The sequence below is a fragment of the Rousettus aegyptiacus genome, unplaced genomic scaffold, assembly GCF_014176215.1.
Source record: "Rousettus aegyptiacus isolate mRouAeg1 unplaced genomic scaffold, mRouAeg1.p scaffold_m13_p_15, whole genome shotgun sequence".
NCBI lineage: Eukaryota > Metazoa > Chordata > Mammalia > Chiroptera > Pteropodidae > Rousettus > Rousettus aegyptiacus.
In genome coordinates this window covers 41,207,824-41,352,002 of record NW_023416290.1, presented here as the reverse complement: position 1 = coordinate 41,352,002, position 144,179 = coordinate 41,207,824, and the positions used below count along the sequence as shown (strand labels likewise).

The window sequence follows — 144,179 nt, the reverse complement described above, 5'->3', positions numbered from 1 at the left end:
TCATTCAGGTGTAAAATGAATAATCCACAGCTTAAGAAACACTTCCTAGGGATGTCTTCATTACTAATAATAATAATGTGAGATTTAATCTCTGTTTGTCTGACACCTGCATTTATTTTTTAATTGGTTTTAAACTCAGGTAAAGAAGATAGTTGATATTTATTAGCCCCATAAATACCCCAATAACATTGTTTTCATCATACCTAACTCTTCAGATTTTAAATGTAAAGAATCGAGTGAAGCTATCATATAATTTTAAAAATTAATAATTAATGTTTTAATATTAAAACATATATTCATGTAAAATGTATTAGATAGTGATCCAGTCTAAATAGGGATATGCTTGTTAAAAAATAATTGGTGAAAACTTGATTATGAGATAAGCTAACTTGCAAGTATTTTGTAAACCATTAAATGTAATCAGTGAGCTGCCATTAATATATTTAGAATTATATTTATTAATATAAAATATAGAAAAGATATAATTTTCTTTTTGGGATTTGTGCCTTGCCAGAAATTAACTAACTTATGGATACTTTCCCAATGTACATAAGACAAGCATGTCAATGTCATTAGAATTGCCTGAGATGACTAGTCACAAATAGCTTTCAAATAATAAATGTATCTAGAAATTAATATAAGTTCTTGCTACTTGAAGTATGCACACTGGACTAATACATTACTATTACTGGGAGCTTGTTATAAATGCACAATTTCAGAGCCTCATTCCAAACCTACTGAATTATAACATGTAATTTCTCAAAATTCCCATTTGATTGTAACCTTAGGCATATTTAAGAAATCCCAACAAAGGTCATACACAGTGAGATAAAATTATATAAGTAAAACAGCACTACCCTTGTGTCATGAATTGAGGGTATTTATTTATTAAAATATTTATGCATCGCCTAACTAATCCCTTATTATTTCCCAACAATGAAGTGGGCTCAGTGTGATACGTGAGAAGTATCACAGTGCCGTGAGGCTGTCTTTGAGAGTTTCCAGAAACTCTAAACCATGAATTCAGGTTCAAGCTAGATTTTTTTATTCTAATTCTGCGCCTCCATGTTTAAGTCCAACTTTACTAATGTCTGAAAATGGGGAGAGGCAATTTTTCTTTATGAGTGCCTATGTCAATGCAGTTTCAGTATACCCAATGGGGAGCTCTGCAACAAGGACTGCCCTTCAGAATTATCCTGAGTTCTTGCAAGGAGGCCAGGTGCATGCATAGTTCTCATCAACCAGTTCATCAGCCAACAATTTAGGAGTTCAAATTGTTAGGAGCTGTTTATTCGTGTAGGTTTTTTGTTTGTTTGTTTTTGTTGTTTTTGTTTTTGTTTGAGGAGAGTAGAACATGGGTAAGAATAAATTAAGCAATAGTCTTAAAAGTTCTCCTCTTCTGTCTCTCAAATTTATATCTAAGAATCGAGTAAAAATAGTCCCTGCCTTGAGAAAAGCCCGAGGATATTTATTTTCTAGATAACCAAGTGTGAGAAGGAGTTTAAAAAGTATCCTTCTCAGTTGTTTAATCTGTCAAACATTTGAAAGTGAGATATGAGGCTCCCATTGGTAATAATAAATAACTTATTGCCCCACAAGAGGAAAGTTGTGGACTATAAACTCAGGATGTTGGAATTTATATATTTTTATATTTTTTGTATTTATAAAAATTTTTGTTATAAAAATTTATGTATTTTAAATTGTTATAACAAAGTTTATATATTTTCTTCCTTTACAACTTATACCTGGAAACAAGGATCACTTAGTTCCACATCAAAATGAGGTTATACTTGGAGGAGGTTACTTGCATAGCCGCTCCTCCCCAAAGTATGTCAGAAACCTTTCCTGCACTTTCTGAACAGAGTGAGGTTTGATTTTCACCAGCCTCCAACATGAGATGGTGGAAAATTGATTCTTAACAGGAAGAGGCAGAGAAGGAAGAAAGGAAGGAGGGAGGATGGCAGGCAGCAAGGGAAGGCGGGAGTAAAGAGAGAAGGAAGGCAGGTCAACTAGGGATAAAAATCCTCTTTGTGTGCCCTTCCAATGAGGCTCTTATATAGACTGAAATAAGATTGGCTAGGAATGGTTTTGTACAACTCAATATGTATTACTATTTCTAAATAATTATGAGTTTATTCAAGTAATGGAATATGCCTGCGAGCATTTCAGAAATTGCTGTTCATAATACAGCATTATATTTGAAAGAGGCCCCAACATAAATAAGTTATGCCCCTACAAATGTCATTGTTTTTAAATTTTTACAGATACAAAATGTTAAAACAGGGCAATGAATCCTGAAGTGTGTTTGACACTGTGAAAATATTGATTCCTTTTTTGTAGCTTAAGTAGTAAACTATCAACTTTTCATGATTTTTAGTTCTACCCTGATTATAATATTGGGATAAACAACAAATCAAATAAATTGCAAAGGTAGAACAGCAATATAATTTACGTGGCCTCAAATAAAGAAAAATAATGTACCTCCAAGAGGACATTCTAACTAGAAGATACATGTTGGAAGAGTTAATGTAACAAATCAATTGCATAAAGCATTTTCTTTTTCGGTAAATAAATAATTGGTACATGCTTTAGATTTGCCACACATTTGGGACTCAGATCGCCATAGGCAGAGCTTTAGGGCTGATTAGGCTTGTATTTTGTGTCAGGTGCCAGTGTCGACAGGGAAAATCTGAACTGAAGGGATGTAGAGACTTTACCTAGCCAACTGTTCCTTAACATAGAAAAGACACGTTATCCTGCTTTGATGTCACAGAGAAGCAACTACCAAAACGTCAGTTATGTTACTATAGCTAATGCTGTGTTTCTTGCCATAGATCACAGGGAAATGTGGGTAGAACTGAGACTGAAAATATCAATTTTATTTTCGCTATTATATGTCATCACTACCTTTTCTCCAGAAGTCTGATTCCCAGGGCATACGTAACTTTGCACACTTATGAGTACAGAAGCCTCCTTTGTCTGGTGTCATCCTCCCTAATAAGGGAGCCACCATCTTTTCTCTCTAAGCCTTGATGTATGTAGTCTGAAGTCCTTACGTGACTTGTAGTTTTTAAAAACTTCAGTATGTGGCAATCTATTTATTTAATAGCATCGAATTGTTGAAAGAACATATCACTCATAATCAAAAATTTGGGGTTCAACGGCCATTTACTACATCTACCTTAAAATTATAATTAATCCTATCCCATTAATATTTGTATTCTCCTCTTTAAAATGGGAAAATATATTTCTCAAAATCTACACCAGGAATAAAAGGGTAATAGAAAAATAGGCAGCAGGGCTGATATTCTAGCCCCCATCTGTATCATTTTTTAAGTCATTTATATTCATTTCCTTCAGATGGATGACTTGTAAGGTGGGAAAATAACTTGAATTTAGCAGACAAAACAAGTCCTAAAATGAACTGACATGACTCAAAATGTTTCTTGAGTTTCAGCTTTAACTTCTGTGTGAAATGATGAATTAAATGGCAATTAGACAGAAACAATGGAAAGCATTTCAGGCACAATTATCAGGCTGCTAATATCCCCAGTGAAGCACAGCGTGATTCATTTCTGTTGCTTCGTTCCGTTCCATTTGGCTACAATCCTAATTTATCCAGGCGTTCATGTATGGTTGAAATCACTGAAAGTCTCATGCTTCCATATTTTTTTCCACTTCTTTGTCTAATACAACACCTGCTTTCTTAGTGCTTTTCTATTCGGATATCCAGAGCCTGAAAAACAAAATATATAGGCTCCTTTCTATTCTGATCCTCGAAGGTCATTTTCCTTCCTGTTTTTCTCAACTTTCAAATTTGTTCACTATTCAGCTTACCTCTGCATATGCTTCTTTTGTGTGTATGTTGTTTGCAGTTCTAGAAGGGTTTAATTTTTTTTTTAATTGTTTTGGCTCTAACCATACCTAATTGAATTAACATTTCCTATTTTAGAAATAGTTGAATAAAAATATTACTTAGAAATAGGCATACTGCATAGAATTATATCCACTGAAAGGAAACACAGACATGTTATACTTTCAAATTCTCTGCTCTCTCTTTTAATAGTCAGGATTTATCTCACAACATTTACGGGAGAAAAGGCCAGCTGATGAGAAACAACCAAATTTTAGTTAAGACATTTTGCTGTCATCGTTATTTTTGAATATTTATGAAAACTAAAACATCTTGTTCAACTTTTTGGTTCTTCTACCAAGTATAAAGTTTAAATATAGCCATAATATAATACTGGTTTCAGAAATATTCAGATCAAATATACATATAAATGATATCTGAAAACAAATATATATAGAGAGAAAAAGCCTTAAAAATGATAAAAGGAGAAAAGAAAAAAACCAAAGGAAAGGGTAGGAAAAAAATTTTTATTTTACATTATAAATTTGCTACAGATCCTCTCTACATTAATGTTGTGCTGCAATAGGGAAATACAGAAAATTAGATTCAGTACTTGCCCCAAAGGCTCATAATTCAGGCCTGACAGGCATACAAAACTCAGAATCCAGGTGAGTAGAAATATCCACGTTAATACTTCCCTTGTGTTGCTGTTGGCAAAGCTTCCCTCGCTGAAGCATTTATTTAAATATTTATATAAAATATAAAAGAAACGCAAAAAGAAATTTAAATGTGAATTGATACAACATTAAATTTCTCAACATGACCTTAGCATTTTAACCACTGGGAAACTCAAACTTAAACTACTTACAAATTTTTTTTTTTTAATAAATAAAGGTGATTTTAGGTAGAAAACATTCTCATTCATGGGCCTGCGAGGGACAATACTGATGAAAATGGGAGCAGGGAGGATTACCATCAGAATGAAAAGCAAAGGAGGGAAGTGGAACACTTTCTAATGGATTTCCAGATTTAATCACCTTGAAGCATAATATTTGTAAGGTTTTTAAAATGCAAAAGGCACATGGTAGTATTTTGTTTTAAGCTAGGCAAACTTAGACTAATTTGAGACACCTGTGCCTACTGCTATTTAATGTAGAACACATATCTTGAGTATATGTGCAGAAACCTGAAAAGCTTAAGTACATTTAGCATAACATTTTGTAAGATTCTAGATGCAGGTGTTATGTTAAAATAAATAAATAAATAAGTGTACCTGTAAAACACTGACAGATGAGTAAATAAAAACTGAAATGATCTTGTGCTGTTAGAGTAGAAGAGAATACTAATTATAATACCTAGCATTTTTCTTAAGCTATATATTTTCATTAATGAGAACGCAAAATAGCTTTTTAAATGGTAGGTGCATGAAATTATTGCTTCAAAATACCAGGTGGTACTCACTGCTGTGTATATATCATTATAAAAAACATTTTATCTCTAAAGTTTTCCCTATATTATTCTTCACAGAAAATGGAATCATGACAATATAATAGTACATGTTTTATTGTCTGTCACTGCCCTCATTTCCAGGCAGGCAGTCTAGCCTAATCATGCATTTAGCCAAAGAGCTGGTTGGAAGAGCAAACACCTGGATTCTGGTATGATTTCTTCTATTGCTTGTTATAAATTAACTAGAGCATTATTTGCTCTCCATTATTCCCACGTATCTGAGTCACTTATGATATGATCTCTCAATGACAATATACAGATATCACTAAAGCACTTTTCAATTTGTCAAAAATTCTGAAGCTTTGTGCTACTTACAAATACATTCTCATATCTATTGTGCAATTTTTAAAACACATACCTAAAACATGCAAGAAAAAATCAGCATCAGCTTTTACACCATTCACACTCACACATATACATACAGACACACTCCACACATCTGTAAATGATTTAGCACCTTTTAGAATTCAACAAGGGGTCTTCAGGTATTTTTAGAGATAATTTACTTAGTAGACATGGAGGAAGAAATGTATTTAAGTCTTTCCTAAGTGGTTCTTTATAACTCTTAAGATGTCTTTAAATAGAAACTGTAGAAGTTGGCATTTTAGAAGTCATTATGCCTTTCAGGTGATTTTTCTTTCACAGTCTTTGGAAAACACATTCCCCCAATGGGATTTAAGAGAATTGATAGCAACTGCTAAAATAATAGTAATCTTACGTCAATCAGAGGTTAGCAATACAATTAAATTCCATTCAAAAAGCATTTACAGTGGGTCTAATTAGTGTAATGTACTGAACTAAATTGGTATAATTTACAAAGCTTCATCAGATGGTAAATACCTCAAATAAATACTGCCTTGCCCACAAGTTTATACATTCACATTAAGGGTAGTTATCTGTGTGCTCATTAGTAAAGGGAAAAATAAATATAGAAAATCATATTTCTAAATGTTCAGTTGACTACAAATGTTAAAGTTCACTTTGAAAGAAAATTTGACTCATGAAGAATTTCTAAGTCCAATTTTTAATTGGAATTAAACACTCTATGAGTTAATCTAACATCCTGGATATAATTCAGCACTTAGGTAGGGAAAGTAAGACAATTATGGTAAAGGCCAGAAGCTCAATTTTTAACCAGGTATCTCTATATCAAATAATAGATTTCACCGTTTTCTAAATCCTTTATTTAAACTAATAGACATGAATTATGCTTTAATTTTTTTTCTTGCTGTGGCATATTAACACTTCTGTCAGAATATCCCAATTTCTTTGGTTTATTGCTAATAATTAATTATCTTCACTAAGCCTGATATCAGTCATCAGAAATTATAAGTAGGACAGTAACTACCACTAGCTATCAACATAGCTCTATAAAGTTTTTAAGAAATCTATGAAACAGACTTAATTTTCTATTGCTGTGTAAAATCAACCTAAAATTCAGCAGTTTGAAACAATAAACATTTATTATCTCATTTAGTTTTTGATATCAGGAATCCAGTAGTGAGATAGCTGATCCTGATTCTGGGCATCTAATAAGGTTTTAGTCGAGCTGTCAGCCAGGACTGCAGTCATATGTGAGTCTGACAGGGACTGGAGGATCTGCTTCCATGATAGTTCAGTCATACAGTCAGCAGCAGAAAGGCTCAGTTTTTTATTGCATGGGTTCTACCATAGAGCTATGCTCCTTGACAGCTGGCTTCTCCCCAAGAGAGTGATGCAAAAGAGAGAGATAGACCAAGATGAAATCTATAATATCTTTCATAAACTAACCTCAGAAGTAACAGGCAATCAATCTGTCATATTCTTTTGGTTACAGAGATCAACCTGAGCACAAGCTAGAAATGGAATACCCAGTGGTATGAATACCAGGAGGTGGAGTTACTGGAGGGCATCTCTAAGGTATGCAGCCACACGGATGGTCAGGACAAACACACATTACTTGACATTTGAGAAGTAAAAGAAGTTTTACGAATGTGCCCTCCAATTAGCTCACCTCGGCTATGAGCTAAAATGCTAGTCTAAAAACATTTTTTAGAAATAAGCATAACATGTGTTATTCTATTACCCCTCATTTTGGTCACCTCTCTGTTATTTCCAGAGCCTCTGTTCCATCTGTTGTTGAAAGCAACCAGGGAAACTATATAACATTACTCAATTTGAGTATTTCTAGATATTTAATATCTCTTTTTCTCCCACTCAAGACAAAAATTCTAAATACAATGAAAAATTCCCCATATTTTATTCCCTATATATCATTCTGGTATAGCTAGTGCACATACCTCAAAATTTGACCTTTCCAATAGGGTATATCCCCACGTCGGTCTTTGAATATTGAAATCTATATTTGCTTTTTTTACCCATCATCATTTGTTTAGCACTAATAACTATATACATATGAATGTATTATGCCTTTTTTATGTTATCCCAAATATGTATCTGAGCAAATAATTACCATTACAACAAAAGTACCAGCTGGTATCCATGACATTCAGTTATCTCATATCCTTTTAAAGAGAAGTAAATGACTTTATAGACACATATGGATTTTTAAAGATTTAGTAGGGAGCCACACAGGACGGGACATTTCAGAGTCATGATGCTGTCCTGAAGGCTATAAAATGTGTTTTAAATTAGGAATCACTATTTTGAAAATGTCCTCTCATAAGTAGAACACAGTAGGAAACAAAGGATAGAAGTGGAATATATCTAAATATATGCTTGGTGGGGGAAATGTATTCTTAGCCTTATGATTCTGGGCTCTGCTGATTTGAAAGTCTAGATTTCAAGGAATACTTCAAATATGGTCATTGAATTATATTGATTGATCTTTGTTACATTGATTCAGAGCTTGAGATTGCCTCTTGGCCAATGCAACTTCTCATACAATTAGATCGAAAGGCAAAGGGAGTTATTTATATTGACTGGGAGGAATCAGTATTTCATAATGGGAGGAAGACTATGGATGGAACCCAGGTGTTCTCTTAACACAACGACTAGTACAATTATATGGAGTACTAAGTATTATTGCAATCTGTACATGCAGGGCCACCAAAATTACAGATCTCTCATAAATAAAAGTTTGGATCATACCATTTGGTAGAGAATTCTGACAAATTTAGGTTCTGTCTGAAAGCCAGAGAATTTAAAATGGATGGCAGAGGAGGACATTTGTAAAGTATATGCTATGGCCTCATGATTACTTTTAAACACCATAACAATAGCCTTTATCCATTTTTGAATTCTTGTTAGTTTTTTGTATTTGTTTCTATTTGGTAACAAACAAACTTTTTTACATAGAAAGGAATACAGATCTCCTAGAGAGTCTGGACTTCAGACTGATGAAATTTTAGATCATCTTCCTTTGGAAATGGAACTTGTTTCAGTGGTATGACATATTTGAGTTTTGTCAAGTTGAATCAATTTTTTCCCAAATAGAAAAAGAAGAATATATGTAGATGTTGTGGGGGTGGCGGGGAGGGGGAGGGACTGGAGAGAATTGACTGGTTATAGTAGATATTTGCCACTTGTTGATTATCCATCATTTGAATGCCTCCTAAATTTAGAAGGAACACCCAGATAGATAACAAGTATATACTTGTCCTACCAAATTGAATCTCTGAATATAAAATGAAAAAGTCAACAATCTATAGAAGCAAAGAAAAAGTCAAAATGCTCAGTTTTTATTGCACCATTTATCAAGGAAATATGAGTTTTGAAACTCATTGCAAAATTCATTGCATGATATAAGATATTATGATTGTGTATTTCTTTTTGAGTCTACCCTCAACTGTCAATACTTTATGGAATAGTGGGTGGGAGTTGGAGCAGCCTATAAAACATTGAGTATTGCAGGTAGATAAAGCCTAGGGTAGTGAATATTTGAAAATACTTACTAAGTTTGTTATATCAAGAGCCAAATTTTCAGACTCGCAGTGGCTAAGGAAATTGTATTTATCTTACTAACATGACAGGAAGTAGAAAACAGCATTACCAAAGATCAGACCCCAAAACAATGTTTTGCTATTTTATTCAAGGAAATACAAAAATTTGACTCTTTTCAGCTTTTTTTTTTTTTTGAGATTTCTTGTTGTACTTCTCACCTATTCTTAATCTATAAATATTATTAGACACTTATCTCATCTATAGGATCATTTTTTATTTATACTTTGTTCTTATATGACCTCATTTGTTTCATGGATTTTAAAAACAATAATATTCCAATACATTCCAAATTTTTCTCTAAATTTGAATTTTTCTTGATTTTCAGATTCATATATATAATTACATACTATTAGGTGAAATTGATGTCATTTAATTGCTTTTAGCTTACAAAAAAAGAAACAATTTCATAAAGTCCAAATTAATTAGTATCTTTACTTGGATATTATATAGCAATCTCTTATTTAACAATTTGAAAATATAACTCATGACTTCCACCCTTGTAACTCCTTATCAAAACTACTCCTAACCCAATCTTCTCACATCAGGATTTGACAAAACATTTCACATAGTTGTGCATGATCAGAACCAAGAAGAGGTTCTTGATTTGTTTTCCTCTCACATACTTCTAAATTCAGTACATTAAAAAACCCTATTTCTTTCTTCTTCCAAAATGTCCTCTGTCCACTTCTTTCCTTCTCAAATGATAAAATCCTATTAAAGTCATCATCACTTCTTATCTTGGCTACTACTTTGTTCTATGGACTAGTCGATCACTTTTAGAGGGACATTCTAATCACAGAATAGATGTATCTCATTGTGGTTTTAATTTATATTCCCTTAATGTCTAATGATGTCGAATATTCTTTTATGTGTTTAATTACCATTAATATATTTTTTTATTGAAATATGTGTTCAAATCTTGTGGTCATTTTGTAAACTGGCTTGTCTTTTTATTTTTGAGGTGCAAGGTCATCTATTCTGAATCCAAGTCTTTTGTCAGATACTGCCTGAATTTAAGACTACGAACTTAGAGTAAAGTGTTTTTGTAAAAATAGACAAATTGGTCAGTGGAACACAATAAAGAATCTAAATAGACCCACATATGTATGGTCAATTGATTTTTACAAATGAGTCAAAACAATTCAACTCATAATGGATTATATTTTCAAATACAAAGAGTACAAACAATAAAACAAAAAGTAACAAAGTAGATTTCATTAAAATTAAAATATTGTTCTCATTGATAAAACAAAAAAAAAAAACAGCTATAGATTGAGAGAAAATTTTTGGAATAAAAATTATGTTTAAGTAAGACTTTAGGAGAAAAATACTACAAGCCTCAGAGCATAGGAAATTCTATGTTTGGGAGGAAAGAAGATTGCTATTTAATACAAGGATGTTAGAAAAGTCCTCACAAATAAACTAATGTTTAAACTGAGACTTGAAATGCTAGAGGAAAAGGCATGAAGAATCCTGGGAAATAGTTTTCCAGGAAGAGGAAACAAAGTGCAAAGACCTTAAAATAAGAACAGGGTTCATATATTTGAGAATGCCCCTTCTTATTATCTGCAAGGTCATGGGCAAAAGTATAAACAGAAGTTTACAAATTGTATATTTAAATATTTTAAAACTATAAATCAAGTTTAAAAACTATTAAAATCTATTTAAATAAACCTTCGAAATTACTTGAACCTTTGGGACTTTGAATTTCTACAGAGGAATATATTACACCGTGGAAGGGCAAACCCTGAAAGTGGGACACCAATCTGATGGTCACCTCCCTTCTTTTCCCACTCTGAAGTTTTGTAACACACAATAAAGGACCAAGCAAGCTTGTATATATCCAGCTTGCATATCCAAGCTCTTTCTACTCCTGTATGTGGTGTAGACTATCCTTGAGAGGATGGTCCAGGGAAGAAGCCCGTTCAGACCCTGGAGCTAGAATTAGGGCCATTTTGGTAGATAATTGTGGCATTCCAGGTGTCCATAGTATGATCTAGAATGCATATGTGTTGATATATTCTGACTCTACAGACACCTGCTTAGGAGGAAGAGTACAGCCAATGGAAGTCCAGACTGGAACCATTTAAAATAGTCATCTCAGGGCAGGAAATCTTTTTCCTAAGTTTTATGGCAGTGCTAATTTGAAAGCTAACCAGGATTCCATTATGGCTGGAATGGAATGAGCAGAAAAGAATGGGGTGGATAATTCAGAGAGAAGTAGAACCTAGATCATAACTGGCCATGATTATCAACCCCAGTTGCCCATCAGGATTACCTGGGGAACTTTTAAATGATATATTTTCTTTTTATCAACTTCAGAAATTCTCATTCCATAGATCTAGGCTAAAGTTCAGCCAAGGACAATTTTTTAAAGTAGCCTAAGTGACTCAAGTACTAGAGTCAAGTTTTAAAACAACATATATAAGCACTTTGGCTTTCTCTGTGAGATAGGAAGTGATTGGAGAATTTTGAGCAAAGGAGTGCAATAATATAGTTTGCATTTCAAAAGAAAACTGATATAGTAGCAAGATAGAGAAACATCTCTAGGGAGCATGAAGGAAATGTAGGGAGACCAGTAAGGAGGTTACTGAAATAATGCAAGAAACAGATAATGATGCTTTGTACTAAAATGATATCTCTAGTAGACATTTAAACGATGATACCAACACAGAAATCTGGATGTCAGGAGAGGTCAACTCATACACATTTTTGTAAAATAATTTTAATGTCTACAAGGTTTATCTATTGATCAGCTTTTGAACAGGTTTATACAGTCAAGTACAAGTATTCTAAATTTTGCTTGAGTTAGTTTTTACTTTATGGTCAATGATTCATTTTTACCAAATCATGTATTATAAAAACTGATATAATTATTTATTTTTTATGTTACGAATGCTTAAGTTATCTTTGAGAACATTTTTTGCATCCATTAAAATCAATTGACCTTAAACAAAATGTCATAAGGGGAAAAAAGTCCATAAGTAAATCCTAAGAAAGAAAGAATATTAAGTTTTTAAATTGATAGATGAGGACATGGTTCCATAGTGTAGCAGTTAGCACATCTGCTTTACATGCAAAAGGTCCTGGGTTCACACTGAAGTGGAGCCATGGTCCATGGTCTGTGGCCATGCCTGAACAAGCCCACTGTCTGATCTTGAAAGCTAAGCAGGGTTGAGCCTGGTTAGTACTTGGATGGGAGACTACCTAGGAAGGCCAGGTGCTGTAGACATAAAAATTAATAAAATTATAGATGATATTTAAATATAGCTTTTATTCAACCAGTTATCTCTACCTTAAAAGCCTACCTTGATAATGCTATAATCGACTTATGATTATAATAAAATCACATTATTTTCCTTGAGAACCGACATATTCATTAACTATTATAACTATATGAATGATTAAGTTTTGAAGTATCTAAAAATAATCAGCTATTTGGTCAAAATATGCATACAGATATAGTCATCATATCGACATATAAAAGAAAACTTTAGAAATTCTTAAATATTTATTTGTGGATAAAATCTATAACAAGTGCAGCATATTCATAGCATGTGTTTCTAAATAACATATTAGGGCTGTGCAATATCATAGCACACAGAATTTGAATCTATAATGTGACATTATAAAATAATACTTTATAATTTACTTTAATTTTAAATGTTAAAAGTAGTCTTACGTGTACCTTATTGTCATTATACGACAAAATAATAAAAGTATGGGGAAAGTTTTCTTAAAATTTTGAAAGAAATTAACCCAAATTTGGGGAGTAAATATTTCTGAATTATTGACTCATGGGTAATCTGTATTTTTATCTTCTTTTGACCTGTTTGTTTTCCAACTGTTTACATTGATCACAATAATTATTAATATTAAAATGATTGTTTTTATTATATACCCTATTAGTCTATTTACAAAGAAAAATCAAGTTAAAATGTCAAAATTAATTTTCATTGATATTGAGAGAAAGAAATCTACATGCAAATCCAACGTTTATATTCATTTTTAAAAACTTTTAAAGAAAACTGTTGAAAGTTTTTTTTTAACACAGAGGAGAAAGTGGGATAAACTTCAACTGAAATTTCAGTAAATCTTATATTATAATTTCCATTACAATTTTATGGAAGTAATAATGAACAGTATATTCATTCTAAAATGAAAATAATGTCACTGTTATTAGAAATGTAGCTGAAAGCCACATATAAATGATTTTAAGTGGTCAATTTATAAATGTTGCACACTCCCAAATGAATAAACATTTTCTTTTGGAATTTATAGTGATTATTTGCAAGAAACTTAGGGGAAATTTTTACATCAAGGAAGTAGTGTTAGAAATAGTATCATTTAGATGCATTTAAAATCATAGAATAATTTAATGATTACGAAGTGAACAAAAATAAATAAATTCTTTTTCCATTGGTGTTTTGATTCCATTTCCACATGACCAGGGTTTCTAGCAATGTTTAATATGTCACAAAACTTCCCATTAATTGCAATATGACATCTTCCATGTCCCGCTGAGACTTAAAGTTCAGTAGGGATGATGACAGAAAACATTAATCAGAGATTTCATGTATATTTACCATTTGTTATAAGTGGTTATTAAGTCAGGGCAATTTACACTTTCTGGTAAAATAACAAAGGGAGAGAGAGCAAGAAATAGTAAGATGGATGGAGAATATTATTTTGTAGTGTGTTTGGGAAGGGAGAAGAAACATGAGTAGTGTGAGGAGCCCTCAAAGCAGAGGGCAAAGGTGTTTGATAGGGAGGAGCTTGGTAGATTTAAGAAACTGAGAGATAGTGCTGCTAGACCCCAGAGAGTAAGGGACCCAGCCTTGCAGAGTCATGGAAGCTAGTAGAGATAAGGGTCTTTATAGGCTAAAAGTATTGAGACGAACATGATTACATCTACATTTCAAAGAGATAACTTTAGCTGTAGGGTAAGAATCAGTTTGGAAAGGGGTAAGAACAGATACAGATCAACTGAAAGGATGTATATTTTAGTCAACAGACAGAAACTTGGACTTGATTGCAGAGCTGGAGAAGAATGAATATGTTCAAAGGATATTCCTGAGGTCAAATCAAATAAATTTAAATATAGATTTATTTTGAAAGCTGGGAAGAAAAAAGGCTCCGGCTTGTGTAACAGGGTAGATATTGCTCCCACTTGGTGCAAATTAATTTGGAACTGATAGGTTGGAGGGGGAACAATTGTGATTTCTGAGATTTTGATCAAACTAATCTTTTTTTTAGTATAATAAGTGGATTAATAACAGTGGATTAATGATGATAAGTAAATATACTACAATAGATTTTTATAGAATATTTTAAAAGACAAATTTAGTTATTGGAAAAAAGAAAAGTTAAATAACTTACATATATACTCATCTTTATATTAATATCATCTAACATAATAGTTATAGAATAGAAATATACTAAATTAATAAAGGTATATAGAATAAAATGTGTTTAATGTATTTTCATGGGCTTATTCTCATATATATCATAAGTGCCTTTTATCATGAACATACAGAAATAGAATGCCTTGAAAAAATTTATGGTATCTAAATCAGTAATATATTTTATTTTATAAGGGAAGCTGTTGTGGTAACAAACTATACATTATATTACAGTTGTGCTACATACTCATTTTCTCCTACCCTAATTGGAGAGAAATCACAGCCACCTAGACTCATTTCTTATTTGTTATGAAAAGGAAAAGAGCTGTGTTTTGATTAATAATTACTTAAGTATGTACAACAAGTGAAATAAAAAACAGTGGGACAGAGAGACACAACATGTTTGATTGAGGAAACTGCATGATCAACAATATTGTGTTGACAAACTAAATTCAATTCACAGAAAATAGGCCTAGGTCTGATCACTCGAAAATAACCCTGCATGAGATTAACATCTTAGTCAACAAAGTTTTTCGGAAGAGTAGTAACACAAAACATTTATCTTTTTATTTCTGAACGCTTCAAAAAAATGTTGAAAATAAAAGTAGATGACGAGTTGTAAAATAAAGCATGGGAATGACATCAATTTTCTTATCGAGTGAGAAAACTCATTTGAAAAATACATAGACCTTAGGTAAAAAATATATTTCAAAACTTTTGATGAGACTAAGTTGGTCATGACCTTTAGCTTACCTTGTTTGGAGAATAGTGAAGAATTTAAGTTTTGAGTGCTTTAGAAGAATCTGAGTGTTAAGAGTATAGAGAAAAATGAAAATACTTTAACTTTTAACAATCTAACTGAAAATCTGTTTTGTAGTTGTCATTGTTTAGTTTCTGGTATATTTAAACAGATCCATTTTAAATGATGATCAGTAGATGAATCTACACATGCTGTGCCATGTTCATTACCCATTTATAGTCAAGACAATGTATTTGATGGCTTAAATTGGCTTTCTTTTGATATACACAATGCCCAAATTATGACATAATCTAGTATCATCTTATTTTATAAACAAAGAAGGTGCAATTTGAAGCAATTAACCTACATATAACAACAAGTAAATATGGACTAGACAGTTTGCCACCAATCATACCCACATTATGATGTTTTATGATCAATAACTAACATTTTTGTGTCAGAAAACATTGTGATAGGACTCATGACCTCTTGTATTTTAGTTTTTGTTTTTGTTTGGTTTTTAGTTTTAACCAATAGGATTTTATCATTTTGGATAACTCATATATATATATATATATATATATATATATATATATATATATATGCCCATGTATCCATACACACAGTAGTTTATAGCTAATCTTACTGATGTAATTTATATTTATTAGAGTGTATAAGCTGAATTACTAAATGTTTTTATTTTAGTGAAAATAGCATAAAAAATGATCTGCTTTAAGTTTCAAATATATTAATATCGAGTTATACATTTTAGCACGTTCTCCAATTAAACAAGCAAGATAATATAGATTATAGTTGTATTATTTCTTTCTCTCATTTTCATTGAATTAATCTACCAAATCTAAAAATGTTGTCTCTAAAGAGGAAAGATCTTAAATTAAATGAGGTAGCAATACATGTTTATCACAAAGAGGAAAATAAAAATTAAAATATATTTAAAGGGTAAACAATAAGCTCTATGAAGTCAAGAGAACTGGTTTTATTTAATTCCCAAACACTGCTGTCATCTGTTCACTATTGAAATATATAGCAAGTTTTTAAATCATATTTTGGTACAATTCTATCATTTCCTATAGCTGTTGGCTGTTAGAACAATCATATTTTGTATAAAGACATATTCTGGTTTATTTTCAAATTCTGGTTTTCAACTTGTTTTAGAGCTTGATCTTTTCCCTCCCTTAAGTGAAGGCTTAAGCTGCTTAAAGGAGCGCAAATGAGAAGGAGGAAGGGTGTATATGGGTATGGTGGAGTGGGAGCTTGGGAAATGAGACATGGCTTGTTTTCAGTCCATCTTCCACATTACCTTTCTCCAAACTATGTTATCCTGAGTTGGAAGCAGAAAAGAGCGGAAAGAAGGCAGAAGGCCCTCTCTGAGAACTGTGAACATGAGGTGGAGCCACCTTGGCTTGGCTCTGGTCCTGACTGGTTCCTTCTGATCCTAGTGGTCTCTGCCAGTGTCTTTGTCTTCATCATCATTTCACACTATTTAGTCCTTCTTCATATTTCGTTTAGCTTCTGTGATACCATGTTCTCTGAATTTTCCAACTTCCTCGCTCTAATTTGCATTTTCCTTGCTTCTTTTCTCTATTTTTAAAGCATCTTTATTGAGTTATAATTGACAAAATCATGTATAAGAATGAAATAAAATTATGTTTGCAAATGACATGATTATATATATAGAAAACCAAAAAACTCAACAACAAAAAATGACCTGTTAGAACTAATAAACAAATTTAGTAAAGTTACAGGATATAAAATCAACATAAAAATTATTGACATTTCTTTTCTCTATGTTTAAATGTTGAAGTGGTCCAGCCCTCGGAACTCTTCTTTCCTGTATCTACATTCATTCCTAGGAGCTTTCGTTGAGGCCTACTTTTACTTCCCTCAAGCCTCATCTCCTAACAAACCTTAAAAATTAACACCACCATATACTAGGTTGTGTAATGTCTTGAAATCTACCTTGAATCCTTTTATTTCTAACCTATACTTATTCAGCAAATCAAGGATTTTACCTTTGAAATATATCTTTCTTGACATATTCAATCATTTTATTTTATTATCCCATACTTTTTTCTCCAAAATCTCTAATTGTCCATTTTCAATATTCTCGCAGATATTTATTTCTCTTCTTCCCTTTCATAGTTAGTGCTTCTCAAAGTGCTATTCTTATTACTTTATGTATTCTTTTGCTCTTCGATGATATCATATAATAACTATGTTCTGACAATCCCTGATTCTATATTTCCAAGCTAAACACTGTCTAGTTAAAATACGTCCATTCTCCTTCTGATAATGTCCTCTTGCATATTTTGTCGAAATTTAAAAATGTTACAATATTTTAAATTCATTGAGTGCTTACTATTTGCTGACACTAATCTAAATGCTTTATTATCTCCTTTAACAATCACAGTACCTTGTGATTTGTAACTATCAATATCCCTACTTCAAAAACAAGGCATAGACAGATTAAGTAGAACACCCAAAATCCACAGCTAATAAATGACAATCCTGGATAATGGACCAGAAATTGGGCCCCAGAAAGAACATCTATGCAACAGACCCTCTTAAAATATAAATAAAAATCAATTAATGAATCTTGCCTGCCCCAATCCACTTGTTCTCTAGAGTTCATTATTAGTAGAACAATCTCTATAGTTGTCTTAACAAGGAAACCTGGGATACATTCTTTCTACCTCCTGCCTTATAGACTCTTAACCCTATATATGTCTACCATATCACTATATCTTATCTATTCTAATGCCTGTTTATTATACAAATTTACTCAGTTTTCTACACCTTTCTTGCTTTTCCCAAAGTCAGATAACTATTATCTTTCCAATTTTCATAGTTTCTCAATCAATCTCCTTGCCATCAGAGTAGACCACCTCCTATTACTTTTATAAACTGCAGGCAAATAATAAAATATTCCTGTCTCAGCTTTCTATACTTCAGTGGATTTGATCTCTAGTTAAAGTATGTTAAATGTAACTTATAATGTCCTCATAATTTGGTTCAATCTTTTTCTCCAGGCTTTTATTGCCTTATTGTCTCCCTCTACCCTTTAGAGAGAAAGTTATGGCTTAATTTTTTCCCACTAAGCCAAACTTTCTTTTACCCTGGCCTTTGGCCCTGCAATTTCTTCTCTTTGCCCAAAACACCTGATCCTCCTACTTCGTCTGGTTGATATTTACTTCTATTCAAGTCTCAGTTTAGAAATCATTTTGATTAAGGAATGCCCTTTACCCTCCTCCTACCCCTGGAGTCATGAGTAGTTGACCCAGCCCTGCTCTTCTAGCATCCCATAAAATTCTCTCTACTTACCCCACTTGGCCATAATTGACAATTTATTTTCTATAACTCCTATTGGATAGTAGGTTCAATGAGGCAAGGGCAGTGTCAGTTTTGTTCACCACTTACTCTAAGTCTCAAATATATCTCATGCCCTAAGCACTCCTTACTTATTGGTTCGAGTAGGCAAATAAATTATTAGATTGCATTCACTTGTTTATATATTTATCTTTAAAACTTTAAATGGTTACACACATATATACACACACACAAAAAACGAACAAAACAACTTTCCTAACTAAATTTACGTTTTCTTGGTACTGACATTTTATGAATTCTAATAATTGTCCTTTCCGGATGTAACTTTTTATTATGACCTAATGGTTTAGGAATGTCATACATTTGTATTGCGTGTCATCTTCAATAAAAAATTATTTTACATACACTAAAATTATTCTGAAATGAAGTCACTTAATATAGGCTTTTACATTATAAACTGCAAGTTAAATAATCAACATTGAATCAATTTTGCTTATCTTCCATTGTACACCTCTTCTGTGAGCTATATGAAATTCAGCAGAGGATCTAGTGACTGTACATCACAAACTTTCCACACAGCATTGTCAGTTCAATTTTTCATCTTTCTGTTTTCATCTTCCTTCATCTCATGAAATTGCCATAGGCTACTGATCTTGAATCAAATTTATCTGAAATTCAAACATAATGAAAATAGGAATTGATGAATGGAAACTAGTCACAGTCATCAATTTAGATTTTAAGCAAATAAATTATTCAAGTTATGGAACATCAGCACTTATGCCTGTGGTAATAGGAGCAACAAGATTAATGAATATGGTAGTGAGTTTCAACTAATTAATGTCCATATTGTACTAATTGACTATCATAATTGTTTAAATTTCCAGTGATTTAAGTTATTTTTATCATTCAGTGTCCTTTAATCTGAATAAGTGATCCTGCATCCACCTAAGAGAAAATGATGGTGACTGAGAGATGATGACAAGTGTTTAATATTGTTTTCCTTTATTTATTACACTAATAAATTGAAAATCCTGGAATAACAAATTATGTTACTCCAATCTCTAACTGTATAAGGCCTGCGTTCTAGCTGTAGGAGAAAATCTGCTGTTCCTGGAACAACGCTTCAAGTTTTTAGGCACTTAATGTTTGGATATGTTATGTCATTTTCCTGCATTCTTAATTCTTTCAAAGTCCTTCTGAATTTATACTCAAACTTTAAAACCCTGCTCAAAAATAACCTATTCTATGAAGGCTTCTTTATTCCATCAGGCTAAAGTGGTTCACTCACTACAGGGTTCCTATAGAATCATATGCATATTTTAATTATAGCACTTGTATATGATAATTACATGTGCTTATGCATTACAAATGAAAAGAATCATTGATGAGAGTTTAAGTTAACTTTATAAAGTCAACGATTTCCAAATCTACTCATTAAGCAGAAAATAAATCTAAGTGTGTCTGATCCCAAATCTAAATTCCTTTTATGTTAATTACAGCAAACACTTCTTTATTTTTACTGAGAATAGTCAACAAAATTCACAATCTGAGAGATGTAGTCCAGAAACTGGAATGATTTTTTTTTATACTAAGAGCTATGATATAGTGAATGTGCTACTGTATTAATTGGAAAGCTATCAATTTTGGAAAATTAGAACATGGTAGATAAAGGTCTCAGTCTCTGTAATTCCTTGTCTCCACAGATATTAAACGTTTTCTTAACTAACAAATAAGTGTATATATTAATTCAATCAAACTTGTATATTCAGTTGTTAAATACCCATTTGGTTCTTTTTCTTGTGCTACCCCTAAGGATTCAGTTGTGAAGAAGACAGCCAAAGCTGTAGCATTTCAGTGGGGGAATGATAGTGGGATGCCAAGAAGGAGAGACAGAAATTACAAGAAACAAACAAAGAAAAAAGTCATCTTTATATTATGTTAAATGATATTGAAAACAATAAAATAAAGTATTGAATAGAGTAGAAAGGCTGAGAAAGATATTCAGATTGGTGGTAAGTGAAAATCTTTCTGAAGAGATGACATATATATGAGTTTGGAGCACAGGAGAGAGATCTGGCCTGACGATGAACACCATTTGTAAATACGCCCCTAGAGACTTTGGGACATTTCAATAATTACTAGTCCAGCAGAAAATGCACACAGATACGCAAGCATTTTGCAAAAAGGCAGAAAAGAAGTAACCACTGAAAAGAGGGGAAATTTTGAGGACAAGGAAGCCAAAACAAGAGCTATTTCTAGAAGGAGGATGTGCTCAGCTGTGTTAAATGTTGTTAAGTAAGAGAATGCAGCAGGTCCAGAAACTCTCCCATTAGATTTGGACACATGTGAGCTACAAGTGTCATAGACCAAGTTTATTGGCGTGATGAGTAGGAATGATACTAGTGTAAGTTAGAAAACAAATGGAGGATGAAGACATAAGCATGGTGACTTACAGACATTTCCAGAAATTGGGCTAAAAAGGGACACAGGACAAGTCTAGATATAAAAAGGAATACGTTGCTTTCCTGAACCTTTTACCTCTTTCCCTCTCTCTCTCCTTCTCTCCTTCCCTCCCTCCTTCCTTCCTTCCATCTTCTGTTGGGCTTCTGGCTCTATTAACAGCTCTTTTCTATATGTACTAACGTGAAGAGATCGTCACTTGTTAAAACCAAAAGATAGATGTATGATTTCGTGGCAATCATACATCAATAAAGTGTGTGTGTTTTTTTTTTTTTAAAGAGACATTTCAGGAGCTCATTGATTTGGAAAAGATACCAGGAATTCAAACACTGCTAGCTATCTTAATTTTTCCTATCTAATTTGGTGGTTATATTCTCAATTAAATCATGTTCCCTCAAAAAGGAGGAACAAAGAGACAATGGTATTGTTTGCTTGGAGTCAGAATTGGTCACTTATTGAGAATCTGTCTATTTTGTCATGGTATTTTTAAAATATAATTGTTGAAATAATTTTAATACTTCACAGATACAAAATACCATCTAATTCTACAGTTAAAGATGATTGAAAAGTAGAATTCATTTTGGATTTCTGTGTAAGAGACTATTCTTTTGCATGTAGTGCAGTATAGTACAAGAAAGGTGAAATACAGAGTCTGACAAGATTTAAAATTCAGTACTACTATTCAATAGCTATAGAAATTAATGGATTTAACTTTCCTAAATTTCGAAGTCTTTTTCTATAAAATTTTGGTAATACACGGTTGATATATTTATTCTGATTAACAGAACAACTTATCACAGGAACAACTTAAGTATGGAAGGATCTCTTATTTATTGTAAAAAGTTGCTTTTGCTACCATATAGGAATTCAGTCTCGTTGTCTTTCTTGCTTTTAGCTATTCTGGTACCAGATAGTACCATTTTTTTTGTGGAGAAGCCATTAGCAGATAATGATTGTGATTCAGACTAGCAATCCACATTGGGTTTTGTGCTAACTCACCCTCATCATTATCAATTCCTCCCTAAGATGTCTGAGATAAATAACTGTCCCTTTGCTGTCTCTCTCCAACTAATCAATCTTTCCCAGAACCGCAACACCAGCCTGCTTGGGAGTTCACACTGTTTTTAAATTATAGATGAAGTAAATCTGAGAATATAAGTAAAGTCTAAGACGAAAAGAAATTGCCATGTTACCTTTGTCAAGTTCCTCGGTCTGTGCCCCTACCCTCCAATTCTTCCTTTAAGAAATGTCTACTCTCCATCAGCAGAGACAATTTTACATTTAGGGTCCATCCAAATGTTATGTAAAAAGAATGGAAAACAGTGGATTCAAAACCAAGTAGTATTTTAGAAACAAATGCTCTTAGTTGATATGCGTATAAAACAAATAAATCAGTGTGGGCATAAAATATTTGAATGCTGTCAGTTAACTAGTGAATTTTATGAAATATATCCAAACCCTGAAAAGTGCATTTAATTTTCAAGCATACCTGGACATCAATTACAACAGTCCATACACTTGGTCATAAAATAATTCTCAATAAATCAAATATTTCAAAACATTAGAAATATATTTTCTGATGACAAAAAATTAAATTAGAAATTACAAAATGATATACTATATATACAGTAAATATAAAAAACTTGAGTAGCTATATTAATTTTAGATAAAAAGATTTCAAGGTAAAAAGTATTATCAGCGATAAGTAGGAAAATTTCATAGTATTACATAAGTTAATTCAGCAGGAAGACATAGCAATAATAAATGTGTATATCTCTGAAAGCATTACTACAAATTCTACAAACATTAAAACAATATTAAAGTAATATTATCAACACCTTCATGTCACCCTGATCCTTAGAACTTATATACCAATCCTAAGAAAAAAGCTATAAAATAATATCTCTACACTTACACAAAATAATCCTTAAAATTTATTATCAAGTAAAATTGAACAAATGATAATATGAATTGAAGAAATGATAATACATAATGACCAACTAGAGTTTATCCCAGGAAAAAATATCGGCTTTATATTCATATACAAATCATTGAAATTTGCAATGTTATTAGAATTAAAGATCAGAAACTATGTAAGAATTTAGCTTATACAAGAAAATCTCACTTTTGATAAAAATTGGACCCTTCAATGATAAAAATTCTTGAAAACTAGAAATAAATGAAATTTTTGCTACCTAATAAATGGCTTCCATGAAAAAGTTACAGCTAATCTTATAATCCATGTAGAAAGATTGCTTTCTAAGATGAGGCTCTAAGAAAGTTGACTAATCTCATCATTTTATGCAACATTGTACTGGAGGTCTTTGCCGGTGAACAATGTAAGAAAATTAAATAAATATTATACACATTAGGAAAATAAACAATAAGTTTTTCTTTATGTATAAAAAACATGATTGTATGTGTAGAAGTTACCAAGAAAGCTATAAAATCATTGATGAGTCTTAAAAAAGTGAAATTAGCAAGATCTCAGTATACATAATAAATATATAAAGCTCAATTATATTTCTCTATATCAATAATAAATGGGTATAGATATATAAATTATGCCATTTATGTTATCAGCATCAAAAAATGGGATGAATTTATAGTTAAGTATCCAAGAAATGTACATTGAAAACATCAAAATGTTGGTGAAGAAAATTAAAGGAAAGAAAATGATTCCAGAAATATACCATGTTCATGATTTAGGAAATAGGATGTTGTTAAAATGTCTATTTTCCCTAAATTCATCCAAAAATTTAATGCAGTGTCTATCAAAATCTTAACAGGCATTATTTATTTTTTTTTTTTTAAAGAAATTGACCTTCTAACTCTAGTATTTATTCAATAAGGCAAAGGAATTAGAATGGTCAAAACAAGAATAAATTTGGAAGACTGGCATTATCTGATTTCAAACTTTATTATAAAGCAACAGTAATCAAGATAGTGTGATACTGATGTAAGGTAGAAATATAGAGAGACACCAAACAGGCCAGAAATAGACCCATATGTACATGATCATTTGATTTTCTCCAGAGAAAAGGCCTTGTGAGGACACAATGAGAAGGCATTGTCTGCAAGCCAAGGAGAGAGGCCTCACCAGAAACCAGTTCTCCTGACACCTTGATCTTGGACTTCCGGCCTCCAGAATTATGGGGAAACTGAGTGCTAGAATAGATTTACCTTGTCCAAGATACATAAAGCTGGCTGCAGCAACTTAAAATGATATTTTGAATCAATTTCATTTTTTTTTAAACCAAGTGACTACTAAGTGATTAGTGAGACACCAATGTAACTGATTTGAACATGTGAGTTTCTAAGACATTCCAAAGCTTGCACAAACTTTATCTTGACCTTTCGTTGTGTGAACCTTAACATTAAATCTTCCTATAACAACGCAAAATTCTTACTCCAGAACTTTCTAAAATATTATTATATCAAACACAGGTAGAAAGTGACAATACTTGGACAATTTACCAATGTAAATTGTAAGTTTATGTTACCCATTGTTTTACACATAAGTATAAAATCTAGTTACCATCCAGAAGTGAAACAAGTGAAACAAGTAACTCCAGAACTCCAGAACTCAGACATTCTCTAGAGGCCTCCGTGTGTGAAGGAATAAGTATCTTGGTACACTATGACCTGGGACAGAAATTAGTGAGTCCTGAAGATTTGGGATGAATTTACTTATAAGTGAATAGACTAAATGCTATTGGGCAGAATGTCAAAAACTAGGTTAAATCCACTTTATGGAAAAATAAAATTATATTTTTGCATAGAGCTGCCATATGATTCAGCTCTTCCACTTCTGGGTATTTTCCTAAAGAAAATAAAAATACAAATTAGAAAAGAAATATACTAAGTAAAATAAGTCATATGGGGAAAGACAAACCTTATCATTTCACTTATATATGGCACCTGAAAAACAAACAAATGAACAAATAAAACAAAACAAAAACAAACTCATAGGTGTAGGGAATATATTGGTGGTTACCAGAGGAGTTAGGGGGTTGAGAGTTGGGTAAAATGGGTGAAGGTGGTCAATTTTATGTTGCTGAATGGTAACTAGCTTTATGGTGGTGATCACTTCGTAGTATATACAAATATCAGAACATAATGTATACCTGAAAATTAACATTATGTTATATACCAATTTACATCAATAAGATATTCTTGCCCACTTGAATTTTTTTAAAATTCACTGATTGTGAAATCCCAACTAGCCCTTTGCTGCCAGTAGTGATGCAGCCAGTGCAATTGGCCAAGATATGGACAAAAATCCAACTCTACCTTTAGACAAAGGACAAGAGCTGAAGCCTCTCTGTTCAAAGACCAAAGTACTTTCATGTCTGTGCTATTAACTTTAAATTTGCATTGTAAGATCACTTCTTAGTTGGCTGCTTCTAGCTGTATGTGATTATTTATTGTAATTCATTTGAGAATAATTAAAAGAGAAAGAATCTAAAGAATTCAAGGACATTGAAATAAAGTCTCGTAATTCAGTGAAAAACAATGAAAACTGACAGAGGAGCTACATTACTATTTTGTACTCCGGGCAGAGGAATTTCAGCTAAGTGTGATATGACTCTCAGAATCCTGGAATTAACAGTGTGTTCAGCTTACTTTGATATACCACATTGCTCTTATTTGCCAGATCATAAACTGATTAGAAAAAAAAATAGTAATAGATAGCAATGTCAACCTTAGTTACTGCCCTCTTTACACATTGCCAATTTTTGAAACTAAAATTTAATACAGAAAGTTATTCAAATATTTAAATCATTTACTCTTTTCTTTTATTCTTTCGCATCTCAGAAGTTAAGTATTTTTCTCGTCCCCTATCCAAAATGTTTTTCCTGAAGCAGCCCCAACATCTTGTGAGTTGAAAACTTGATTCTCATGACTGGTTGTTCAGCATGAAACAGCCACAACAGAAAAACACATATATCCATGCTAATACCCTTTCCGTCAGTACAAATAACAGTTTTTTCCAGGAGTTAGGATTTTTATTATATTAGAATGATTGCAGCATCACACGGGATTAGTTCCGAGTTCTGGGTGGTAATTAAGAGATGAAATGTATATTTTGCTGGTATTTTGGTAGAAGACATCTTTTCTTTATTGCATATGTGTGGATAACATATAATTATATATTTTTAAAATTTCATTAATAGTGAAAAACACAGATATTTTTCAATCACCCAGCAGTCTTCTAAGCTGTTTTCCTCTACTCTTGATAATTATGCTCAGGTAATCAACCTAATTTAAATATTAGCCTGAGCAAAACATAATTAAAAACGTAAATCTGAAGAAAATCAAAAACTAATGGAATCCAAAATCAAATATAATTGATGCTTGGATTATCTCATTACTGCTTCTTTTTATCACCTCAAGAAGTGACTAAAAAGATTACAGGAACACCTTGCTTTGTTGTGCTGTGCTTTATTATGCTTTTCAGATACTACATTTTTTACAAATTGAGGGTAAGACCCTCTACCAGCAAAAGATTACAGCTCACTGAAGGCTCAGATAATAGGTAGCATTTTTTTTTTTAGCAATAAAGTATTTTTAGTTAAGGTGCGTACACTGTTTTTTGACATAATGCTTAATAGACTAGAGCATATTGTAAACATAACTTTTGTATGCACTAGGAAACAGAAAAAAAATATGTAGCTTGCTTTATTGTAATATTTGCTTTATTGCAGTGGTCTAGAACCAAACCCACAATATCTCCAAGATATGCCTGTATATGTATCAATGATATATCTTTAGGTGAATAAACACTAGTCATTATAAAGTGGGATCTGACAGGCTGAGGACAATACAGAAAAATAATAAGTTCTACTTATGTAGGTTCAGTATATTCTAGACATAAAAAAAGAAGTGCTTACTTATATCATTTAGTAAACGGAAACAAGTGATAAAGAGTGATTGTGAGCTTCTCCTGGAAGTCCCTTAAACTATAATGGGTATGGCACATTTTGCGCTATACTGCTTTCAATGTGAGACAGATTAAAAAGTCCTTCATCACCTCTATATAATTTTTAAGTCAAGGAAGAAGGGGATGGAGATTTTACTGCTATTTACTAAATACAAGGGGATTTATACACTTAAATTTTATATGGCCATCCATGTGGTGAAAATATTTTTAGCTCTTATTACAGACAGATAATGATGTTCAGAAAAATTAAATAAGTTGTCAAATATCATACAGCTGGTAAGTGAAGAACTTGGCTTTGGATTTATTTTTTAAATTCAAATATTATGATTTTTTTTTTCAAAAATGTTAGTGAAAAAGACCATGAGAATTTTAAAATTTTATACAGAGCAATACAATTTTAATTCTTAATTTACTTTTCCATAGCATATTTCAAATTGCTTCAATATGCCTTTAAAATTTTATCTCCAATACCATTTTTTAAAATGTTCTCACTATTCCCATGGAGCAACTAGAGGCTGATAACTGTTTTCATTATCGTTCAGAAGTAAAATCAGCAAAAAAAAAAAACACCTTTTATTTAAAGTTATCCACATGGTCTGTGGTACAGCCATGAATTTTCCCAAGATACTAGAATAGCAGCTTAGACCAATATCATGAATTTGATCACATAGGGAGTTGTAAATAAGCATTTGCTCAACTGAATTATCTATCTAGATAATTCATCCTGGCATAGTTATTTTTCCATTTCTCCTTAAACATCAAGAATACATACAGGACTCATTTTGATTATTTGATTACATTTTTGACCTCTGGAGAAAAGGATCATTAAATTTATGGCTCTAAGGAATGTAGGGACATTATGACCAACTCTTATTTTTTGGATAAAATTTTAAGAGATATAGTAAAGCAATCCCATATCTGGAATTCATATCTCATGATCTCAGATCATTGTCCTTGCTCTTATATCGCGATGTCTTTCACTTGCCCATGCAGTTTCTTATTAGCTAAAAAATATTGCTAATGTTTAAAAATCTCTTTGAGAAACTCTGTTATTGTCAAAGAATAAGTTTATAAGGTGTTAAAAATGCCACCATGCTGTGTATACTGCTATAATAAAAAGACTAAGCAGAGCTTTACTGCCTATTTTAAAAATCAGCAGCATACCAAAATACAACTAGCTCTAACATCATGCCATAGAGTGTATGTACTGTTGAAATGATTCTCATTATTTCTCCTTGACAGCTTTGAGGGAGAATTATAATGTTTCATCTTGTCTGGATTTTACTCTTGCAAGATAAGTTCATAGACATTTTACAATTAATGTATATAAGAAAGTTGGTCACATTCTAAGTAATGGAGAAGCTTATCACAGAAATGCCAGTTTTAATAAAAATTCCACCTAATCCTGTACCATAGATTTATTTAAAAAGTTATCAAACTTAAAAAAAAAAAGAAATTGCAAAACTAATCAAAGTACATGTACAGTTTGTACAATTTACTATGACAGCAAATACTTTGGGGTTATTTAAAAAATAATAATAATAAAGATCCAGAGAACAGAATCTAAATAGTACAATCTATGGTAAATGTCAAGGAATATTATTCTGATAAATGTCATTATAATAATTAGATGAAAATTGCTCTGAGTATTACATGGTATATATTCAGTTTGATAGAAGGTTCAAAGATGCAAATTTTGTAACCATTTAGTGAAAGCATATATCAGAAGCTTTACTGAGGAGGAGAAAGATAGGGAAGATAACACTTTATGGTAAAATCATTCCACTCAGCTATATTAGCTCATATTAAAAAATATATATATATACATATATATACATATATACACATATATACACTATGTAGTTAATCTTTTGAGAATGCAGTTATAATAATTTAAACACATGAAATTCAAAAATAAAGCTCATTAAAATTATATTTTCCAGTTATGATAAAACAAACACCAAAATATGATTCCTAAAGTTTCAGTACAGGTGCTGACTATGGGAAGCAGTGAACTTTTTATAATTGCTCATCGAGCAGAACAAGTTTTAAAGGAGTTTGCTTATACTTCTCTCTCTCTCTTTTTCCCCTACAAAACCAGTGGTGTATTGGTGAATGTGAGAAATGATCAAAAAATGAAGGATGCTCTTTAAAAAACACATTTTTGGAAGACAAAATTACTATATATGTAATAATTAAAACATGTAACATCATTTAATCATTTTTCTAAGTCAGAGTTTTTCAAACTGGGCAAAATATTAGGAATGCCAAGGACCCTCCATTTATCCTATTGTTCCATATACATATTATGTTTCATGATATTGCAAATGTTGAGCATTATTGGTCTGGCAACAGATTGTATAGAAAGTCTAAAAAGGGAAACATCGTTATGGATTTTAGGGAAGAGAGAAGATGGAAGAGCTTGTTGGCAGAACACTATTCAGGAGATATATCTTTTCTCTTTCATATTTAGAATGTTTAGCTCAAAAGAGTCATGGCTAGCTGACATCCTGTCTGGCTTCTCAAGAAATTCTATCTAGCTCCCTGTTTATATTTGGGCATAAACAAGAGGGAAAGAAAGATAGCGTGAGAAGAAGCCAAGGTGATTTTGAAGCACTATAATTGATTCATCAGTTCAGGAGTCCTACAGAACTCAAGGTCAGTCTAAGTCTGAAGCCGAAAACCTAGATCTATTTGACAGTGACTGAATGCTTGCCGCAGCCCAAGCTTCTCCATATCCATGTGGGAGAATCTGTGAAATTAGTGAGTTTAGTTTATAAATCAAGTACAACATATATCTGTCCTTTAAGTGGAACACAAAATAATATTTTAGTATCCCCAAAGTGACAAAATGTGGTTTAATTTAAGAAATTAAAATGAAGACATTCTTCCACAAATGTTTTTGCAACTTTGTGTTTTATCCTTCATGAAATTCTAATTTCACTATATATTAAAAATTATATAGTCAGCCAAAGTATTTCTAGAACACCTTTTAAGTAATTCACATTCTATGATTTTTAGGTGATTGAACCAAATCTACTTTAACTGAGAGAAACATATATAAGTAAAAGTCACACTTTTTGCTAGCTGGAACTCATAGCTCATCTTGCCATTACCTTTACAATATAATGAGTTTTTTCTTCCAAATCCATGTTGATCTAGTTATTCAAGAGTAAATTAAATTTAAGGAAATGTTCTCATATAAAAAAAGAGCTTTAGTGTTTTTTAAATTTTATTTTAATAAAATTGGTAGAGCAATGAAATGTTATTTATAATAAACTTAAGAAATAAGAAATTTATTTTTATGCTATCTCATGTATAAAGCTGTTGTCTATCCACATTTTACAGGTCCCTTCTATACTTAAAATGCTTTTACTTCTCTGAGACCACTATTCAGAAGGCTGACAGGGGATAATTTGTTTTGTTCAATGAATTCTTGATTGTTGTACAAGGAAAAGTTCTCTCACCTTTCAGTCAACAATTCATCTTCCTGCGGTGATTTATTTTACCATTTCCAAGCGAGCTTTATTACCTACAGACGAGGTATACAATTTTTTTTTCCTTTCTTTCTGGGAATCAACTGAGCCCTAAATAGGTATGCACATTATAACAAGTTATAAACTCTTGAATTTTAAAACATGACAAACAATTCTGTTGTCTTTTTTCCCACAACTTTACAAACACGCTTACATGCTATAATGTAAAATCGAGACATTTAGATGTATCTATAGATCAATTATTTAGGATTATCTTTAAAAAATAAGATGCAATTATATTGCACACTAGGTGGCAAAATCCACAGTGAAATAATACTTGGAGGTTAGTAATATTTCTTCCTATTCATAGGGCTGTAACTGCATTCTGATTAGTAGGGAAAGGCTCCAAGATAGAAGTGGCATTTATGAAAAAGGGAGAAAAGAAGAGGGAAGGAGGTTACATTAAATAATTTTTATATGGCCATGATATTTTAATTTCGTTCAAATTACCAGCGAATATTTGTATGAAATCTTAGAATTCGATGTTCAAAACAGCCATACAGGTCTTGTTTTGTATCACACTTTATTGTCAACAGAGTCTGCGTAGGTCACCCGGCAGTATTCAGCAGATTATAAGAATTATACATTTTTATTTTGATAAAAATTATTACATTTTTATATTAGTTTATTAATGTATTTTAGCTTCATTAAAGCCTAATTTGAAGAAAACTCTTAAATAGAATAAATATTCTAGTTTGTACAGTAAAAGATGTTCATTGTTTTGATGACTATGGAAATTGACCCATTCCCACTCTTAATTCTCTGCTACAGTGACTTGGTTCTGGATTTCTGGATTTAATTCATGGCGTGCTATCTCTCTCTCTCTCTCTCTCTCATACACACACACACACACACACACACACACACAATAGAAAAATATGACTGTCAGGGTGAAGGGCAGATATTAGGATGATACACAAAATTTTTAGAAAATACTAATGTTGCCCAATTTGCCTCAATACCGGAAATCTGATATGAGACTGAGATAGCAGAACAGAGACACGTTGATTCATTCTGACCCTTTGTATATCCCTAAAGTCCTCTTAATTTGAAATGTATTAAAAAATCGCATGCTAAAGTTTAATTAATCTGAAACAAGCACAATAAAAATGAATATTTACAAAGCAGTAAAGGTGTAAAAAGTGAGTAGGTGAGAAGGTGTAAGTGATAACAGCTTTCAAGAAGAGGGGGGAAGCTTTGAGAGGGCTTAAAGAAGGTAAATGGCTGAAAGTTGCTTTTCAAGCAAGAACAATGTATTCCAAGGTAGGAAAGACATGAGTGAGGGTTAATTTTGAGCCTTTCATGGCTATTATTAATCAATGTTTCCTAACGATTTGACTAACTCCTAAGAAAAATCCAATATGTAACAGTAAACAGAGAAATTTTCTTTCTAGCATAAATATTTAAGGCATTCTGAAGAAGGAGAGAATTTGAGAGGCATTACAACATTCTTGCAAGTTTTGGTATTGGAACAGTTTAATCAAAATTTTATTTATTAATTTACCTGAGTGCTTGTTCCTCTATATTCTAGTTATTGTGACTGCATAAACAATTACATCAAAATCGAGTGGCTTAAAACAATAACAAATTTAATTTTGTCTCTTACCTGACATTTGCACAGGCTTGAGGTGGTACAAAAGTTAGGACTTGAAAGCATCTGAAATCTCATTCCTCTGCATGTCTAATGCTTGAAGATAGCTGTCTACTGAAACTTCTGGAACTGTTAGCTAGAAGTATACCTAGCCTCCTGAAATGTCCTGGGCTTCCTCAGAACACAGTGTATGGGTTTTGCCCAGAGAGTGAATGAGGCAGGGAGAGAGTAGGAGGGAGGGGAGAGGAGGGAAGGAGAAGCGGGGAGAGAGAGAGACAGACAGACAAACAGACAGAGAGACAGAGAGACAGAAAGAGTGCGATATTTTGGTTCAGAATGTCTCTATGGCCCTTTTTGGCCTAACTTTGGAAGTCACTCAGCATTATCCCTTTCAGCATATTCCATTCATTGGAATAGTCACGGTGTCCCACTCGGATTCAAGAGGAGGGAAAATTGACTCCACCACTAGATGAGAAGTTACGAGTTTCTAAAAAAGAATTTGTGAACTGAAATTGCCATGGTCATTTTAGAAAAGTAAAATCTGCCACATTCTGTCAATTTTGTTTCTAGTTTAATAAACAAAAACTTGACTAAGGTATTTATGGAAAAAAATTTTATTTATTTAAAATCCTTCATATTAAACTGTCTCTTTGGAGTTATTGCTATGACTACTACTACTGTTATTGTTATCCTTCCTATTACTATTATCAATATTGGCTTGTGTTCTTCCAAATCCCACTGGCCTTTAACTTTTTCTCTGCTATAGTCTAATAAACAGAGTATATCATTCAGAAGTTAATATCGTAAAAAGTTCTAGTAGAAGGAACTGTATTAAACTTTTTGGTTCAGAATATTTAAATTTTAATGTTCATGTGAAAGAAAGTATACTTTACCAAGTGGCTTCTAGGGTGAGTGAATGATTAACATCAACTTGCGTAGGAAAAAAAGTCAAATCAACTGCCTCCACTATCCCCAGCTAATCCCCATAAGAATTATCATTTTACTTCATAATTATTTAACCTTAACACTTGTTGACTCTGTGTAATACAAATAATGCCTTATCATAAACAAACACTATGCCGCACAATATTATTTAAAGTTGTTAATGTGGTATATTCATTTGTAAAACTTGTTTTTTCCTTTGAAAAAATTTTAGAGACTCCCCATGTGAAGGACACAATAAAAAAAATTGTGGAAAAATTACTTTAAAAATTGTTTTAGAAAAATACAAAGAACATGCCTCTTTTGTTCAGATTAAAGGTAAGAGTACATTAAAGTGGAAAAGGTCATTGCTAAAATGATTACACTAGTCACAATGACATCATCAAGCCTATACTTCATCATTTTTTAAAGGTTAGTAGTCAAAAAACTATTTCTGCTCTTTGAAATGTCAAATGAAATGTTACTTTTCCATAGCATGAAGTAATGTTAATCTAAACATTACAAGCACAAATGATATTAAGGAAACTAATTTAATACATGCTATTTATTAATCAAAAATTATCACATATTCCTAGAATATTTGGATATACTCAAAGAAAGTTTGAAGATTAAAAATCCATATTTGTTATTCTTAGATACATTATACATAACTTAAAGATACTGGAGGAGAAGAGTAAAGAAAGACTTAGAAATTTAAGGAGAAAAGAAAATTATCTTTCTTAAACTGAAATGATAGACAGAACTAAATGAACACGTGATCTAAAAGAAAACAACCTGATATACTGGGTTAAGAATAGGTGACCAGAGTACTAATAATTACTATTAGTTAACCTATCTCCCTGAACTTCAATTTTTTTGATTTAAGAGTAGTATTTACCATGGACTCCCTGGCAGGGATTCTGTAAATTAATACTAGATCATTTTTAATACTTTTCCATTAATATTGAGGCTGTTTCCAATCTTTGTAGATATCCTTATGCATAAATCTTTTACATATGTGTTAATGTATTAATAGGATAAATCGTTAAAAGTAAAATTGCTAAATCAAGGCTATATGTATTTTTAATTTAAAAGAAAATGTTCAACATATAGTTTATATTATGCGATATTGTCAGCTTGTTGTTCCTGATGTCCTAATAAAGTCAGTCAAGGGAAGTCCATATTTTCATCTTCCTGATATAAAAACAAAGAAATAGGAATTGTTTGTTCTTGTTGTTGTTTTACTTCTGAATCCCTGGTAACTAGAAGAGACCTAGTACATGTACACCTCAGCTCACTAAGAGGATGCACCAAGCAGAGAATTATGGAACCAAGAGATTAAAAGTGTTAATCAAATTCATATGCATGCCATACATTGAATGTATTTTCATACTCTTCTTGAAAAATGATTGAGGTCTTTGAAAATTACATATATAATTATTTTACAGTACACGTTAATACATAGTACCTTATTCTCATTTCTTAGCAATTGAAGTAAATGCATAAACTACTATCAAGCAGAGATCCATAGTAATTTTTAACATTAAAAATACATCATAGACTTTGGTTTACTGACATGTAAAGAGCTTGGATGTCATCAATTCTCATAAGAATAAAACTGAAAAATTGAAAATCATCAAATCTTCTTAGATATACCAGAGAACTATTTTCATAGGACAAACTACTGCCTAGAAAACTATAGGAACAAATACAGAAAGTACCATTTTGAAATACATCCAGAGCTCTATTTTCCTGCACAAGGCCTTCTCTCCAAGGAAACTATTTTTGATAAAATCGCCTGTAAAACTGGGGTTTTACCAAAGCATAACTAACCTGGAGGAAAGAAATATTCAATTCCAATCTTTTCTAGCCTCTAACATGGGTCAAGGAAAATACCCCATTCAAGCTCAATAAGCCTGAGACCAAATTATAAGACCATATGATGATTCCTGCCCTTTCCCCTGCACACATTGTACCACCAGATCAATAGAGCTCTTCTAAACTAACAAGGGGTTACCGATAAAAGAACTACAGGTTCATACATTCTTTAAAGATTCCCAGGTAAAACCCAAAACAAGGGAGATTAAAACAAAGATAATAGAGGAAATTTTAGTCTCTGACACTAGAGCTACAGTAAGCATAGCCTAACCCATAAGTAGGTAAACATCAAATCTCACACATAAGAAGATAAAGCCCTATCTTCCTCAGTTTCTTTTACTCAAAACACTATGTTCTGCTTTCAACAAAAAAGTACAAGGCATACTAAACGAAAAATAAAAGTACATGCTGAGCTGAAAACACAAAGCAAGCATCAGAGCCAGACTCAGATATGGCAGAGCTTCCGGAATTATCAGACTGCAAGTCTGAAATAATTATGATTAATATGCTAGGGGATCTAATTCAATAAAGTGGACAACATGCCAGAAAAAATTGATACTATAACAGAGAGATGAAAACTCTAAAAAAGAATCAAAATAACATGACAAATTAAAAAGACAGTAATAGAAATGAAGGATGCCTCAATGGGCTCATTAGTGGACTGGACATAGTGGAGAAAAGAATCAGTGAGCTAGAAACTTCCAAAACTGAAATGCAAAGAGGAAAAAGAGTACAAACACAAAACAGGATATCTAAGAACTATGGAACAATTACAAAAAGTGTAACATCTATGTAATGAGAGTACAAGAAAAAGAAACAAGAAATATTTAAGTAATATTGAGAAATCTCCAAAACCAACAACGGCAAAAACTCGAAAATGCAGGAAGCTTAGAGAACACTAAGCCAGATAAAAACTAAAAAATCTATACCTAGACATTTCATATTCAAAGTGCAGAAAATCAAAGCTAAGAGAAATCTTTAAAGTTGGGGGAAAAGTTACCTTACCTACAGAGAGACAAGGGTAATAATAGTCACATTGAACATCTTTTCAGAAACCAGAAAGAAAGAAGAAAGTAGAGTTAAGTGAAGTTTTCAAAACAAACACCAACTTTCTTGAGAAATAGATGCCCTTTGCTCTCTTTTGTTGCTTTCCGTTTGATTGTTATTTTTGAATGGCACAATGTTTGGAGAGCTGGCAACCGTTTTGCAGTCAGAAGACAAGCTTGAGATTAAAAGCATTAAGTGAAGATAGAGGCATGGATAGGTAGAAAGAGTCGGGAGATCCCACTGACATTTTTGAAATAATACACCAATCTTGACTTCTCATAAAGAGTCAATATTCTCATGATTTCGGCCATTGCAAATCAGATGATTTTGTCAAAATACCAAACTTGGCACAGCTGTTTATTGGAATTAACTTGTTTAGAAGCAAAACTAACATTTGGAATTTGCTAAAAAATAAAAAAATAAAAAAATAAAAAAAAACACTAGAATACGAAAACATATCAGTGAGTAAATTGTTTTTTTTTTTTTAATCTTTTAAAAAAGAAAAACATACAAACAAAAAAAGCTCATGACTTTAACTGTCTAGTGATGAGGGCTCGGAAGAAGAGAGTTTGAGAAGGAAAGCACCAGAGAACCTGAAAACAAATCCTCTTCACCATTTTCCATTTTACTAGCTCTAGGAGGGTCTAGAAAACAAGATAGAAGAAATTATTGTTGCTATAAAGGATGTCATCAAGAAAAAGTCCACCTGAAGTTATCAGACTGTCCAGTTTTTGCCATATCAAAGTTTGACATAGTGCTAGTTTGCCCCAAACTTACATTTGCCTGAAACATAATTTGATGATTTTAAAAGTAAATGTTATACTGTTCTTTCTTTTGAGCTTCCATTCACAATATCAGTTTTGCTATTAAACAACAATTTTGGCTATCAGGTGGTTATCATAGATGGATATATGGATGAGATTGACTCAGGTTTAAAAATACAAAAGACATACACAAAACTGAAAAGCATTCTACATGAAATCAACATTGATAAAGTATCAGGGACATTCCCTAATTGGTTTCTTATATCTATTGCTGCAACAATGTCTAGTCAGTAAAAAGTGAACCATGAAAGAGAGAAAAATAATGCAAAGTAGTTTGCATTGGTGGCAGCTTCTATACTATGCCCGGGATGTATCATCTTTACTGATACTTAAAAAGCGTATATAAAAACACTTAATGTGTTTGGGTTACTGTTAATGATTGATTGTTATTCAGCTCTATCTTCTGTACAGTTTCTCTCCCAAATTCATCTTCTTAAAAGACAGATGCTTCAGGTATTTTGGGACTTACAAATTTAATGGGTTACTATTTTTCTGTTACAACCGGTGTTTCCAGGACAGTGTAAGTGTTCAGAATAGCTAATGTGAAGGAAATCTCTGAAATTATAATTATGTGCTTTGATTTTGTTTATAAAGAAATGAATTTTGTAGCATCACTTTCTTAAAATAGACAAAATGTCACAGGACTCTAATGCATACTTGCTTGGAAATACAGATAGTAGGAGTTAGAAAGAGTTACAGTCAGAAAAACTGGATAACTCCATGATCTGTTACTAATGGGAAATTAACCATTTCACCCCATGTTTACCTTACCCATATGTGATTAATCTTAAAAGCACAAGGACTAGTGATATGGAAGATAGAAGGACACAGTAAGTAGTTCTTAAAATGAGCCCTTATATTGTCCCCTTTTTGCCACTTAGTATCCAATTATTTTGAACTTATCTTATTTCTGAAGTGTCGTGCTTTATTTAAACTCTCAGTGTTTTACACATAGTTTTTTTTTGTTTTAATATTCCATATTCACTCATGCAACAAACTAAGATTTAATCATGCTTTGAGTCCCTGCTTAGCTATCACTACTACTACTGATTCCAGAACTCTTCTCTCCACAAAATCTGGGTTAGGTTCTCTTCCTTTGGATTCCATAATGCCATTTCTTTCTTCTAACATATCACATTATATATTTAATTTAAGTGTCTACCTCTGTAAGGTCAATGTTCAAAACCATCTTCATTGCCATTGTATTATTAACACATTGTATAAAATATTTATTTAATTATTTTAAAAGTATATGAAATGATTTTTTTATCTTTGAGTATTAAAGAAAAGATTTACTTCATATGATGGTTACTACATGATTTTCTCTATATTGATTTTAAACTGTTTTGTTGTATTAGTTTTTTTTTATAACTGCCATAATAAATTACCACAAAATTAATGGCTCAAAACTACACAAATTTATTATTTTACAGTTCTGTAGGTCAAAAGTCAATAAAAAGCTCATTGGACTAAAATAAATATGTTGGGAAGCTGCATTCCTTTCTGGAGATCTGAGGGGAGATCTGTTTCCTTCTTTTTTTCTGGCTTCTAGAAGCCCACTTTCTCCATCTTTAAAGCTTGCAAGTTTGCAGCTCTATGACTTTCTTTCATAATCAAATCTCTCTATGATTGTTTTTCTGACTCCTTTTACTTTAAAGACACTTGTATTTACTCTGGTCCCTCCTGGATAATCTAGGATAATTGGGCAACAGGACATATTTGCCCACTGCCACCTTCGCACTATGCTGAATTTGGTCGGTGAGAAACGTCAAATGTTTGAGAAAGTTTACTCTGGTTCAATGCCTAACATCTCGTCTCCATAGATACAGCAAACCTCTTTCCTGTACATTCTATTTTAGATGCCTTAAGTTCTTGATAACTTCTTGAAGCAGTCTGAACCCAGTGTAAATTTGTATTTCTAATTTGTGTACCTGGCATAATATACTTACCTTGCATATTTAAATAGCTTCTCTCTTTATCACATGTTATAGAATGAAGGAAATATTTTCAACATATATTGACTTATTTAGCAAACATTTCATGGATGCTTTTCACACAAAGAATTCAAAAAATGATTAGGCTACACATTTATAATCTCTAGAAATTTGCAGTTTAGTGAATGAAATAGTCAAATTAATAGATTATTACAGTATAGTGTATGAGACTAGCCTAAACTTGGGGTGAAATAAGTCTTCCTCCAAGAGATGCTGCCTTCACATGTAAAATAAATTTTTAGTGAGTTGCTTAATGCAACAGCCCCGTGAAGTTTTTCCCCTCAGGCTTACAGCTAAAAAATCTGATTTTTATTTATACTTTTGCAAAATTTAATAAATATTATATTTAATAATAGATACTAATATGTTTGGAATAACTTTGAGGACAGTTGCAGATGATAATAAACATTATCTCTACCATAAAGAGGATCGTGGATTTATGGAAGTTGAGAGATGAGAGGGCAATGCATACAGACAATTCAAAAACTTAAGTGTTATTTAGATTCAGTGGTTGCTATTTGACAATAGACAAGTTGGCTTGGTGACAGGAGAGTATAAATACTTGGTTTATAAAAAAGCTTTAAAACTTTTTTGTCTTTCTTTATTTGGAATAGATTGAAGTATTTCAAGTCAGAAGTGGCTTGAATATTAATTCGTGTGGTTGAGAAAATATCTATTGCAATAAAATGACACAATAGGAATTTGAATAATCTGATTGAATACTTCCTTAACTATGAGAAAAATTTAATCATACTTCAAGTCTTCTGATTTGATTTATGCTGAACAATAACCTTAGTTTAAAATAGAAACGAATTTTCATTCAAGGGGGAAAACTGAAAGAAGTTTCCTAAATTCATACTTCCTACATGCAAGAGAAAGACTACCACCAACTTTTTGTAATTTATTGACAAAAGTAAAGGCTCATCAAATTTAGATGAGACACTCTATGGCAAAAAATAAACTGCCATTTTGCAAAGGTGGAATCTTTCTAGAGAAAAGATCAAGAGAAACATTTAACAATTTGGTCGATTTTCACTTCTGATTTTAAAAGGCATAAGTTTTGAGCAGTATCGTGTGCATCAACACTTGAGAGTTTTGTTTTTTTCTATGTAGATGGTACAAATCTGTTCCAGCCAATTTCACCTAAATCAATCAGCCGAGGTCTAGATACATGGTGGCACAATCAGCAGGGATTTTCAGCGCTAGAATATTCAATTCCTCCAACACAGACAAACTGCTGTTGAAAGCTACGGCCAAAACAGCTCTAAAGGCATTGTTTTGAAAGTCAATGTGAGTTCCAGAAACTAATTATCATCACTCACTGATTAAGAAATCTTAATGTGGACCAAGCTCAGCTTCACCTCCCACCAATCACTGTCTCCATTTTTAGATTTATAAAACTAAAACACAGTGTAGTGATTATGAGAGAAATTTGCATATTGCATGTGGCTACTTGGTAAATTAATGTTTGTTTTGTTCTGAACAACATTCAAATCTGAATAGGAATGAATGTTGAATATTAATAGGCTTTGGTGCAATTTTGTGAGAAATGCTGCCTTTGATGTGGTAGGTGGTCAATAAACATTTCTAATAAACAAATAATGTTAAAAAATGGACAAAACATGTTCACAAAGGCAAAACTCCAGGGACAAAATAGGTTAGTGGTTGCCTCAGACTGGTTGAGGACACAGGTTAACAACAAAGGACTACAAGTTATTTCTTGGGAAGAGGGAACTGTAATCCTCTTGATGATGTTGACAATTACATGATCAGATATATTTGTATTGTGTTTAATTTATATGTATGTGTCAAAACTCAGAACTGAGAGCAAACTTTTCTATATCTGAATTATATCTCAGTGTATCTGACTTTCAAACTAAAGTCTCTGAATATCATGTGGGCTACATTATTTAAACATGTTTGATATTTTGAAGAGCTTGTAGGAAAGATGTCATGTGTGTACTTAAAAAGTACATTTTCACCAAAAAAAAAAAAAAAAACCCTTTTAACTGCTACTTACTCTTATTTCATCTTATATTGTCTGTAAAAATTCCATGAGGCAATAGGAGTTTTGCTTTTTCTTGTGGCTGTGATTATGTTGGATTGGAAGAACAGCAGACAGAAAGGAAGTGGAACTCCAAGGGTCCTTTATTAGAACAACAGCAAAGAAAACACCTCAGGCCATCCACAGGCTAAAATATCATATTGTACACCTTCAGAAATCCAAAAAAAAAAAAAAAAACAAAACAAAGAAAAACAAAAAACAAAATATAAGGCTTGAACTACAATGCACCTCTATATAAAATGCCAGATACAAAAAGCTTTCTTTAGTAGAATTTTATTTTATTTGGTCCTATCTATGTTACAGAAAACCCTCACACTCAGAAAGACTTTGATATGTATTAGTCTAAGGAGAAATATGAAAGTCTCATTGATCCATCCAATGTCTCATTGGAACTCTGAAGCTCATGTCATTCATATTTGGTTCACATTAAGAAGATCCTCCTTCCCTTCCTTATTCTTCCCCACTGTCTGTCATTATGTACAAATCTTGCTTTTCCCTTGGTGGATTGTATGTTTCCCCAAGTACAGAGATTCCCTTTCAAAACTAGCTGTGGTGCTCATTCCTCTTCACGCATACGCAAATGGCAACCTCAATTCTTCGGAACATAATGTTGTTTTTTTAAAAAAAAAAAACAGGGGGTGTTAATGTTGTGTTAACTAGGATAAAATAAATAAGTTGAGCACTTATTTTACTTATTTTACATTATCATACTCTTTTAGATTCTATATCTGATTCTCAGATCCATTTGAATAGAGAAGAAACATCCCTTCTCAGACAAGGCAAGTAAACTGCTTTGTAGATATTTCCAGTTGCCAATTTTATATTTTATTTTGAGCTATTCAAATGCTCCTCTCTCTCTCTCTCTCTCTCTCTCTCTCTCTCTCTCTCTCTATATATATATATATATATATATATATATATATATATATGGAAAATACCAGCAAATTTTTAAATTTTTAAATTGTAGACAGGAATAAATAATTCTAGAACTTCCTATAGGTTACATTGTATGTGTTGAGATTATTTACCACTGAAACATTCTGATATAATTATTGCAAATATAAGTCAAGCATGCATGTAAGTAGCTAAATTTTTTTTTGCTTTAAATTGATTTATTCATGGGTTACAATATTATATCCTTTAATATTAAATTTAAATTAATAAAATTTCTACATTTATCAGTATGGAAAACTAGATACTCTTATAAAGCCTTTTTACTAGAATACTTATGAGATAAATTAGACATGCCTTTTATGGCATTGCCGAACTCATATGAAAATTAGAGAAATACCCTGGCCATTGGCAACCAAAAAGGACCCTAGACTAAAATAGACAGTGAGTGAGTAAAGCTGCATGGCTGGCACTTAGGGACACAAAAAATAATCTGTAGTAGGTGTCAAGGCTCATGTTACTATGAACAAATGACAACAGAGGACATTTTTTTTTAAATGCGGAATTGTATTTTTACAAAATAGAGGGAAAATAGCGATCAACCTAGGACTTTCGAAACTAGAAAAAAAAATATTTTTCAAAACTGAGAGTGAAAGAAATACATTTTCAAGTAAACAAAATGAACAGAATATATAACCAAGAGCCTCGATAAAGGAGTTTCTAAAGAATGTAGTTCTGGAGGAAATAAAATAACCCTAGAATGAAATTGTGAGATGAAATAAAAGGTGAAATGTGAGCCAAATAAAAACAACACAAACATGCAGTTAAATCTAAGCAAAAGTTGCATAGATAAAATAACAAAAATAATTTCTAAAGTGTGAGGTTTAAAGAAACAAAAGACAGACTAAACTGCTGGACAAAAATAGTGGGAGAGGGTTGATAAGAGCTCCTATGTTCTAAGGTTTTTGCATTGTTTGCGAGAAGGGATAAGATATAGATTGATAAGCATGTTAAACATGAACCATTTATTATTAAATACTAAACAAATAAATAAAATCATGACCAAGTGAGATTTATTTCAGAAATACATCATTTGTTTTATATTAGATATTCAATTAATTAATAAAATACATTTAGTGATTAAAATTCTTAAATTATATAATCATATCAATCGAAGCAGAAAGTACATTTGGCAATATTTAATAATCATTCTTAACTTTTAAAATTGAACATGCTAGGATATATACTAAAAAAATCCTACGTAATTCTTTATGGAAATAGAATTTCCTCCCTTTTATAAATTCAAAACAAGATAAGTATGGCCATTATTGACACTTTTATTCAGCATTCTATTGGAGATCTTAGCCAGAAATATCAAAAGAAAGTGAAACTATATTATTCTCAGAGGTTATGTACACATTTTTGAAATAAACAATGTAAATTGCAATAATAAATTAACCAAGAAAAATAAAAATATGTGCCAAGTTTCTTCTAGATAACTGTAAAATGGAATGTAATATATTAAGGAAAACCTAAATGAATAAAGAGACATGCATGCCACTGAACAGAAACTTCACTAACAATGAAGTGTCAGATCAACACAAATTGATTGATAGACATAATTGAAAAACCATAAAAAATTTAACAAAATAATTTTAGATAATATTCTATAATTTATAAGGCAGAGCAGATGATTAAAATAGCCAAGACATTCTGGAAGAAGAAAAGAGTAGGGAGTTGTCAGAACATTAATCCTTATTTAAAGCTATATTAATTACACTATATACTGTTGACACAAAGGTAGGCAACTTGATCAGTGGAAAAGAATAGAAAAGTCATGTGCAAATAGAGAAGCATGCTATGACGCATCTGAAATTTTGTATCAGGGCGAATAATAAACATCCAATAAACATTCAAAAATAGCATTGGAACAATTGTTTGCTTTTATGATGTATTGGAGAGCAAATTTACATTAACTACTAAAGAAAAATATGTGAATAACTCATGACACATAAATTTTTCTTATAGATATATACCTTAGATAATTTCTTGTGAGTATGCATCATCATATATATACCAAGATATTAACATCCATGTAGTTTGTAATAGCTAAAGTTGAAATATTCAAAGTACTCATCAACATAAAAATAAATGATAGATATTTATGTAGATATTTCTGTTCTTAGGGACACATACCTAGATTTTTAATTCATATCCCCAAAATATGAAGTTATAAGATAGGTAGATGATGAATAGGTGATATATTGATAGAAAGAGAGATAATTAGATAAATGATAAATAGATAGATAGATAAATGATAGAAAAAATATAGATGGTATATATGTAATATATGTAGGCACACATACATGGACAAAGCAACGGATGGTAGTGCTTAATTTCAGTTGAAAAGGTAAGAGAGGTAATATTGGTAATATTGGTAATATTGGTAATATTCTTTGTCAGTTGTTGAGTGGTAAATTCACAGCATCCATTTTATAAAGATCTCCCATAGTTTGCTTATAGGTTACGTATATTTTTTTGTGTGATATGAAAATATATTAGTAAATAAAAAATTGCCAATAAATATAAAAACTAGGTTTTGTTTTGTTTTGTTTTTTACCATATCCTTTAGCTGTCCTTTATGAGATCTTAACAACTGTAAATCTGATCAAAAAAGGACTCAGGGGGACAATGTGTAGTAGTGGAGGAATCTAAAAATATGATTTCGTTTATGATGCATATTTGATATATTTTCATCCTTGTGACAGAACCACACACCTTAGAAGTTATGAAAGAGTTATGGAATCTGTCATAGAGCCAATGATCCCTACTTATTTTCTCTTTAAAACTAGGAGGAGACTTGTAATCATCCATTTGATTTCAAATTTAGTGTACAAAAACTGTCTAAAAGGCTGAAACTTGTTTCTCCCTTAGGAAAGTCTTTTCTCAATGTAAATAGCAGGAATCTGCATTTTTAACTAGCATCTCCAGAAACATGAATGAGGTAGACTTCTGATGGAAATGTGAGAATCAATTCCACAATAATGAGATTGGTATACTAACAGTGAAGAATAACTTGATTGTTTCATTTTGCCACAATCTCCATATCTCCTAACTTTGTCATCTGTGAGAAAACATCAGGCTGCAGTAAGCATGATTTTCAACATAAAGAGAGAGTAGTTTATTCACCACTATGAAAAAATTTCAAGAGTTCAAATGGATTTTTCATAGTTAAACTATTCTCAAGAAGGCCTCACCCAGTCTACAATAACACATATAGATTTTATGTATCTTCCTACATTTTAGTACTGAAAGAATTATGAAGCAGATATCATATATTTGTTAGAGCCAGAAATCGTACTGTTTGTTCTAATTGACATCTTCCAGCAATTGTACAATCTTAATTTAAGTAGAAAAAAGAAACATTGATTTTGGTTTGTGAGTAATGCTTTCAATGACAGCAATTGATCTTATTTTGTGTTTAAAATTGCACATTTGGTGTGACAGTTATTCAAGAGTTATGAATATGGAACACCACAATGTTTTTTAAGCACAATTATAGCATGATATTTGGTAAATATCAGTTTCAGAAGAAATTCTCAAAGTCCTTTAGCAAATGCTGTCATGACAGTCATGATGTCTGATGGTCTAACACAATTTAAAAATATTTCTAGAAATTCTTGGTACAATTTAGCTTTTGCTGTTGTTGTTCTGGTGGATATACGTATAACTCTCCACTCTTATTTTGCATGGCTCTTTATGCTGATGACTTTTGCCACAATCTCCATATGCCCTATGAGAATTAAATAAGAATTAAAGTAATAATCTAGACATTTTAAACTTGCTCTTTATATTACAACCTGAATAACTTGGAAAACATCCACTCCTAAGACTGTTTCTGATATAACTAATATCTGTCCATAAATATCAGAGATTCATTCTGAAATACTTCCCCTTCCAATTATAATGGAATCCACATTTATTTTTTTGTCCTAAAATATAGGAGAAACCACAGAAAATGCCATTACTCCTATTTCAATACTAATCAAAAAGTGCCAGCAAACCAATTGGAAAGAAATGATCACACACGTTATTTATCTTGGTAAGGCAAGCTTTTTTTTTTTTTTTTTTAAACAGAAAATGGCTTTTAAATCTTACCTACATTGAACAGCCTAGACATGACCCAGAATTGCAATCACTTCCAATGCAGAAAAGTAATTGGACAGGGTCAAGTTTAGAGCCATGTTTTTAAAATTTATGAGAATCTTTACTCCAGCCTTAAATATTGTTAGTGAATCAGATTCTGTCACAACTTAAATCTCAAGTGTCTCTGTAGAGAACCATTGGGCAAGATTTTATGGTTTTAATCTCTAGGGAATTTGGGGACTAGGACCAGATTCTTTATTAAAGTTTAAAGGAAACCGTCCTACAATTTATTTTATATATTGCAATGGAAATAAAAATCTAGTTGAAAATCCAATCTTGGTCTGTTTGGGAAAATCTGAAGAAAAAAAAAAGAAAAAACTTCAACTTATTAATATCCACCCATACGATGTTTAGTGTACACACAAACATACATGCACACACACAAACACAAATGTACACACAAACTCTAATAAATGCTTTGTTCCCATTTTGCCCATCAGAAGATTAATTCTATAGTAAAACACAGTCCCATTTTATTTAACTGCTGCCTAATTTTCCTTATATGTAATTAAATAATCTATTTTCTGGACTATACTGTTTTTATTGGTGACCTTGATTCTTTTCCTTTTAAACTAAAAAAAAAAAAACAAAAACAATCAAAGTATTATGCTTTCAGCTGTATAAAGCACACAATGGAATCAGTAAAAAGAAACCTTCAGCTTTCTTACTTAAGAATATATCTTTATGGCATAATGAAGAGAGATTTTAATTTATAAAATTTTAACAGCTAATTATGGCACATTTTCTCAGTGAGACGCTGTGTTATTTAAATATAAATATTGACAGAAGTAAAAGACAAAACTATTAAGATAAAACTATATAATACTTATATATGAATGTGAACAAAGTCCAGAAGACAATATGGAAAAGTAAGCAATTTTTAAGTGTTAATTATATCATATTTATTCACTTTTAATCTGGCTTTTTAAATTATAGAACTCAAATTCTAGAAACTTTCTGAATAATTAATCCAAGAAACTATCACTTTATGAATTCGAGCTCTAAAATTATGTATTTTCTTTAAATATTTTAAGTTACTCTGGAGCTTAATAAAACAATGGTTAATTGATCCAAGTACAGTTTAAATGAGGATGAGTAATATTTTTATTATAAAAATATAATTGGCTTTTTAGACATGGTCTACCACTATTTATGACAAGAAATAAGTTACAACAAAATGTTCGTGTTTTATTTATATGTTTTTCCCCCCTTTCTGAGAAATATCTTTTAATTCTCATTAGATAGATTATATGGTAACCATGAATTACTGATTCACTGGTAGAATTTGAGATTGAAGGGTACAGTCATTAAAAATAAAAAATAGCTAAAATAAATATCATGATAGTGTGAATTCAAGATTTTGGACATGATAAACAACAGGTTTATCAATAACTAAGCACATTATTTAAAGTTATCTTTAATTGACTACAAATCTGAATATATAATGATTTCAATAAAAATCAACAGAATTTAATTCTCCCCCAACTTAAAAAAAAATTTAGAAATCTATGTTTTAAAAAATTCTTAAGAAACTCAAGATTAAACTTCTTAGGTCCTCATTTACTGCTATTTATAATAAAAATTTGGAGCTGAAAGATATAAGTGCTAATTAAGAAAAAGGCTGTTAAATGACTGGATTACCCTTCCAAAATTCTTTGATCTATAAATTAGTTGTAGAAGTTTTCAAAAATATCTTGTACTAGTCTATTTTTCATATTGAGGGGGAAAAAATTCCCTTTGTATAATTTGGATAAGTAATGGTTAAGTTTTTACAAGGAAAATAAGAAAATTAAGGAATGCAATATTATTTTTTAAATGAAAAAAAGATAAGGAACTGCAATGAATACAAACACTATAGTTCTCCCATATTGTAGAGGCCCTAAAATATGAGCTGATGTTGCTAATAATAACTATTCAGCTTATTTGCAGGACAATTACACATATATTATAACTGAACTAAAGAATCATTTACATGGTGGACAAAACCTCCCAGTAAATGTAAAGGAACATGTATGTATTGGAAAAAAGAAGTTGCATTGCCTTAGAATTAAAGGTCAAATATATGCTGATGGAAGGAGATTTAACTTTGGGTGGTAGACACAAAATACAATATGCATATGACAAAGTATTGAATTGTACACGTAAAGCCTATATAATTTTATTAACTAATTTCACACTATTACATTTAATTAAAACTAACTAAATAAAATGAAACCAACAGATGATGTAGTCACTTATAAGTGTGAAAGTCTATGATTATTTCTATTTTTAAATAAATTTTTTAAATGAACAGAACCTTTTGGCCATGCATATTCCACATCCTTGCAGAATTGACACTAGAACTAAGCTATCTTATGGCACAATACATCATTGTTCTAGTGGAGAGATTCTCCCAGAGCTAGAGTCTTCGTATTACTTAGAATAACAGTAGTCCCTGTAACAAAGAAACTCCACCCAAATTCTGCTTTTTTAAACAAAATATAAAATTATTTTTCAAGTGTAGAAGTTCTAAGACGGTGTAAAACTTTACTCCAGGGAGCCAGATTCTTTCTATCCTATTCCTCAGCCATCTGCTGCGGTGTTGGCCACATGTGCACCTTAAAACTGCAGTGCAGGAGTTTCTATGCTCAGATCTGAAGGAAGGGAAAAGAAATCACAGAGAATTTTTTCTGTTCTCTTAGAGCCCTGGCACGTATAACCTGTATTCTTAATATATTTGAGAAAAACTTGTCATATATCCATTTTTAGCCACAAGAGATTTTAGGAAATATTCATGGCTGTAATTAAATTATAATAGAATAAAGAATACTGGATTATGATGGACAGCTAGCCTGTTTATCCGTCTATGACGAATACAGTCATAGTCCATTTAGGCTATTATATAACAAGAATATCATAGAGTGAGTGGCTTATAAACAACAGAAATCTATTTCTCACAATTCTGGAAGCTGGGAGGTCCCCAGCGCAAGGCACCAGCAGATTCAATGTCTGGTGAGGACCTGCTTTCTGATCCACAGACAGCCAGCTGTGTCTTCCCACTGTGTCCTTCCATGGCAGAAAAGGGGACCTAGCATTTGGGGTGTAAAAGAAAACACTATTATCATTCACAAGGTTTTCTGCTCTCATGACTTAATCAACTCCCAAAGGCTGCACCATGAAATACTACCACGCTGGGGATTTGTTAACATGAATTTTGGGGAAACACAAAGATTGAGCTTATAACAAATACTTAACCATTTCTGACTGAAAATCATGGTAATAGGTAAGTCTCAATACTTGTTCTGTATAGACTAAGAAAGAAAAATTAGTCCACTTTGATAGGAGAAAGCATTCCTGAGTTGAAGTTACAAAGTTTTCTACCTGGTAATTATCATTACTTGTTGAGTTTTGGAAAACTTAATTACAAAACTCTCCATGCAACTACTTGTTCAGCCTCCAATTGTAAAGACTAGCAAGCAGACAAGTACCAGAAGTCACCTGTGGCAATCAGCTAAAATTCCAAAAGCAAATGACTTATGTTAACAGAGAACAAGTGATTCGTTTTAGTATGCTAATTTAAAATTATTTAATACACCTTCTAAGAAGTTGGTTCACACAATTGCAAAAGTAAATGGAGAGAGCAAGGAAGGCAGAAGAGTGTAAATGGTTTTGCTAATTTGCATTAAGAAAAATTTTGAATCAGACTTTGTAACAATAATCATATTAACTATTCTATACTCAGTGACTATACTCACAGAATTAGTGTCATGCAGTTATAGGTATAGATTAAATGCAACATAATAGTCAATTCCAGAAAGGTTAAATTAGTATATTCAATGTACATACTACATTGAAGCACAAGAAATTGCTAATATTCAACTCTTTTTATTGAACCAAAATAACAATTTCAAATGGCTCAATGTAATAGCCCTTAATTAACAAATTGAAAAAGAAAATGGACTTTTTTATTAAATAAATCTAGAATAAGTGTTTAAATAATATCTCTTTAATATTATCTGATAAATTTATATTTATACGATTTTCCCTGATTCTAGCCTTACTGCTATAGGGCCATTTAATATCTAGACATAAGCATACGACATTTTATTCATTTTATTTTGCTTCGCAGATATGACATTTTTTACAAATTTAAGTTTGTGGCATGCTCCAAGGAGGCACATGGTTTTAGTGAAGAGAGCTGTAACAACAATCCAGAAGTGGGAATCTCTGTATTAATTTGGGCTGTGATGGATGGTTCCAAAGGCATTCTTAGGAGATTGGCAAGAGAGGTCATTTTGGTTGACACCTGGCTGCTGTATAGCACTCTGTCTATTGCGCATGTGCTTACCCAGAATTCAGTCTGTTATAATGAGATTCATGAATTTCCAGGCATAAATATAGTACTATAATGACAGTATACAGAGTATTAAATTGTGGGCAAATTAGGGTAGTACCATTTGTACAGGAGCTTGTGGCCAGATTAAACCAGCTAAGATTACGGCCCTCCTGTCCTTTGTCTCTGGGATGCAGGAGGAATTCTCTAACTACCAATAGAGTGTTCCTTGGGCAGCCTCTGGGCTGTACCCCTACTCCCTTGTCCCCCTGCCATTCATGTCTGACTAGCTACCCAACGGTTGTATAGTGCTGTCGTAATCACACTGGACCCACAGAACACTCTTGCGATTTGGGCAGTTACTACAGTCCCTATTTTGTAGCTAAAAAAAAAATAAAATAAAAATCTATCTTTTAAAAGTAAGGTTCTAGAATCATGTTTTCTAAGCCACCTTTCTTTACTCTGTGTAAAGTGCATGCTCCTCCTTCAGGCCTCCATAGTACCCAAGTATATCTCAATAATAGCACTTATTATGTGAACCTTAAATGCTTGCCCAGTTGGCTAAAAGCTCCTACACACCTCTTCCTAAAATGTGTCTCCAGCACCCAACACAATGCCTGGCACATAGGAGACAATAAATGTTTGCAAATGAAGAAATTAGTTACTAGTAACAAGGCAATACTACCCCCCACCCCAAAACACACACACACACACACACACACACACACACACACACACACACATTTGGGAGTATATACAAGTACAGTAGATTTTACTAAAATTGAGAAGTTGAGCTGGGATGACTTAGATAGGGATTTAATCACAAAAATGCAGAGAACGTCATTGAACAGGAGACACTACTCTTTTTAAGTATGTCGAGACTAAGCAAGTTCTTTCATTATCTACTGTCTCCTCTTATTATAATCACTTTCCCCATTTCTAATGGAAAATCAAATTTCCCTCTTTTTCTCATTCTTTCTCTTTCTCTCTCTATCTCTCCCCATCTCTTCTCTCCACCTCTTCTTTAGATATCCATACTCTTGGTTCTGACTTTCAACTCAAGGAATTGATGATTAAACTTTTCCAGACAATGATAGTTTACTCATTAATAGTTCCCTCACAGATAGTTTTGGTATCAGTGTTTGAGACAATATTCTTTTAAGTTTCTTCTTTATATAATTCTCACCAACCGCATAAGAGGAAAAGTGGAGAATCCCAATACACTAAATACACTCTGCTGTCAAAAGTAGAACTAGATTCTAAGACAAAAAGATGCAGATTGTCAATGACCGAAGCTAAGGAAATGCATAATATTAGCAAGTTGAAAAGGCACCATCCTGAGGGGGGGAAAAAAGAATGTAAACAAAGCTGTTTAAAATATCTTCTGAATTTAGAACTTTGACCCTTCAGCTGTTCATCTCTATTCTGATTGATTATCCCTCTTTTGAGATTCTTGAATGGAATTAATAACTCAACCATGCTACTTGCCTTAAGTCAAGCAGCTGTTAAGGGAGAGTCAATCCTAAAACAAGTTAGGGTATTCACTGCTCACTACATTACATACTATAACTTTAGTTATTTGTTGGAATTGAACGAGACTAAAAAATTCAGTTTATGCATATTAAGCATGGCACATGTAAAACCATGTTTCTATAACTTATTCAATTTCTTCCCTTTCACTCTTCACCTTACATGTCTTGCGGTATTTAGCCTTTCTCGAAATGTTTGAATTCAAGGGTTATGATTTTTTTGGTCTCCATAGAAACACTGACAATATATTTGAGCATTGACGATTTTCTTTGTTATCCATGTTAGCTCAGCAAAATGTACAGTCGTCTCAGAAAAATTGAAAGTACAGTGCTGAAGCAAGTATTTTAAAATGGAGTATTTTTTCCTTTTATCCACCTTAAATAGTTTTGCACTAATGCTGATTTTCAAGTTAAGAGCTGTGTTCTAGGAAATCACATCACTTGAGCCTCATATACTAAAAAGAAAATTTTTTTCTATTTCCTTATTTAGAACTGCAACCACTATGAAGTAAAGCATTTTACATAGTAAACACATTCAGTGTATAAACTCATTCCATCTATTTAATTGGCAAAAGAATACATTTTTAACAATTTTACAGAGCAACGATTCCAACCTCTTTGGGAGGTTTGGGTTTGAGGCCCAGTAGCGTGTGTTTTCCACACCTCAGCACACAACTTTCAAGGGCAGCTTCAGGTTGATTTGCATTTTTGTGAAAGCCGCTGTGGCGCTGAGGACAGCCATGCCCGAATCGGCGGTTGTTACCCTGCCACCTTTCTGGAACTTCTGGCTTTGATGAGCATCATCTGCCAACACATCTATAAACAGAAAAGCTGTAATCCTGAGATTTACTATTTATTTTGCACACCAGGCTGATAAAATCAAACCATGAAAGCAATGCAGGATTTTTCAGTGTTGGTTCCTCTACAAAAAAGTTCCAAAGCTTTTGAATTTTCTAATTTAACATTTATATATTATTCTTTCAAATAACTTAACTTATGCAATCTTATGATTAAAGGCAAAAGTTACTGAAACTAAATTTTTACCCTTTTTAGTAGAGAATGAGATGTAATATCCATTTAAGTCCATGGAATCTCTAGACAAAATGATTAAAAAGCAATTTTCATGTTTCTGGGACCTGAATAATTTTAAAAGAGTTTAAAAATTCAATCATGTCTTATTCCAGATCAAAGCTGTTTGGTACATCAAAACAAACAAATCAGAATTTATCATATTCTTGTTTTAAACTCTATGGCCAAAGTTCACAAGATACTTCAGATTTCCTTTGAAAAGTCAATTTTCTCAGCATTTATTTGAGGATGTCAAAAAAATTAGAAAAAAATATAGCTATAGAAAGCTAAAATGGACATAAATTCCAAAAGTTCATCTCTTTCTCTGCATAAGAAACACAACAAGAAAGCAGTGCTGTAGCTCAGCTTGTATGCCATTTTCGACATTTTTCAGCTTAAGGTCTTTTAACAAAACAAGCTAGAAAAATAAAATAGACCAGAGGAAGAAAATTTAAAGAAAATTTTTTCTTTAAAAAAAATGTGAAATTATACTCTAATTCAGTGTTAAAGGTAGAAAACTAACCTATTATACAGTGTAAATTTATAGATTTCTAAGTTTCAATTTCCCGTAGCTTTGACATTATATCAGTCCTGTATCTGGTTCTATATAATGTGCTATTTGAAAAAAGAAAACAAGATATGTTTCTCCAATCCCCAAACACAGTCGTAGTTGGGATAAAATTGAGGAGGTCAGTGATTCCAGTGCTCAAACTCCTAGACTTCACTGCAGAGGTTTTTATTTAAAATAATAACATAAAATGAAATGCACTATTTCACGTGGGCTGTGAGTAGAAAACAAACTTACACATTTGGGTTGATACTTGATGGTTATAGGGAAGCAAAATTTGCCACACCAAAATGTGCCTCTCAGGCATAGGGATTATTTTATTTCTAAGAAACTAAAGACTCAGGAAGGAACTTTGACCTTCCCACTAATTGCTTTAGAGAATTTAGAAAAGAGAACTATCGCCAGAGCTAACTATAAAAAATATACAAACTAGGTGTGGTAGACAGAAAGGAACTTAGTAAGGCTCATTTGATCTAAGTCTTCTCTGTGTCCCATTGTCTCTACATGGTGTCTCTCTGTGGTAAACATTGGTTTACCAAACACTTGCTTTTCCATATCCATGTGAATTGCCTTTCTCCCTTCTGAAATCCCAAACTACTACTCCCTTCTCCTTAGCTTGAATTGTCTGTCATTGGGCCTCATAGTCTTATGAGACTCCCATATGTATGTACGTAACTGAATTTGGTTATTTTATTCAATAATCTGTCTCATGTTACTTTAATTCTTAGAGTAGCCAAAAGAATCTAGAGGAGTAAAGGAAACTTTTTTCTCTTTGACAATGCAATCCATCCAGCTTCCATTGCACTAAGCAAAGACTGATAATTTTAAGGATGTACCTCTCTGTATATAAAAGAGAATCAATGATAAGAAATTTGTTTAAATATCATTTATTTCATATATAAAATTAAATAGAAAAATGTCTCATAATTTTACTACATTAAGACCAAGAATATGCAAAATATTAATAGTCAGTGCAGGAAAATAGCCTCAGTTACTAACTTATTCTCTAATTTATTCATTTCATTTATAGCTATGCTAGACAAAGTCAAAGAAGTAGATCTGAAATTCTCAAAATAGATATCAAAATTGTGTCATTAGCATTTAAAGGAAATCATGGCAATTAATAAAAATCCCAAAGAAAAAAGTGGAAATTGAGATGATTTTCAAGGACTTAACCCCAGGGAACATCAACCTTTACAGAATCTTCAGAGAAAGAGAAAACCATGTTAGGGTCTGAGAAAAACCAACAAAAAAATAGAACTTGAAAATTATTGTAAGAATTTAAAATATTCCATTTTAATAAAGTATAAGATGATTATGACCGGTGGGTACCTTGCCAAATCACTTTCAGTAGAGTAGTGGGCAAGGAAGCCAAATTTTAAAGGTTTTTAAAAGATAATAGGGACAGAAAATTTGAACACAATAAATGAAGAAATCTATTTTTAAAATCTTGGCCATAAATAGAAGCAGACAAATGAAATACTAATTAGAAAGAGGTTAACTTGATTGTTTTGAAATTTTTTTTTGTACTGGCAAAGCTTGAACATGCTGAGAGAAGTGCTTTTGGATTATAGGAAAATGGCTTACACATGAAATATTTGAAATGGTAAGATGGAATAGACGTATTATGGGAGTGGAATTTCTTTTGGAGAAGAAAAGGAAAAGATCTTTCACTGAGATAAAAAGATAGAGGCAAAACAGCACAGCTATGAGAGCAGTTGTGCAGATAATTTGAGTTGGGACAAACCATTGAGTTAGGATAAAGCCTCTAATGCCAAGTTCCCCAGTCATTAGAAGTTCTTCATGCCTTCTTCCTGTTGCTTCACACCCTCTCCATTTTCAGCATCTCATTGGCACTTTGTTGCACTTTACCTGCTATTTAGGTTCATATTCCTATGGTGACATTTACTCTTTATCACTCTAAAAATTTTTTCACAAGATCAGCAAGACAGTTATAAAACATTAACAAACTACATAGTAAACATTGTGAAATACTGTATTTCCCTAGCTGGGAGCCCATTATTTTGTGATAGTGAGCCATGCATGGTTCAGAAATTAGATCCTGTTTACTAAAATAGCTACCAAATCATTTCTGTTTTTCTTATCATTATGCCAAATTTATGAATTTCAAATTTAAGAATGCAAGACTGTCTGGGCCTCATTTTGTTTTCCTATCAAGGTTTGACTTGAGGAATTTTTCTTTTCTGTTTAAATCAGCTTAATCTAGAAATCAATGAGTGAGTTGAATAAGGACATGAAGCATATAATTATATATTGAATACATGTTCGTTATACTCTTCGCACAGTTGAATTAACCTTGTCAAGTATACAGAATCTTCAGCAATTTTCAGAACATCAGAATCCACCCTTTTGGGAAATAAAAACAAATTTTTAAAATGATTTCAAAGTCCCCCCCACTCCACCCCTGTAATATTCTTTCTTTTGCTTTTGATTACCTTCTTCCTTGCATTATCATTTTTCTACCTTATTTACTCAGTTATATATTCCATGCCATTTTCTTAGGAAGAAGCTCTTTTCATACCCTTTTCACTTTTATTCAGAAAAGAAAACAGTTTGAATTTATTACAAACAAAATTAATGATGAGCTCAGACATAAAAACAGAAGTAACACATGGCCAGAAATTCACTGGAACATTTCACATAGTACATATTTCTTAGGCCTTAAACTAAAGTATTTTTAGTTTTGTTTTATAAGAAAATTACTCACATTTCCCAGGCATGTTTTCATGTTACAGCACTATGTGGTACCACAGAGCTTGCCCATTTGCCTTCATAATATAGCCTTAAGATCTGTTAGACCTCTAGGTGTGATAAGCAGTACTAATTTCTATATATGGTTTAACTTTTTTTTTTTTTTTTGGTACATTAAGAGTATCACTCCATTGTATTCTGACTTGGATAGTTTTTAAAAAGAATGTGCTAAAAACTTCATCTTGTTTTCATCTGAACTTGTGTGTGTGTGTGTGTGTGTGTGTGTGTGTTGCCCTTGAGTGTCTTAAAAGTATGCTTATTATCATTTGCTTACAACAATTTAAATATGTGTGTCAGACATTAATTTGAGGGGGGGAATCATCCATTACACTAAAAATATTTGTTTTGCATTTTTGTCTCTCTCTTAACCATTATGATTCAATATGAATAATGTCAACTCATGTTGTCTCACAACACCTGGATAATTATTACTGTTTGGTTTTTGTTTTTCTACTTTTTTTCTCTTTATATTTTAATTTTGCTAATTTCTATTGACCTATCTTTAGATTTACTGATTCTTTCTTCAGCTATATTATGTCTACTGATAAGCTGTCAAAGATATTCCTCATCTCATTTGACATGTATTTCATTTTTAATATTTCACTTTGATTCCTTATTATATATTACGTACCTTTATCAAAATTCCCCATGTGTTCACATATGCTGTCTATCTTGACCACTAGAGACATTAATATATTAAGCATAATTATTTTAATTTCCCTGTCTATTAATTCCAGCATTTGAGTTATTTCAGTGCCTAGTCTGTTAATTTCTCTCTTAACAATATGTTGAGTTTTTCTCCCCTTGATTCCTGTGTATTTCATAAGTTTTGGCTGGAAGTTGGACATCTCATGTTTGATAGTTGTATTAACCAGAGTTCAGTTGAAGAAGCAGAACCAGTAAGGAGATATATAGAGAGATCAAGAGATTTATCATAGGAACTGGCTTATGTGACTATGAGATTTCATTAAGAATCCATAGGGTTAGCCATCAGATCAGGAACGGTAGGCTGAAACTCATGGGCATGGGCTAAAGCTGCTATCCACAGGCTGAGTTTATTCTTCTCTTAGCAAAGCCTCAACCCTATTTTTTAAGGACTTTCAACTGATTGAAGCAGACCTACCCACGTTATCTAAGATAACCTCCCTTATTTAATCTCAATTTATTAAGTACTTTAATCTCATTTTTAAAACATCTTCACAGCAACACTAAGATCAGTGCTTTATTGATTAACTGGGGACTACGGCCTAGTCAAATGGAAATATGAGAAAGACCATTATAACTTTAATAGGGAGACCTCTATTATAAGGGCACTGAGCCCATTCATGAAGGCTCCATCCTCATGACTTAATTACCCTCCAAATGTCCCACTTCCTAATAGCGTCACATTGGGAGATAGCTTTCAGAATACGATTTTTTTTTTTTTGGCAGGGAACACCAAAATTCAGTCTATGGCAACCTTCCTAGTTGAGTTATTCCCAAAGATTTTATTTCTTTTGGTGCTATTGTAAATGGAATTGTTTTCCTAATTTTATTTTCAATATACGTTCTCTACAAGATCATGCTGTCCTTGCATTTGACTCCCAACACAACAAAAAAAGCTGTCTAAAAAAAATTCCTTTTTCTAAATTTAATAGTCTTCTCATCAAGAGGTTTTTATGATACAAAGTACATTGTTACAGTCAGAAGGAAAACTTGAAGCTATTCCGTTGAGAATAAACCAAAGGGACCAAATACAGATGTCAAGAGAACATTTAAGAGGCTTTAGCAATAAATTAGGAGACAGAATCTGAGGCAGGAAAAGTGGATAGATTACAGATAGTTTTAAAAGTACATCTGATAATATTTGCTCATGGATCTGCTGTGGGTTATGAGAAGGAAGGAAGCATGAAGAGAACTCTGAGATTTTGTTGAGTCACATGAAATATGGAGTGCCCATTTATATAATAGTAAGATTGTGAAAGATATAAGTTAAATGAGGTCTCTCAAGAACTGAGTTTCAGCCTTTTTATTTTTTCAAATTCACAGTTTGATTTCAAAGTAGAGATGCTAAATGATCACTCCCATAAATCTGTGCTTCAAGAGAAATATTGTTTTAATTGTTATAAGAACTTACATTCAATTTTATACCAAATATATTTTCATTATAAAATCAATTTCTATAATGCAAATAAGATAATTAATCAATACTTTTTAGAAGCCATTTGATACAAATAGCACTAGATCTAACATTTTCCCAAGATAGCTTGATAATTAATAATCAGCTGACAATTTTTACTCTGCACCTAAATATTATACTCTGACTAAATGTGGGGGGAACAATATTTAAAATACACCTAGGTACATTCTGATTCTATTAGTGGACAAATTGTTATTGATAAAAAGCTACACCATCTTTTCAAACATTGTAGTGAAATGTACATGATATCAACAAAATTATTTAGTAATATTTCAGCTAATCAGAGAAGTCTATTGTTAACTTATGTGTGTTCTCTAACTATATTATTTGACTAGAATATCTTTTAAAAATATTTTTTTTAAAATTTCTTGTTTTATTTGTTATTCTCTAAGGATGAAATGTACCCAAGTATTTTCTATAGAAATGGCTAGAATATTTTAATTTGTGAAGGATCACGCCTTCACCTACCAAAACTGTGCCAAAGTAATTTTTACATTTAAAATGCTAAAATATGTATTCTTAATGTGTTACCTTGTTAAGACAATAAGTATAAATTTTGATAGAGGATCGTATAACTAAATGGAATAGTTAACTTTAGGGCTTATTCCAAAAGATTTTATGAGCAAAAGATACCAAATATGAGAAGAGTACAGTCAGAAATACAAATTATATGTTGCTAATAGATGTTTTAGTTTTCATCAATTATTTAATACACTTGAACACATTTTTGCCAACTTATATGTAAAACAGTGACTTGAGGGTTTCATATTTTATCCATTCATCTTATATCTATCAACTTTCAAGGGAAAAATATGCAACTATGAGCTAGATGTTCAATATCACTTTTTGCTGCCAAATTAAAATGTTTTCCCTGCTGGGAGCTAAATCTTAAAAAAGCATTATTAAACTAGCATAGAAATATATAAGCTCCTTACTTGTGCTAGTTCAGCAATATATATTAAAATTTTAGACCACCAATACTAATTTTAATGACATCTAGACAATTTTCATAGTAATAATAAAAATCTTGAAACTGAAATAAATTATAGTTATCACTGAGCAATCTCTAATAACAAGAAGACTAAGATAGACATATTGTAAATATTTAAAGATGTTTTATCATACTCTATAATATATGACCTGATGTTATTATCCATTCTGTGTCTTCTTTTTTTCCTTCCAACCATTGCTGGATTAAGTGTTCATAACACTAATTTTGTTGTAGTTTCCTTGTCTCTTCTGACTGTGTCTTTATATGGTAATGCATAAATTCTTCATTTTTACTCAACCAAATGTACCCAAATGTACCAAAAGTCAAAGTTTCAAATATAATCAAGATAAAATTATAATTTATATTAATATCACTTAGAGACACTTTACTCATATCCATGTTTCATTTTAGCACTATTGTTATTTTAGCACTCTTGTTCATTTTAGCATGTCCCTTAGGCTCATCTTTTAGTCGACCACTGAGCCAACTTTGACTTTGCTTCCCTGGCTTTGGCCCTTGGAACTGAAGTTCTTGATATTTGTATCTTATGGTTTCTTCCACTTAGCATTCAGGGAAATTTTGATTTTTGTCTTGTTTTATGGCATTATCTGTCAAACATGTTGGTATAAACTTGTTCTTGACCTGGTGAAAGATTATAGGTGTTGAAGAATGGACAACAATAACAGCAATGCCTTTAGAAATATGCATCATGGTAGCACACTGATAATTGCTGCATTAAATCTTTTCGTGTGGTAGCAGAAAGGATTCTCTGATCTTCTTAGAAATTTTGTAATCTAATCAATTTCTTTATTTTAATCTTTTTTTCTGCATAAATTGCTTGGGGTTGGAGTGAGGGATTATGTTGCCTGAAACTATAAAAAAAAAAAAAAAAAACTTATAGAGTGATTATCAATGGAGATACCAGGTTAGCACATACTTAAGAAACTAAGAATCTAGGAACTATCTTACCTGCCTGAGTTTTTTTTTAATTTAGTGATAATCTATTTAGCTTCTGATGATGGTTCACCAATAATCTATGGCATACTGTGAAAAAACAGTTAAGTTTTTAACTGAAATGAAGCAATTATTAAAAGTGGAGTTTTGATAAATAATGTACTTATTTTGATAGACCTCTGGGAAGGGCAGGAAAAATGTAAAGACTCAGGGTTAGATTGTTTCTAATTGCGCTAGAAATCTTAAAGCTATAAAATGTCAAACTGAGAGTTTGAAAATCTCAGCTAAATACTAGATAATAGAAAGCAGAGGTTTCTTTCTCTCTTTCTCTGATAACTACAGAATATAGGCTGCAAAAAGTCAGATGTAGATTTGGCCCTTTTCACTCAAGTATAACATACGTTGAATTTAGAGAATCACCAGGAAACTTATAAGAAATAGTGGGAACCTCAAAATTTGAGTAGATGTATTTCGTAGGATTCAGATAGCTCTGAATATAGCTAACCTCACAGAATCTCCTTTCTGGTGCGGCAGCCCCTTTTCTGTATTATGGAGCTTATCTTGCCTTAAACATCTTAGAATGATAGAATCTGAGGCAATTTGCTTCAAGAGGTGTCAGTTCCTACAGTTTCTTTTTTATGTCAAATTGCCCCCAGACCTAGGACTAGGAACATATCTCTCCATATCACGACATATAAGTTTTAAAATCAAATTTAGAAGAAAAAAATTATATACCAAAGGAATTATAGTATTTTGCTTATTATATTGGCAAATCTTTGGGATTTATATAATGAATTCTCAAGGTGCTATCTACCAGGTGGAATACAATTTAGATTGAAGTGAACGTATTGATATAATCACACTTATAGGTTATTCTGCATTCATTGTTTTAACTCATACAGCTGGGAATGTTTGTTTAGCTAGTTCAATGAAACCTTGAATCAATGGCATCTAAGTAAATAAAGTTGACAGACATTTATTAAAAAGAAGTTAAAGACTTAAGCAGGTTAACATGGAATATACTTACCATATATTAACTGAGAATAGGTCCTTGACAAAATTTTTGAGACCTACATTGGTGAAAGGTTTTCTAGTCTCTTTGAGAAGTGACATAGTGACTCTTTTTTCTGGGCGAGGATAATGGTGGGTGATGCTACCATGGGTGATTGTATCCCAAGTGACTGACATCAAAATAGTAGCATTTAATTTAGGCATGCTGGTAACCAAAATAGACACATTGCACTTAGCTACAAAAATAAGATTGATATAATACCATAATGGGCAAGAATACTAAACTAAAAATAAGAATTATTTGACCCAAGTGGGTATTCGACAATAGCAATTGATGATTATATTCCTATGACCAAAATTAAGGAGCAGTCAACTATGTTTCATTTTTATAAGACAAAAATAAACACTTTTGAGGCCTAATTTTGAACTGCTATAAAATAGAGTCATGTATAATCATCTAATTATCAGGACTAGGTAAGTTCATAGATTCAGAGGCCCTCAAGAAAAGACAGACTTGGTACTCCTGAGAAAAGTCTTGAGAAGTCTATATTAGATAAACCTTCCTCCGAGCTTTCCCTAAAGGGGGTTGCAACCATTTACCAGGGTAACTGTGCACAGTAGAAAAGAAAATACCTTGGTATTTTGGGGTCGATTGAATCATCCTCTGAATTAACGTACCAATCACAGCGATTACTATGTAGTTTCCTGGTCAGAGAAATCTAATAGGACTAGGTAATAAATGTAGTTTAGAAACAAATCTATCTTGCAATGGGTCCAGTGGATCTTAGAATTTATTTTGTATTTACCTCCTCGTTCCCATATATCTGGTTGCAGCAGACATACTCAGACATTGGCTGGACCTCATGCTGGCTCCTGATCCATAAACCCATTGCTGCTGTTGCAGAAAGCACAAAGTGGGAACCCCACTGTTGCTCTCTTGTCTTACCAAATTGTACATTAAAAGCAGTACTATATCCCTTGAAAAATTACATATCGGTGACATAATTAAAGACTTGAAGAATACAAGGATTAATCCTATTATATCTAACTTAAATTTGTTTGATTAGCTTATTGATACAAAAGATGGGTACTGATTAATAATATTTAATTATGTAACATAACAAATTAAAAATGTAGTCCTGTAGATAGTTTTATTACTTCAGTGAAACAATTAAAACCATGATGCCTGGTGTATAGCAATTAATCTAGCAAAACTTTTTTTTTTTTTTCAGAAGAAAACTGAAAAGTAGTTTGCTTTCATCTGACATGGTTAACAATACACATTACCATATTGTTTCAAAACTATATCTCTTCCCTAATTTTAATATAATTTAATTTAATCTTCAGGAACATTGATCATCTCATCTTTCCAGAGAATACTACTCTGATCCACTGGATTGCTCACATCACACTAGTAGAACCCAGTGACCAGGAACTACTAGGTATTAATTTAATGCCATAAGAAGATTCATGCATGTCAGAAAATCAGAAATAAACTCTATTGAAATTCGGTGGCCTTCACTCCAGCAAATGACTGATGATCAAAATGCATAGAGCATGCTAAAATATATTTTTTAAATTAAAAACAAGTTGCTATGTCTTGTACTTTTTAGCACCGAAAAGAAAGCATACTCATTAAAAGCTTTGACCATTCAAAGATTATCTAACGCTTTCAATTTTGAATGCATTCAGGAAAAAGAAAAAAAAAAGTCTATCAGCTGGTTAAGGATAAAATGCTTGTATGAGTCAGGTGATTTAATGTTTCCTAAAGCACTTTTTTGGTAGATTGCAATGCTGGTTGGTAACCATGAAAAGCTTCAATTGTAAAATAACATCAAATGACCGTAAGATTTTAGAACAAAGCTATGTCCTCTTCATCACATAACTATTCTGCTTCTGTGAAACTTTGCTCACTCTTGAACCACGGTACAGGCTAAATGCTTCCACCCTGGAAACCTAAGCATCCCCATAACCTGAGCTTGCCATTAAATTGGGTGATATCTGAACTATCTAGCCATGTATTCAGACATCAACAGTACTTCATTCACAAGTAGTTAGTTCACACTTCCAACGTGTCTACTCTGCTTCGACACACAGTTACAACCTCCATGTGAGTTCTTTATATCCAATCAACTGAGAAGGAGAAAAATAACTTTGTCTGGTTTACAAAAGGCGTTTCACCAACCAGTAGGGAACTGTGACAGCTTTGGAGTCCCACTAATTTACTCTGAGTGTAGAGAAGGGAAATCTTCAAAGTTTGCAGAATTTTAAGCTTTCCCTTTAAATGACCAATTTTCATGGGAAGGGAAATGACCAGAGGGGTGTATGTGTGTGTGTGTTTGTGTGTGTGTTCATGTATGCATGTAACAGTTTATATGGATGTTTGGATATTTATAAGAAAGAAGATAAGACTGGCGATCAAAATGTCTAATGAATAACTACGTGGTTTGATCTGTTGGAATGAACCTAGAATGCTCACCTCTCAGTTCCCTCTACACGAAATGCTCTTAACAAGATTAAAATGATTTATCTGCTCTCCAGCTAGCTTCCATCCATAGTCATCCAATGCTTGCTTACTGGACTCTTAATCAAAGTGAATATGAAGGCAAGAACTGAGACTTTTTTATGGGTTCAACAATGCCAGTTTTCTCATTGTAATGGTGATTGTTCAGATGTACAACAAAGCAGTTTTTGGCTTTCTGGAAAAATAGCTAAATAAGATTTTCTAGGCCCATTTCATTTGACTTCAGTTAAGTGACAAATTCTCACGATGGTGAGATGAAACAACTTGAGGAGAATTAAGAGTGGGTGTATCCCTACAATACCCACTTGATTTTGAGGACTATATAGTTGAAGACGTTAGTTTAATAGGATGGAAGGGGTGAGGGTACATGTATGAACAGGGAGCAGAGACCCCTAACATAATGATATAAACAAGGAATAATTATTTTATTTTACTGACTGTGAGTAGACTGTAGATTGTACAGATACTGTAAGCTAGCTAACGGATGCTTATTCAAAACCCTTTTTCTAACTTCTCTTTCTGTACTATAAAACATGAAAATCTAAAAGAATATTTTCTATACTTCTCTTCAGTAAAGCTTTATATATGACAAAGAGTCTTCCAAAGACAGATGTCCGTGTGATATTTGGAGGCAGGTGTGAGAATCATGAAGTGGTAGCTGAGCACTTACTACGAAAAATATGCCTGTCGTTTTGCCGCCTGCAGTAAGATTTTCCCCAGTCCCTGCACTCAGTCTGGGTTCCGTGCTATAAGCTGTATTTTGGGTAGCTATAATTTAACTCCATCTAAACACCTATCCTCTACTGTACTCTTAATGTGAAAAATAATGATGGTAATAAACATATATTAAGCTCTTGATATCTGCAGACATTCAACCAAGTGCTCATATGCATTATTCCATTTAGTCCTCCGAACAACTTTACGAAGCTGGGTTTATATTGTGGTTATTAATTTCAGTTTCCATGCTAGATGTAGACCTGTAAGGGTAAAAATTGCAACTGCTATCACAATCAACAGCTTCCTGTTATATAAGAGAATATTTGGAAGCTCATAAGCTATCGATGAACATTTTTTGAAGGAATCAATAGCTGTGTTCATATTATCTTGCTTCTAGGACGAGGCAATCTTAAGGATAGGAACGAACACTCTTGATATTATTATTCACAATTTTAAGGGAGTTGGGAAGAACTGGATGCAAAATGTTATACATAAGCTTCAATATGGCTGAGATGGATACAAATGTTTGCTATGTATTTTAAGTAATAAATAAAATAGTATAAAAAATACTACCATGAAATATATTTAAGTAGAAAAAATAAGGAAGTAACAATAAAATCTGTTATTTGAGGAATAAGATATATTACTTACAATAAGGAAAAATGATCATTTTAAAGTAAAACACAAGTGTTAAAACATTTAATAACCCAATTGAATTATATCTGCTCTATTAACCAGTTTTGGGTAGAGTGGTAGTTTTATTTTCTACATCAAGTAGTATAAGTTTCTTAATGATTTAATGTAATAATTGTATTATCAATTTTATGAATTTTCACATTCCTTTAATATTTTAATAACATTTTGATTAATTTAATCAAAAAGTTTTAGATTTTTCTAGATTTAAATAATAGAAAAAAATGAAATATGTGACATTTAAAGTAACCAATGCTTATATGGGTGCTGACTTCTGAAAATAAAATGTTATATATCTAAATAATATAATTATTTATATTCAAATAAACAGGTTTATTTATTCATTTAGAAATAAAATTATTTTACTATAGGGTTCCACATCAAATATAAATATATATAATTTTGAGGGAGAATATAATTATATAATTACATATATTATTGATATGAAACCTCATATATTCATATGTATCTTAGTTATTATTTGAAAAGTTACTTACCATATATATAAAACACCAGTGATAAGTTTTTATATGTATTTATTTTATTCTGATATCCTGATAATAAATAGGAAGGTTCTACATAGGAGGAAGACTATCTTTTTACTTATACAGCAATCTTGTTCCCCATGACCTGTTTCTCCCTGCATAGGGGTGGTACTGTAAGAGCCAGATGAACCCTGTCAGCACAGGGGAGCTTGTACTTCAGGATAAGATTTCCCCAAAATGATGAATCTCAGACCTTTAGGTCTTATATAGAAGCTGCTAGAGAATCCACCTCTGTTAAGAGAGGAGAAGAAGCTTTAATCTCTAATGTAGACAAATCCCTTCTCGAAGAGGAGGGGGATATCCCTAATTTTTTTTACAGCTTTCTGGAATTGAGGTAATAAGTTACAAATGGTTCCAATGGTGATTAACCTATAAATCTCTCCAGAGCAATTCACTGTCTCTAACTTCCAACACATGGTTATCATTTAATCATTATTTAATTCAGGATGCCAGTAATTCTTTTCTCAAAAAGCACTGACCATGCAGAAACATGAAAATATTCATGGAGCATTATTTCCCAACAATTAGAATGTTGATGGGAGATATAATGGCAAGCAAAAAATTAAAAATTCTCAGTCCCTGAACTCATAGATCTTTCCATTAGGACAGGAGACAGATTTTAATCAAATAAACATCAAAGTAATAAAATTTCACCTGTGATCAGACCTATGAATGAAAGATATATGGTGCAATAAAATCTGTAAAATTGCAAGATGTATTCTGTTCAAAAGGAAAAGGAAAGTCATTCCCAAAGTAATGAGAATTGACACGAGAGGCTTAAAGCAGGAGAAGATACCCTATTTGATTTGCTTTTAGAGCAGGTCATTCACTCTGGCTAAAGTGCAAAGAAAAGATTTGAAGAAAGAAGAAAAGATGCCTATAAACTAGTTGGGAGGGTGACAAATGGGGGAGGGGAGCACTGTAACTTTCCACGCACAATATGGAGGGCAGCTTCAAAAAGTTAAGGCATTATTGGCAGAAAAATTGAGTAGTGACAAATGTCTATTTGGTTCTTTTTTATAACGCCTGTCTTTATTGCTACTCTCTATTTGTAAATACATAAAAAGGCTGACAATGAACTTTATATATGACTTACTAGTCTGAGGACTGGGTTTCTCAGCTGGGAATATGAGCTCCTATGAAATTGGAAAAGATTTTTAAATGTAGCTGTTCAAGACCCACAAATAATTCGGGAATTTTTTTTAAACATGTGCACAAGAGGTTAATAAGTTTTGGGTTACATTTATCGAGTGAGTCAGTAGAGTGAAATTGTCATGAGCCAAACTATTTAGATTCAGTCCTGGTTCTGACAACAAGGTGCTCTGTAAGCTTTAGTATCAGAAAGTTATCAACCTTCTTGTGCTTAAATTTCCTTATTGGTAAATTAGGGAGAATGATAGTTGCTATTATTTGTAATAGCTGTGAAGATTAAATGAGTTAATCTTTAAAATGTCTTACAATACTGACTGGCACGGAGTTAGGACTAAAAGGATACTAATTACTGTTATCCGCTAGTTTTGGTTGGTTACAAGTTAATTTGTTTTAACATAATTCAAATTTTGGTTCTTTGTTTTAGCAGTACAGCAAATTCTTAATGTATATGACCATTGTAATATGGGCTTCTTATATTTCATATTTTGTAATTATGTAGACTATTTTTCATTTTCAATAGCTATGTAATGTCATTTTCCTTCATGTCTGATTTTCAACAGGATATGGATAATTCTCACTAAATTTCTGTAAGAGAAAATAGCCGAGTTTACTCCGTGTAAATCCTTCATTCGAGGCTAGAAAGAGTAACAGGAAAAGCACCTACAATATGCTTTGCCCAGAGCAATGCCCTCCAGTAATTATCAGGTAAGAGTAACAGACTAAGAGCTGTTTATATCAGAGGATTTTATTTTTAACCTCTGTATAAAGGCAAAAGTATAAATCCTATTTCTTTGGGTTCTTTGGGTTTGCCCATTAGAGAGCCTTCGCTGTAGGACCAATTTCTCAGTGCTCAGTAGCAGACCATCTCATCTGGGTTTGGATCAGAATCATACAGGTTCTTGTGAAAACACTGATTACCAGGTCTCAAAATAGATCTCAGGAATCATAATATCTGGTAATCTTCAGTGTCAAAAACATTCCATGTGTCCCTAATACTTCATCTTAGGAAATACTGACAGAACTGATTTCTTTCCTCCATGAGAATTTAATAAACTGCTAAAGGCTATACATAGTTAAAGGGTGTAGAGTTGATGGAAATTTTAATTAAATGTGTCTATTCCCTCAAAATGTGAAAATTGAGAATGATTTTAATGACTCATTGAAAATGTCATTTTTTATTTTTGTATTCCTTTTTCTTTAAAAGAAAATCTCTCATAGAAATGTGACATTAACATTCGAAAAATACAAATTGGTCTGTAGTAATGTAATTCAGAGTAGATGTATTCATCAGATTAAGGAATTATCAAATTAGTTATTGCAATTTAAGCATAGAAAAATTTTTCTTGGTGATTTCAATTATTATTGTTGTATTTTACATACTGTTGGTAGTTATTACAAAATTATGGACCTAGCAATGGAATGCTTAATATATGCTAATGATATGCAAATGATCACCCACACAACAATAATATTTATATAATAATGATAAAGGAATGCTCTCTATATAATTTGCTATATAATTTGCTTTTAAACTAAAGTTTTGTTCTTGGAAAATGATGTTTTGTTTTATTTTATTTTACACAGTTTGGGGAAATTTCAACAGCATCTATAGGTTATTGTAAGAGAAATGCATGACTATACAGTAAATGTAAAATATACATTTTAGACATGCTGAAGTCGGTACACTTTCATGCCATCTATACCTACAAAACATTACTCTGGAGGGGATCAGTTTTCTGTATGTGATTTAAATGACCTTTGTTCTCCAGTCCTCTGAAATCCAGGCAATATTAGGATGGCCACATGGGCTTAAAGATTTTGTCCATCTTAATTTCCTTTGGGATGCAACACAGGTTAGAAGTCTAAAGTCAGGTTTAACCTATTTTACAGAGAAAAAATAAGGAATAGGAAAAGGTGACATGAGGATATAGCAAGAATGGTAAAATATTGCCTGTGAGGCATAACGAGCTTTATTCATAAGATCTACAGAACTTGGTGTAAAACCCAAACTCCTACCTCATCTTATAAGACCCTGCAAAGTCTGGTGTCTGCAAACCTCTTCAACCTCATATTATGTTTCTCTCTTTATCTTTCTTAATTTCTCTCCCATATTGATAAGCCACAGTGGTCTCCTTACTGCCTCCGAATATTTAAACAAGTCACTACCTCTTCCAAGAACATGAATCCTCCACTCGCTATTCATGAATGATTCCTTATCATTCTTTGGGTTTCACATAGGTATAACCTCTTCTCAAGGCCTTCCCAGTTAGACTGGTCCTTTCTTCATTCTCTATTGCATGATCCTCTGCTTTCCTTACACAACACTTGTTGCATATAGCACTTAGTCATTTTAATGATTTATTTTGTTTCTTCCTGAATAATCAGTAATTTCCTAGAGGCAAGAAATATAGCCATCAAATTAATTACTATATGCCAAATACTTAGCACGGAAACTCAATAAGTGTTTTTTAATTGAACGAACATTGTTTTAATATTTCCCAAGGGTATTCCACACATGCATGCACATGCACACAAACACACACACACACACACACACACACACACACACACACACACACCCCAAGTACTTAACTCTTATTAGCTTATTCACTTTTAGGACTTGATGTCTAAATATATCAGCTCATCTCTGATAGCTGAACTATCCTAAAGAATCAGAACTCTACTCATTCTAGAAATAAGAATTTGACTCTAGCTTTTTATGCTGACCAATATAAAAGAGAGGGGTATTGTATTCGTTTGTTTTTATTTTAAATGTAATGTATTCATATGGTCTAAATCGAAAAGTATAGAGAATAAGCAATAAAGAGTTTCATCATGATATTTTTCCTCAAGCAAAACTGATGCGTTGTTCCATCTCTCCTTTATTATTTTTCAAAATAACAGCACATCTCGAACATTTTTTAATATTAGTGTTTTAAATTTTAAATCAAAGTGTACTCACCTGAGCTGCAAATATAGTCAGTGTAACTTTTGCATCTCTTCTCTAGGGAAGAAAATCATAATAATATTCTCTAGGAAATGCCTATTGTTCAGGCTAATGCTTGCTTACCCTTTCTTCACCTAATGCTACGAAACTGAATAAAATTAAAGTAAATTTTATTTTCAATAAAATTAAAATACACTATGATAAATGCTGTGTAGAAACATTACCTTTATTTGGTATCACATACAAGTAAGAAAGCAGTTCTACCAGTAATATCAAGAGGGCTTCATAGGAAAGGAATTTTTGAGACAAGTCTTAATGTATGAAATGAGTATAATTAGGTTATGGAAAAATAGGATGCAGGTATTTACATAAATCCTTTACCTTTGTTGATAAAATTAAACTAAGGCCATTTAAGATTGACAGTGGAGGAAAAAACCTCTCCACTTGGACAGCAGTAAACTCAACTGTAAAATGCTGGCTTGAATTATATAAGATTCACTTTCCTTTAGGGGATATTTCACAAATTAGGGCTGTTCGCTACCTTTACTGAGTTCTCTGCTTTCACTGATCGTATTTTATAGTAGAATAAAAGATATAAACAAACTATCTAGAATGTAGAGTAATTTTAGGATTAAAAAGCTATGGGAAAAAGCTAAATCAGGAAGTGAGAAAGGAAGTGGGTTTTTATGCGGTGTAATTTTAAATAGAGTTGTCAAAGACCTGAATTGGAAGGTGACATTTGAGTAAAATCTGAAGGAGGTGAGAGACAGTCAGATCAGATGAGCCGTGCATTGAGGTTCACTGTTTTAACTTCAGGCCATAAAACAATGTCCAACACATAGAGAGCACTCAATATATGTGTGTTGGATGTATGCATGAATAATTTAATTTGTAGAGGAATGATAAGGTGAGTATATGCCCAAGAAGTATGTATCAAGAAAAGAGACTGGAAAATTAGGTTGTATAAGTGAAAGAAGATTTATTTTCTGTCACGAAAAAAAAATCTTGTAGGCAATGAGGAGCCCATGAACACACTGATGTTGTATTTTTAGACTTACTGATGATACTATACATCATATTTATTTATTGGGAAAATAACAATGACAATATGATGGAATAAAGAGAAACAATTTTCAGATTATACATTTAAAAATGAAACTGATGGCAAGCCTGTAGGCATTTGATACCAGTGGCAGAGTTGACACAGAGAAGCTGAGGTTTCAAACATGCTTTTTCATGAGGTACAGACAAAAATATTGGTTGTACAAACATAATTCATGATGAGGCATAGAGTATAGTTATTAACAATGTCCTAGTTTCTGACTCGGTGCCTGACAGATAAATGGTAATTCCAATCACTTACATAATAAATTCAAGAGTATGAATAATTTGCCTTGGGAAGGATAAAATACTGAGTTGTTTTCTACATGCAGAATATGATATGCTTTGAGTTACTAACTGAGATATTTGGTTTATTATACTCTATGTATTAAATAAAATCCTATAAACACAAATAGAAGAACAATTCTTTGTTTTGGAGTGAAGAAGTTTAGGGAAAGCAGTAGAGGGAAAGTATATTTGAGGCTAATCATGCGAGATGAGGTTGCATTGGACAGTGACAAGAATAGAGGAGAGGTCATTTGAAGCAGGGAAAAAATCATAAATTTATAAAACCCTAAATGTACATGATGTGGATAATGAAGGAGTAATATATTTATACCATCCGGGTCTTTATTTAAGTGGGGAATGAAAAGAGACAAACAAACTACGTTGTGTATGGAAGCAGGTTCCTTACATGGATTTCTCACATGAGCTTTTCTTTGCCATCATTCTTCAGAGTACCTTACTGGCTTATAGTCAAAGTCTTCAGGGAAGATTTGCTCCTATAAAACATAGGCATGTTTCTGAAAGCTGTAAAAGATTTTGCTGGGCTTGACTATTATGAAAACAAGCTATCACCATAGTCGCTTAAGTGTTTGAAGAGTTTCGTTTACAGTGGAATGTTTGTGATACTGCTTGTCACTTCCCATTACCTTTTGATCAACAGAAATGGCATTGCCAGAAGCAATTGACTTTGACATTGTGAATGCATTTAATGGAGTTCAGTTATGGCTGTATGCAACCCATCTGACTTCTACTATAATCAATTATTATAACTTCGGAAGACAGTTAAATTGAGTGACCTCTAGGGCTACATGTTTGAAATAACATTTTAGTAAATCTGTGTAATTATAGGTCAAGTGGTAAATCTTAACTTTAGTTCGTGATGGTAATACATTAAACAAACCTGGCAAATAGCCTGTTTAAGAATATGACAGATGCCTTGGCAAAAGATGTTATATCTTTATGCTCCAGTGGATCATACAATTCTAAAGAAAATTCTGAAAGGTTAAGACAGGTTTTTTCCTTTTTTATTGCCTTATCAGATATTTTTAGTACTATTGACACTAGCTCAACTATCTACAATTTGAATGCATGCATATATAGATTAAAATATGTTACTAATAAATTTAGAAAGCAAAAGTTGGATTATGACTACAGTTACTCTGAAGATTTTAATGTTTAACCTAGGAACTCCATGAAGTCCAATCTGCTATTAACTGAGCAATTGATCAAGTATTCATATAATGTGTATTGTAATTTGCCTTAGTTTTATATGTATATCCAGATTCAAGAAGTATAAAGTTTATTTTAGAGTTATATTTTAAGAAATTAAGACAAAGTCAACAATATGCCACAGTATAAAAAAGTGCCAGATGCCTATTCTAAATCATAGCTGACAGAATTTCATCATATTAAAAAAAAAAAGACACTTAAAAGTTTTTAATATATATGTAATCTAATCAGCTTTTTTCTCAATTTAACTTGCCTGTCTTAATTATCATATGACTAACAAGCATATGACTAATAATGTGACTAACACTGATATTCAATGAGTATAAAGTCCACTTCCTTCTGTAAATATTTGTAACCTATTACCTGCTTTGTTTCTCCATCATTAGTCTACTTTTGTATGTTAAAACTCTTCATATCGGAATCAATATCAGTTTACCAGGTGTAGCATAAGAATTTAATTACTAGTAATTAATTTACAATACATCATTCTAATCAACACAGGGTTTCACCCTTAGACACAAATTGAATGTCATATTTTACAAGGTGAGTTTTCTATCTCCCTTATGCAATGTGTTCTTCTTCCCAGATACTGATCTCCAAATAGTAGTATTGAATATGAGCTCTATAATAATAAAGTTTCTCCAAAAAAGATTCTTGGTAGTGGGAAGCAGTGGACAATCTGCCTCCATATTGCCCTAAATATATTTAGACCTGTCACATTTGATTAAATCTAGAAGTGTGCCTGTGTTTCTGTTAAACAGGATATAAACCTACCATGATTTAAATAATAAAAATAATAATAACAACAACAGATTCATTACTATAAGGATTAAGTGAGTTTAATGCACGTAGAATGTCTAGCACAGGACCTAGGACGTAGGAAGGTGTGGATCAGTGTCATCTAGTAGTGGTGCTGGTAGTTAATGGTAGTACTGCCACACTGATGTCATCTCCATGACCATCACTACTATTATTACTTGATTTGTGCCCCATAAAATAGAGATCTTCACTCATTTTATTATCTGTCCTTTAATTAAAATGAAAATAGAGATTAATTTGAAGGAGTAATTTATGGAAAGAGGAAAATAAATGCTAGCTTAGTACAACGTAGAAACACTATCTTCCCTTTACTTATCCAACAAAAGTTCTAAGAAGAGATCAAAATTAAAGGTTATCTGAGCTGCATTCATCCAGAAATGCTTAAATGTTCTCATTACATATTTCTATTGTCTTCTAAATGCATTACTTGCTTTCATTTTTTCATTTCTTCATTATCATATCAACATAAAACATGGCCACTTAAAGTCAAGTAATAATAAGGTAATTACTGCATCATTTTATGAGCAAAACATCATAACTAGAGCCATCTGTAAATTTTAATATATCATTTACTGAGTTTTCTAAATTGCTAATAAACTTGAATTATTATAATATGACTAACACTGACTTTCAATGAGCATAATAGCCACTTTCTTCTGTAGGTATTAACAACATATTAACTTCTATGTTTCCCTATCGTTAGTCTGTTTACATTAAAACTTTACATTAGTTACATTAAAGCTTTTCCATGAAAATTGATAGAAATAAATTATTTCTATGATAATTTTATTAAAAACCATGTCACTTCTTTGGCTAGGAAACAAATATGAGAATAGTATGACTCTTTCCCATTTGTAATTATGAAAAAAGATTTTCTAATTCCTTTCATTTATTCAATACTTACATGTTTCCATCATGTGCCAAGCACATAAGCGATGTTATAAATCAGAATATAAACTTCTTTAAAAATTCTCATAGTATGTATAGAAACTATTATCTTATGGTTTTCACTTGGCCATTGTCGATATGTGTAATATTGCATAGTGAGACCATATTATGACACATAATATGACAAGAAAACAATTCAATCTTAAGAAAAGCATCATTTCTATCAGAAAAAGTTGAGAACCATATGATTTCACTTATATGTGGAATATAAAACTGAAAGCAACAAATGAACAAGACAAACAATAACTCATAGACACAGATAACAATTTAGTGGTTACCAGAGGGAAAGTAGGGAAGAGTGGTGGATGAGGGGAACGGGGGTCAGACATAATGACAGAAGGAGATTCGACTTTGGGTAGTGAATACACAAAGTAATATACATATGACATGTCATTGAATTGTACACTTGAAACCTATATAATTTTGTTAACCAGTGTCACCTCGATAAATTTGATTAAAAAGTAAATAAATTGAGCTTGAGAAAGAAAGCATCATTTAAAGTTTTCTTTTACAAGACATTTTTAAAATTCCCTTTAATGATGATGCTTGCCTAACATGGTACTCGTTTTGCATGGGATTAACTGCTTCTGAATTGTGACCAGCTCAGTAAAAGACCGTAATAAAAGTCTGTTTTAAAATACTGGACTTTTGAAATAGAGGTCTATTTTGAATGTTGACTTACCATTTAGTTTTCATTAACTGTCATCAATGGTTCCTATAATAGACACCTTCTCATATATAAGAAGAGAAAGTTGTTCATATCCCATGACACTGAGATGAGTGGTGAGCATCACAGATCTAATCACATGGGTAATTGGACTCAAAAGTTGGACGCCTTAGAAAACAATTGTTTTCTTATTTAACAAATAGAATTTTCTTTACCAAAAAAAAGGCAGGATAAAATATAGAGTCTCTACATCATCTAAAAAGAAAATCGTAGAGTTTTACAAAATAGGATAAAATACTTTATTAAATCCACTTCTAGAGTATAACCAACGTTTTCAAAGCCACCCAAATATAGACTAGGTGTAAAATATTAAAACTTCTCACAAATCTGTAACTCAAGCAGTTTCAACTCTTAGTAAATAATTACCTTCAAGATTATTTATTTTCTATATGCTTCTTTTCTTCCCATGGAATCAATGAAAAGAAAGAGGCAACAAGCATTTTTTTCTCCCTCTGAACACAGTTAAAAGTAAAAAAAATAAATTGTTCTCAAACAATGAAGATTTTTGGTAATTGTGATTTGAATATTTTAAAGTTTATAATTATAGGATTAAACCAAATTAGCTAATGTTATCATTTTGTCTCCAATTTAAATTAAAAATTTTCCCCTAACTACACAATTTCTCTTATACCACTGAATGTGTATTTAAATAGTTAATTTGAATTAAAATTAAATTAATTATTGCATTAGCCATGTATTCAATCACCTTAATTTACTGACCAACTGAAATAAGACATTAAGCATCACTGGAACTATGAGATCACTCATTATAACCTAGGTGGTATAATAATTAGAAGATGGGTGGTATTTTTAACCTTCGGCCTTTAACGTATATAATAACTAAGTCAGTGGAAATACGGTTTTTTCACTTTGCAAGTTTAATCAGGCAAAGAAAAGATGCGTGGTAACCATGGCAACGCGCAAAATTAGTTGACCATTGTGATCCCTAAGGCAATCAAAAATCACTCTAATGTGTTATACATCCTAGGAATTTAGGGAAAGGAGGGCAGTCTGACTGATTTAAACATCTTTATGAGTGAAACAATTATGCTTGTAGATGTAGGCGAGAAATATTAATAGAATAATTATTTTTTTTTACTGTGGAAAATTTCTGTCTGGGACTTAAGTGAGCAACTTCCTCATACACTATTAGCTTCTAAAAAAAAACTTGTTAAATTAATCAAAACAAGAAAAATTATTTATTTATCTATCTATCTATCTATCTATCTATTTATTAATTTATTTATGCCAGGAGAGAAAATTATCATTAACTCTATAGTCTGGCTGAGAAACTGTGTTGCCACAGAAGGCTTGGTTTGCAGACCATTTGGGCGTGTGGTTTGTTTGAAGTTTTTAACAATTAACACCTTTCTCCCAACACTCCCTGCCCCCTTCAAAAATCACTACTGCTCAGAAATTAGAAAACATGTTGCAATTGTTATGCTTAATATCACTTTATTTTAATGCTAATAAATATATATTTCAAATAAACATAATTAAACAGACAGAAAATATACAGCTAATACTGTGATAATCATTAAGACAACAATCGCCACTGAAAGAATCATATACAGACTATTAGCATACTTCTAATTTGTCAGCATTCAATAAACTGCATCTCCATAACCCAGGTTGAGTTTAAATGTTTTATCCTTTGTGGGACTTATTCTAATATCTTATTGGTAACAGTCTGTGAAAACTTCATAACAAAATTGACAGATCATCATCATTCAGAAAAAGAGATCCATAATCATTTCAAGGTGAATTTGTATGAATTTATGTCCTACAATATATATTATCTTTTTTATTTGGCTAGAAACAAAACAAAACAAATTAAAGTTAGTTACTTTGAGAGTTACCAATCAGTATTGAATAGACTACTTTGGTTTCAAGTGACAGAACCCAATCCAAATAAATTTTTTAAAAGCCAAATTTATTGCCTCATACGGCTGGGAAATTGTGAAACAAAACAAATCTTAAGCACAGTTGAGTTCAAGGACTCGCTTCTCTCTGTGTCCCTCTCTGTCTCTGTCTCTTTCTCACACTCTTTATCCCTCCCTTCCTCTCTCCCTCCCTTTCTCTCTCTGACTCTCTGTCTCTCTGTCTCGGTCTTGATCTCTCTCTCTCTCTCTCTCTCTCTCTCTCTCTCTCTCTTCTCTCGCCTGCTGTATTTGTGTGTCTAGCATCATTCTATTCTGTAGATCAGGCTTCTTCACATGGAGAAGACCCTTAATACCACAAGCTGTTGCTTTATACTCATCCAGCTCCATAACTTAGTCAAAGAGAGGGAAGTTGGGGTTTAAAACAAACTTTTTTTGATATATAATAAAACATAATTTGTGTGTTTTTTTGTGTGAGGGCCCATGCAAATTTTTCTGGGAAGAGATTCCATAATCTTCAGATTCTCAAAGGTGTCTCATAGTTTATGCACCTAACAACCCATTTCAATCTTCCTTTTGGGTTACTGCTGCTCCCCTACTTCAATCATATGATTTTGGCCAGATTTGCAACTATGCTACCTCTCAGTCCCGAACGAGGTTCCATTGAATTTCAGTACATAATTCTCTGGGTATGGTGACTGGTTCAGGATAACACAAGTGAGCCACCAAGGTCAATGGAAGAACTTTTCCTCAATGTTTTTATTTTGAACTGTCAGCAAAGAGGCCAGAAGTTTAAACACAAGCATTTTGTTTATACTAGTATTGTAATATATTGATTCTGTCTGCAAACAGCTGCCCAGCCTTAATTTACATAATGTTTTCATTTGCTTGGCTAAATCAATAGGCATCGGCTAATTAATTCAATTAACCCAAATCAACAAACATATATGGAGATTATACTGTGTGCCAGGAATTGTTCTAGATGCTTCAGTCTTAAATGTAGGTAAGATGTAGTCACTTTCTTCAGAAGCACATACATGTTTACTCACATACTCGTAGCAGTTGACCTTGGTAAGGGATGCAGACATTGTCTGTAGTGCTGCTGTGATCCCCAACCCCACCAAATTCAAAGTACCCTCTTCTATAAGATAAACGTTGCATAAAACTGCCTTTATTGTCCTGAGTTAAAATGTTTGTATAATATCACCTCCTGTATATCACTTCAAAAATATTTAATATGGTGCCATAAGTAAGTAAGTAAGTAAATAAATAAATAAATAAATAAATAAATGAAGCATAATGATAATTTAAAATAAAATAATGTTTATTTAAATATGTGTGTACTTGTTAAAACCGGATGAGCGCCACAGATTCACAAAAGACTCCCTAGAGGCAATCTTGCCTCCCTGGTTTTAGATTCCAAAAGACTAAAGAGGTTTTAACTGTGTATGATAATTTTGTTTGTATAGTTTTGTTTTTAATTTCACACAACTCCATACACTGCAGCCTACAGGCCTTACCTAAGTCACACTAGCGTCTTGTTTGAGTATATACAGCGTTCAGACTTAAAAAAATGCTTCCCTAAACTTTCTTAATAATTACTCCAAAGTTTTTCATTTGTGTGACATGATTTTTTGAGTTCAGCACTCTTGCTATTTTAGTTTATTTTCTTAATGAAGATGAAAATATTACAATGATCAATATACTGCATTGTTCTAGTCTTCTCCTGGGACGACTGTAATGGGACACTTTACAGTGGAAATTTCCATCTTACCTTGATACTTAGACTGGCTCGATGGCCCTTTTTTAGGAACATCAATTTCTGAAGCACCCACTTTGTTAGAATTTTATTTTTTGGCTTGTTTTTTAATAGGTAAGCAGGTGTTGTAATAGGAATTTAAAAATCCTGCTTCTTGTGTTTGCTAATTCAAACATTAAGGAGAAATTGGAACTTGATTTATAAAAATAAAATCAAACATGAGTAAGGACGCTGCAAACCTGAGAATAAATAGAATTGACAACTGCATTGAAATTCATAGCATGATAAAATTTTATTGCCATGTATAAACAAGTCCAGAACCTACTACTTAGAGTTAAAACTTTAGCAAATAGTTGGCCATAAACTTGAAGACTCACAATAAAGAACTGGCAGCACTTTAAAGAAACATGTTGAGTAAGCAAGAAGATTTAGCCATGGCAATTTGGTGATCAAGTAAAGAACAATGATTCTGCTGCCTTATGTTCCTGAACTGCTTTAAAAAATCCAGAATTATTAAGTCAACAATGAAGTTCGGAGAAAGGTGAGCATGAGGACATTTTATCTAGGTAAGGCATTCTTTTTCGATGATATTAATAATAATGTTGTGCATGCAGTGGATGAAACTCTTGACAGAAGTTTTTTGTGTATTGAGCCCTTATAGATATTAAATGGTTAAAAATGAAAAACATTTCATTTAACAGCCACATTTAAGTTTTAATATCTGAAAAGATTAAGATTCACATTCTCATTTAGATTGTCTTTATTTGGCGCAAGTTCTATGAATAGACATATAGTGATATAAATTAAAAGCAAGAGCATGCTCATGCTTCTGGAGAAAACTGAAGTGACCCGAGAGCAGTATTTTATGCTGAAATGTTAATTGTTGTAGTAATTAAGGTAGATTTTTGTCCTTGAATTAGTTCAATTTGGCTTCATAATACTTAATCTATCTGCCTACTTACCTTTTCTCTATCCATCCATGTACTTATCTATTATCTCTAATTTCTGTGATAAAAGTGTGTGTGCGTGTGTGGTGTGTGCATGTGCGTGTGTGCATGCGCGTGTGTGTGTGTGTGTGTGTGTGTGTGTGTGTGTGTGGAGAGTGGGGTGTAGAAGGCAGGGAAGTTTTTTTGAAGAACCAGAAAGCGAATCTGTATGATTGTCACATCGATCCTGATGAAACTTTTATATAAATTTGTTCAAAATACTTATAAGAATGCAGAGGAGTTTCGAGGAGTTGGACTCCACCTTTGGATGTGTGACCACTAATGACTTTTAAGCCTCACGCTCTCTCTTCCCCTGGTGCCCCATTCCTTTGGTGCTGTCCTGAGCATCAGACGACACCGTCCCTTGCCTATGCATAGGACCTCTTGTCTCAGCCACAGACTCTAAGTACACAAAATCCAAGGCTAGTCTCTCTTCCTGATTTTTCAGGCTATTTTGGACCATTTTAAAAGGCTTCTTCTGCTCTCACCAGAGACATAAATTGTGTAATAAATCATTTCATACCTTCTCGGTGTGTGTACGTGTGTATACGTGTGTGTGTGTGTGTGTGTGTGACATCATATCTAAAAGTCTGAACAAGATCATGTAAGCCTAATTGTGAATTGTCAACAACAACATTGGAAGCTAGAGATAGTAAAATAATATCTTTAAAGTGCTTAGAGAAAATAAGCCTGAAGCTAGAATTACATAACCAACCAAACTTCAGAATGAAAGTAAACATTTTCAGATACATTAAAAACAAGAGTTCACTAACCTCTCTTTAAAGTAACGTATAAAGAATATATTCCAGGATGAAGGCACTCACCTCAGAAGACCTAAGATGTCTGCAGAAATAAAGATAAAAGAAATTGCTTTCCATTTAATTTAATAAGAGAGCCTACTGCACAGAGATATTTATTATCATATGACATAATAACTAAAATTGAAACAAACAAAAAGTAAAACCCTAGATACACTGATTTAAGTGGTCTTTCAACTAAAAGAATCTCTGGAGAGAGTGATAAGACCCTAAGTTATGGAACTGAGGGAGGGAGAGAAAGAGGGAGGGGTGGGAGGGAGAGAGAGAGAAACCTGAATGCCATCGCTAATGAATGCGCGAGGATTTCAGGGAAAGGATTTCAGGGACAGAAAACGGAAAAGGCAATATCGGAGAACAAGGAGAACTGAGAGCAAAGAGAACAAACAACGTGGTGGGAAGCGGGCGTCCTAGCGGCTTAAACTGCCACGTAACTGGCATGGGCAACGCTGCCGCTGCCGTAAAAACCCTCTCTCCCTAATAACTCAGTGAAATCTCCCGTACGTGCAAAATGCCTCGATGACAAGGAAAGAAAGCGGGGCTTCTTATCTAGGCAGAAAAACATAAGTTCAGTGGGAAAAACCCTTAACCACGTCAGTCTGCAGGGCCCTGTGCTCAGAGCCAAAGGTGCTCCAGAAAATGGGGAATACAGAAAATAACAGAAATCTTTGAATAAGTAATTAGAATTGCCAAAGATCATGTAAAGGAGTTTTGAATTAGTGTTATTATATGAATGGACATCAGGACAACACTTGTACTCTGTGTTTAAATATATGCACCAAATATAAACAAGTTTATCTGTAAGATAAAGTTATTTTGTTCCTTCCTTCCCTCTTTCTTTTTTTCTCCCCTTATTTATAAGTGTTCTCTAATCTTTCTTCACTGTCTCAAATAGGTTAACCCCTCATCCCGCCCATATACTAAGTGTGCTGCTCAGGCTCTCCAAAAGCTCTCAGCCTTTTTCAGTCCTCATCCCAGTTGGTAATTATAACACACGCACACACGCATGTACGTGCTCTCTCTCTCTCTCTCTCTCTCTCTCTCTCTCTCTCTCTCTCTCTCTCTCTCTCTCTCTCTCTCTCTTCCTCTCTCTCCAAACTATAACCATGTAATTAATGTCCTCCCTTTCAGAATCAGTTCTAAGGGATTGAGGAAGTGAAGCCCCTATCAGTTTTTTTCCTTACCATTTAATTCCCATTCCTACTGGCATGCCACCTTGCACATGAAGGTGCTCAGGAAACTAATGACTTCATTTTCCTTTGTTTTATTACATTTTCCTCATAGGTAAAATGGGAGATATTCAACAAATATTTATTGAACCCTTACCATGTGTAAGATACATGCCAGGCTCTGAGCCACTTTCATCTTGAACAAAAGGGACCAGAGACCCTGTCTATATGGAGCTGCTATTCTAGTGGGAGGAAGTGAAAATAAACCACATTAAAATATAATATACAGTTGGTTACGAAGTAATAAATACGATTGATTAAAAATAGAGCAGAACTGGGGACAGTACTTGTTCAGGGTTGCAATTTTAAATAAGATGTTCAGAGAAGAACTTAGTGACAAGGTAACATTTTTAAAATGCAGATCACATCAAAAATTTGCATACAGGCAAGGGATGAAAATAGTAGCTAGTTCAATAGAAGTAATTCTTGGTACAAAATAAGTTCAACAAGAGGCTATTTTTGTCATATATGGAAAAGACACAAGAACATCTGGGAAGTAGTAAAACTTATTCAATAATTAGGCAAGCTTGGGAAAATTAGAACAAATAGAATATCAACATTTTATGAAATCAATATTTTAGGAAAAAAAACAGCAAGGACATTTTTAATGAGGTGTCTATCAAGCTCTACTCTGCCATGCATAAATCGAATACCATTTATAAAATATGTACGTGTCCCTCTTTTATGTCAAACCCAACAGCAGACATCTTTGAAGTTTCTATATTCTCTGGCACCCCAAGCAGCAGCTCAGAATTCCTGCTGCTGCTGTTCATTTAGAAACAGAGGGAATGGTAAGCTAACATAATAGCACAGAAGGTCTCCATTTATTAAAAATAGGTTGGAAATATATAATCTAGTATTTTAGTGGTATTATGGTCTGCAAAAGCTTGAGCATCACACTTCTGTCACTCAGGGAGGCACCATGTAAAGAGATAAGGGTAAGAATTAGATTTTGTAGCAGCTTTTGGTTAAATTGAATATTCTAGATAATATGACAAATAAACCTCATAAAGAAGCTATCATTAGATGTTAAAGTACATATTCGCTAGATGTTTTTAGGTTCTGATATAATTTGAAAACAACAGATATCTAAAAGTCTAGCTTTGATTTTTTTTTTTTTTGTAGCTAACATATCAACTTTGAGGAGGTAGGGGGTTTTAGAAAGCCTAACAACTAAAAGTATAATATATAAAAATGAAATTAAATTGATTCAAAAGCATATATAGAATATAAACAACACTATCTGTTTTCACTATAAAGCATTCTGATTCTTTTAACATAGTTTGCAACCTTTGATTACGAGGCATTAGCATTAAGAGGGATCCTAAAACTACATTACTGAAATACCACCGATGACCACCTAAAATAATAATACTTTCATTTTCTTGTGAAGTTAGTAGTTCTAGTCTTAGATGACTCTGTTGGTTAGAAAGCTTTTTCCCTGTATTGCACTGCAGTGGGATTCCGGGATGGCAGTGGAGGATTACGGAAAGTGGGCCTTGGAAATGACCTGTCCTTACCAGCAGTAGGACTCGGGACAGGTGACCTAATGCCCTGGAATTTATTTCCTCAACTGTAAAATGGAGGTGATGGCAACCACCTCAGGTTCTCATAAGACCTAAATGAAGTAAAGAGTGCATGTGCCAAGCATTTCTTACGGGTTCTAGAAACTTTATATTCATAAAGTATCTATTTAGTTACTTTATCTGACTTTCTTTGGCTACTTGTAGAAAGTCTAATTTGGCTGCACAAGAGCAACATGGAAATAAAGATTGAGCTAATAGCTCAAGTATAATCTCCAGATTTTAAGTTGCATGATTACTTCAGGCAAAATATCAAAGTTAAGAGCTCTCATCTCTCTGCTCCTCTCCCTCCTGAAAGACTTTTTACCTGCTGACACAACATTCTTCATCCTTTCGTTGTTCTTTATATGAAGTGGCTTGAAGTTCCCTCACCATGTTGACCTCTTCCGCTGGGTCACTTCTAGTTATTTGTAGGCTTTTAAAACAATATGTACAATTTCATGCTGCATTTCACAAGCAGACTGACCACTTTGAGCGGTATAGAACTCTCACAGAGAGATCTTATTTCTCTTTTCAAGCAATCTCCACAATGAATATCAAAGTATTTTGGGGAAGGATACACACATAATTCTATTTTATTGATGAATTTATTATAAATTTAAATAACATTTCAGAAAATTAACTTTCAAATTTCTTTGAAAAAATAAACATGCATTATGGACACAGGCTGCTATATTCTTCCTGGAAGCGGAAGGCCTACTCTTGCCTACAGGTCTTTATGTTGGCTGGTTGCTCTAGCTCATCATCTACCTGACTCACTTACTGTCTTCCTTTAGGTATTTGCTCAAACTGCTACGTTTTTAGTAAAGCCTTTCCTCATCACTCCATCTACAATTAAAAACTCACACCTTGGAATTCTCTTTCTCCTTCTCAGGCTATCTAACCTCTTATCTGCTTTACTTATTTTGGGCATTGACTACTTGCCCTACTAGCATATTAGACTTATTAAGGGCTGATTTTTTGTCTGTTTTGTCACTGTTATATTCCCAATGACATAATTGTCAGAATAAGGTAAAAAATAATAAATAGTTATTAAATGAATTAATTATTTTGAAAACAGTTCGTTATTATAAACCATTATTTTTCCATTAGGAAGGAATTCAGGCTGGTCATTTGCAAAAGTCACTAAGAGGCAAATACAATAAATAAAATTTTGACCCAGCTAATCAAAAATTAAAATCTGGTTTGTAAATGTATGTGTACATTTTTAAAATAGAACATAGGTGTTCTTGAACTTCAGCATTCATGAAAGCATCATTGAAATAAACAAATGACTAATCTGAGAGTGTTCAAATATAAAACTATTTTAAATATGCATACTAACATTTCTATGAAAAATAAGTCTCACCACTCATTTGTGTTAAGGAAAAAATATAATATAGTATTTTGAATCTTTATTGGTGAAAATTATAATTTTATAACAAAGGCAAAGACTGATTTGTAGTTACTCGTGCAAATTTACTAAAAATGTATTTAACCTCATGTTACTTTTGAATGTCTTCAAAAGCTTGTTAACTTATATTTCAAAGTAAAATAAAATAAATATAGTTACAAATTCAAGGAATCCTGTCACTAAAATATGTTGTGACCTAATTCTAAATTTTAAATTTAATAAAAGTAAACATACCAAAATATAATTGGTCTTTCCCGTAGATATTAATACATTAATACTCTTTCCTGTTTTTTGTTTTGTTTTATGTGTTTGAGCAGGAGGAAAGAAATGTCGAAGATGAATAAACTGAAAAAGAAAAGAATGACAAATTCTTTTGCTATCTAATCCATGAAATAACACTAGATTAAAGCATCTTTTTTTTTTTTTTCCCTAGCCCAACTATAAAAATTCAGACCTTAAATGTCAAATCTAAGTGTTATGGTGCAGATCCATTTGTACTAGATAAACTAAGGCTTCTTCAAGTTTTTCTGTTTTTAAAATGATGAATTATTGTGCCTTACTTCTTCAAACCAATTCTTGGCATTAAATGGCCAAAGTATTAATAAATAAAAAATCAAATAATAACACTTATAGTGTCTCAAAAACAATCACCAAAATTAGTTCATTAGGCTCAAAACAAATCACTCAAAATTTTGGAAAATAAAAATATAAGATCTATAATTCTTATAGGAAACTTTTGCAACAAGATGTATTATGAAATTGAGGCTTCTTTGGGTTTTAGAAAGCTCATATAATGCAATACATTGGAGTCTAGGGCAGCACAATATAACAGAAGGTAGTAATATTTATTAAAGAAATATATGAATATTCAAATTACATAAGATAATTAAAGACCATATTCAAATCAGATCACATTTTTCTTCTAAATGTTTAAAAAAATACTTTTTCACAACTTCTGAATTTTAGAAATGCATTTACAGAATTGCATAGCTGCATTTTGAAAGCTAAACGAAATAAGATATAAAATATATAAAATTAATTCATGTGTAAAGTTACTAAGGCATGCTAAAACTATTTCAGGAGTAACATACTGCCTACCATTCCACTGTATGTAGAAGAAATTCATAAACACCTCATCTAAATACCTGCCAGGGAGGTGGAAAAAAAACAGAAAAACAAGTATACACCACTGAGAGAAAGTGGCCCCAACCTCAAGTGCATACCAAGCCCTGCATCTCAATTTTCTTAACAGAGTCTAGTATTCTTTTTTCAGATAAAACATGTTGCTGTTTTTAAGTTTATCCCATGTTTATTCAAACATCAAGTATGAAAGTTGCTGTATCTTTAGGTATCAAAGCCCTCTGATTTTAAATAATTAATTTTTTCTCACTTTAACTAAGGGTCCCCATGGTGCTTTGTGTAAGCATTCAAATAAAATAACTACATATTTTTTATAACATTCATGGGAATACGAGAGGTAAAGAAATGTGTTTTTCCCTCCGAATTTTAAGAGAAAAAGTAAACCCAAACAATTACTCTTTTCAAGATGATCTTATCCAGCTACTTGAGAAGTAGTCCACATATAGCTTCATCATTTTTTCTTTTTTTTTTAAGAAATGTGGCTGGCTGAAACGAGGGAGCTGATAAGATTTTGTCTTATTTACCAGAAATAAGTGTTGTCATATTATTTTTCCATTTAATCATTTGGTCAATATCAGAGAAGGTTTTGAAATAACCAGCACATGCCATGATTCCAAACACCAGGAGAGAATCCTCAGATGTTCCTGATTGCTCTTCCATGTACTGACTCTCTACCCTGTGTTGATCACAACCCATCCTGCTTGCTATCTTTTCCTCAGATTACACTGATGCTTGGGAACAAATAGATATTAAGTCTATTTATTTTAATCGCCATTCCTTTTCAGAGAGTGAATAAGCAGAAGCACTGGGAAACCCATTCCCTAGGACTGTTTCTAAAAAATAAAATAAAATACCCTTGAGACTAAACTGGGATCAGACAATTCTCAGGAAGTGCTTTGACTGTGAAGAAATTCTAGACCAGATTGAGCTTACTTCTTTCACTTTGACAAAACATTCACACTTTATTTTCTCTCGTAGTGATACTGTTCACTTGGGCCCATTGCACATAAAAATTAAATATTCAGAAGTTGCCAACAAGAATGTTTACCTGACTAGTCATATTGAGGTTATAAAAATAACTGTTAACAAGTCACAGCTGTACTTTCTAAAGCACTCTGAAAAAATAAGACCTTGATCTTCAGTACAGTGAATTTGTACAACCTAGTCTGGAATTTTGGCTCCAGATATAGAAATTTAGAAACTTTCTATCAGAGTATCATTCAGTCTTTTTTTTTAAAAGGAAGCAATTATATTATTTGCAAAATCAGTAAATTGTATGACCTAGAAGTAACAGCTGCAAGGACTATTAAAAGGACAGATTGTGCCATTATAGTCATTGTGCAAGAGTTCCAAGCTGGACATCAGTCTTGTGGGCTCCTTCTGCATATTCAAACCATCCTACCAGAAGCTTCATCTCCAAATTAGAAGGTATATATGCTTTGGATTTCTGTTCTTATGAGTCAGAATTCACACGGCTCAATTGGAGTTGGAAAAAAAAAAGAAGGAAAATGAGAAATACAGATTTATATCATGTTGTAATTATTCAGTGAAATAAATTATTTATTATGAATTCAATATATCTATATCATAGATAGATAAGCATATAAATAAAATACAGAGATCCTTATTGTTTTAACTGGCTTTATCAATCTATTTCAAACTTAAGATTGCTGTTTCAAAAAGGTCATACCTCTCATCAGTCTCCAATAATAGAGGCTAAAACCATAGGCCAAAATTCGAACAGAGGACCCTTATTTTAAAACTTAAAACCAGTGTAAAGAAACTACTATGGAGAAATGTGCACTTCAGTTTTGCACAAAAAAAGTAAGTTCCACTCTTACAAGGACCCTGGCTCTTTCTTGCTATTTATTATTCAGATCTTTATTTGGGTTTGAGAGCTCAGAGTGCATGTTTTAGAGCTGCCCCACATTCCCTATGAATAGTTCACCCAGGGACACACCAAATGAGGTTCCTTTTAAAAAATTCATTAGCTTAATTGTTAAGTTAGTCTCCAATGCATCCCATTCCTCTTTCTTTATTCATTCCACATTGCAACTTTTTTTTTAATTTACCACTTTTGCAAAAACCAAGGGAATTGCTGATTAAGCATCATCTTCTAAATAAAAGGTATTTATGCTTATTTCTCAACTAGTTATATGTGAAATTTGCTTTTTCTTACCAAAATAATTTAAGGTAAGAAGTGGAAAGAATAATTTTGTGGAAGTCTTCTACACAAAGATATTGTGTAGTCTAGTATAATAAAATGTTGGTACAGAAGTTTAATATATTTCTTTAAGTTTTATAATTTTAGCATACCTGGATAGTTAATCACAAATTGGTGGAAGTGTTAACCTAGAAATAAAGAGCCAAAGTGAGAGGCAACAAGTGTTTATTGGCGCTCAAACAAATTGTAATTTGAGGGCATAGATTCAGGCAAAAATCCAAATTATATTCCAATTATGGGTGGAAGGCAAGACATTTTTATGAAAAGAAGAGGGGAAATACTACATTAATAGAAGGAAGGAATTTCTATAAGCTGTTATTCTTTAGCTATAAGTGGCTATTTATTGATTTTAAAGAATATCCTTAATTTTCACTTGTGTGTGTTCACGTGTGCTTTACTGTTAACTTTATAGACAGTTGTTTGGAATACATTGTTGGTTTGATCTAGTCCAAAGGTTATTTTGTCCAATACAAATATTCTAAAGGTTCAAGAAATAAGACATTCAAGGCAGTTACTCCGGAATGGCTGTCCTAGCTGTTATTTTTTTAAAAGTGGCTCTACTTATGTCAACTTTTCTCAAGTGCAAAATATTTCCCTTTTTTTCCTTGGAAAGGATAAATGTCTAGCCAAAATAGCTGCAGTCTTTCATTGAGAAAATAGCACAGTAGCGTGTTATTCATTCATTCATTCATTCATTCATTTCCTCATTTGTTTATGCAAGCATTAATTTGATAAATTTTTATGGAGCACTTGATATGTACCAGGCATTGTATGATCTAAAGAATGTCCTAAAACAATAAAATGTAGGGTGATCTAATTAACCAGGATTCCAATAGATTCTTCTAGTGTGGTGTGTGCTCATGTGTGTGCATGTGTGCATGTGCAGTGTGTGTGCAGAGCTGCTCCAAGAGTTTAGATCTCAGCTTATTGAGTCATCATAAGTATATGATTAATACTTTAAATTTTGTTTTTCTTTTCTGTAAAATGGGGATCATAATCATTTCATGGAGTTGTTATGGGGTTGTTGTGAGGATATGGAATATGTTAATTGGTATATACAGGTTATCTGTTTTTTTTTTTAACTGTGTATTCAATGTCATTTAGTAAGTATGATATTTAGTTTTATGTATCAACTTTACTAGACTTTGGTATCCAGTTATATAATCAAATACCTATATAAGTGTTGCCATGAATGTATTTTATAGATATGATTAACATCTACAATCAGTTGACTTTAAGTAAAGGCAAATGCCCTCAATAATGTGAGTGGGTCTCATTTAATTAGTTGAAGGCCTTAAGAGCAAAAATTAAGGTTTGCGAGGCAAAGAGGAAATTATGCTCAAGACAATTATATTAACTCCTGCCTGAATTTCCAACTTGCTGACGTGTCCTACAAATTTTGGACTGACTCAGTCCCAACAAACATGAAAGCCAATGTTTTAAAATAAATCACACATGTGTATATGCACAAACACTCATACATTATTGGTTCTGTTTCATGTACTATTGGTTCTATTTATTTGGGAATCTTGGCTAATACAGTAGGAGAAACACAACATTGATTTTCTATTAATAAATTCTATTCTTAATTTATATATTTATGACTGATAATCAACCATCTTGCCTTGATTACAAGCTTTGCCTAAATAAAATTTTACATATGCAACAGCATCACTGAGTAAAGTATTACTGAGAAAAGAGAATATATTACAAAGGAACCATGGCCCTATGATGATTTTAAAAAACCTACAGCTCTATAATGGCTAAATTATGTCTCCTCTCTCAAATATTTCCTCTCAGCCATATGCTTCATCTTTTCGAAGGTCCTGCTTTCCTCTCTACATTGTCCCAATAGGCTTGATCTCATTTATATGCGAAAGAATATTTCCTGTCAATATTAAACAATGTATGTAATCTCACATATAATTTTATATTCTTCAATTGTGAGAAAATCATTACACTGAAGATAATTTGTCCTGCTCTTAGAAAGTTATCACCACTGAGAATTTATCTTCCATGATTAAACATGGTATAGCTCAATATTTTGTTCAGTCCTTTTATATTCTTTCATAGTGTTTTATTATATTTAAGTAAAACTTCTTAATATATTCTTAATTTATTATACTGGATGAATTATTAGTTCCAATTTATAGCCTTCCCTGAATTTTTAGTGGAAATTGTATATCTTGTTGATTTTCTATAGCTGCTTTGTAGTTCTTGTTATTTTTATTTCTTTATTTTATGTATAAATAATGTATGTATTTTATATAAGTATTTTTATTTATTTATATAATGTAATTTATGTAATGTACCTTGGAGGACTACTTAACTCTTTAAAATATATGAAAATATAACTTCTCAAACTTAATTTTATTTTTAAACAAATAGAATGCATTTTAGAGGTAGGCAGACAGAGCTATGAATCTAGGTTCTGCCACATATTTAGCTATGAAATCTTAGGGAAGATTCTCAATGTCTTTGAATCGAAGTTGTTTTAATATACTACCATCTACTTGATAGGGTTGCCACTGAGATTAAGTTTTAGAGCCTATAGTATTCTTAATACATTGTCTAGTGCATAATAGACGCTAAATACGTAAGGGCTAAAAATATACAGAATTTAAAATTGATTTTTAAATTATTTTGAAAGTTTTTCTAATGGCTTTTGTGCATCCTGTTAAGTTAATGTCTTCCCACTGTAATGTACAAGAGATTTATATACCCTCAGGGATAAAAATTTAAGGCATGGGATGGATAGGGTACATAATCAATGTAAAATAAAACTATTAAAGATCAAATGCAGCTTTGTGGAAGTTTAAGAATTAGAGTACATATTCAATGAGAATTTAGTATTATGACATATTGACATGTTCTCATTATATCATAAAGTATTGACTATACTTAATTTGCTTTCTAGTAAAAAACTTAAGATTAATTATAGTTGTTGCTTTCTTTTCTGCTCATAACTCGTTCTTTGACTGCAGCATTCTTTGGTTCTGAGTTGCAAAGTCTGGACTGAGTGGATTAAATTATTTTATTTCTGCTTCTCCTTCTGATTGGTTTAGGACCAAAGCTATTTAGCTCTCTCCCTGGTCTTACTGAACATTAACAGATGCTTAGTTTTACAGTGAGCTTTTATATTATGTTCCACAGTTCAGAAACATTCATATTTGAGAAAAACATATATTGTTAAGCTCCTATAGAGGCTATGTGAAATGTAAATTTTATTTTAATTTTCTAAGATTTTTTTAAAGGAGGATACTCTGGAAATAAAGTTAATCAGTGATGTTTATAGAATAGCATAAATATTTACTTCAAGAATTTCATAGAGGAGCTAACTACTGATATTATTGCAATTATTTTACATAAAAAAATATATCAGTTCACCCTCTCCTAGTGGGCAGGATATGACATGAGAGGAGAAAAAACAAGTATTTTCCATTTTAAAACCAATTAATTTTTCTGAAAAGTTTATATCCTTTCTAATCTCACTCTTAGATTATTATTGTTGCTTGTTTCCCCTACATTTGTGCAAATAATAACTAACATTTATTAAGAAAGTGCTGTGTACTGATTACTACAGTAAAATCTTTACCTAAGCCATCTCAATTGGTCCAGACTATAAACAACTGATTTCCAACTATTGTTTTCCCCATTTATATGTGAAAAAACCTTGAAAATGGTGAAAGGAAAATGCATTGCTTATTCTCAGAATCAGTAATTCCTGAAGCTACAGTTTGTACCCAGTGTTGATACCTCGTCATACTCTCTTTACAAAGAAAAATACATGGTTCATTGTAGAGTATGCTCAGAGATGTCTTTTCCACCAGATTGGTATTAGTTCCTAAACTTTTGACATTAAAACTGAACTATTTCAAATTAAATAAGCATTCTGTTGAAAAAAGAAGGATATTCTTCAACTGGTAATATATTAAACTGATATAGATCTTCAATATCTTAGGGAAGACTAGTTTATCAGATCTTCCCACAAAAAAATTAACTGGGGAAAGCTCTCATCTTGCTTCAATTAGTCTCACATCAAGAAGGCCATATCTTCATCTGAAGGGAGAAAACCGTCAGTACCCACATGATGCTAAACAATAAAGCAGCCTAAATCTTTCCACGGTCCATCTGCTGATTACAAGTCCATGCCCTTTCATGTAGGTAATTCTATTGTTAAGTTTAGTTCAATAACTTCAATCAAAAATCTACTGCCTACAATACCCAAATAGAAAAAGTCACTATCTTGTCATTACAACTAGCCTCTATCTTTGTTTCCAGGTTTCTAAGAAGTGAGGGATAATCAGGATCAGTGGATAGTGGCTGCTAGAAGAAACTTAAGAATTTAAAGTTATAATAGATCTAATTCTTTTGGCCTAAGTCTCTCAGAATATTTTAAAGAATTCTCTCTGCGATTGAAATGCAAGGTCTTTTACAGTCTAGATTGCATGAAATTAATTTTCTGCATGCAATTTGATTTTACTTAGAGCAAATGGGTTGTTCTCAGGTTGATAAGAACCAGTATCTCACTTTACACGCTACCCCCTGGCAGAAAGTTATGCACTTCAGAGACTGCAATCATTCTTTCAAGCCCTAGGATATTATTTAGCTTATTCCAATAGTAATTTACTAAATGTTAAGAAAGCATTTAGCAGAATCCAAGATTTCTACTTATTCTGGAATGAGCCTATTTATTTGTTCAAAGGAGTTCTTGTAACTTTAAAAGAAAAAAATTTTGATAAGGCAGTATATTGCTTAAGCATTAAGAGAACTTGACTCTTTTAGTCTCATCAATGTAATGTTGCTTTTAGGATTTTATAAAAACATAGCGTTTTCCTAAGTAAAAAAAGAAAAAGGCTTAAAACTGGTGTGACCAAAGCGCTTCATGTTATAAATAAGAAAGCAGATTCAGAAAATGGCTTGCAGAACACTACGCAGCTGTCGCCTACACGCATGTGTGCGCACGCGCACGTTCTCACGCATACACACACACACACACACACACAGACCACATTTTATTATTTCACTGATTACCTTCTTTTCATCCTTCATATCTCAGGTTGAAATCCATTTCTTATAATAAAACTTCCTTGGCCTTGATTATTTCTTCCTGCTATGCATTTATCCTACCACGACATTTGCCACAGTTCATAGATTACTTAACTACCAGTCTTCTCCCACCAGACTGTACATATTGCATTTTGTGACAAGGACCATGTCTTTATTTTTCCTGGTCATATCTCTAAGGTCAAGGATATATGCTCAGAGAGTATTTGATGAATGAATAAATGTAGCAAATAATGAAATTTTAAATCAGGACTCTATAAATAGAGACCCATCATTACTCACCCATAAATTTTGAAGTTATATTATGTAGAAACATCAATATATAACCTTACGAATGCGGTTTCCTGATTGCCAGTATATTCTATATGATAACATTACTTTTACTGATTTCTTCTTCCCAGTAGAATATTTAAACAAATATATTTACTGAAAATAATTTCTTCTAGTTTAATAATATTCTATTTTGTTCTGTTTCTAACATGGAACCTCAGAAGTGTGTGCGTGTGTGTATGTGTGTGTGTCGTGTGTGTGTGTGTGTGTGTGTGCGCTTTCCTTAAGCTAGCAGATAAGACAAACTTCAAAGATGAGAAAGAATCTTAGATTATGTTAATCACTATAAATCATTCAAAGGGCACACATCTTGCTAATTATAGCTAGTCAGATGCTAATCAGAGGCTCATTAGCTTTAAAAATATCAACCTAGTGTGCTTTTTGTGCTATATATGTTCTCAAAAGACTAATGAGTTGCATTAGAGCTATCTCTCCAGGACCCAATATATGAATGTATTTTCCCACTACCTGGATATTATACAGAAGATGGGAGGAAAAGCGAATGACAAAGTGCCATTGAAAAAGGTCAATGCTATGTTACCCTAATATTACTGGGGAAGGAAGAAGGAGGAGAAATGATGAAGTGGAAAGGAGGTATGATCCCTATTAGCCAACTCTACACAAAAATCTTGCTATTATAATCCAACAGAAAATCTCTTCAAAACCCATCTTATTTTATTATCTCTCTGATGTGATACAAACAGGAACTTTACATCTTTGAATATGTTAAGCCTATATGCTTTATCAAACAGCAAATCATCTATCAATATAGGAAGTTATTAACTATACCTATTCTTGGCTTATAGAAAAATGTGAACTTTTGTCTTAGAAATGGTAATCTTAAAATAGTGTTAAAATTACACATACCATTCAAAAGTATCTGTACCAGAAAAAAAATAACCCAACATAAAGATACTTGACCATTAATATAACAAATGAGTAGTAGCTTCTAGTCCTACCACCTAGAAAGGCCTTAATCTTTCTAAGCCTCAGTTTTCAGGTATGTAAAATGGGAATAATAGTAACCCCAATAGTAATCATTGGGAGGATTAATAATGAAAAAACACTTAGTATAATGTCTGCAGTAAAGTAGGCATCTAATAAATATTAGCTATTATTGTTTTCTCAATTTTCTAAATCTAGTGTATAAGAAAATTCAAATACACATATATCACAACTTTACTATGATAGCACTATTTCGACATGGTAACTTAAATTCTTGAAATTATTCTGATTTAAGAAAAAAAAGCATCATTTCCTTCAGTAACAGGAACTGAACAAGGATAGTTTTAATAACTATTTCACGTTGGTTTATTTTGTTTTGTTTTCTATTAGGCTCTGCCATTGAGTATTTTATTTCCCAGTGTTTAAAAAATTGGAAGTAAAATAAATAAATAAATAAATAAATAAATAAATAAGCATATAAATACAGACGGAAACCCAGAATCTCAATGTTAATTGAAGTCATTTCAAAGGATTTCAAAAAACTCCCTTCTCATCAATCCAGGTTAATTGAAAACCCTTTGGTATTTGGTATTTTTCACATATTCCAATGAACAACTTACTTTGGCAATATGAACTAACACAATTCAGCTATGTTATTTGGACATTACTCCTATTATAGCTAATGCCCTCTGGCTTAAAAAAGAAAAAAGAAAAAGAAAAGAAATACAAAGATTTGAAAAAGGAAAAGCCTACAGCTGAGTTCTAAACATCTTCACACTTTCTCCAATAGCAAAGAATCCATCTTGCCCTGTGCACAAGTTTCTTTTGGTTAAGTGGGAATTAAATTGCTGAATATGGAAGGAAGTATAGCAAAATGAATTGTCAGAACATTTTCCAAAACTAATCTTATGGGTTGATGCTAATTTGCATATTGCTGCCCAATTTGGGTCTATTAAGGTGCTCTTAAAGCAAAAATATGAGGAAAACAATAAATCTTTATGTATTTCTCAAGAAGCAATTCTAACCCTGAAGTTGGATGGATATCAGGCAAACAAAAAAAAAAGTCTAAGATGTGGTACCTTTTCAAAAATAACATTATTTAAGTATATGTAGATTTTTCAAGCACATAAAATGTTATGTAACAACATAAATAACAATTTAAGAGATTCCAAAGCGAAGGTCACGTGATGAGGAATGTAAGCGATATGAAGCATCTGAGAAAAACAAATCCAAAGGATGACTAGAACTTTTTCACTTTCCATGAGTTATTTCCTCAGGCAACACGCAAAGAAAGGAAGGTGGTGATGGTGGGGTGTATAACTAGAGATGACCAGTGTGTAGATGGACAGAGAATTTTTATACACATTAAAATACCAATTTTTCCAGGAGAGGGGACCTAAAGCATTTATGTCTTAGTAAGAGTAAGTTTACCATATCCACTTTCCTTTGTGCAGATAGATGCCAAGAACGGCAAAAGCAAACTGAGTGGCTTTTCTTGATCCTAATCTCTTTCAGTACATATTTTTAGAAACTGCAAAAGATTTGTGAAAAGAAAGCTATCTAATCAACTTTATAGGCAAAAATGATTATTCAGAGAATTTTTACATTTGTGTCAATGTAATATGAAATGTCTAAATTTGTAGAGAATTTTTATAAAAGTTTATTTGAGCCAAATTGATGACATGTGCCTGGGAGTAAAATCTCAAATGCTTCAGAGAATAACAGTTTTACCGCTTCTTTTATGCATTTGAAATTAAGGAGCAAACCTAAGATTCCATGGAGATGGGAAAAAGCAAGGTAGGATGAGATTACAGAGGAGTTAAGATTTTGTGCTCTCTTGAGGTTAGCTATGATTTATTTCAAAGCTGTGTTAACCTAGATGCACAGAATAATTGGACAGGGCTTGCTTGAGGCAAAGATAAACCTTTTACTATAATGTATGTTTGGGGGTGTGTCTACCCACCATGATGTGTCCAGTTAGGAATTTATGATCAATCACTTTGTGAGGTTACTTTCCATAGAACTTCTCCTTCTCTTTTCTTTCCAGCCACCTTTGTCAATAGTTTTATGCTATTGGGATCATCAGCTCCAGAATTTTCTAGGGCATTCAAACAGGTAAACCAAAACTGGACTTGTCTTCTTAAAACCAGTGGTTTTGGCTATTGTCCAAAAAATGATAATAATGAGAGGCTCCTTCATAAAGGATATTGGAAACTAAGAAAAATGAATTCTGTGCAATTGCTTAGATAATAATGACTATCGTATTTTACATATTATTGTATTATAGATCAGTCCAAATGAACCTACACCAAAAATTTCTGTACTTGTACCCATATGGATAAGAGCATAGAGAGGCTACTAGAAACAGAAAGACTCTTTTCATTTTTGTGAAAGTAAAGCAATATAGGTTGTCTTGTTTACACTGCAATTACTATGAGGTGACAATGACTTATGTATTAGTCAGTACATTAGTCATTTCTCTCCAGGATTTTGTGTTTAGAGATGATTTCTGTAAAATGAGACTGGTCTTTAACTCAAGATCAAATTTGGCCTACTAATGAAATTTTTCTCATCTCTTCTAAAAGGATATATTAAGTGGAATCCTTCAAGACCTTCTATCTCCATTACAGTAGCTCATTTACAACTGGCAACCTGACTTGATTAGCAATTCAAAATATACCTGTGTTTTTTTCTAAAGGAACATTGAAGTTTCTTTCAGTGGAGTGTCAACTGTCTTAACAATCTCAGATGTTCATTTACAATTAAAGATATAAAACCATTTCTGTGTTTAAGAGGTTGTCATTTTTCTAATACCTGAAGTAATTAACAGAATAAAGATTTAAAATAAAATTATCCATTGAAAAAAGACATTTTAAAGACCTTATGCAGATTAAAGTTTTATGACATGAAAACAAATATGACTTTTTTGCTTCAAGTGGGTGCTTCTAAATGAGCATTTGCTTAACCAGGTGAGAAATGTTTTGTGTAAACTTTCTTATGTAATCCTCAAATATGCTCCATGAACTCCCTCTTAAAGGAAAAGCATAAAAACATTACATATTTTAAGTTAGCATTTGAGTTTTTGGTGCATTAAATTAATATCCTGTAAAAAAATTAATTTGTTAGTGATTATCATTTTAATATCTGAAATTATTTACCTTATATGAGATTCATACTTTATATTGGAGGGACGAGAAAAATAATTTTCCTTCTACCTTCTAAGTTCTTCTAGCTGGGCTAATAATCAAATTAACATGGGGCACATTAACAGGAGAAAAAGTCCAAAGTTTATTATGAATATAGATGCCGTAGGATACAAGACCTAAGAAGGCATTGAGCAGTTGAGGCCTATGTGTCATTCTGGAGCTAAGGAGAAGTGGAGTGGCAGGGTAGGGGGCAGGGGGAGAGTGGGAAGGCAGGGCATGGAGGTTGTAGTTTGGGATTTCAAAGGGCAGGAAGGCAATTTACATAGAGATGGAAAAGCAAATATTTGATAAATAAATGTTTGCTAGGCCATTATAACAATGGGACACAGAGTGGACTTTGAACAAATGGGCTTTGCTAAGTTCCTCTTTATCAAACACTAGTTTATATTAAACTAGAGTTATCTGTGATGACATCTCCTTTTCAGGAAAAATTCTTCTATCTAAATTCCTATTAGTCAGTTAAGAAGAAAGTTAAAAGATTTTCCTGAGTCTTCTTCCTTAATAACTAGAAAATCAATATTCTAAAAGGCATATTTTGGGATAGTAAACTCTATTTCTCTCTAGTTGAAAGGCATACATCTTCTTGGAGGGAGTTGCTTGAATATGAAAAATGTATGATTAAAGATAATATATTGTCTGAGTAGATCACAATGCCTGCACAATTTTTAAAAAATTAAAGCTGCAACACATTAAAAATATCATGTTCGATTTTTTATATTATAATTTTATATGTTACAAGTTTTTAATACACCACATTTTAACTACTAATAGGTCAAATATTCTGTTGTGAGAAAGCCTAAGACATATTTTTAAAATGCTGAGTCTATATGAAAGCTTTTTTTTGATATTCCTAATAATGATCTTCCAAATGAATTTATAGACTATAACTTATTTTTAAGTTATATGCCTATGTTCAAAGAATTCAACAGTATTAAAAAAGATATGATATATGAAGCCCAGACACTGGATATACAAGCATCATTGACAAAATTATAATACAAATAAAATGCAAAATATAATATAAACTTTAAATACACTGGCTATTTAATTTACCTACATTCCAAAGTTAGATTGTCATGATTAAATTATTGTTCAAGACACACAGAATTTATGACATTTAAAAATCTAACAACCTCACACCTATTTTGATGGTTAATGTAACAAAAAAAGGAATACAGAATATACAAGTGTTAGTGAATATGTGGAGAAATTAGAAGCCCTGTGCACTGTTGTTGAGAAAGTAAAAGGAGTAAGCTTCTGTGGAAAACGATATGGCAAAAAATTAAACATAGAATTACTTACAATTCTGCAACTGAGTACATACCCAAAAGAATTGAAAGCAGAGTCTCAAAGAGATATTTGTATATCCATAGCAATATTGTTTATAATAGCCAAAAGGTAGGAGAAACTCAGGTGTCCATTGATAGATGAATGGAAAATTGAAATAGTATATACATACAATAGAATACTATTCCACTTTAAAAAGGAAGAAAATACTGACACATGCTACAACATGAATGCACCTTGAAGACATTATGTTAGTGAAATAAGCCAGTCACAAAAAGACATATATATATTGTATGATTCCACTTATATGAAGTATCTAGAATAGTCAAGTTCAAATTAATGGAGATAGAAATCACAATGATGGTTGCCAAGGGCTAAGAGTAGAGGGAAGTCAGGAATTTTTGTTAATGGTACGGAATTTCAGCTTTGCAACATGAAAAGAATTTTGGAGATGGATATATGTTACACAACAGTGTGAATACATTTAATATCATTGTACTGTACATTGCATAATGATTAAATGGTAAATTTTATATTATTTGCATTTTATCACAGTTTAAAAAATACATATAAGCTTTTACAAAAAAATCTATATAATAAATTATTCGCTTAGAATACACACTTGAATGCATGGCTGTGATATATTCAATATGGCCCTGTAGACAAGATTAACATTAGTATGCCAGCTCCTCTTAATGGAACCATGGAGGTGAACCACAATTAACTATCAAATTCACAGTCAAATACGGCTCTAGCCTACACAAATGAATTCAAATAAAAATGCCCCGTCCCACCAATATCCCCGTCCAACCAATCTGGATAAGAGAGATCTGATGATTGTAAAACTTGAAAAGGATATTAGCAAATTGAACTTGAAATATCCTTTTTCAAATAGCTTCTTAGTTGCTGAAAATATGAATTTTATTTTTTAATCAGAAGATTGGTGGAGATGTAAAAAAAAAAATGTTAAACCTATGTATGTGATATATCTATATTTAGAACCCAAGTGCATATTAATTAGATTGGCTAGCATAATTATACACTTGAGCAACAGGCTACATTAGATTGACAGAAGGTGAGAAGTTAAGGAATTATCATAAAAGTGAATTTTCGTTAACAGACTTGTTATTTTTACATTCAAGTGGACAAATTGTCTTTTAACCAAAGAGGCTGTAACTTACAGCTGATACGTGAAATCAAAATATATAACTATTCCTTCCAACATTTTGCCATATTAATTAGAATACTTTTCACACTATTGCAACTTCGCCATGAAACATCACATCAAAACATAAGATTAACTGGTGACTGGTGACTTAAATGATAAAGGCCACATTTGAAGTTAGAAAGAATAAAATGGCCAAGGAAAATTTTGAACTGCAAATGTAGTAAAATCAAACTTAGATAAGGTGTACAAAAGAGTAGGTAATGATTTTGAATTTTAATTGGTTTTATGCTCAAGAAATAATTTAACTTTTAGAGTAAATATTTTCCCATATATGCATTTTTTTGAGAACCTTAAAATATTTATCAACCTACAAACTTTTTAGCAGCCCTATACCTGCTGACATTTTGCTGTACAATATACTTTTGAATGAATTTTATCAACGACAAAATGACACCATGATGCAACTAATGACACACAGGATTTGTCAAGATGAGATTTAGCTGTATGCCGCAAAAAAGTTAAAACAATAGTGGCTTAACTAAGATAGATGTTTATTTTTCTTCCCCACAAAACAAGACTTTTTCAATGTGTCTGCTTTACTGCCTTTCTTCTCTTGACTAAATATGACCAGATTTTTCCCATTTGTCTTTCTTTTCTTATATTTCTTTAATTCTCTTTGTGATTTTCTGAAAATAAAAAGCATTAAGTGTTTAAAATGTAGAGAAAAATGAAAGTGAAAAAGATGAAAATTGAAACAAAGCCTGTCCTTCTAAAGAACATCCTTCACTTTATTATTTAGTTTCAGAATTTCACTTGACTGCAACTGTGAACTTCAGACAGCAATCAGCTAGCTGGTTCCAGGGCTGGTGGTGCCCCTAGAGTTACGCTGTTCAATTTACGCATATAATTGACCATCTGTACAAATCTGCAGATTTGACTATGGATTGAAGATATTAAATATATATGTATATTAAATATATACATATTATGTTGCTGCTCAGGTGTGCTATGTGGTTAGGCTTACAATGGTTGCATCTGTACAGACTTTTTTCTCTTCATTAGTCTCTAAGCATTATAGTATAATAACTATTTACATAGCATTTACATTGTGTTAGGTAGTAGAAATAATCTAGAGATCATTTAAAGTATACGGGAGGATGTGAGTAGGTCATAGGCAAAAACTACACCATTTTACGTAGGGGGTATATAAAGAGACATTGAAGTTGATACTGAAGCCAATCCTTGGTGCGAAGGGTAACTGTCCCTGTTTTTAAAATACACAATAAGTCAGTGATCAGAAATTCTTTTTTTGATAGTTTGCTTGATTTTGCTATGTTTTATTTTCCATTTGAACATGTTTTCTACTTTTTTTCTAAACAGAACAGGCATAATCTCTAGATATGTAGAAAATCAGGAATGGGATGCAGTTCTGAGTTATCTGGCACTATGTTTCAATGTATTTCAGTACTGTTCTAGTGACTTTTACAGACTGAGTAGTAATTTTGTCCTTCAGTCCTATTCAGTCCTATTGTGCTTTATGTACAAAAATAAGGGGTAGAGAAAATTGGTAGGAGCACTTGGTGTATGCAAATTAATTCACATTCCATCTGTCTATCCTGGGCACCTCTTCTCTTGTCATACATAAGGGAGCCTGATGATAAGTTCTTTACTCACTTTGTATATTCACCTAGTAGCAAGTCTCCATAGGCCCTTAAATGCTCTGGAAGGGGTAAGCCAGTTTTCATGCTTTACCAATCCAGCAGTTCACCATTCTCCCTTTTTCTCAAGGAAAACTACTTTATCAATCTCTAGGTAAATCTTATACACTTGGATAGCAGCAGAATTTTTGTACGTGAAATTAACAACTCAGTGCCTGAGTGTATTTCCCAAAAAGAGCTTCTATTTAAAATTGCTTCAGCTTTTCCTGGAGCAAATAAACACCTTATTCTAGAGCTTTTTGATGTGAACCCCATGTCACCCTCTTAAGTATTTATCTATATAATTTTACAAAGCCAACAGGCAAAGTTTGAAGCACTGAAACATATATACAAAGCATTAGTAATCCAGACACTATAAATATCTTTTAGAATAATTCATCTAAGAAATATATATATTTTAATCACAACTATGGCTCAACTTATTATTACAGGTACAATTTCATTCTGGTCAAAAACGAATAGCTCCTGACTCTGGATATATTTGAGGCGCTCACAGATGATCTAAAAACTTCCCTAAATCTTGGTTTAGTACATGAATATACCTTGCCTCAGTGACAGAAACGGAAATTTATAAATAGTAGTTACCTGGGCCTCTCATTGTCTAATTCAAGAATTTCAGGCTATTGCAGTTCAGTTTGGAAAAATCTAGTCAAGTTGGTTTTAATGTATTATATATTTTTATTCCACTCACATCAAAAATCAAAAATAAAACAAAAACAAGGCAGGAGTGAAGATAAGGTAAGCAGAGAAATTACTTCAATGAGTTGCACTTGCATATTTTTTTCTTTTTATTTCTCATTCTCTTGTGGGATAGTACCTCCTTATATAAATACAAAAAATCTGAAAGAGGTGGCTTATCTTATCTTGTTGTTGTTACAGTCACAGGCTTGTTCAGGAGCTTGTATTGTGTTCTGCCTTCAAAGTTCATTATTTGCCTTTTTTCTTGACATAAAATCTCTGCTATTCTACATTTTTTTAAAACTAGAAATCCCTCAATCAGTATTTACCAACATGCGATGCCTCAAGTTTCAGTTTTGTGAGCTGAGACTGGCACCTACTGGTAGAATAAATTTGGTTCGTAACCTGGATACAATTTTTTCGGTTTATATTTATTTAAGCATATTGTCTTATGAGACACTGCGATATTGCCTTCATTTTTTTCATTGCTATCAAAATGAACATTTATAAAATGTTATCTATATTCGTATTATCTAAGTTACATTTTAAAAGTAAAAGCTAGCTAATGCCCATCAAGTTAAAGAAATTTAACAAATGTAGAAATTGCTATTTAAGTTGTAAACCGAATTAGAATCAATCTATCTGGACTCATCATCAAAGGTAGTGTGTTATAAAGGACTGAGATAAGAACTAGATAGGGACATTACTTGGGAGATTTCAGTTAACACTAAAAACAGTTGTTCAAACCCAAAAACTTAATAATCATCCCTAATTTTTTGCTTTCCCTTACTTTTTTCACATAATTCATCAGCAAGTCCCCATCACCTCTCCCCTCCCCCCCACACACAAGATATCCTACATTTATTTATTTCACTTAACTTCACTGCTAACCTTTGCCAAACTATCATCTTCTTACCTGGAATACTAGGCTGTTAATTGGTGTGTCTTGCTTCCACTATATTGCAATTCTAATACTTAATCCTATTTCCAACACAACAGTGATTTAAAAAGAAATGTAAATCCCATATTTAAATTGAATCGTGAGCTGCTTAAGGGAAAGTGCTTGGCACGTATTATATCTGTAATATTAATAAATGTTTTGCCATTACATTATGCTAATTGCAGTTTCTTTAGATTCCAAAACAAACCATCATACTAAAGTCACACACATGCATTTAATTAGACAATGTTTTTAAAAGATATATAAACACATTCACAGGATTAAGCTTGTAATTTAATTGATTACATTTTTCATATATTATATAGTCTTCATTTTTACAAATAGCTTAGCAGAGGAAAAGATTGCTTTTTATAATCATGGTTCCATGAATTTGCATTTCAGGAGTAATAAAGTCATACATGTTAATTATCTGTCTTCAACTTTTTTCATTAGGTAATATGAATATCTTAATTATAGCTGTCAAGGACTACTTTGGAAATCCAGAACATTTTTAACAGCTTTATTGACGCATATCGAAATACAGTAAATGGCATATATTTAAAGTACATAACTGATGAGTTTTGACGTGTGTAAACACCTATAAAGTCATCACCAAAATCAAGATAATGAACATATCTGTAATCATCAAAGTTTCCTCAAGCCCCTTTGAAATCTCTACCTCCAGCCCCTTCTCTCTCCCCCCATCTCACACAGACAATGACTGATCCACTTCTGTCACTACGAATTAGTTTGCATTTATTTTTGTATGAATGAAATCATATAGTTTTTGACTGGCTTCTTTCATTCAGAAAATAAGTTATTCTGAGAACCATACTTATTGTAGCATACATCAATAGTCAATTCCTTTTCATTGATAAGTTATGTTTAATTTATAGGCATATGTATGTTGTTTGTGTTTCAGTTGTAGTCTTTGTAAGTCTTTGGATATATGTATAAATGTTTTCATTTATCTTGGGTAAATACATAGGAATAAAATATTTGGGTCATATGAGATGTAAATGTTTAACTTTTTAAGAAACTGCCAGACTTTGTTCAACTTTCCTTCAAATAACTAGTAAAGTCTTGATATGGTCCATTTAAATTTAATCATTCTGATAGGTGTGTAGAGATACCTCACTGTGGTTTTGATTCATTATTCCCTTAGTGAGTAATGAAAAAAGCATCTTTTCTTATGCTTATTTCTCATCCATAGATCTATCTTCTTTAGTGAAGACTCTGCTCATACTGTTTGTCCATTTATTATTGATTTGTTTTCTTGTTTAGTTTTAATTTTTAAAATATAATATAGATGCAAGTGCTTTATCAGATATATGATTTGAGAATATTTTTCTCTCAGTTCATGGATTGTCTTTTCATGCTCTTAACAGTATCTTTCAAAGAAAGTTTTTTATTTTGATAAATTCACATTTATCAATTTACTGTTTTATCATTCATGTCTTTGATGTCATATAAAAAAAATGTACCTAATCTAAGTTCAAAAGGTTTTTATCCTTTTGTTTTGATTCTAGAAGATTTATAATTTTAGGTTTTACATTTAGGTGTTTACATTTAATTTTAAAATAGTGTAGTTTGTTCTCTCAACTTTGTTCTATTTCAAAGTTGTTTTGGCTTTTCTAGTGCTTTGTATTCCATATGAATTTTAGAATTAGTTTTTCAATTTCAATCAAAATTAGGATAGGATTTTGATGGAGATTGTATTGTACCTATATATCAATTTTGGGAGATTTGATATCTTAAACACATTGAAATTTTTGACCCATAAGCACAGTACATCTTTTTACTCATTTAGATCTTCTTTAATGTCTTTCAGCAGTGTTTTGTTTACTTTTAGATGTTCTCTCTAAATATTTCATATTTCAGTGCTATTTTAGTGTTATTTTATGATCTCATTTTGTTATTGTTTATTGATAATACATAGGAATATAAGTCATATGTATTTATTGATATTACATTCTGTAAAATTCTTAGAATCATTTATTCGATTATTTCACATAGGTGATTGTGTTTGAGAAAAAAGATGTTTTTAACTTAATTTTTTCTTTACCATCTGAATGACTTTTTTTTCTTTATTGCATAAGCTAAAGCTTCCTGTTAAATAGAAGGGACATTCTTATCTTGTTTTTCATCTTAGGAAGAAAACATTTATTCTTTCCTAATAATAGTCAAAATTCATAAATGAAGAATGTTGACATTCATCAGTAAGGATGGCATTAGCTATAGGTTTTTCACAGAGTGCCTTCAGCAGATTGAAGAAGTTCACTTTCATTCCTAATTTGCTGTGTGTTTTTATCAAGAATATACATCATATTGTGAAAAATGCTCTTTCTGCATTTGCAAAATAAGCAAATATTTTTTATTTTTTAGATTAATGTGAATTACATTTATTGATTTTGAAATGTAAAAACAATCTTGCAATTTTGAGATAACCTTGACCTAGTCCTGATATAACCTTCGTTTACATATAGTTAGATTTAATTTGCTAATTTGACATTTTGCTCATATGTTCCTGAAGACTATTGCTTGTACTTTCTTTCCTTTTAATACCTGCCCGGTTTTGATACCAAGACCTAATACTGGCTTTGCTAGCCTCAAACAAAGGGTTTCAATTCACTATAAGAAATTTTTCGAACGGCTATTATCTCTTCTGAATTCACCAGTGAAGGCGCCTGGGCCAGGAGCGTTTTTCATGGGAAAGTTGTTTAACTACAAATCAACCTCTTTTTATAAATAAATGGCTAAGAGGTTTTCTTTTTCTTTTTCTTTTTAAATGTATATGTATCTATATGTATGCTTGATAACATATATGAGAAGTACAGGCAATTTTACAATCTGTTTTTCTAAAGAATTGATTATTATAATTTTAGTACGGTTTAACAATTTTCTAAAAATACAAGTTTCCTTACATTACACTCTCTAACTTCTAAAAAAAATTAGTTTTTTTTTTCAATTTTTTAGAGCAGTTTCAGGTTCACAGCAAAACTGAGCAAAAGATACAGATGATTTTCATATACCTCCTACCCCCCACACTTGCATAAATTCTCCCACTATCAACATCATCCAAAAGTGTGATAAGTTTGCAACAATTAATGAACCTCAATTGACATACCATTTTCACCCAAAGTCTATAAATTACATTAAACTTCACTTTTGGTGTTGCACATTCTATGGGTTTGGACAAATATATAATGACATCTATCTATCATTATAATGTATTTTCGCTGCCCTAATAATTCTCTGTGCTCTGCTTATTTATTTGCTATAATTACTTATTAATGCCAGGAGTTTTCTTGTTGATTCTTTTGGATTTTTTACACAGACAAAGAAAGTTTTATGTCTTTCTTTCCCAGCTGTATAACTTCTTTTCTTTTCTGTTTTTTTCTTATTATTATAAATTTCAGTTTGATGTTAAAAAGGAGTGATGAGATGGGACTTCCTTGCCTTATACTTAATCTTAGAACACTTCAGGCTTCTCACCATTAAGTATATTAACTAGAGGTTTTTTGTAGGCAAACTTTATCTAATTGAGAAAGTTTCTCTCTATTCCTAGTTTACTGAAGGCTTTAATATAAATAGGTGCTGGATTTTGTCAAATGATTTTTCTTTATTTATTGATATGATCATGTGATTTTTGGTTTTTTTAGACTGCTGATGCAATGGGTTACATTAGTTGATTTTTGAATGTTAAACAAGGTATGCATACTTGGGATAAACCCCACTTAGCCATGGTGTATAATTTTTTTCATACATTGTTAAATTCAAATTGTTAATATTTTTTGAGGGATTTTGTTTGCATCTATATTCTTTAGAAAAATTTGTCTGTAGTCTTCTTTTCTTGTAATGTCTTTTTTTGGTTTCAGTATTGGGATAATGCTGACCTGAGGAAATGAGTAGGAAGTATTCCCTTTGTTTCTATCTCCTCAAAGAGATTATAGAGAATTGGTATACATTTTTCCTTAAATGTTTGATAGAATTCACCAGTGAAGTGAAGAGTCTGGTGCTTTCTGTTTTCAAAGGTCATTTAAATTGACTCAATATCTTTTCATAGATAGCCCTATTTAGAGTGTCTATTTTTCCTTGTATGAGTTTTGGCAATTTGTATCTTTCAGGGAACTAACTGGTTCATTTCATCTGGGTCATCACGGTAGTGGGCTGAGAGTTGCTCATAGTTTTCTTCTAGTGCCCTTTTAATTTCCATGATATCTGTACTGAAACCCCTTTTCCATTTCCCATGTTAGTAATTTGTGCCCTCTCTTTAGTTTCCTTTGTTAGCCTGGCTACAGGCTTATTGATTTTATTGATCTGTTCAGAGAACCAGCTCTTGGTTTTATTGATTTTCTTTATTGATTTATTGTTTTTAATTTTATTGATTTCTGTTCTAATTCTAATTGTTTCTTTTCTTTGCTTCCATTTGATTTAATTTTCTCTTCTTTTACTTGTTTCTTCAAGGTAGAAAATTAGATTATTTCTAATATATGCATATTAGAAATATATGCATATTCACTAAAAATTCACTAAATTTTTTTTTTACTTTTGCAACATCAAACGAATTTTGATAAGTTGTGTTTTCATTTTGAAATTATTTCAAAATATGTTTTAATTTCACTTGAGATTTCTTCTTTGACTCATATATTTTCTAGAAGTGTGTTGTTTAATCTCTTTGTATTTGGGGGTTTCACAGTTATTTTTCTGTATTGATTTTTAGTTTAATTAAATTGTGATCTGAAAGCAGATATTGTATGATTCTAGTTTTTTTTTTTATTATTTTTTAAAGACAAAATAAAATAAATGAATTCGGTAGATATAAAATATATCTGGGTACTTGGGAAGTGTTAAATATGAAATTATAAAATCTTACCACTCATGGGCCAATATAATAAATTATTCTTCTAAGAATGTAAAGCAGTAATAGTCACTAGGCTTCATTCATTCAATATGTACTTTTTCATATGTGTGTGTGTATGCATATGTAGTATATAATCTCATCTGAGTTCTTACCATAGAAATTTTCTCTGTGCATAGCTCAAGCCAAGCCTCTTGACTATCCTATTATGTTTTCAGGTATAGAAACAGTTATCGATCAGAAATCCTTTGTAATTCCATTCCCAGGACCTCTATTTAAAAGGAAAGGATGTAACATCCTAGGAAGGAAAGAGCTTTGTGGAAAACTGAAAAACTATTTCTCTAGGAACATCAACCCCTCTGCTGAAGATTCTCTCTTTCCTTTTCCCAATTCCTGAAAGAAATATGCGCTCCTTTCATTGCCAGGAGGTAGAACGAACAATGACGATAACAGAAGGGAACAGCAAATAAACTATGGAAGGAAGTAGCAAAGAGATTAAAGAGGCCGTAAGTATTAAAAAATAAGAACTAATTGGTGGTCCTATGTCAGAAACTATAGAAGAAACAATGATTGTGTTGGTAAACAAACTTACAGATGCAGAGACTGTTCCTAAGTCAGGCTCATAAGTCTCATAAGTTTACTGAGTGTAATAGGTATCCAGGTTGCATGCATAAATATTTGGATTGGTCTCACATTTTTCAGTAGTTTCAACTATACTAGACATATCAAGATCCATGTCTTTCATTCTGTAAATGTTGATTTATATTTAATCAGATGCACCTTCTCAAGTAAAACTATGACATAGGGATAGAAAGATCAGTATCTGAAAAAGAGACATTATAGAAACAGCAGAGAACAAAGACTATATGGTAGAAAGAGGAGATTTAATCTAGGATAATAATAAAGGAAGGGACTCATATCTCAAAAAACAAACTGTAATAGAAAAAAACTATCGAAAATAATGATCACATTTCTTAGTTTTTTTTTTTAAATCATCTCATATTCATTCATTCATTCAACTAATATCTATTATGTGTCAGTGTACCATTATTGTGGTTAAATATGTCCTTATTGATAACATTATATATATTCTGGTTTGGAAGAATCTAATATGGGCAAAGAATTCTAGGATAAAAACAAACAAACAACAAACAAAACTAAACAGGTAACCTTAAATAGTAAGGAATCAATAATCAGATTTTTTTAGTCTTCTATTTTATCTGGTTGAATATTTGTTGTGTGAATTATTGAATTTATATTGTATTTCAATCTACATGGTTGAAAAGCATTTTAAAAGATATGTTATTTGAGAAAGTGGTCACCGGTTATTCAACTCATTTTCAACAAAGGGAAAAAAGCTTTTGTGTTAAAAATTAAAATAACAAACTCATATAATTTTCTTTATTATTTTAGAAAGCAAATATTTGAATTTTAAAAAACTAAGTACATTCTAGGAACTGAATTTTTTTAATGAAGTTAACTGATAATGACAAAATCTTACAAATCTTTTCTCCTGCCTTATTTTAAAATAACATAGAAAGTTCATTGTAGAAAGACATTATATACAATACAAAGAATAAAATCACCCATAGTGTTTTTATTGTTTATATACTGTTTATTTTTCCAAATTTATGTATATAATGAAACACAAGTGTGTGCATATACGCACATATATAATGAAATATATATATTTTATTATAGAACTGAGTTCACTGTTTTTAAACTTTCTCAACATAATAATACAATGGGAACATTATCTATAATTACATTTCTATCTTCATAACATCATATTAAATTGTATTTCATTATTTACCACATTATTTCTCCTAGATATCCAAGAGTTTCCCTAATTGTACTTTATGCAATAAATACATTGCAGTAAACATACTTAGTGCATAAATGTTAGGCAACATCATTTTGTCCTATTGATCTATTCCTAGCAGTGAATTTTGTGGACCAAAGGATGTAATTATTTTTAAAGATTTTGATCTATATCTAAATTCTTTTAGGTTGTAGGAATTTGTATTTTCTACAACAAAGCAGATTTTCCTGTATATTTGATAATATTAGATATTAACATGGAAATAAAAGGTAATCAATTAATATAGAGTAAACACAATTTTACTTTTAGCCACTTTAAAATAAAAAAAAAATTTGACATAAAACTATGCTTGGTAAAACAAATTAACAATTACAACCACAATCAACAACCTATAAAGAACATAACACATCTTGTAGAAATAGGCCAAAATAAAAATGGAAGCTGCAATTCTGAGAGTACCATAATATTTCCCTAAATCATAGCATTCCTAAAAGTAATTCTCTCCAATGACCCTTTGGTTATAAAAAACAAATTCTGTGGGTTTTTGGTTTGTTCGTTTGTGTGTTTTATCACACTGAAAACAGAGACTGTCCTAAATGGAGAGGCACAACTGAAACTGATAGAAACATTGAAACAATTAAACTAAAAGACAAACTTAATGAATCTACATTTCGAGTTTAGAAGGTAAGACACAATGAAAAAGGAATTTCACATATCACTAAATGGCCCCTTTGAGTAGGTGATGTTCAGGGCTTGGCCATGGGATTTTTGACCCCACTTAACATCAAAAACTTGGTAGTAGGAGGTTGGTTCCTGGGAGAAGAAATGTGCCTCATAGCAAATAAAATACAAATTAAGTGAGAGGAGTATGAGTCAACCAATATAATTTGAAGACACTTCTTTAACTTCACTGCACACTATTTTTCAAAAACAGTTTGCTGCATTTGAAGAGAATTGATCATTAGAAAGAAATCGACACAAAACCAATGTATCAATGTTGTAAAAAAACAACATGCGAAATCATGAAAAACACATTGAATATTGGAATTATTTGTCATCATCTTTATGCAAATTTCTATTTTTAAAATTCTACTTTTGTTTTAGTGCTTAAAGTATAAGTCATTCTGATTCTTCCAAATATGTATTATTTTAAGATATAAGAAGACATTTCTCAATAATTAATACTTTATCTTAACCGGGCCTTAAATGTAAACTCTTAGGAAAGAAATTAAATTCAAATCAAAGTCTTAATTTCACAGATTTAACTAATTATATAACAGATTTCTTTGATATACAGTAATATATTCTGAACCACAGTCTCTTAATTTTGATCTTTTTTCTTTTGTCATACTCTCTACTTGTCTTCAAGATTACAGTAAGAATCTCAAGACTTGGGACATAGTTTAAGACACACATCGAAAAAGAGAACAACATGTCTCTAGGTTTAGTGCAAAATTTAGACATTTTCCAGCAAATAAAAAATTTGATTTCTTTCAAGTAATGTTCAAATATAACTGATGTTGTCACTCTGATACCGCAACATGTATTTCATACAAAAGTGGTGGTGTATATAAGAATACAAAGAATCCTTTTTTACTTACTTTTCAACCTCTGTGCCTAGCAGTATGTGGCATTAAGTAACTGTTTTGTCTTAGCCAGCTCAGGTTGCTATAACAAAATACTATAGACTTAAACAACAGACATTTATTTTTTATAGTTTTGGAGGTTATGAAGCCTAAGATCAGGGAGCCAGCATAATTCAGTTTTGCTGGGGGCCATCTTCTTGGCTTCCAGAAGGGAGCCTTCTTGCCTTCTGGAAAAAAGGAGAACTCTGGTGTCTCTTCATCTTATCAGGGCACTAATCCCATCCTGAGGACTCCACCATCATGACTTCATCTAAACTTAATCATCTCCCAAAGACCCTACCTTCTCACACCATCACACTGAAGGTTAGGGCTTCAACGGATGAATTTTGGGGAGGACACAAACATTGAGTCCATAACAGTGCTTAAATATATCTGTCAAATGAAACTGAATTAAAATACAGTATCAATGGCAGAAGTGATAAATCCTAGCATGTCCATATAGACAGGCCAAGCAAAGCAAATGGATCAAATGCTGGATTTCATTTGACTCAGTTTTGTGTTGGTACAATTAATATAATTAATTTCAAACATAATGTCTTTATATGAATCTTTTAATCCCTACTATAAAGATGTTCGCACTTAATTATGCATGTAATTTTAATGGAAGCTTCTATTAAAGATTTCATAAAGATTCTTCCATAAATAGTCCAAGAACTTTCTCTTTATTTTTCACTTAATCCTTCTATATATACTCTTAATCTTCCTAGAAATCTACAATTAATTTTTTTTCATAGTAAAAGGACAATTCTTATTGAGTAGTACTTCTCAGGTTATTTTTCCCAAAATCTCTGTAAAGTGGGCTTTGCAATCCTATTATATTACTGAGAAATCTAATTTTCCTAAAATACAAAATGTCTGTGTGTTGACTCTTTTAATTCTCATTATATAGATGTTGGTACTGCATTGTGGACCAGGACCCTTTCCTCATGTTTCACAATTTGGGGAGTTCTTAAAGTATAATCTTTATTTCCTTTTTGTTTTTCCATAGTGTCTCTAACTTTCTCCATTGATTCTTGCCAACTGATAATTTTGTAAACACTGTCCTCTCTTTCCAAAAAAGTTCAAGAATGGGACAATGGTATACCATGAAGTTGAAGAAACAGTAGGATATGGGTGTAATTAGGCAGTGTAATTGCCCAAGACCAGTCTTGGACTCGGGAAAATAAAATAAAATAATTTATTATTCCTCTTCTTTCTTTACTCTAAATTTCATTTCTCCCTCTATTCAATTGTGTCACAATTAGAAAATGAGTAGACTGTACAATTTCTAATAAATAGGACTTATGGAAGCTTAAATATCCAATCATCAATTACATTTTTTTTCTATTAAGGAATCTTTCCTGAATTTTGAAACAAGCAGTGTTCATATAACCTTTTAGAATAGAGAAAATACAAAGCCTCTTGGTAATGGGGTCTGAATTTATGGAGCCCTTTGCTCCCTTTTATGTAAACAGTAGCCAAAGGAATAATTTACAGACTCCTGTTTCCTTGGAAAGGCTGAGATACAGCTCAAGGTCTCCTAATGCACAGCTGAAAAAATGTTTAGTCTGTACAGAAATTAGTAAAGATTGGATAGATCAAAAAGCAAACCCAGATTTATTTTTTATTTACCGGATAAATTATCATCATTTCATAAATATTTTCAGTACCTATCCTTTTTCATAATGTTGATATTGTTCTTGTTGTAAGAGAGCTCTAGATTGCAAAGGAAGTTTATGGAAAATCTTAGGGTCACCTCTGTTACCTTCAGAAATAATTGCAGAGAATTCTGAATAGAAATCTAATTGTCTGAGTTACAGACCGTCTTAACATTTTTTTTTTTTCATTTAGCAACCCTGCCCTAGTTTCTTTTTAAAAAGAATAGCAAGTTCATGTTATTTAAAGTGTCATATAGTAATTGGTTATGAAAATGTTCAGCAACTTGTTTGAGACCCGACTGTTGCCTCGCATGGCAAAGACAGCCCTATTTTACTTACGGCAATCAATTAAAATGTGGGTCTCCTGAGTGGTTTCTAGGTAGAGACCTATTCCGATAATTCATCATTAGTTCACATTCTAATGCCACGAAAACATTCCTGGAGACATTTAATTTTCAGCACCAGAGGCTTTCTTGATAAAAGTTTTTTTTTTTTTTTTTTGGTAAAAAAAAAAAAAAGAGCTAGAAATGACATCACTGCCTGGTAAAATAAAAGAACTGCTGAAATGAGAATAAAAATAATGGTTGTTGTCATTATTTGACAATGTTTTAAGTGCTACTTGGTACAATAAGAATTGCTTATACACCCAGAAGGGAAATAACATGGTAGAACCAAGATTATTTGGCTGAATTATGCTTAGTTTTCAAGGTCATTTTAGAGGTGTATCTGAATGTTTATTATTGAAAATATAACATTCTTTACCACAGCTTATTCCCATGATACATTGAATCATAAAGAGCAAATATTTTAATCATTCACCAAAATAAAGTTTTAAAATTGCTTTCATCATGTTACAAAAACAGTGACTCAAAGAAAAAGACTTGTTATATGGGCAAATAATTTTGACAAAGGAGCCAAAAAAATACAATGGAGAAAAGAAAGCCTCTTCAATAATGGTGCTGGGAAAATTAGAAAGCCACAAACAAAAGAGTGAAACTAGATCTATCACCATAGACCAAATCAACTCAAAATGGATCAAAGACCTAAATATAAGACCTGAAATAATAAATGACATAGAGGAAAACATAGGTACTAAACTTATGGACCTCAGTTTTAGAGAGGAATTTTTTGCATTTTAACTCAAAGGCAAGGGAAGTAAAAACAAAAATAAATGAATGGGACTATATGTAAATGGCCAACAGATATGTGATAAGATGCTCAACTCCATCAGCTAGTAGAAAAATGCAAATCAAAACCACAATGAGATACTACCTCACGCCTGTAAGAAAGGCTATTATCAACAAGACAAGTAATAACAAGTGTTGAAGAGGATACAGAGAAAACAGAACCTTCATACACTGTTGGTGAGAATATAAATGGGTGCAGGCACTATGGGAAATAGTATGGAGGTTCCTTAAAAAATTAAGAAAAGAATAACCATGTGACCCAGCAATCCCCTTCTGGGTATCTGCCCCCCAAATTTAAAAACATTTATTCGTAAAGTTATATGCACCCCAATGTTTATTGCAACATTAGTCACAGTGGTCAAGACAACCTAAGTGTCCTTCAATAGATGATTAGATAAAAAAGATGTGGTACATATACAATGGAATATTACTCAGCTCTACAAAGAGATGAAATACTGCCCTTTGCAACAACGTGGATAAACCATGAGATAATCATGCGAAATAGGCTAGACAGAAAAATTTGAGAATCATATGATTTCATTCATATGTGGGATATAAAACTGAAAGTAAAAAATGAACAAGACAAATAAAAACTCATAGATACAAACAACAATTTAGTGGTTACCGGAGGGAAAAGGCGGAAGAGGGGAGGTAGATAAGGGTAAAATGGGTCAAATATATGGTGACAGAAGGACATTTGACTTCGAGTGGTGAACACATAATGCAATATGCAGATGATATATTACTGCATTGTATACTTGAAACTCTATATAATTTGATTAACCAATGCCACCCCAATCCATTTAATTTTAAAAAGGAAAAATACTCCTTCTTTAAATTTAGAAAGCCATTCTGATATAATTTATTACCGACTGAATTTCAACTCTTTATATTATGCAACATGCAGAAATTTTACCCACAGCATCTCGTGTCTATTTTTGTTCTATCATAAAATTAATAAGCTAAGAAAAAATACCATCACCCACCTTTAAAACAACGTATTGTCTTATCAGTGAGCTAAATTTTATCTTTTAATGGGCATTGCATAAAATGTACTAATGCTTTAGATTTATTTTAAAAATATGTAATTGGACAAATTTACAGATTTCTTTCCTGGCTCTCCCCAGATCCCGGCATCAGTGTCTCTTTACACCCAGGCTTTCTTTTAAAAATCATCTTCTGTTAACTTTCTGTACTTCTTTAAGCCCATTCAAGCCTTCCTTTTTCAATCTGGTATCTGTTCCTATGCCCACTTAACTATTCTCATTTAGATTACCAATAGCCTCCAGATAGCTAGAGCCAAAGGACATTTTTATAGCCTTATTTTATTGTACTCTGTGGCTTTTGATAATGTTGATGATTCACCACCACTTTAAATTTTCTTCTCCTATAGCTAATGTGGCAAAGTTCATTCTCATTACAAAAATCTATGTTTAAATGTCACCTCAGTGGCATTCTCTGGCTATACTATTTAAAACAGCCTCCGCTCAAGATACAAATCCTATTGTATTTTCTTCATATTATACATCACTGACTAAAAGTATATATCATGTGTTAATTTGTCTCCTCGATTACCGTTTCTTTCCACCCTAGATTCTAGCCTCATGAGAGCAAAGACTCGAGCTCTTCACCACTGAACCCTTAGCACGGATAACATTCTCTTATACAAACAAAAAAATTCTTAATAAACAATGATTGCTGAAATGAGTAAAAAAACTACAGGGCCCTAGGCCCTTTAAGCTCACTGGATATTTTTATTTATATTTCTCACAAATACCTCAAATTCAAGGTTTTAAAACATGCTTTTGATACTTGTAAATCTAAATTCCTTCATTTCATCATTCGTTTCATTGAAAAAATAGACATGACTTTTTTGTGTGAGGATTTCTATCATTTTCTTGAATTATTTTTCTCCCATTTATTTTTTCTTCTGTCTTAAAGAGCTCCTATTTCCTGAAGCTGGCTTCTATCTCATCTATTGTCCTCCATCTTGATTCCATTCAAACTATCCTTTACATTTTTATCTGCACCAGCTTTCCAAAATGTAAACCTACTCATTTTAACTCAGGTAGAAACTTTTCGATATTTCACTAAAGTTTCCACAGTAAAGCTGCACTTCTTTTGCTTAGCAATATGGGTGTCTTCAGGACCTCTATTCTCACCCTTTACCGTTCTCCTCCATGTTCTCTTTATTCTGAAAATAAAGTGATCTAATTGAATATGTTCTTTTATTACTCCCTGCCTTCATATGTGCTATTCTTTCACATGTTAATACTCCCTCTCATTCTTCTCCTCTAGTTCTTCTAGCCATTAACCAGTAATCCTTTAACCACACCACTATTGAGTACCTTCTACATGCCAACCACTGGCTAGGTGCAGGGAATATGGCAATAGGGAAAAAGCCAGACTTGGTGCCTCCTTTCCTGAAGCTTACAGTATGGTGGGGGAAGAGACTATAGCACGCGGAAGACAGTGGCTTGAATAGAGTGGTTTTTAAAAAGGCCAGGTTTCATATTAAAAGTCGCAACTCAAGAAAATTTTTGTTACACTAACACAATCCAAAGGCACAAAGGGGGACTGTTAATTTAGACTGTATGTGTTATTTGGAAAGTAAGTATTTGTTGTTGTGGTTGTTGCTTTTTAATTTAACTTCTATTGGTAACTTTCAATGGTTTGATAGAATGTCACATTGAAGAATCAAGTTGCACTGGGCTTACTTGCACTTTGATTCTAGGTATACAAATAATAATAATATATATTATAAATAATAATATCCATCTAGTGTATTTTACTGGGAGATTATCGTTCACACAGTGATAATTTGGTAGATTCCTCCAGAGAATATATCAACACTGTTGCTATCATGTAATTTATAAATGTAGTTATTAAAATAATTATGTGAGTCAATTATAGATTAGTCAAATGCAAACCAAGTTATATACTCTTGTTTCAGAAGCTTTAAAAGTAATATATTTGTATTCTCATCAGTATTACCCTCTTTCCAAATATTGCTTAAGGATCCAATATGTCATAAAAGCTTTAGAATAACCAAATAAAATCTACATTTATTTTTACTCTGAAGTAACAGTACAGTTCTGATTTTTCTGTGCATTGAACAATTCATCCTTTCTCTATAGATATGTGATTCCCACCTTTATTTAATAATAAAGTCTTACTGATTCTTACACTAAGAAAAATCTACACAACAAATAAATGTCAGTTTTTACTGCACTCAAAATAAAAGGATTTTATAACAACCATATTTTCTGAGTAAAAAAATAATTTTTAAAAGCTACTTATCTAAGCTACTTATCTAATTTCATGCTAACGTTTTCATTGTTATACAATTATGACTTAACGAGTAGCTATTTTAATGCTCATTTTTTCAGTCATAACTGCTTTGGCTTGTAAACAACCAAAATGGTATTCAATTTTCGATAAAAACAGGAATTTATCATCTTACATAACCTAGAAGTATTGAATAAAGGCAGGTATGACTGGATCCACTAGAAAAAATAATATTATCAAAGTCCAGTGTCTTTCTCTGTCTCTATTATGCTTTTCTCTGTCACATATTCAGGCTTCGTGGATTAGATTCTTATCAATTCCTCTCTTGAATCATCTTTATTGCCAACAATTTCAGAAAAGAGAAAATAAAAATAAACGTTAAAAATTAAAATTAAAATAAGACAACATAAGATAAAACAAGATAAAAAATGAGATTAAAAAATAAAATAAAAATGTGAGCTATTGTTATTATTGGTTATTTAAAACTATAGATAATCAATGCATGCAGAATTCTTCGTTCTAGAAAGAAGCACAATATAATCGACATCAACCTATAGGTTGGAAAAATAAGTAACCATAGAAATAGCATATGCTAGTGCCAAAGAAGAGATTCAGGTTGTAAATCCTATGCGAGAAGACAGTGATTCTTGTGGACTAAGATAGATGGGATAGTGGGATAAATATAGAAAAAGGGTGATTTGAGTTGAACCTCTGAAAATATTAAACTTTAGAGAAGTAAAGAAAACATATGTAAGGATGTCTTGACAGGAAGAAATGACATAACTCAGAAATGACAAATATCTCTGATGCTCCTGTCTCAACTCCAGAGCTCATTAACACATTATTAACACACTGTGGTTTTTCTCTTTCCTGAGTTAAGGGCAAATCTAGAATGCCCATTCATAGACAGCTACCAATTAATTAGAGGTGGCACACAGGAAAATATCTGCTGTCCATCCATGGTGCATAAATGAATTATGTGTGGAGTAGAACAGAAAAACAATAAGTAGATTTATTTGACTGAAACAGGAAGAATATTGGGAGGATTAATTAGAAAGTTTGAAAGAACTGTAATTGGTGGCTAAGAGTTTGGATTTTTCTTGTACAGAAGAATGATTAAAAACTTCAACGAAGGAGTAAATGATGGAAGAATTGAGGACAGGGCAACCAGAGGAAGATTTTTACATTAATCTTATAATGAGCCTGTGACTAGAAAGGAAATACCACTAATGAAAAAGAAGGTACAGCAATAAAATACATAATTAAGAAAGAATTGTCAGAGATTAAAGCCAACGTGATATGAACAAAGAAATAAATCAGTTCAAATTTATTGAATTCTTACTATGTTCAGAATTTATGATAAATACTTTAAATGTGTTATCTCATTGACCCTCAAAATATTCAGTGATATAGGGATTTTTACAATAGTTTCCTCCACAAAAAGGACATGGAATTTACTCAATTTCAGATTTTTACTTCAATAGAAAAGTTAATTACACTTGGAGGAAATTATATTTGAATTGAAAAATACAACATGTGGCCACAGCTAGATATATTTGTAATATAGTCTTGTCATCTACATTTTTAAATTTATTATATTTTTAAATTTTTTATTTTATTTTTCCTATTAGCCACAAACTCATAAACAATAGCTAAAATAATTTCTGTGCTTACTAAGTGCCAGGCACTAGGCTAAGCACTTTGCATATATAATCTCTCTTAAGGCTCATATACAGATAAAAAACCAAAGCCTAAAGTATTTAAATAACTTACCTAAGGAGAAGCAGCAAAGCCAAGAGTCAGATTGAGAAGCACAAAGCCCTAAGCTATGCCATTAGACCGTTTCAGAGAACCAAATTCTATCTTCCTTTACAAAAATTATACTGTGCCAAATATACATTTAGAGCACACTGAGTGTTTAATTCATTTTGACAAATACACTTCTTCTTAAAACCAGAGGCATTAAGTAAACACTAAGAAATCCAGCATTTAGTGAATAATAGTTATATATTCTTAGCTCTGTGATAAGCACTCTAGGTAGATGATCGCATTCATTTTTTAAATTCCGCATTAATATTGAGCATTGTTCTGAGTGCTAGAGAAGCAGCAAAGAATAAAACAGACAAAGTCTATGTTCTCTCATAGAGAAAAAGAGATAGATACATATATGTACACAGTAGTCTTTGTTTCATGCTATTGTAATTACATGAATTTAGATACCAAAGTTTAGTTAGATAACACTACTCTCACAATATAGTTCACATTTCAGTTACCAGGGACAGGGTTAGCATTAAGATCATGGTTACAGTGAGTAAACTCATAAAATACAAACTGCATTGCTAGCTCTTTGGTCCACTAATTACTACATAAATAATAGATTCACGGATGTATGACCAATCACATTACTTTTTTCATTGTTTGTTAGTGATTGATCACTGCACATTTTATAATTTCACACACCAATAACAAAATATTGTTATAGGATGGTATTTGATAGGAAAGGTGTTGCTTCGTAGTCTCCCAGTGACAAATCCATGCAACATTGTACAAAAATGAATAATGAAAAGATGGAATTGGCCAACAAAGATAAAAGCACAACAAAGAAAGAAAAGTGGGTGTGGCTGGTCAGGAAAGGCATCTCTATAGCGGTCACACAATTACCTCCTGAAGCAAGTTAATACTTCTATGCCCCATTTTATACGTCCATAAACTAAGGCTAAGAAGCAGTGAAGTACTGAGCCATGGTCATGCAGGTATCAAATGCCATAGCTCTTTAAATAAGACATATTGATTTGAATTTATAGCCTGCATTTTTTTCACTATACTGTGTACCTTTCCTAAAGAATTTTTATATGTGTGAAGGCTGAATGCATTGTTAATATGGCGCATCTCTTAAAAGACTTTAGCTGATAGACTGTAGTATAGCTAAAATAATTTATATCCAAGTTTTGCTGATTGAGAGGCCCACATTACACAATCGATATAGATTTTCTAGTCTAAATAAACAAGTTTTTTAGCAGCCAACTGCTGACATCATTTCAGGTTTTCGACAGTCCATTTTAATAGCCAAATATTGACATGCTACCATAGGACAAAAAAAATGACATTTGCTTAAGTTAAAGCACATCCCAGAGTTTTCTGTTTAGAAAGAAAGGAAAACCATGCAGCAACACAACTTCACAAGGAGGGTGACTGTCTATAGTAGTGAAAACACTCTGGGAGATGTGGATAGAGATACACTACAGAATATTGTTTTTCCTGGTGAGAAAATTAAATTCTGATAAAGAAACGGAACAAAAATTGGTCTTTGATTTCTTTACACTTAATGGTCTTTAATTTCCTTGCATTTAAAAAAGTCTTTGGAAATCATGTAGTCACCAAAACACTACAGCAACTTCCTAACTAGGAAACTTAACATCTACTTATGCTATTGTTAGCTTCAGTAGTTCAAAGAATACAAAGTCAATAGCAATTAGGAAAGAAAATCTTTGAGAAAGGGAAAGAAGGCTATAAAACGCCTAATTGTTTCTCTTAAAACCTATTCTCTTGGTACCTCCAAACGCTAATGAAATGTCATTTCCCCATGACAAGTAGCATGCAGGTCTTTCTCTTTTTAGGTAAGTAAAAAGGCATACTGTGACAACATATGTAATACCTTTCATTATTAAAACTTGCATTATGATAATGTTACTGACTTATAATTAATGTGTGAGTGATTCTGGAAGCTTAACCCCTAATTCCCTATTTGTCGCTTAGCAACAATCAAGCTGAGTGAAACATTTCAAGGATATATTGGGTGTTGATGGAGAAAGCTACTTGGGAAGTCCTGAGTTGGGATTACTCCCTCTGGAGTCTTTTAAGAATTGTCTCTATGTAATTAAGGTGAAGCAAGCTTTTTTTGCTAATGGGAAATTCTGTATGAACAAATCTGGGCCCATGTGAAAACAGCCCTATTGAAGATTTTTTCCTACAATAAGCATGATAATTATTTTTCAAGAACACATTGAATTTCACTGGTCTTAAGAATTTCTTGCTTAAAAATAAAAATCAAAGTTAACTGCCCTTTATGGTGCAAATGCAATGATTTTGATCTTTTCTTGAGTCTCAGCAGAATAAGCAGATGTAACTCTCTGGGCATTCTACATAGTCACAGGAACATTCTTGTATCTTGCAAAATGAAGAAGAGATTGTTATAAACAAAATGTTTGTGTCTCGCAATATTCATATGCTGAAACTCAACCTCCAGTGTGATGTTTAGAAGTAGGTTTTTGGGAGGCAATTATGTCATGAGGGTGGAGTCTTCATGAATGAAATTAGTGCCCTTCTAAAAGCATCCCAGAGCACTCACTTGCTTACCCTTTCTGCCATGTGATAACACAGTAAAAAAACGGCTGTCTATAAACCAGGGTGGGCTCCCACTGGTCACTAAATGTATCAGCTCCTCGAGCTTGAATTTCCAGTCTCTAGAACAATGAGAAATAAATTTCTGTTATTTATAAGTTACCCAGTCTGTGTGTGTAGTACTTCGTTGTAGCAGCCCAAACTGGCTAAGATAGAAATAGAGGCAGTTATCCAAAAAGTTTATGCCCAAATATCATCCAATAAAACACAAAGAAAATGAAGACAAATATTTGGGTTTTTACTGTGCTAAAATTGTCCAGATAATCATGTGGATGTGTGCACTGCTTTCATGCCTATTTAAGACCTAATCAATTCAAATGTTACCCTTGGCAGACTAAAAACCAGGTAGAGAACTTTGATCTGAGTAAAGACCAAAGTTAAATCCCTCTAAGGTTACAAGAGTTTCTCCCTTTCTTTCATGCATGAGCTGCCAGTTTATAACCTTTAGTTTATACGATCAAAATCAAAATAGGCAAATACGGGTGTGACATTCTCAAGGCAGAGTCTATACATGTATATTCCTGCTCTATATGGAACTATGAAAAAAAGGCAACAGAAGTAGAGTTTCTATTCAGTTGCCTTTGTTTAAACATCATTTGAATGTTTAAGTGATAGAAATATTATTTTTCCCTTCCTTTTCCTATAATTTTCATTTAGTTCTTTTAAATTTATAGTGTAATATTTTTAACAATTGTACTATCCAAACAAAAATAATTTTCTTAATTATCTTAATATTTTTGTTAATAATATGTTACTAAATTAAATAAAATGTATGTTATGAATGTTAGATAATATATTGGAAATGGTTACCCAAATTTTTACTGACTTAAGCATTCTGTTAGATAGAGATGATAGAGATAGAGATAGAGATAGAGATAGAGATAGAGAGAGAGAGACAGAGACAGAGATAGAGATAGAGATATAACATCAAAATTACTTTAACCCTTATACAGTGTTGGAAAAAGTAATATTATATTCATCTCTCAACTTTTATCTAGAGTGCCACTAAAACATCAATGATGATGTTCTTTATTTTTGTCTTAATATCATTTGATAGTATGTCACCCTCTTAATAATGAGGCTCCATACAGAAATAGCCTACCAGAGAGATTTTAAACATGTAGGTGTGAAAAGACTGTATATGTGTAAATCCAATTATGTACCTAAAACTAATCCTGTGCTTATATCAGTTTTGTTAATTAAAGGTCTGTAGGGAATCTAGAATAGGTGAAATCAAAGAGGAACACTTGTCAATATGTTTCTAAGGCTGTCCATTGAAAAGTGATTATTGCCTTGGATATTGGCATTTACTATGTCAAGTATAGTCATCAAAGAGAGAAAAAGATATCAAATTCTCATAACCTAATCAGATTAACCACTGTTCAGTTACTTAATTTTCTCTGCCCTAAGTACCCACTCATGCAAAACAAACCTTTCATTTAGAAACTGAGTATTATTAAAATGGGAATTCTTAAAAACTGAATTATAGGACCGATTCAATTACTATCAAAATCTCAGTAGGTATTTTGTAAAAAATTTTTTAGAAATAACTTTTGTAGAAATTAAAAACTGTTTCTAACGTTTAATGGACATATATAAGATCTAAAGCAGACAAATCTGTTTGGCAACTGAAACTTAATATTTAAGTAATTGTTCTCTCCCATGTTAAACTTGTTTCTTCCCAGCTCAATAAATTGTGTAAATCAGAAGTGCACTCTACCTCCTCACATATACACATTTATTTAAAGCTATAAATACATATATAAATATGTACATATACACATACACATGTAGATACATATCATCCTTGACTCATATTTTCTGTCATTCCAAAATCAGTCTACTCTTCACATGTTGTTGCAACTTTTTCAAAATATGTCAGATTCAGCTACTTCTCATTACTTACACCTCTTGTTAGTCCTAGCCATCTTCATTTTTTACTTGAACTACTAAAAAGAGCTTCTTAATTATGCCATTATGCCATTCTTCATTCAGCTCTCTTTCAAGTACCTGGAATAATATTTTAAAAATATAAATTAGATCGCATTATAATTGTTCTTAAACCATGAAGATAACTTTCCCTAACACTTAGGAGAGAATCCACTGTAACCTAAAAGGCCTGGATTTTTGCCTGTCTGCTGCCTACCTCTTCTGTCTCATTGCCTGACATTCTTCCCCCCATCAACTATGTTTCATCTATATAATATTTCTTGATATTCTGCCTCAGGCCCTTTAGACTTCCCCAGAAAGTCCTCTCCTCCAAAACTTTGCATGGGTTGGATTTTACATCATTTGATTCTTTGCTCGAATATTTTTTTGAAGTTCAATCAAAACTGTCCCTACAATAGCCTCAGTGTATGTCTACTTCGCTTCTTTAATTTGCTTTGCTTTTCTTCATAGCCTTAATCACTATCTGAAATTATATTATTTAGTTATTTTCTTTTTATTTTCTGTCATCCACCATTATAAAGGAAACAATAGAAGGAAATGAATGCATTAACCTTCAGTAATATTCACAACAAAGTTTTAAGGCTTCTGGCGCAGAAAGAGCATTTAGCAAATCAGGTTAAATGAGTAAATTTTCTCATATTGAATTGCCCTTGCTTTCCTGCAGTGAGCCCTGTTCGGTCATGACATAATCAAACTTTATTGTGTCACTACCTATTATTGAACAGGTCAGATCATTTGCATATATATTCATATGATAAATTGGTCTATATTTCTTAGTTTTCTCAAAAACGTTTTGATAGTAAACTTATACTATTTTTAGAAATATGAATTATGACAATTTTTATTTTTTATACTTTTGAAACATTTTGAACAGCATTGAAATGTCCCATTCTTAAAAAATATTTAATATTCAGGTATAAAATATCAATTTTTTAACCCTCATCTTTATCTCTTCATTGATTAAAAAAATGTGTTTAAATTTCAACTTCTTCTTGGGCTAATTTTGGTAAATTTACATTTTACTTTGAAATAATTTTATTTTTCTCTTTAAATTTTTCATTGAGTTTCATAGATGCTATATTATAATTTCTTCTGTATAATTATTTCCAAACCCAGTCTTAAACTTTACATGTCTTTTCTTATTTTTCAATCAGTCACTATATAAATTTTGTTGTTTTTGTTTTCTAAGAGTCAACTTTAGAATTTACCTATTTTATTTTTGAAATTCATTACATTTAACATTTTTTTATATAAATTTTCTGATTCTCCTACAATTTTAATTCACTTTGTGGTTGTTATCCTAAATGTTTAGAATAAATACCTTGGTACTTTAATCATGGTGTCTTCATTTAGTAAATATTTAAATTATCTTTTTTCTTTTTTTGGAATAATGTTATTGCTGTTCTTACATGTTTTAGCATAAAGTGCTACATTTTCATTGCCCTTTAGATAATTTGAAATATTCATTTTGTTCTAGAAAATATTTATAAAAATATTTCTCAATTTTCAATCAGATAAGATTTTTGTTTTTAATTTAATATCTATATGAGACATTTTTTCCTGGTCAAAATATTGAAAATTTTGAAATTAAAGAGCATTTGTCAAGGAGTCCAAAGATCTAATATTGAACTAAAAATTCTGATCTTGTGCAAAGTACTTAATTTACCTAAAAATAGTTTTCCCATATTTAAATGAAGAAGTTAAGCTAGACAACATTGAAGTTTCTAACCATAAATTTTATTTAATATACATATATATATATACACATTATTTTTATAGTAGATTTAGATTCACAACAAAATTGAGTGAAAGGTACAGAAGTTTCCCATATAATCTCTGCCCCTACATAAAACATAGCCTGTACATTTTATTTATTAAATATTTTAACCTGATAAGAAATGATAAGAAATAACTTTTTGCATCTTATAATTTATTTTACAGATAAAACATTATTAGCTTACAAATAATCACTTTTTTAAGATAAGAATCAGAAGAATTTTAAGATATTGTCAAAGACAAACTAAGCAATACTCAACAATAAATGAACCTAATATGTCACTGACATATTGTAGAGATTTTAGAAAAAGTCCACGAACCTCAAGGACCTCTTAGATATTCTATTAAAAATTCTAACATACTTTTTCCTTAGAGATATATTGTAACAATTTTCCTAATGTCCAGGATTATTACTCATAGTTTTATTTTAACAGGTTAAATATTATCAAACCCTCTCTTCAAAGAAATTCTGATGTTTTGTGATTCATACCTTTATGAATTCTAATAGACCCTTTGCCTATAATCTTTATTGTTCAAATAATACTAGCTTCATTTTGTCCACTGGAAGTGTTAGAATGCAAATAGGTTTATAATTTAAAAGCATAGTTCTCTTAAACTTAGAAACATTTCAAGTGTCTGGTATCCTTTTAGTAGTATTTTACAGGATTTATTTTCATGTGTTTGCCTTTATTATCATTTACTAATTTACTTTCTTAAAATTTGTATTTAAATTTGAATCCAATGATTTCCCTCTGGTTTATTCTTTTCTTACAAGCCTCATAGGCAATTAACTGTCCTTGCATGACTGCCTGCTTGGCCTCCCATACCAGCATTGGGAAACATCAGGAGAGCAATTTTCTTGTGAATATTTTTCCAACTTAGATTTCTCTCTCCTAATTATTGCAGTCAAGAATTGCCACTCATTTCAGAGAGATTGCTCTCCTCACCTTTTCAATCCCCAGCTAACTAGCTGGGATAATAATTCCATTTTCCTCCAGAGTCCATTTCTTGTTAGAAGAAATTTTAAGTAGTTCTGACATTACCAATGGTTTTTTAAATGTTCTAGCTATTTCTAGGCTAGTTGTTAATCAATTGGTAATGGGTCACGGTGGTTACCCTTCAGGAATAGGTGATCCAGGTAGCCAAGACCAATTAAGGTAATATAGAGAGTAAACTTGGAGAGGAATTTTAGGAAATAGTAAGCTAAGGCCTCGGATTCTGCTCGATTCAAGTTATTCGAAAAACCTGAAATCTTCTTCTAGCCACCATATATAATTTAAAATCAGTGGGACCAATCTCCTAGGACATAGGCAGGCCTGCCCTACAAAAGCCCGGAGTTATTACTTCCTTGAAAGACTTGTGGCTCCTGTATTGCTTGTGTGTTAACTTTGTTTAAAAACATTTCAGTATAAATGATGTGATGTATTTTTGTCTACATCACTAGGATTATTTTGACACTACTCCATGTGCCTTAAGCAGGAATTAATACTCTAAATGGTATTATTTAACATTTCAGGTATCATGGAAATCTATGACAGAACATTTGTTAATTAGCAAGAGGATGTTAGAAGTAATACCTTTATTGGTGAAATAGTGATGTTCAAGAAAAGAGTGTGATTAGGAATGTATATATAGGTCTCATTTTCTTAAGATAGGTAGGATAAGCAGGACACATAGCTCTTGAATTCCATAACCTTGTTGGTCCTTGTGGCTAGATTATTTTATAGTCCCAATTTTTCACCTTTCTCTATATTCACATCCTTTGTCATTTGGCTTTGGTCTTTCTCCAGCTAAAGAGGAGGAATACATTTCTCCACCCCTTCATTACTGGTTTCGCCATATGACTCACTTTAACTAATAGCATATTAGTGTGAGTGATATAACCAAAGGCTTAAAAAGCACTTGTGCAATTGAGCTTGCCCTCTTTGGCCTCTATTATTCCCAAAAGATGAGCTTCTCCCAGGTAGCTGCTTCTCCATTTGCTTGGACCCCAGATCAAATCATATTTGAGCAAAGAGCGAAGCCCAGCTGGAGCTATAGCTTAAAGCAGAGCCTTTTAGCCAATCCCAGTGTAGATCAGCAACACCCCTCACCTCAACCTGCCAACACGAAAAAACATGGGCTAAATATATAATTTAGTTTTTTATGCCATTCATGTTCTATGTCTATTGTATAGTGTTATTGTAGAAATTGTAAATTAATACATTCCTAAATCTAATTCACAGGAAGTATACTTGATATTATTATAAGGTTGGCCAATTTTATCCTCAATTAAGTCAAGTTTTCATGCAAAATGCCAGCAAAAAAAAAAAAAGAAAGAAAAGGCTAAGGTAACGAGAGTTATTTCCTAAGCTACTAAGTAGGTCTTAAGACTGTTTTGAGCATTCTTGTTATTAATATTTGTACATTAGGCGGTATTTGCCTTCTTTGATACCTACCACCTGGTACTTAGGATATGAAGGAAATATAATTTCTACCTTGATCTAAACCCCAGGGACTATGAATATTTATCAAAAGATCTCTGACATTTGCTGAATGGGCAAAAGGGCTTACTAAAGTTTGCAACAATAGAGAAGAGCAATGTTCCCTTTTAAAAATCATAGACCTTTCATGAGGGAAAATTTTATGTTTGCTCCATGGGAGGATATCCCACCTTTACACGGCTCTATTCTTCCTGCCCCCATTCTCACAGGGTCCTACCTGGGATAAAGGAGATGCCTTCTGTGGCTATTTCTCACTTGCTGAAGTGAAAGAATATTTTCAGAATTGGCGGCTTAACACTCCTAAGTTTTTGAATTATAATTTTAATATGTTATAGCCAGAAATGTTTGAACATTTTTACTGTCTTATTTTATGTTTTGTGAATTTCTATAATTTATGACAAGTTTTCTCAACCTCTTTAATATATTTAATGTCTTTCTCGCTCCTGGAATTGATTTTGTTTTTGTTTATGCTCGTTTATTCTCCATTCCCACATGTTGAATTTACATCAATGGCCATTTTTTTCAACTCTCAGAACCATAATTTAAGTTAAAAATTACTACCTAGAAATGTCTTCAGTCATGCAATCCATCTTCTAAATCTTCTAATTCCCCGAACTCAATTAATTTTCATTCATCTGATTTCTAAGATAAATGTTATAGAAATATTTTTTAAAAGTTCTGTAAAAATAATTACACTTCTAAAAAAAAGACAAATAAATACAAATCTACCCTAAAAGCCCAATGTAAATAAATCTACTTGTGAAGGGGAAGAAAAAAAAATTGCTGGTATTGACTTGGATGTTGTTTGATACGAGGGATAGTAAGAGGCAACGGGTTTTAAGATTATATCCACACACCCTGAAGCTGGCAGGAATCTTTACAGGAAGATCAAGGGTTCCTAAATTTTCTAATTTAGAGAAGAAGAGTATATATGTTAGAGGAAAAATGAGGATCTTTCTATTATTCTCACATTTCTTGGAATACACTGTATCTGTTAGCCCAAATATTTGAAGATTAATCTGAATGCCAACATATGAAATTATCCGAATAATTAATAACCTTCTATTTTACTTGGAATTACACAGGATAAAGACTATAGTAGAACTACTATCTCAAAAATCACAATATAACTTTTAGACTGGATGATTATTCACTCATTCAAGTTACTTCTAGTATCAGAATGAGATATTTTGTCCTGTATCCAATCAATTTATGTATAAAGGCCTTTTATTTGTTTCTTTTTTCTTTTACTCTATTGTAGATAACTATCTTTGTCATCTCAAATGTGTGATGTAAAAGCAAATACACCTGGTTACAAAGTTGGCATTAGCAACCTTGGAGACTATGGCATGTTGAAATTTGAAGAGAGTGATTTAAAGGTGAAGATGTCACTGAAAGAAAGCCAACTGACCAGCTTTTAGGAATCATCACTGCATAACATTGCGGAGGTAAATTCATCATGCTCTGGGGACTAACCTTAGTTGTGAAAGTCAAGACGCACAAGCTTATTCAATTAAGGAATTACTGACAGTATTGAATTAATTTTGACAATTAGTACAAATAAGCAGTCCCTTATCAAGAAAATCACTAAATGGTATGAAGGTATTTAGGAAACCAAATTATTAATCTACAGTTTGGAAAATGGCCCAAAAGTAATCTAATCATGGACAATTTTCTTCTACATCTAAAACAATATTTAGTGAGATAACAAAGAACTCAAACTCAAAGCTACATTTTCATTAAACTATTATGGACATTCCTTCTTCCCATGACCTCTCCATGCTTCCCCTTCCCCCCAACACAATGTGCAGGGAAATAGATAAAGGTAAAGGGAGTCAAATATATGGTGTCGAAAGAAAATTTAGCTTTGGGTCATGAATCTGCAATGTAACATAAATACATATTATTGTATTATACACTTATAAATTAATTAACCGATGTCACCCCAATAATTTTAATTACAAAAAACAGAGGTAGAAAATTTTTTAAAAATTGGAATTAATGAAAGAAGTCAGAATAGCTATTTCGTTGGACATTTTAGATCCTAATTATTGGCTCACTCCTCAAGTCCATGCTTTTCCAGTTCCACTGACAGTGGCTGTCTTTTCACGGGCAGTGTCTGAGAATAATTCCTCCATGCATTTCTTCATACTATGTCTATCACCTTGATTGTTCTCTCTCTATGTTTATTCTGTCAAATTTTGTTCTTAAGAGTCAACAAAAGTCCTATATGCTTGAAGACTATTTTCCCTACTCAACTTTAGCCATAAATTATATTTCCATCTTTTGAGATTTTTTTCAATCTTTTTAAAATCTATTACAATCGCTTGGAGCTTTGATTAAGATTCTAGGTCCATCTAATCAGAGGCAGAATATGAATCTGCATAATTAACAAAGTTCTAGAGATTCTGATACTCACCAAAGTTTAAGAAATGCTGTTCTGAATTAACATAGAACTTCTTCCTTTCTTGTGGTACTAATCGATTTCTGCCTTGCATTGTAGTTGTTTTGTTTCTATCATTCCATTCTAAGTACTTCACAACCATGGGCCACATTTTCAGGTTTGTGTCTAGCAATATATAGCACGATGTTCTGTATTAGATAGGTATTTAATAAATACCCATTTTATTTTCATGATTTCTAGGAAGAAATAAATAGTTTTATTTCAGAAAGAGTTGCATTATTCTATTCAACAATTTATAATTATTTGTTTCTTTTTATTAGATGTGTAAATATGTGTATATAGATATAGACACATAAATATACTATATTTTGTGTATTTTTGGAATTTTTACTTGCTTATCAGCATTAAGGATGGAGCATAGGGCTTGAAAGTTGCTATTAATATATTTATACAGTTGGACTCAGCAAACTCAGGAGAGTGGTAAAATGTAAAAGTCAAATATTTAAGAAGAGTTCAAGATATCCCTTGAGCTAAATAGGGATCCTGCCTCAATGACAGGAAAAGCTCCAAGGAATATGCCTCCAATCTTTGTCCCATGCTTCTCCTCAGATCAGTTAAAGAAGAACCCACCAGTTGCCTGCCTCCTTTTGAAATTATATCTGCTTCAGGCAAAGTAAGCCTCAAAGGGACCAATTACAGTGAAACAGGGTAGTTATTTCCTTTTATATTCCCTTGGCTCAGTCAAGTTAGCTCTCTTTTCTCAGGTTTTACAGAAGTCTTTCTTAGACTATAAACCTAGTTGGGTAGAACTACTTTCTTCCCTATAATTCCCTGTATTACCTCAACCAGTATTCCCTGTACCATACGCAGGACCTTTAATAAATTGTGTTAATAAAGTTGATGATAAAATAACCATCTCTTTGTATTCCATAATATTTAGTGTGTTTAGTGGAAGTTTAGCTTTATGAAAGCAACATAATTCAAGAAGAGAGAATTTGACTGAATTTTTAGAAAGGTTAATATCGATCTAGTTATCTAGAAAGTTTCACATGAAGATCAATTAACCTTTTTTTTCTTACCTTTCACACTAGGCTTTCCTGTCTTTAGGGAGGTTGAGTATCTTGAAAGTCGGTCAGAAAGGTTTTTATTAAATAGCTCTACAGTCTAGCAACTTTTGCTCTTTGAAAACCTTAGCCGGAGAGATTAATACAGAGGAGAACACAGGCAATTAAATCAAAGAAACCCAGGACACACACCCATTATCCATGTTTCAACAGTTTTCTTTGTGATAGGTACAACTCAATGATAGGTACAACTCAGGTGAAACTTTCTTTTGTAATTCTTCTCGAATTTGACATAATTCTCTGCAATCTGTCACAGAGCAATTAAAAAGAGAATCCAATCATACAATTCGACTATATCATAAATTTGCAGCTTATTCACCTAAGATAAGTGAAACTTAAATAATGAAAGAAGAAAGGCTTACATTACCTTTTCTATACCATTGTTATTAACTATGCATTTTTGTACAATGTAGAATAACATTTAGAAACCTGCAATATGTATTACAATTTTTGCTATATAGTATTATTGCTACAAGTTCATCGTGTCCAATACTTAAATATAAACAAAATTTAAATTTAGATACATATATTTTTAAATTATAGTTATTCTCAGTTAACACAGAATTTGATTGGTTCTCATTCAAAAAACAAAAAGCTGTCTTTGTATATTATGAATCTAACAAAGAGCACTGGACTCGGGTAGTGCTCTTGAACTCTTGTCTTTGTTTACTGCTACTGCTCACAAGCATAAAACTTTTGGTGATAGAAAAGATGACAATAGAAAGGAAGGGGCCTATTTTGAGTATGCATTATGTCCCAGAAACTTTAAAAATGTTGTTATTTAATATTAAATATAACCTCCTGATTATTTCCCAAGCATACATACATCTGCATATGGGTCAAGTCAGCAAAATCCAACTGTTCTGTTCCTCATTGTCATCAGTGTTTGGACAGCTAATCATTGAAAGTATTTACATCTTCCTTATTTAATTCTTATACTGTACGAATTCTAAAACGAAAGAGGAAATTGAACAACTGAAGGGAAAGTAGGTTTGAAATTTTAGTTATTCAGGGGTTATTTGCTAATTTTGAGAAACGAAAGTCTTGTGGAGAGAAGGGAGTTTGGCTATGCAGAGTGCTAGAGCCCGGATGTCTGTGCAATGACAGCCGTTGCAAGGCTGCACCCTTAGCAAAAGGATGGACTAGAGAAAGGGAGAGAGAAAGAAAGCTTATCTGAATGATTAGGCTCTCAGCAGGAAAAAGAATCTCTTTCTGGAAATTCATAACACAAGTTTATCCTGATGTGCGTTTGGTATTGAATAATCACCATTTGTGTTGTCCAGAAACTCTAATACTAAAAAGTACAAATCTATCAGTAATAATAATAAATAGAAATTGATTAAAAATTACTGTTAAAGATAAAAATATGATTTTATTGGACAGTAAAATGCAACCTATTTGTAATTTATAATAAGCATGTATAAGACATAGACCACAGGAAGTTTGAATATGAAGTAACCAAAAAAAGCTGATAGCATAGCCAAAATATGTATTAAGCAAAGATATACATAATTGTAAAAAGTAATGGATAAAATATAGTTTAACATAGCTCTCATAATTGATAGATCAATAAGAAAAAAATTGGAAGAATAAAGAAGATTGAACAACCCGACTACAAGTTAATAATGGACACATTTAAGCCATAGTCAACAATTAGAAAATACACATTGCATTAAAGCATTTGTGGAAAGTACAGCAATATTGTCTAATTATTAGACTTAAAAGCAAAACTAAGAATATGATTCAGGATTAGGGAAAGACTCTCTAATGGAAATATTTTTCATATTAAGCTAAATTATGAGTATTTTGCAATTCAGTATACATTTCTTCTCCACCTCTATGCTTTTTGAAATCAAGACAAAAATAAATATGTTAAGATAATTTTTGAAAACGTATGGCTAATCCTGAGTGTAATAGCAGAGGAATGTTACTGAAAACAGCATTTTACATGAATTAACAGTATTGGATACACCAATTTTGAGAGTGGAATCTAACCAGTGAAATAATTCCTTTGAAGAATGTAATCTGATTCTCACTCAGATAAATCATCTCCAACTCAGAACTTGTAAATAATAACACTATAAAGGTACTCGAAGGCACAAAGGGCATGCCATCAGGCTGGGAATTCATCTGCCTTTCTGATTAATATTAGATGTGAGCAATTTCAGACTACTGATTAGATTTATTAATAATTAATGCAATGTTATTATGGATGATTAAGGTTATTTCTTTTAATGGGAATTTCAAATCACATTTAACACCCTGATATAAATTCTTCATGACATATAGCCTTGCATATACTTTAGTAAGCCTACCAGACAAGCGTTGTAATAATGATTCAACCAATCTTAGGGCACCAGCGAGGAACTTTGTTTTTCAGACTTACCTTATAAATGCTTATAGTAAAACCTTTAAGGCAGCAAGACTGCTCTCTACATATAGTCTTAACAACTTTTTTTTTACTTCTCTAGGATTTTTTAAATTTAAAAAATTTATTTTGTATTAAGGTATGCTTATTCTGTAATTTTACTAACATATGAGAGAAGAAAATGGAAAAAGCTTTAGAGTCAATTTGGCATGTCAGTATTATAATATGTCAACTGGTAGTGCGGTTCTTTTTATATTTGGAGAACTTGAATAAAAATTTCTATAGAAATATAATGTTTATCTTATAAGCAAAATAGACTATGCTATTATATCAAGAAGTAATTCTTTTTTCTTTTGGTAATGTTCCCTGGTGTCTCAGAATAGTCATTTTAACATAGAAAATTTATATTTATATTCAAGGTCTATCCTGAGAATATAAAAGTTGAGGAGATAGCAAGACAACTTATTGATAACTCTTGAGCTAAAGAAAACTGCTATTGAAACAAAAAGAGTAATATCCACAATTTTAGACAATCTACAAAATATTTGCTCAGGAGCTCTGTGCACAATATCTATGAGTTTCGTTTCATTTTATTTTTTATTGATGTATTATTAGAGAGAGGTAACATTGTATAAGTTTAAGGTATAAATCTATTGATTTCATACACTTATATATTGTGATATGATTACCACCATAGAATTAGCTAACACTTCTGTGGTGTCATATTATTTCTTTTTTTTGTGGTGAGAACAATTAAGACATTATAAAAATGATTCTGAGTGTAACTCCATCACCCTCAAAAAACTTCAAACTGTTTAAAGCACTTAAAATTTTTAATTTTTTATCTTGTTAAAGTTAAGCATCCAAATCATTTAGGAAGGAAAACAAAGTATCTATTTAATGATTAAAAATATGCAAAACCAATACCAAAAGCTGATAAACTTTTTCTTGGGCTATGAAAATTTTAAAGAGATATAATTCATTGCTGGGCAAAAATTTTTAAAAAATATTTATTACCCTTAAATTATTTTTGATTACTTTGTATAAATACCAATAGGATATTTTTAAATTCTGAAATTCTTTTGGACAAAATAGTAATATTCCTTGCTCAAGATAAACCCTATGAGGTAGATGTTTTATAATTGAGGAAATGAAAGCTAAAACAATTTATGTTGTTATTTTTTGTTTTTCCAATATTACTCAGAAATCATTTAGTGTTGGTTTTCAAATTCTGATTTCTCTGCCTCCAAAGTCTTTTTTGCCAACTTTCTGCTAGCAATATACTCTGTTTGCTACCTTGTAAAAAAAAAAAAAAGGAGAAAAGAAAGAAAACAAATGAAGAGTATATTCTGCCATCGAATTGAAACAGATTGATAAATCAATGGAATATAATAAGTTCAGAAGCAGAATTATATATAATATGCTATAATTATAACTATTTTATATAAAATATATTATGTATAATATAATTATATGTGTATTAATTCAATACAATTATATATTACTATATATAATAAAGAAAAAAGAGAAAAAGCCAAGGCAACATCAAGTTTAGAGAATAAATCGTATGACAGATTTTTCTGTTTTGCAGTACATACATGCCATTTGTTTTATGTGGCAGAAGTTGGTCCCTGAGTCTTTCATTACAACCTACTTGTGGGGTATCTAGTTTTTTCTTCTATTAACCTAAAATTAAAAGCTTGAAATGAAAGACAACAAACATTTATTTGGGATCAATGAATTACAATTCGGAGAGCACAGAATCAGGTGGAAACCCAGCATTCTGATTATAGGGTAAAAGCAAGGGGTTTTATGATAAAAAGGAAAAAAAAATACTTACATGAAAAGAGGAAAGACTTCCTATAGGTGCTGGTAAGCTGAGTAGTTCTAGGATCTACATGATTGGTTACTGGTTCTTGGTTACCTCAGAAAGATAGTCCATAATTATCAGTCCTGAGGTCAGGCTGTTTGCTGTCCTGATGTTACAAACAATTGTTTGTAAAATAATATTGGTCCGGCCCAGTCTAAACAGTACAAAAGTCAAAGAGCAAGATGTGCAAGGCAGCCCCTGGAATGGCCATTCTTACTCTATTTTAAAATGACTCCACTTATGTCAGCTTTCACACTTCCAACCACACTACTGGACAAAACAAAATCAACACACAAACCCAAATAGCTATGTATTATCAAATCAGCATAGATCGGTTCATATTTTCAATTTTATATCAACAAGAAAGTATTGCTTTTCATAGTAAAAATTATAGACGTTCATCTATATTTGAATTTCATGTCACACCATTTGATAATGTATGCTACATCACCATTTAAATATTACACCCATTATATTTGGGTCTTGGGACACATGGAAATTTGACTGGCAGAATTATTTGAAGCTCGGGGGGAAAAAAAGTAGCTGGGAAGTTACCACTAGGCAGTTAGCTCAGGAAAAGTCTGAGATTCTGTATGGATTAGTGAGTTCTAATATGACTTTTAGGTAATCGAAAAGTTACTGCTACTATTAATTGTCAATTGATTTATTTAACACTTATCAGAGAACGCTGTGGGATAGCACAGTAAGAAATACGCTTTTACAAGAGACTTAAATTTGCAACCATCTGTGAAGTTTAGACACAGATGGCAAATATTCTGGCCGGATTTTTTTTTAAACCTGAATTAATCTCTTATTTCACAAATTGGTATATGCAGTTATATGTAACCTATTTTAGTTTCTATAGGTTCTCAAACAACTTTTATAAATTATAACAGTATCTTTAAATAGAATCCTATGATTTAATTTTCATTTGCATTGATTCTTAAATTAGATTTATGTCATAAAAAGATATACTATTTTTATTTCTCTAAGCATAAAAATAGATTAAAATAAAAACTGGATTAGCATGGCCATTCAATTCTGTTAAAATATACTCCACTGATATCCAAATTTGATTTATTTTTATTAGTTTCAACACTGGCATGATAAAAAGAGAGGCATTTGGGAGTTTTCGCAGTTACACTTTGGTTTTTATTTCAAACAAGTTGCTGGATGTTTGATGCTAAAAATCCTCAAAGTACAGATGGTAAAGAAATTCTTTCTGTACTACTTATCAACATTCTTACTTGGCTTCAGAGTGCATTGAGGTTCAGAAAAACCAAAGTGTACTGTAGCAATTTTCTAGAAACGGCTAATGACTGACACTTTGTGATAAATTTGAACATCAACAAAATATGTTTTGGTGGTGGGGATATTATATGGCCCCAGTCTAGCTTGAAAGAATGTCTAGGATCACTTCTACCCAAATTTTTCAGCCAGTGGGAAATGGAAGCATAATGAAGGGAGGAGAATCACAGGAAAGAACTTCCCTTTGAAGGTAGAATATTGCCTATCTAATGATCAATGCATTGCAAAATTCAATGAATTATGTTACAACTACAGAGATATCTGCACAAAAGCCGTTCATCCACACCTGAACTTCCAGTTTATCTTCATAAACTCAAGTCTATCCTGAGACCAGAAATGAAGACAGGGCCAGCCATGTGGAAATAGAAGACTTAGTCTGGCATGAAAACATGGAACAGCCAGAGCCAGCAGTGGGTTAGGGCCAGCTGGATCCAAGGAGGAATTGGCATGAAATGGGGGTGGCACCAGTCCCAAGCAGAGATAGGGCTAACCAGAAGGGAGGAGAACAAGTGGCCACATGGCTGAAGAGAGAGCCAGGTTTTTAAGATTCCCATATATCCAAACCAGCTCCATTCCCCAGTGATCCAGATATAAGAAGTTTTATTTTGTTTCTATGTGAAGACAGTATTTGGTATGAAGCCCAGAGCCAATGCAAGGATTTTGCCAGCAACCATGGTATGATTTAGTCAAAATTCATAGGAAAAAAAATTTTAAGAAAAATATGAGCATAGTTACCTTCCTACACCTGAATTTGGGGATAACACTGTCATATTGATAACTCGATGACAATACCAATTGCTGTGATGTGTAGAAAATTCAAATAAAGACAATATTAAATTATTCAAATGTAATCATTGCAATATATCGCAAGCGTGATTTTTAAAATTCTGTAATGGTAATGGTGATGCTTTTAAAGAAAATATTGTACTCAGTTTTGCCTCTTCTATAGTACTAATAAGATATGACCTTTTGTCACAATATCCCCTGTGACCTGAAACTCATAGTCCTCCGGCTGTCTGCTTTTTGAAGAAATTTCTTCTTGCTTAATCTGCTTCTTGAAGATTTTTTCCCTTGCCTGATGGTTTATTTTCATCAACGCTTAAACATGTTCAAGTCTTTTATATTAAAATAAAACATCTTTCCCTGGGTCAAGATGACCAGGCTTTTATACTTCTACATCTATAAGTCGTTGAGTGTGGGTCATCCCGGGAAGAGGTGTGACCTTGAGCAATCTGCTCCCAGTTCCTGACACAGAATTCCTAAATCATGTGGAATCTTCTGAGTAATAGGAGCAAGTTTTGTTCTAATGTGGTAACTCTCGGGGCCTGGAGGGGTTCCCGATTGGGGGCTGATCACCAAGGTCAAGCCACAATTAGAAGCTGGGTACTTTCGGTCCCATCCCCCATCCCCCAAAGGGAGAGAGACTTGAATTTGAGTTAATGATTGATCATATCAACATGATGAAACCTTCGTAACACTCTCAAAGTTATGAGGCTCAGAGAGCTTCCAAGTTGGTGAATATGTTTTCTTACCAGGAGGATGGCACACCCCAGTGATCCAGGAACAGAAACTCTCATGCGTGGGATCCTTTCCTGTGTACTACTTCATCTGATTGTTTATCTTTATTTTATCCCTTATAATAAACCAGTAAACATAAATATGTGTTTCCCTGAGTTCTGTAAACCACTCTACCAAATTATTGAACCCAAGGAAGGGATTATAGGAATGCTGATTTATAGCTGGTTTGTCAAAAGTACACTTGACAATCTTGGACCTGCAGTTGTCATTTGAAATAGGGACAGTCCTATGAGACTGAGCCCTTAAATTGTGGAATATGACACTACTACAGATAGATAGTGTCAGAACTGAATTGAATTGTAGGAAACAGCTGGTGTTGCAGAATTGATTAGTGTGACACATTTGGTGTCAGAGGTATTCAATGTGACAGTAAAGGAAAACAGTGCATTTTCCTAGACAACACCCATTTCTTAAGTTGGTTTATGGTGTTTAGAAATACTTAATTTTGATATAGAATAATCTATCGATGTCTGACAATCGGAATTGTACTTTTGCAATCTTTTCATCTCAAAATCACAAAAATACGCTTTCTTTTAAAATTAGTTTTACACTATTACTTTTTCCATTTAGGTTTTTCTTTTTATATTTTGAGTCTACATTTACATACCCTACCAAATTTAGCAATTTAAATAATGCCTGAAATTAGTTTATTTCATCTCGTATTTCCAATGAAGATACACATATATAATTGTTCATAACATTATTACATTTTAGTTTCTATTTATATTGTAGTTTTTTGTTGTTGTTGTTGTTTATTTGTATTCTCTATTTTCTAACTAATTGAATGTGAAGTGCCAGGGTTTGGTATTTGAGTGAATGAGTGGGTATAGATACAATTGATACACATGGGTTAAGTTCTACACACGCTATTTCTTTAAAATGGGAATAATGGTAGTGCCTACCTCAGAGGGCTACTGTAAAGATAATTTAGATAATGCAGAAAACATTTTTAATGTAGTTTGACATATAATAAGAGCTTAATATTGTTAAAAATATTATTAACATTATTTTATCAATGTTTTTATTTACAAGTGAATTATAAATATAGTTTTAAGCTTTCTAGAAACCAATCTGAAAAGGATAAACCTAATAAAGTGTAGAATTCACACTCTCCAGATAATAAAGATAAATTTGCTCATAGTTAAGTAATATTTTGAGACATTACTTTTTTTTTCCTTTCTGCATTTTCTATCCTCGACCTTTCTCAACACACACACCCACCCACACACACACACACACACACACACACGCACACCTTGTTCAGGAATGTAGTAGGTTTGGCTTTATTACCTCAATGTAAAGAAGGTCTGCAGTTGGATGCAAAACAACCTCAAGAGCTTTTTAGTCTTGTTTTCAAAAAGAAAATTAAATCTAGAAGGAAGGTTTAAGGAAAGAAGCAGAGTGTTTGGAAACAGAAGTGAGCAAGTGTTTTCTGCCAGGCTAAAATGTGTGTCCTTGATGGAAGTCAGGTTGGAGCAGAAGTTTCTGGGCCTCATAAAAATGAGACTCAGATTTTATCCTTGTCAGGGTCCTGGAGCAAGGACAAGGTCTTGGAAAGAAACAGCTGCAATGAACATATAGTGAGATGAAACCACAGGTTCCAAGAGGCCAACCTCATCTATTATCTGCAGATCTAATTAAGGTTTGAACTCCCAGAACAGTGTTTAATCTCAAAGAATCACCATTTACTGAAACACTGTGTAACTTTCAGCCAGTTCTTTTATCTCTCTATGTTTCAGTTTGCTAAATTGTAGTAACACCTACCTTATAATATTGTTTTCAGTATTAAATGAGGTAATAATTGACAAAAACTCTCTCTTTGACCAAACTCTAGACAGGCTCTTTTGCGACCAACTAGGTTCCATCATTGGACAAACAGCTCCATCAGGAGTTGTTTTGGCAAGAATCCTGTCAAATCAATCAAGCCAGAATCACCTTACCTATCCCCCACCACTCCGTAGGTGATATCTAATCACCCTGGCCTTTCTTCAACAAGAATCCTATTGCATCAGTTTAGCAAGAATTATCTTTATCTCTTAGCAATTTTTCATTCACTTACCCCCTACCCTGCTCCTTAGCTATAAATCCCACTTTTCCTTGCATTGGAAGTTGAGCTCAATCACTCTTCCCTTCTGCAAAACCATACTGTATTTGTTCCTATACCTATTATGATAGATCTGAATAAACTCTGCCTTCGTGTTCTAACAAATGTCAGAATGTTTTTTCGACATAATGCATGTGAAGACTTAGAAAAATATCCAGCACAATTCCATAAATATTGGTTATTTCACTATTATTAAGAGTGTCATATTATTAAGATTATTTCTTTCACACTTTTATCTATTTTGTTAGGACCATGTAGCCGTTCCCAGATTACAATACAACCCTGGGAAAAGAAAATGATTAAGATAGAATTCACCACTATCCAATTTTAAGGTGAGTTCTGAGGAAAAATAGTTTCAAAGGTAATAAAATGATTTTGATTATAAACTTGAGAAGGTAAACTCAGGTTTAGACATAAGTTGCTAATGAACACCTAATTCTCCAGATACTTAAGATATACAGATACTCTGAGAGTATTCTCATAAAGAAGACATTGACTAATGCAAGAACAAAGTCCTCAGAATATGTTGCTTCTTAACATTCTCATTCATAAAGGCCCCATCCTATCAATCTGCAATTAGTAAATGCAGTTTCATAGGGGGTAGTAATAACCTAAGGTTTGATTAGAATAATGAGTCCCAAACTTGAAGAAATTTTTTTAATAAAACTTAATAGGTTCAACCTCAGAATTATTGAAATAGGATTCCTAAGGCTAGGACTCAGGAAAGTTTACATTGTAAAGCTGTTTTGAATAACATTTTAGAACAGCTAAAGAAATGATGGAGAAATTAATAATGCAACGTCTCTTGTTCAACTATTCTGTGTGATCATGCTTGCCTTCATTAACAACTTCATAGACAAAATATTTATTGATTTCCTATTCTATTTTTAACTGTGTTAAACACAGAGAATACAATAGATACAATTCATGCTTCAGCATAGAGTACCATATGATTAGTGATACAAAGAAGTAATGTACAGATTGGTATTTCCAATGTTTAGTAGAGCGGGTGATTGAGTTAGATATATTCAAATACTCAAATACATGTACTCAAATCAAAGTCCAAAAACATATACATTAGAAAGATCCTTCAGTTATGAAACTATGAAGGAAAGAATGTAGACTAACAATAAATAAAATTGTTTAAAGAAATTGGCCAGATTATTAATTTTTGTTAAACAGATCTTCAGAGACTCAGATTAATATTTTTATTATTTTTAATACACTTGTTTCTTAAATAGCTATTTATTTTATAATTACAATTGACTTAAATATAATTATATTAATTTCAGATGTACAACACAGTGATTAGGCATTTATATAAGTTATAAAGCGATCACCCCAATAAATCCAACACCCATCCAACACCATACATAGTTGTTTCAATATTACTATATTCCCTATACTATACTTTACATTTTCATGAGTACTCTGAAACTATTGTAATTCTTAATCCCTCCTTTTTTTTTACCCATTCTTCTTACCCTGCTCCTATCTGACAATGTTCTCTGTCTCTATGAGTTTGTTTCTGTTTTGTTTGTTCTTTTATTATTGTTTTAGATTCCACATGTAAGTGGAATCATACGGTATTTGCCTTTCTTTATCTGATTATTTCACTTAGCGTAACACCCTCGAGGTTCACCCATGTGGCTGCAGATGGAAAATTTTTATTTTTTTCATAAAGGAGTAATATTCCATTGTATAAATGTACCACTCTTCTTTATCCATTCATCTATTGATGGACATTTAGGTTGCTTCCATATTTTGGCTATTGGAAATTATGTTGCAGTGAACATATGGATGCATATGTCTGTTTAAATTAGTATTTTTGGTTTCTTTGAATAAATACCCAGAAGTGGAATTGCCAAGCTCTTCTTTGCCTCTTATTATAACCTTTTTACCTTTTTTTAAATGTCTATTTTGTCTGGTATTATTATTATTACACCAGCTTTTGTTTGTTTGTTTCCATTTTCATGAAATATCTTCTTCCTCCCCTCAACTTCAGTCTGTGTGTACCTTTCGATCTGAGGTGAGTCTCTTGCATATGTAAGGGTCTTGTTTTCTTATATATTCAGCAACTCTATGTTTTTTAATTAGAGCATTTAAACCATTTACATTTAAAGTAATTGCTGATAGATATGTAGTTATTGCCATTTTATAATTCATATTTTTATCTTTTTCTTCTTTGTCTTCTTCTAGAAGCACTTTTAACATTTCTTGTAATACTAGTTTGGTGTTGATGAGCTCTTCTAGCTTTTTCTTGTTTGGAAAGTTCTTTGCCCTCCAATTCTAAATGATGGTTTGGCTGGGTAGAGTCATCTGGGTTGCAGATCCTTGCTTTTCATCATTTTTAATATTTTGCACCAATCCCTTCCAGCCTACAAAGTTTCTGTTGAGAAATTAGCTGAAGGTCTTACAAGAGCACCCTTATAGGTAACTGCTTTTCTCCTGCTGCTCTTATGATTCTCTATTTGTTTTTAACCTTTGACATTTTCATTATGATGTGCCTTGGTATGAGCCTCTTTAGGTTGACCTTGTTTAGAACTCTATGCACTTCCTGGGCTTGTATATCTATTTCCTTCACCAGGTTAGGGAAGTTTACTACCATTACTTCTTCAAATAGAGTTTCAATTCTTTGTGGTACCTCTATTATGTGAATGTTGGAATGCTTGATGTTGTCCCAGAGGCGCTTTAAACTATCCTCATTTTTTTGGATTCTTTTTTCTTTTTTGCTTTTCAGATAGAATGTTTTCTGCTACCTTATCTTCCAAATCATTGATTTGATCCTCTGCTTCATCTAAT

General features: G+C 32.1%; 1 long non-coding RNA gene across 2 annotated transcripts; it reads right to left on the bottom strand.

The window, feature by feature from the left end:
• Positions 1-31,452: 31,452 nt before the first annotated feature.
• Positions 31,453-136,544, bottom strand: LOC107507141. 2 transcript variants are annotated; one of them, XR_001596101.2, is made up of 5 exons: positions 136,358-136,544; positions 80,621-80,690; positions 75,178-75,330; positions 62,341-62,426; positions 31,453-41,201 (listed from the first exon to the last, which is right to left on the bottom strand). It is a non-coding gene; the product is annotated as an uncharacterized LOC107507141 (long non-coding RNA). The 2 variants fall into 2 exon arrangements; XR_001596099.2 differs by having other exon boundaries at positions 62,341-62,429; positions 136,358-136,539.
• Positions 136,545-144,179: the final 7,635 nt, after the last annotated feature.